The sequence below is a fragment of the Perca fluviatilis genome, chromosome 10 (genome assembly GCF_010015445.1).
Source record: "Perca fluviatilis chromosome 10, GENO_Pfluv_1.0, whole genome shotgun sequence".
NCBI classification, from domain to species: Eukaryota; Metazoa; Chordata; class Actinopteri; order Perciformes; family Percidae; genus Perca; species Perca fluviatilis.
Window position 1 is genome coordinate 17,472,298 of NC_053121.1, and position 144,179 is coordinate 17,616,476.

Below are 144,179 nucleotides of genomic sequence, written 5' to 3' on the forward strand. Positions count from 1 at the left end.
TGGGAAAGCTTTAATGTGGACACTTCCTGCATTTCTGTAGTTTATCATGAGGAAAGATTCCCATGGCTCTGGTCAGCTTAAAATTTAAAAAAACTAAATGTCTTTTATTTTGGGACAGTGTCCCACTCAACAAGGAGTTCAACCACCATGATAAATTACATGTGTACAGTTTTCAAATATATCCACCCACAATAAATGAGAGGACACAATAGTGGCATCCGTGCTCCTATCACTTTGATTGCAGGTGTTTCTTCTGGTAACACCTTTGAGTCAAATCAAAGTTGATTAGCACCTATCATGTGAAATATCCCCTGCGTTGTTCACGTCTGCAGATCATGTAACCTAACCCTAATCTTTAATTACACAACTGAATTTAAACATCCACTAATCTTCCAATGGCCATAAAATGGATAACCTGAATTTAGATTCCCAAGCTTAATGGAAATGTTAAATGTTAATGTTAAAACAATAATCATTGAAACGGTGGCCATTAAGAGATCCCTCCCTAACAATCTTTCAATGTAAGTGATGAGGGATAAAATCCACAGTCCCATCTTTAACAGAAAGTGTACTCAAAATATTATCTGAAGCTGATATGATGCTTTAGAAATCCAAATTAGTCAAATACAGTGGTAATCTTTCAAAGTTAGCGTCTTATACAAAATGTCCTCTTTCTGCTGTTATTTCTCCACTGCAGCTAAACAGGAAAACACTGTCTACAAGAGAGAATTTTGTACTAAGAAAGGCTGTTACTTTGGAAGAGATGTATTAAATGTATCTAACTATGACGGCAGAAGTCTCATATTAGTTCCAGAATAACACTTTAATACAGGGGTCTCAAACTCGCGGCCGCGGGACGATAGTTTGTGGCCCCCGCCTTAATATGAAAGTTTAATGTTAGTGCGGCCCGCGAGTTTGATATGTATGGTACTTTACAGTGTTGTGTGCGGAGCTGAACGAACCCACCAATCACGGTGGGGTATATGGCTCTCGGGGGCGGGACATCGGCCGGGCTTGATGCAAGCAGAGAAACATTCCTCAATGAGTAAAAGTTACAGCAGCGTTGCCATGGAGTGTTTTCTTCCGTGCCTGGCTGGCTGCCTCGTTTCTATTGGGCACATGCGGACATTCGTCCCAGCGCGCTGCGTTCACAACACTTCACTTATTTTAAATTGCTGCCCAGGACATTATACGTAGCCTATATATATGTATATAAATGTATATACATTTATATAGCTCTCGTTATATATATAACGAGGGGTTAAATTGGGCCGGGGCTCTCCGGGGTTCAGCTCCGGCACATAAGCCTGCTAGTTTGTCCAGATGTGCCTGCTTGCAGTCTAAATATGTCACAAAAAATTGGATGAAAGTGATGCTTTTGAAAACATGATATTTGAATGATGATGATACATAAATAAATGACATTTTTTTTAAATGGCATGTCTATTTTGTCTCGGCGGAGCTGAGATGAGAACAATCAGAACACGGCAACAACCCGCCCAGAACTGCAGACATTTCACCACCGCGGGTCAACTACATAACGCCAAAGTGTCTACGTCGGTAGGATTAACAGATAAAATCTCATAAAGCTAAAAACCCCGTTCGCAACCTCCAACGGCCGCTACGAGTTCATGTCGCTGACCAAGCCGTTGAACCAGTCCTCACTGTCGCATCTCCGCCAGCGGTAGGGCTCCGAGCCGGCCACGGCTCGCCTCCGAGCATCAGAGAACCCCACTCGGTGCCGCGTGTGTGTGTGTGTGTGTGTGTGTGTGTGTGTGTGTGTGTGTGTGTGTGTGTGTGTGTGTGTGTGTGTGTGTGTGTGTGTGTGTGTGTGCAAGAGAGAGAATGGGAGAAGAAGTTTGTGTGAGGTGGACCTGGTCACCACAGACCCAAATCTTGTCAGCTGTTGCTACTGTCATGCTGCACTGTCTCTTCATGTGGCACATTATGTTTGGCACATTGTATGGGTCACTTCTTATATCATAACAAGGTAATACAATGTGTAATCAAGTGATGACTAATTAACAGTAATGCAAATGCTAAATGCCCTAATACCTGTTGATACTACAACAATGCAGAGTATAGGCTCTTAACCTTGCAGTTTTGCACATATCATGTAAGACTCAATTTCTCCAAAACTCTCCAGAAAGTGCCATTTAACGGTTTATCTTTCAATATATATATATATATATAATTCAATATATATATATATATATTTATACATACACGTCAATGGCACTCTCTCTCTCTGACAAAGTAAATCAAAGTGATGCGTACGCGGCGGGATAAAAGAATATAAATAATAAAAATAAAGAGATTTGAGAAGATTGGAATTTTTTTAACAAAGCTTTTCTTGTGGAAAACCTGATGCGGCCCAGCCTCACCCAGACTCTGCCTCCAGCGGCCCCCAGGTAAATTGAGTTTGAGACCCCTGCTCTAAAAGTAGAATGGGGGCCAGAGCCTTCAGCTATCAGGCTCCTCTCCTGTGGAACCAGCTCCCAATCTGGGTTCGGGGGGCAGACACCATCACCACTTTTAAGAGTAAACTTAAAACTCTCCTCTGCGATAAAGCCTATAGTTAGGGAGTGAGGAGTTGCAGCGTTCGACTTCCGGCGTGTGTACGCAAGTGTGCGTGCGTCGCCCCGCAAAGCGCGCCCCCCCCTCCCACCCACATCCCATCTCAGCTTCTCCCCATAAAAAGCTTCCGTATACTTAGGGAGTAAGGAGTCGCAGCGTTCAACTAGAACGGCAGGGGACGGTGTGTAGCCACAATTGCGGACCACAGCCTTCCTATCTCTCCTTCCCTGCAGCTCTTAGTTATGCGGTTATAGTTCTAGACTACCGGGGTACCTCCTTTGACACACTGAGCTTCTCTCTCCTCTCTCTTTCCATCTGTGTGTATCCATGTTCCAGAAATGCTTGTTACTAACCTTTTCCTCGCCACTGTCGCACTTACGCATTCATGCATGCTCTTGGGGGAATCACTGGAATTGTTGGGTCCTTGTAAATTATAGAGTGTGGTCCAGACCTACTCTATCTGTAAAGTGTCCTGAGATAATTCCTGTTATGATTTGGCACTATAAATAAAATTGAATTGAATTGAATTGAACTTGTGAAATATCCTTTAGATTCAGGAAATCTCTACATTTGTACTAAGGCCTACTTTGTGGCTGTTATAAAATAGGGTGTTGTAAAATCTTCATTTGACAAATCATTTACTTTAATCCTAATCTACATGATAAGTATAAATCTATAGATTTACACATAACATCTATGCATGCCAATCCCCATTATTTTGAGTTCAACTGAAACTCAATAGTGATTTTCCTGAGACAGAGCAGTCACCAGATAGTGTGTGAGTAACTCATGTAAAGATGAGGAAATAACATTTTACTGTCTCCCAGAAGAGAAGGACTGGGCAGCATGTTTTTCAATAATGAATATTAAAACACCGTCGTCATAAAACACTAATGAAATTCCAGAGGGTAAAGTTGCGGAGCTTTTTTAGAAACCACCCACCATGGAAATTCACACAATCTAACGAACAAAAAGAAGACAAGTGATGTATGTAATTTTATCCCTGGTAAATACAAATCTTCCGGGAAAAGAAAAGTGAGCAATAGGCCTTTACTGGCAGACTGAGAAAAAATAGATTTTATTATTGGATTTTTATGTTAAAAATGCTTGGTCAACCGACATTTAATTATCCCATTTTATGAATAAATATATTTAACCACAAAATGTGTAAGGTTATATTCTTTTGGTTCAGGTTTTGTTCCTAATTTATAATGAAAATACAGCAATGGATGAGAATAGGTGACAAAGACACTTTTACAATAGATCTGTTGTCATTGTATGGCATGGAAATAAAATATTTCCTTATGAATACACACCTCATACAGCAATAAGGAAAGATTGAGAAAATAAAAAACAACTACAATGTGACCGATATAAGGTGGGGCAATAATAAGATAATGCAGTAGCCCGTAAATGGGAAACTGTATTTTTATAGAGGGATAATTGTGACAAATGTACAATAAGGAAAATCAATTATTTGTTCTAATGCTGGGAAAGCTTTAATGTGGACACTTCCTGCATTTCTGTAGTTTATCATGAGGAAAGATTCCCATGCTCTGGTCAGCTTAAAATTTAAAAAAAACATGATAAATTACGTGTGTACAGTTTTCAAATATATCCACCCACAGCAAATAAGAGGACACAATAGTGGCATCCGTGCTCCTATCACGGTTGGGCTGACAAGTTAACCAGCTATCGCAAGCTAAAACTGAGCCATTTGGGCCTAAACTAACTTTACACGATTATTTTAACCAACAAATGGATTTCTGCACACGATTCTGAAGATTTATTAACAATGAGACATCAGACTACAGAAATATGATATTTATTCTATTTCTATGCTTCAGACTGCTAAACTCTCAGCATAGATCCATTGTTTTTACTCAGTAAGAACATCTAAATCAACCAGGACTGAAATCACAGGCTGGGTGGCAAAAAGGACAAATCTAAGATAAGTTCTAATCAGAGTTTAGCAAAACTAGGTTTTAAATCCAGATTTAAAACCTGAGCTGTATTGCAAAAATAAAAAGTACTCTTGGTTTAGTTTATTGATGTAAACCAAAAATGTGCTGTCAGGATCTCGTAAGGAGGGTGATAAGCATTCATTTTCGGCTGCTCTGCCTCAGGACTCTGCATTTCATAAACAAAACACATTATTGTAGAAACGTTACATTGTTTGCATTGGTTATGTTGCAGCTGCAAGGAGCCGTCTGTGCTCCTTTCAGGGTTGGGCCAACTAGTTAACCAGCTATTGCAAGCTACAATGGGTCGGTTTGGCCTAAACTAACAAAAACAAACATTATGGCCCCAAATTGATTTCCTGTTGCGGTGCATCACTGTGTCCTAATTCAGGGGCTGCAGACTTCGGAGGCTGCATTCATAGACCAATTGCATCACACTGAAGGCTGTCCCGTTTCATTTAATTTCGAAGGCTCCTTCAAATGCGGTCCACAAATGTGGCCTCCTTTTACAGAATTCTGAGAATCCAACTGTTGTATCCTTTGCAGCCCCTGTAGATGTTTAATATGCAGTGTAATGAAAATGTATGTCAAATTAAAACTTTGCCCCAAATTTGCTTCAGAGTAATAAACTGGCCTGACACCAGCGAGTTCTGCCGGGTAGCTAGATATCTGGCTGGCCAGTCAAGCTCAAAGAGCCGCTGTGGGCTGACAGTAGCTCTGGGTCTCGGAGATAAGAGATGTTAACATGTACATGAGGGTTTATTTTCCTCTCTCTTTGAGACACTTGACCAAATGGTAAATTAAAAAGAACAACTTCTGGCTCCATTTCTGTGCTATAGCTAACGTTTTGATCACTTATCAGCTGCAGCTGTCATGATTACTGGGCGACAGGAGCGGCGCTTCAACACAAACAGGAAATGCTCTGCAGACCAGACCGTCTCATTTCGGTAGACTATATCCTTGACGTTACACCTTCGGGATTGCTCCGGTGCTGCTGGAATTTCCGCCAGATGCATGTATTTTCCAATTCCTTCCGCTTTCTTTGTGTTGGAATTTTAAATTCGGTGGATTAATGAGGACTATTGTTGACTGTTCCTCAGATCTCTGCAGGGTAGATTGAGACAGCTAGCTAGACTATCTGTCCAATCTGAGTTTTCTCTCGCACGACTATTTTGCAGCGGCTCTGTGCGGAGCTTAGCGACAATTCTGATTGGTTTAAAGAAATGCCAATAAACCAGAGCACGTTTTCCTCCCATCCCCGAATATGTGGAGTAGCCAGACCCTTTTTTAGCAGGCTTTGGAAGAGGGTCTGGCAAAGGGAGACTACATTTCGGAGACCACTCAGTTCGGCCTTTGAAGGCTGCGGCCGAGGTAGATTTCGAAGACTGTGGCCTCTGAAGGCTGCAGTCCCTGAATTGGGACATAGCTATCATAAATGACATCAACTGACAGGAAGTAAACAAGGTGCCAGTCTGTTGCCTAGCAATGGAATTCCATTGAAAAGGTCTATTCCTTGACAAAATATTACATTGTTTGCTAGCAAGCTTTTGATGGGTTTCAGTAAGCCCCACAGTCGGGAAATGGAGCAATGTCATTTCCCACTCCTCACTATTATGGCGAAAAATGTCAGGTCCACCAGGAGCGTTGGTGATGTTACAGCTGCAATCCCAGGAGCCACCTATGCACCTACAACGGTTGGGACGACTAGTTAACCAGCTATCGCAAGCTAAAACTGAGCCGGTTACTTAAAATGGAGCCGTTTGGGCTGGCTAGTTAACCGGTATTACAGTACAAAACAAAATGAGGCCAGTTGGGCCTAAACTAAGGCTACATTTACATTGCTATGATTTAGTTTAAAAAACCATAGACATAATATATAAAAACAATATCTTTTGTTACGTTTCCACCTCACACTCACACTACTCTGGCGTTTCAGAGTCCCTAAAACGGAGAAATTTGAAAACACTTCTGACTCCGTTTTGGTTTGAAATCTCTGGGGTTGTGTCTCTACGGCCGCAAATGGAGACCTTTGGCAACAGCGACACTGACGCCAACGTTTTGCCGCCTGATTGGATCTTATCGGTCAGTCGTCTCGCTCTCTGAGACTAAGCTACTAACGTTACCATGGCAACTGCCAGCAATGGTCAGAGTATACATGCTGCCTCCTGTTAATGCCCAGTATACGAGAATGTTGATGAGATATATGGTTTGGGTTAGTTAGTTTAAATGGAAATTTGTTCTACTGGAGCCAAAAACACTTTTCGCTCAAAACACCGCTTTGCCACTGTTCATCACACCCCCAACCGGCCCCGTCAGACACCGCCTACCAAGAGTCTGGGTCTGCCGAGGTTTCTTCCTAAAAGGGACTTTTTCCTCGCCACTGTCGCAATAGCCACTGCTAATGCTTGCTCTTGAGGGAATTACTGTAATTGTTGGGGTTTTGGAATTTATAGAGTGTGGTCTAGACCTACTCTATCTGTAAAGTGTCTCGAGATAACTCTGTTATGATTTGATACTATAAATAAAATTGAATTGAATTGAATTAAAAACCAAAATGTAGCAATGTAAATGTAGCCTAACATGACACAATTGTTTTAACCAAAAAAGGGAACTCTGCAAACAATTCTGTAGACTTGAATCTCATGTATCAACAACAAGACTTCAGACTACAGAAATATGAGATTCATTATATTTCTATGCTCCAGACTGCTAAACTCTCAGCACAATTCCATTGTTTTTACTTAGTAAGACTTTATGATTGAAATCACAGGCTGGAAGGACAAATTTAATCTAAAATCAATTTTAAATAAATCCCAAATAAATTGCACAAATAAAAAGTAATCTTGGTTTAGTAAATCCAAGAGTATTGATGTAAACCAACGATATGCTGTCAGGACCTTGGAAGTATAGGCTATAAAAGGCTGTTAACCATTCTTTTTCAGACGCTCTGCATCAGGCTTCTGTATTCCATGAACAAAAAAAAGTTATTGTACAAAATAGTTTGTTTGCTCGCTAGCTTTTGATTGTTGCCAGTAAGACCCTCAGTTGGGAAATGGAGAGATGTAATTTCCCACTCTTCACTAATATAGCAATATAGCCAAATAATAGCTGGCAATAATCTGGTGGCATACGAGTTAATACGGGGCTGATGGGTCCTAAGCTAATTTAACACAATTTTTTGACAGACAGGCCAAAGGACAGTTTTCAGCCTTTGCCTTTTCCACTATTCTGAGTGTAATGCTCTTATCCTGACCTGCTGTAGTCAACAGATCTTACGTCCTAACAAAGAAACTCTTAACACAGTTCATATAGGCCCTGAGGTGTAGTCGCCAGTTATATTGGTTTTATTGGGCAGGAAGAACAAGGTGGTGCTCAGTGCAACAGTATATGTGAATATTGTCCCACAGTTTTAATGTTGCAATTTTCATTGTTTTATTTTAATATAGAAAAAAATTTAAAATTGTAATTTGCAATAACTTTTATTGAAAATCTCAAAACAACAAATTGATGTATTAACATCCGAAACATAGCCTACATGCCATAACTTGCTATTGTATGCTTGTATGGGAAATCACAATTGGTTTTAAAGTCAATAAATGCAAACATCCAGAATGTAATTAGAGACTTCTTAAGCCAGTTTCAGTGTCTCTTTAACCATGACTCCTATTCCATCAAAAACACTGTGAAAGGGAGCATTGCACATGAATGCACTGGTGGTGACCAGCTTATTTTTGACATCAACGTGTGCTTTCTCCACACCCGTGTTGACGTGTTTGCAGCCCATCTCCTTCACAGCGCCTGCTGTCTGCGCATACGGCCACCTAAAGACAAAAAGAGAAGGAAAGTTAGAATTCTAGATTTAATTTCTTTTATATCCATAGATATCTGATGATGAGAAACCATTTTACACACTTTTCACACTCTTTGTCCTGTCCCACAGTGACCTCACAGCCAGGCAGGATTTTGGCAGCGAGGATGGGGAGATGCAGCACATGCCCAGTGGCTTTCCGGCTTTGTGGAAAGCCTTGGTACTCTCTCTAAATGTGGCTGGATGGTGCAGTCCTTATTCTTCACTGCCCAGTCACTCAGGTTCTTCGCCACACCAAAGCCCCCTGAAAATGAAAGCACACAGGATTTGTTCAGAATATTATAAAAGTGGAGGTGAAAAAAAGGTGAAAGAAAGCAATATAAAATATTTGACTCTGTGGCATTTATTAATGGCTGGGTCAGACTAACCTGGGATAATGAGGGCGTCAAATGCTGAAACATCTAAATTGGCCAGATCAGTCACGTCACCCCTTGCAATGCGAGCACTTTCCTGCAGGATGTTTCTTTTCTCCTCAGTAGGTTTCCCGTCACAGTGATTTACAACATGCATCTGATCTGCATTCGGAGCAAACATCTGCACCTGAAATGAAGCATGTAAAACTTAGTCTATGTAGCTAAGGACTTTGGGATATTTTCAGAGTTGTTATTAAGACCATCTGCATCTTAGTTGGTCTGCTTTATCACAATGCTCTTGTGTTGCAAAATGAATGGACAGAAACATAGACGTGAAAGCTGAAAGTACCTCTAAATGGGAATGAATCCAGTAGTTTGACATTAAATAACAGGTGAATACACTATAATAAGTTAACTTGTCTTCTTTTCTTTCTGCCCTTACTTTTGCTCCAGCCCGACTCAGATGGACGAGGACAGCGGAGGCCTCGTGGATCTCTGTGCCGTCATAGACTCCACAGCCTGAGAGAATAACTGCAACACGCTTTGCCATGGTTCCTATAAAACACACACATAAAGCACATACATTTATCTAAAGTGTGTCTCCCCTTTTTGTTTCCCTATCAGACATGAAGAGCACTGCTCCTGAGCCAACTGTTGCACATTTATATTAGAAATATACAAAGCCAGGGGACAGAGGAGTCACAGGAGGGCTGCTGCTGCTAGACTTTTGATACCAGTAAAGACAAGTAACAAGAAGAGGTTGGATTCTGCTGTGCAAGACTCCACAGTAGAAATACATATATTGTGAAATGAGACAGTTTTTTAACATTTCACCATGTCCCTCGTGAATTTTGCGGTGCTGCTTTGCATTTAATCATTATGGTCTAAAATCATCCTGTGTTTGTCCCTAAAATATTAAGAGAAAGCATTGGTTAATTAAGTCTAGATAGCAGAAGTGAAGACAGTGTAGATGGATCTTACCTTGAATACGTACAGTAGGTAGCCTAGCTGTGTGTGATCAGGCTGTTCAGCAGAGGTGTGCTGACTGAACTCTGAAGCAGGCTCTTTATAGTCTGTCTGCCTCTCTGTCTCCTCCCACAGCCTGCTGTCCAAAAGGCTGACATCACCTCCAGGTAACAAGGAACTGTTTGGTCAGCTTTGGAGATAAAATGCTGAATCATTCCTCTCAGGAACTTAGTTTTTCATTGAACAATAAAACTGATGTACCAAGGGAACATTTAAATGACATCTTACTAGGTTATTTAATCCTTTGTGTTTGAGAATTGAGAAAAAAAATCACCTTTAGCTAACTTCCCATACCTAACACATTTACATGCTCTAATTTTGAAAATTTGATAGATAAAAATGTATTAATGACTATGCTACATATATTATGAAAAAAATACCAAGTGCTTTAAGTATAATATGAATGTCAGTTTTATCCTTATTTGTATTTTATGAAGCACAGTTGGGAGAAAAGGATTAAAAAGAAACATAGGCTAATAAATCACCAGATCTGTGTTATTTGAATTTTTTCCCCATGGATGTATTATTTTAAGTTTTCCTTCGATAGGCTAGCCTACCAATAGTTGTCGTCAGTGGTTTTCCATTCGAGCTGACGTCACCCCGTGTGTATAAAGTGCAGCCTCACGTCTTCAGAAATAACTCTTGCTATGGCTCGACTTCACTCACTGCATGTGTCTGTCGGCGTACTGAGCATCTCTGGCGGTAAGCTTTTTTTTATACACAGATTTATTTTTGATTTCGCCGCAGTTACCAAACCATCATAAGCCTACTTTTACTTCATTTTACTGACTTACATCCTCGACTATATGCTATACCTGATCATCGCACACATACTTGGCTATCCTGAACTTTTAGACAGACCGTTCAGTCCGCTCGAAGTGATGGTCGTTGTTTTGAAGCTGTAGAAACTTAAACTTAAAAAAAGAGTCTAGGCCTACTGCTAATATCAGAAAACAAATCTGTTCTTAAAACCAATCATACTGCTACAGATGTTTTTTATTAAAGGAGCTGTAATCGATATTCAGTAAAAAAAAAAAAGTGGTCTGGGAATGCCTTCACAGACTGTTCTTCAACTCGTCATATACCGATTGATACGGACGCACAAGGTCTCAACGCACTCACCTGCATGAACACGCACGCGCGGCCGCACCACCTGTCAAAACAAAGAACAGAGAAGTTTAGATTACTAACACACAGAGAGGGAATGAGACTTCATTCTTTGCTCAGGACGCCATTACTCCACTATATCTTTACATTGTAAATTGCCTTTGCTTAATGCTATATTAACCTTCTGAATATCTAGTAGGCCTACAGCCTCTTAAAATTAATAATTAGCTAGCCTACATAGACTAGGAAATCATGTACTCATGTGAGGAAATCAAAATATGGAAACTTCTCAGTTAGCCATACTTTTAGGCAGAGACCTGATCTTGATAATAAATAGGGGGAAGTCACATTTTCATTTTCATCAAAATGTAATTATTAATTATTATTAATTACCAGCAGGTGGCTCTAGATAAGGCTTGTTTCTTGCTTATAGGTTCTCTCCTGCTTTTGGTAAACAACTATGGCAGCTCACCGAAAAAGACTTCATCCCCCATACTGCACTGGGGATTTTGCTGCTCATCATTGCAGTCCTCTTAGCGTATGCAGGTTGGTTGTGATGAATGGTCATTACACGTTTCCTTTAACTCATTCATTTGTAGTATTGGTTGATTTGTATTTGGGTGTAAAACTCTCAATCCTCTGCTCTGTTTCCTCTTAGGTATCTGTTGCAGTCTGTCCAATGCCCAGATGTTTTCCTCTCTGTGTCTGACTATATCTGCCCTGTGGTGTGGTTCAGGTCTGGTATACATCCTGGTGGGACAGGGGGTGCTGCAGCCCACAGAGCTGAGACCCTCTCTGGTCCCGGGCCTGGCAGCATTTACCTTAGCCCTTCTCTTCATCGGCGGCGTAGCAGTCGTAGTGAAAAAAGCAGTTCTAGCTCTCATAGCTATTGGCATTAGCTTAGCATGTGCCCATCAAATCGCCGGTTTGTCAGCTGCAGGTTTTGGTCAGTCTGCCACAGCTGCTAACTACCTTCTGGTCTGTCTTGTGGGTGTTTACTTTGGTTTTGGACATCTGCTGTCCACCATCACTGATGGTAAAGTGGAGCCTCCAGGAATGGGCCTGGAGAGAAAAGCTGAGATGAAAACAGAGCAGAACCAGGGGTGTAGTGATGCAGTGTCAGTAGGTCTGGTGATGAACTTGCTGTCTGCCTCTGTGTTAGCCTGTCCCCTGTTAGGCGTGGTCCCGCAGCTCTCCGTTGGTCACGTGCCTTGGCTGTGGACAGCTGGGGTCTTCCAGCTTGGCATGTGTGTCCTCTTCTACCGAGGCATGGACACACTAGCTGCCACTTTTTACGGCTTCACTGCTCTGCTGAAACTTGCAGAGGGCTACAGCGCTCTCCTATCATTCTACTCAATTCAGCCTTTCTCCCCTGTTCCTTTCCCCGTTGTCTTCTCTGTGCTTTTCTCCATCCTGGCTCTGTTCAGTTGTCAGAAGAGCTTGCTGGAGGGGCTCTACCTGTTATTCTATGCAGCTTATTGTATTGCCATTGCAGCCCAGCCTCAAGGCTTCTTCCAAAGAGGCACGCAGGGTGTACAGGGAGCTATATTTGTATTCTCTGCTGGCATGCTTTTAATTACCACATTCAATATGGTCTCCACTACAATGATTCCCACAGGGCAGGGCTATTTCAAGTATCTAGTAACCAGAATCCAGGGTCTTACTCTCAGAGTCCATGATAAAGAGCTTCATGTACCTCACCTGGGCTACTCCAAGTATGCTGATGCAGAGGTGTTAGGCCACGCCTGCAGTGTGCTGGCTGCTTTTGCCATCACTGCCACAGTTGGTGACAGAAACCCTCTGTCTGTGCTGGTTCTGCCCTGGGTGGTGGCGGCCGGAGGGGTACTCCAACTGCTCTGTGGCTCAGTAGCTTTTGCTCGAGGTAAAAACCTTTGAGAGCACAGTTTTATTCTGTAGCAGGGGTGATGTGGGCAGTGTGGGGGTTGACACGATACGGCGGCCTGTACGGTGAAACCAGAAGCTTTAATGTGGCTGTCGGGATCATTAGCTTCATGCTGTTTAACTGTTTAGTGACAGCTGCAGCACTGTTTCTAAATGTTGCCTGGTTTGCTTACGCCCTCACCTTCCAGCTCATCCTTATTAGCTTCCTGCTCGATGCAGTAGGTGCACTGCCTTATGGATATGACATAGCAGTCACCATCATTTTTGGTCTTGTCAGTTTTTATTGTTTCCTTGCGCACATTTTCAACAGCACCTTCCAGTCCCCTCAGATCCCCTTAGGAAAACCTTTAGTGAAGCTGAGTGGGGTTGGGGGAGGTGCAGATATCTGTCCGCATGTACCGCCCCGCGAAAAAACCCCGATCGGTCCAGCAGATTGCAGGTGAGAATCTGTTAAAGAGATCAATGTTCATAAAAAAGCACAGTTGTTTACATGTTACATATTATTTTTCCTCTTCTTTAATCTCCAGAAATCATGAAAAATGGTGGCATATGTGGAATGCCTACTGACACCGTCTATGTTCTGGTGGCAGCTTGCAACAGGCCCGACGCAGTCGTCAAAGCTTACAAGTGAGTTTCCAGTGTGCCCTTATCTGCATTCATTTATTAATAAAATGTTCTTACTGTCTAATTGCTGTGTTTGATTTCAGGGTGAAGAAGCAGGCGCAGGACCGACCCATGTCTCTGTGGATCTCCTCCATCAAGCAGCTGGAGCCGGTGCGACACCTGCTGAGCCCCCTGCTCCTGGACTTCATGGAGGCTGCGTGGCCTTCCTCCATTAGCATGGTCATACCCAGAGGTAGGTGTGTGTTTATGGATGCATACTTGTACATGTAACATTGTGTGTTATATGAGCATCATATTGGTTTCTTGTCTCACACAGGCACCTGGATGGACATCTTTGGTTTAGGAGATGCTGCCAAACACATAGGGACACCACAAAGCATTGCAATCAGAAACCCAGACTGTTCTGTAGCCACACACCTCATTAATTTGGTAAGGGCTGTGGGAATGAATCACTACAAGTCTTAAAGTGAGTCAAACTACTCTGCAGGCCCTTTAGTAAAAATAACAACCTCTTTGTTTGCAGGTGGGACCCATCGCTGTAACCTCAGCCAACCCTACAGGCGAGGCAGACACAACTCACCACAACCAAGTTTATGCCAAGCTAGGCAAAAGGGTGAGGACAACATTCCAGTTTTATTAAGTACAACAGGCACTAGATTTTTTTTTATTTTTTGCAGTAAACTACATGTGCATTTTGCTTGGTTAGGTTGATGGAGTGTTATGTGACGGACCCTCCCCAGAGAACATTGCGTCGACTGTGGTTGACTGCACTAAGATTGAAACAGGGCATATTGGTTTCTTCAGAGTGGGTCTCATTCCTAAATCTAAGGTAATATTAATATCCCTGTTTGTTCTATTCATTCTAAATACTCAGTTTCAGTTCAGTGTATGCCTACAGTTCAGTGTATGCTTTTGTTTGCTTTGAAGGTTCTTCAAATCTTCGAGGAGGTTCAGAAGCGACACATACATGGGCAGACAAATCCTGCTTTTGAATATGAACTGCAGCTGTCCGATACACAAAGGGACAACAGTTGAGGAGTGGACGACACAGTGTCAGGAGGAGGAAGTGAAAACTCAACACCATTAACAGTTTCACCTGGACAAAGTTGGGTCACAGTATCCATGCACTGTTTGAAACTGCTGCAAAATATAATGTAAATTCAGATTTACACACATAACAATTGTTCTATGCATTGCTGTTTGAAAAGGCCTCATGCACTACCAAGTACAGGGACAGCGCTACAGGCTGGTCATGTGTTGGAGTTTTATGGTGGGCAAACTGATGTTTTTATTATGTTTATCTGAAAGTGGCATATTGGTGTGAAATTTCTATAATGCATATATCATATAATGCACGTAATATGAATAGCAGGATAACTTTATTAATTTGTGTTTTGTACAGTATGTAATATACAATTTTTTTTAATTGTCTTTCTGAAAATTGTATTTTAAATGCATGAATGTACTGTATATACTTTTAAATTATAAAATTTACATGACATTATTTCTAAAAGCAGCTGCAATTATTTATACAATACTGTTAAATTATTATGGAGCGTGTTTTACTCTCTTTTATGAAACATACTCATAACATTTACAGATCACTATATGCATAAGGAAACAAAAACATAAAATAATGACCTCATTAAACTGTCAATTAAATTGAGCTTTATTCTGTGAATTCTGATTCAGCAGCATTCACAGTATTACCCGATTCTTCTGTACAACTTTCGGTCGCCTACTACTTCTGCATACTTTCAGCTACAAAAAACATTAAAATAATTGTTAAAATATCGACATGCTATACTATGACTTTTTTATCATTTTTTTCGACATGCTATACTATGACTTTTTTATTGACATGCTATACTATGACTTTTTATCACTTTTTTCGACATACTATACTGTCACTTTTTTTATCACTTTTTTCGACATACTATACTATGACTTATTTATAACTTTTTTTGACATACTGTACTTTGACACGAGGCAAATGATGAAAACATAAATGTGCGTCAGGTCAGATAGCTTAGGGTGGTGAGAGATTAATTGGAAGACGGTTCCAGAAGGTTGAGTGTTCAAATCTTATATGTTTCAGTAAGCTTTGATGTCCGATGCACTAAGCGAAAGAGACGAATATGCTAAAATCATAAATTCTTTCATCAGGTTTAATAGCTTAGAGTGATAAGACAATGATTAGAAGACACAAGGTTGAGTGATCATATCCCACTCTTTATTTTGCATCCTTTATCCCTTTCCCACTTTTTAAACTATTTATACTGCACCAGCTGCTTTCCAATTCTTATGTACGGATCCATACTTAATTCAAGCCTAAACATGTTCTACATCTTTCATTCATTAGGAGTTTTACACAACTTAAACGTAAATTATTTTCATACTTTTGAAAATATTGAACACAGCTGATTGAGTTTTCCTAATTTCAACAACCCATTTCCCATTTTATTTACAAATTAAAGCCAGCAATTCAGTTTAGCATCAGCTTTTACAAAAACCTTTATACCATATTGGTGTCTTTGACTTATTTTTTTTTAAGATTATTTTTGGGGGGTTTTCCTTTTATTATGAAGTGACACTGTACAGACTTGAAAGGGGGAGAGAGATGGGGGATGACACGCAGCAAAGGGTAGGAGGTTGGATTCGAACCCGTGCCGCTGCAGGACTCAGCCAACATGGGCAAATGTGGGTGAGCTAGAGGCCACCCCATCATTCTTTTGATTTTTTTAAGACATTCTTATAAATTAGAACCATTTTTACTTTTCCACAATTACCTACAACTTCCCACATTTTAACAAGCAATTCAGTGTGTCGACAGCGTTTATTAAAATCCTTAAAATATTCCACTTTTGTTGATACGTTATTGGTATTGTTTAACATTTCAATGAAATTCATACCAGTTTTCCAACTATTCTCACTACTTCACCTTCTTCTTAAACAATTATGTCAGCAATCCAATTTAGCTTTAGCAATTTTGCTTTTCAGCATACACAAGCATTTTCTGCAGGATTTTCTAGTTCCAAAATGAGATTAAGCCCATATAAAAAAAGACCAAAAAAACACTTTTTTAAGCACGTGTTAGCAGCATTGTCTCATATAGTCAACGTGCTGCGGAGGAGGGTCTGGCTAGTCCACACAGCATTCCAGGAGAGGAGAAAAACCTACTCTGGTTTATTGGCATTTTTATTCACCAAGCGCCGGACAGAGCCACGGTGCTTCTGCAAAATAGGAACTTGTTTCAGTGGAACATGTGTATGGTCAAAAGTGGTTTTAGTCGTGCAACAGAAAACTCAGATTTGACTGATAGTCTAGCTAGCTGTCTCAATTCACCCTGCAGAGATCTGAGGAGTAGTTAACCATAGTCCTCATAAATCGAGCGAAGTTTAAAATTCAAACACAAAAAAAGTAGAAGGTAACAGACATCCAGACGAAAAGAGGGATATGCAGCGGAATTATTGCTATAGCTATTATCTGAGTGGTGACAAACTGGCTCAGGGCATTTAGTAGACAATAGGCAGAAATGCATGGAAATGCAGGATTTTAAACTTATGTCAAAAAGCAGCAATCATGAGACGTCACATGGAAAAACATGAGAAAAAAATCTGCTCCAAAGAACTTTTTCTCAGTTTACAGAGTTTGGTGACATCAAATATACAGTACCATAATTTCCAGCACAATGCCAACCAACTTTAACCTATGCAGGTCTAATTAGCCAGAGTAAATAAAAGCGCTGTGTGGGTGTGCAGGGCTTTTAACATAAAAACCCTGAAATTACAACCAAAAAGGTATCAACCAGTTTTGCAAAGAATTTCTCCATTTACATATATTATATTAAAACATGTTTTAATATAATATATTTTAATCAAATGTGATTATTGTAAGGGTAAAATGTAAGTTGTCCCAGCATTTGTGGTCATTGATGAACAGGACTTGAGAAAAAAAAATGTCAGTCTGCCAGTAAAGGCCTATAATAGCTCACTTTTCTTTTATCGGAACATTTGTGTTTTTCAGGATTAAATAACATATGCATTGCTTGTCCTCTTTTGTTTGTCAAATTTTGTGAATTTCCATGGTGGGTGGCTTGCAAACAAAGCTCTTTACCCCCCAAACTTTACCCACTGGAATTTCCTTACATACTGTTTTATAACGACTTTCCCAGTGAAGGTGTTCAATTCAGTTTATCTTCATTATTTCAACACATGCTGCCCAGTCCTTTTTTTCTTCCAGTTTTACAAAGTAAAACACAAGTAGGTCACTCATACACAATGCTGTGACTACTCTGTCTCAAGTAAATCAATATTAAGTTTCAGTTGAGCTCACAATAATGGGGATTGTCATATATAGATATAAAGTGAAAATCTCAGACTTTTGCTGTCATAGTTAGATAAATGAAGTACATATCTTCCAAACAATTTTTCTTAGTACAAAATTCTCTCTTGTGGACAGTGTTTTCCTGTTGAGCTGCAGTGGGGAAATAGCAGAACAAAGAGGGAATTTTGTACTACTCTTTAGTACAAAATTCCCTCTTTGTGCTGCTATTTCTCCACTTTGAAACTTTGAAAGATTACCACTGTATTTGACTACTTGGATTTCTGAAGCATCAATCAGATAACCTTTTGAGTAAATTTTTTGTAAAAGATGGGACTGTGGATTTTTTCCCTCATCGATAACATTGGGAAGAGATCTCTCAATGTCCACCGTTTCAATGACTAGTGTTTCAACACAGATGTGAAAATTGGGAACCTAGATCCTTTAAGCTTGGGAATCTAAATTCAGGTTATCCATTTTATGTCTATTGAAAGATTAGTGGATGTTTAAATTCAATTATGTGACTAAAAATTAAGTCAGGAGAAGAGTTACATGATCTGCAGATGTGAAAAATCTGTGGGTTTTGTCACATTATAGGTATTTATTAACGCTGATCTGACTAAAAAAGTGTTACCAGAAGAAACACCTGCATAAATTAACTTCCTTTGTAGAAATCTTAAGCAAACACTGGCCTGTATTTCTCTTTTATTCTTCTGTATAATATTCTTCCTAACTCTTGTGGTGGCAAATTTTATTTTAACCATTTGTTTAATGATATTAACCATTGGTTTAATGATTGTTTTATAACGCCACAAGATTTAGCTTCTTCATGTGTAGATTCAAAAGGCTCCAAGTGAAATAGTTGGCAACTGTGAACTATAGCCCAGTAGAATTATTTAGTTCTACTAGCCTGAACCTTCTCACATTGTTGTCTTTTGCTTGGATAGAAGTGGAGAAGGCCGATGACTGTTTACGACAGTGAGAACTACGTAGGTTTCTGTCTCCTGAGATAAACTGTTGTTTAGGCTAATGTTAGGAACAGAGAGCAGAGGGCAAGGTGAGACAATGGTTTGACTTTTCATGATGTCCTCTTTTCAACTATGGCCATACTAAAAGATACATTTAGAGGGGTGGCTTAACGGAGTTTCTTCACTATATGATGTTTTGATGTTTAGACTTTAGGTTAGAAAGACATTTTCAGTTGTGCTGTGTGTACCTTTGAAACTATGTTTTCTCCATTTGCAAATGTAAATAAATACTCAAAGACCAAACTTTGGTTTAATTCTCAAACAGTTGTTGTTCGTTTTGATTTTATCATGAATATCACTAACTTTGCTGCTTCAAGGAAAACTTCCACGACACTCTTACTCAATGAAGATGATTCATCAACATGTACACTTTCATCTGATGAATAAATAACCTATTACCAGGAACCAGGAACAAAGAACTATATAATATTATACAGAAGAATAAAAGAGAAATACAAGCCAGTGTTTGCTTAAGATTTCTGCAAAGGAAGTTAATTTGACTACAGGTGGAAATTAGCAAGTGTTGCTATAACCTGGCCCAAGACATATTCTCTTGTTTAATAAGTTTAATGTTTATTTGTGCACTGTCCCTGTTTCAAATAAATAAATTTCCAAAAAGAACGGTACTGGCCAGGATTTTGTCTTTCAGAAAGTTATTTCCTCTCTTTGGGAGTCATTGAGTAAACAGGCTGCCTGGGCTGAAGTCTACAGTGTGTTCTCTGCACACTGTTAACTACAGTGACTAAAAACCTGTGGTGCAGAGTAAGAGGACAACACACACAGGGACTCAGACTATAACCTCTCACAACAGTAATTAAGACAGGGTCTGTGTTTTTATGTGGACACGTGTCGGTGCTCGTAATGCATGTGTAAATATCTGTATTTATGTTGACTGTCCTACCAGCATTACACTTGTGCCTGTACTGTTCCTCCTTCAGGAAGTGCTTGTCAAAAATAACACTCAAGATGATGAATGTTTATAAAGTTGTTCTTTGTAAGTAATGTATCTATCATTTGAAGCCTAACCAGCCAGTGAATAATCAACCATATCTAAACTATTTTCAATGGTTCATCAAGTGTTTCAAGTGTGTTCCTGGTGATAAGGACTAAGAGAGAGGACTGAGAGCATTGGTTTCTTTGTTTCATCATGAATATATTTATTCTTTAACTAGGGAAATCCCAAGGATATCATGTATCAGTGGGGATAGGTTTCAAATACTTTCATGGTGACATATTGGGAAAAAAAACACACAAACACACAAACACACATATATATATATATATATATATATATATATATATATATATATATATATATATATATATATATATATATATATATATATATATATATATATATTTCCTTTCCGTTATAGATGTCTTTAAGGGTTAGGAAAATAATTTACTTCAACGAAGACAAGGGTTTTAATTATATTTTAAAGAGTAAAACTTCAAGGATATTTCTTTATCATTACATATATGCCCATATTTCAAGTTATTTCAAAGTGAGGAAGATAATGTTTCTTCCAATAAGAAAGACGCAATGTCTGTGGTTTTTAACATTACTGATTGAAGCTGACCCAGAATGAAGACTTAGACTTAGACTTAGACTTAGAAAACTTTGATGTCCCCGAGAGGCAATTTGTTGTACAGTACAGGCATATTGACACATAATCCACAACACAAACATTCACAAATAATACAAACAAACATCTACAGTGCTATTTATTTAACAAATCAATAAACAGAATACAGTAGAAGGAGTATATTGCACAATGTCATAAATAAATAAAATAAAACTACTGCACATTATCCTACTTCACATCTATTCCTTCAGTCATACCCCTCCCTACACCTTATTTAATTGGGTTATTGCCATAGGAATGAATGAGTTTTTTTGCGGAAGGGAGCGGCTTGAACTCCACTGAAAGTGGATGGGTTGTATCCATACAAACCTTGTCTGCCTTCTGTGCCAATCTGGTCAGATATAGTTGGTACAGGTCTACCTGTTGCCTACCAATGATTTTTCCACAGGTTTTAACAATCTTCCCCAATTTGTTCCTATGGGTGATTTTTGAATGTCCATACCATCATACAATACAGTAGGAGAGAATACTCTTGATAAAGGACTCAAAGAGTCAAAATTTTGTTGTCGACATTAAAATAATTAAATTTCCTAAGAAAGTACAAACATTGTTGGCCCTTTTTAAAAACGGCATCAGCACACTGATCCCAGGATAATTTATGATCAATGATGAGACCGAGATATTTGCACTCCGTCACCATCTCTAGCTCCTCTCCTCTTATCAGAGTCGGAGTGGGTGTCAATTCTTTGGTCTTGGATGTATACAACTGCTACTGGGAGGCTTCACACCAGTCAGCAAATTCCTGCAACACTGGACCATGTTCAGTTTCTTCTCGCTCCAGTAAACTAATCACAGCAGTATCATCTGCAAATTTTATTATATGACGTCCAGGGTAACTACTGCGACAACAGTCAGTGTACAATTTATATAGCAGTAGTGACAAGACACTACCTTGTGGTGTCCCAATTGAAGTAAAGCGCCTTGGGGCGCCTTGGGGCACTCTGCATGTTATATTTGTCCCCTTGGATGTGTAATTACCTATAGACACAAAGTAGTCCCTCTTCTTAGGATTCAAACCAGTTCTGTATTTAAAATAGGATTCAAACCAGTTTAGTTGTTTAAAAAAACGATTTTACTTAAAAAACGGGAGGTTTTATATGGGTTTATAATTGTTCATTAGTGATGTGTCTGTAATAAGTGGCTTGATGACTGCAGTTTTCAGGGTCTGTGGGAAGACACATGAGTGAAGAGACTTGTTTAAAGTTTATAGAAGATCTGAGGCCATCCAATTTGAAACATTAAAAAAACAGCTCATATCAAGGCAACATGAGGAAGTTTTCAGATGTTAACTCCAATGTCCTCCAAGTTTTATGATTGATCGGATAAAATTGGGTCATGGTATTAGAATAGTTTTTTCGTGGACACATGGACAACAGATTAAATTAAACATTAAATTAAAAGATAATTTTGCAACTGAAGAAAGTCATAGTTTCTTGTAGGTTTGTCGTTGTACCACTTAGTTTTGTGTGAAACTGCTTAGTAAGCTACATCTTGTCTCGCACAACATGCGTCATCTTACTTGCTGCTTGGCTTCCTTGCCAGCCAGCTAGCTTAGCTATTCCACATCACATTTAATGTTATCTTACCTGATGATTTTTATCTAGCGGAAGGCGTAAGAACTAGCAAGACCCGATGCTTGTGTGAGTGACGTTACATCCCGGTACGAAACACACAGGCATCGTAGCTTCAGTGAGACATCACTAATGCAACTTTGCGGTGAGTAGTGTTCTTTCTCATTATGTATTTTCACAGTCTTATACTTCAACAGTTTTGCAACAACCTGAGATTTACTTGTAATTCATGGCTCAATAAAAACCGGATCAAATAAATATTTGTCTCCCCCTATTCACTATGGTACACATTTTGTTTCTCCAAAATAATTCCCCATGGTGGTCCACCAGCAACAGTGAACGGCTATTGCAATCTGTATTATCATTTTGGATACTGATTTTAATTTTAAACACAGTACACTACTCACTATATCCCTGGTTCAATTCCAGCCGGGGGCCTTTGTTGCATCTGTTATACCCCTTTTTTCTCCCATTGTTTCATGTAACCTCTCAATTGTCAACTATTGAATATAGGCAGAAATGCTATAAAATGTTTTAAAAAATGAATCAATTGAAAGTTATATTATTGGTGACATTGGTATTTTATTATTATAATTTTGGGACACAAACGTTACACATCTGTCAAATTCATTGTTTGCAGTTTGAAATTAATCTCAACATACAGTAGCCTATAATGTAGATGTACTAAATACATATTTACAGAAATATTAAACATTCTTAATAAACAGTTAATAAAGATATTTTGATAATCTTTTAACTAACCTAAATATACAAGTTATTACACTTTTGTTTTTTTGCCAGAATGATAAAGCTGAGAAATGGTATCTTCATAAAGTTGTTGTACATCAGTTGAAACAGTTTTTGCTGAGAATGTTAAGTGTCCATCAAGGACATTGTGAGCTACAAATGTTTTTTTTTTATTGTAACATTTGCCAAGACATCCACAGTTATACACATAGGTTAGACAACCAGCAATACACACGCACACACACACACACACACACACACACACACGTCTTTCACATATCATTCATATAGTGTTTCTTGTTAAATGGAAATGGGGGGAGCTGAAGAAGACGATCTTGTAGGGAACAAGTCATGATGAGGCTCTCTGAGGCAGAGAAATGAGGTACGAGACAATCACACCATAGCGTTTTTCACTCTGTCGAAGATCTGTCGGACTTTTACTGCAGGGACACATCCTTCCCTTACAATGGTGATGGTCCCTGTGGAAAGAGAGAGACGGGCTTGACTTAGAAAGTGCCTGTGAAAACACAAAAAACGAGAGAAAGTATTTTTTCAATTCACCTTCATCAATCTTCAGGCAGTTAACCACGGTGGAAGCAACAACTTCATTTGAGTCTCCGTCACACAGAACCCCTTGGATCTTGTGTCCCAGTCGACTGCAGCAAAAAGAGATGGTGTGATAGGAGAGAGTGTGAATTCATTAGCAATATACTGGGATGACATGGTATGTAGTGGGTCAGTTCTGTGAAGAGACATGTACTTGATGACCATGGTGTGGTGGGTGCTGTCTGGCTCTCCGCTGGGATTGGCTGACGTGATAGCAAGGGGTCCGGTGATGTCACATAGGTGGCCCGTCACCGTGTGGTTAGGGACGCGGATCATGATGCTATCCTTGGTGCCAACACGGTCATAAGCTGGCCCCACTCCTACACAGGATAAATTAAAACTGAGGTGAATACTGATAATTCATATTAATGAACTGAAAAAAGTTGTGAACTGAATCCAGTAACATTTAAACTGAACAGTTTACCTAGTGTGAACAGCCAGTCTCCTTTGCTGACGATGCAGCTGATGCCGCCTGGATACACATTCCTCATAAACTCCCAGAGCAGAGGGCTGAAGGGAGGCTTGGCTGCCACCAGCTGCTCCACGTTAGAGATGCAAATGCAGATGGGCTTCTCTGCTGGTCTGTCCTGGACGAGGTCACAGATAACAGGTTGATGAAGACAAAATGTTGAAATTGGATGAAATTGTCTGTGTTATATTAAACTTCAAAACCAGCATGTTTTTCATTCTTACTTTAATATTATAGATGTTCTCTATAGCTTGAGGATTCTTGCAGGAGGCAGCCAGGGCATACACAGTGTCTGTGGGAATACCACACACTCCTCCTTCTTTCAGGAGGCCAGCGATCTTCAGGAGACCACTGGTGAGTCGGGAATTAGCCACGGGACAGGGAAGCTCCGGAGCAGATTCCTGCTTCACTTTCTCCTGAGACAGGCCACAGAGGGAGGGACATTTTAAAGAAAAAAATTAACAGGATCAAATATGACAGACCACTGTAGAATTAGCAGAAGAATGCAAAAATAGTGTTTTAATTGGTTACCTTTCTTAAGGGAGGGCCCATAGGTAGCAGTCTTTGTGAGAAGATACAGTTCACCAGTGATGCCAGAGCTCCATATATACAAATTATTGAAAGTAGTGCAAGCATGGCAACTGTAAAGAAAATGTCAGAATGTTTCAATATATCGAGTTTTTACTGATATGCTTTTCATTTTCGTTTATTTCTATTTTAAAACATAAATGTGATCAGAATGAGGCTTTGTCCATACTTACTTTCTAGCTCATAAGGCAGTCGCTGCAGAGTGGAAAGCAGGAAACACACCAGAACAACCTCCATGACTGCTGTTAGAAACAGCAAAACCAGGTTCCTGTTGGCAGCTGACATAGACAAAGGAAGGATCAAATCAAGCTCAAAAACAAACTAATTAATTAAGTCTTCTGTTAAAAGATCCTGTTGACCTTACCAATCAGCATAAGGAAAGCATTAATGACCAAGAGAGCAATGGCTCCGGCTGTAAAACCATAACTTTCCTCTGTGGAAAGCTGAAGCATGTCACCTAGAAAAAAAAACTTGGGATCAGAATGTTGTGTAAATCAATGAGAACATGTCTTCTTTTTAATACATGTTTGTTCCGACATACTGTACCTGCAAACCTAAACCAGGTCCAGGTTGCCCATACTGCTACATAGATGGATGAGATGACTGAACCAAAACGGCCACCTTCAGTGATTTGCAGTCGGCTGACATAGACCTGGATGATGGCTCCAGAGATGAGGACCCAAGGGATAGTCAGATGAAGAAAGGTAGGATTCGTTCTGGATGAACTTGCATGAAGAGCTGAGAGAGCTGCAACCCCATTTGAAAGGTAGAACAGGGTGTCTGAACCCTGGTCAGTTTGGGGTAGGGGCTCTGGGTCCCCCTGCTCGGCCCTGCAGCACTTCAAAGCCTTCTTCAACTGGTCAGAGGAGATGGGCTGTGGTCCTACAGGGATTAGAGACTTCTCTGCTATGGTGTTGATGAGACGCGAGAAAGTGCCATACAGGGAGGCTGCGGTGAACAGGCAGCAGGCCACACCAAAGAAGATGTAGTATCCCTGGAGAGGAATCTGGGGGATTGTTGAGAGCGTAAGCAGGAGAAACAACATGTTGTGGATCAGCTCTAGGACATCTGTGTTCAGGCTTCCCACACAGAGCACCACGCCTGCCATCACAAAGAACCAATTTCCCACCATTGTTACCCTACCTGAGGCCACATTAATGTCCACCCCAACCAGAGCAGATACCACAAATTCATCCCAAGCTTTGATCAGCCAATATGTGGCATGGAGACCAAACTTAGTGGTGTGGTAGCAGTCTTGGCGCAGATGGGCGTAGTAGCTGGAGAACAGCTGGGCAACTGTTATAATTGAGACCCATGCTGCTCCTAAGCCAAAGGACTTCGTGTACCCAAAGCTGTAGAAAGCAAAGATGAAGGACGCAACAGTGTCACAGAAGAAACCCAAGGCCATGGGCTCTGCATATTTTGTGTTTTTCTTCTTCTCCTGGCCAATACTCTGGGCGCTTGCTGAGTTGGGGGTCCCTAGCAGAAGAACATTAAAAAGGGGGGTACCGAAGCCTTTGAGGACTAGACGTTGAGTCAGACCTTTTACGAGCAGTGCAGCTGAACCATAGATGGCAAAAATCAGAATGAGCAACTCCAGAACCCCAGAGACCACGAGAGCCCAGGAGCTCGCTACCAGACCCACTGCTTCAAAAACTAAGGTGGCTGTGATGGCCCCAAAAACAAAAGGCATGATGTAATTGACTGTGGCAGAGCAGAAGGCTAGGAGAAAGGACAGAAGGATATAAGGGACCAGACCAGCGATTGCTGACTCTTTTATGGACAGCAAAAGATGGCTAACTGGAATCTCTGTGGTGGCATTCAGAGACATGTTGCTCATCATGTTAGTGGACAGGGACAAATTGTTCATCATCTGATGTGGCATAGATGCTGTTGCAGGAGTTTCAGCTAAGGCACCGAAGTAGATTCGGGTGGCACCATAACTGCCCCAAAGAGCAGCATAGCCAATGAACGCAGTGCCACTCAGATGATCGTATCTTCTAAAGGAAATCAGTCCAGCCACCAGTTGGCATATACCACCAATCAAAATGAGATGAACAACCAATAACAAAATGGAATTGAATTACTAAGACATTTTTATATTATTTTTTTATAATATAATTTTCGCAGATTCACTAAAAGGTTTACCTGCAAGTATGTTTTCCACTCCAACTGGTGCATTGCCAGTGTGTGCTGTATTGAAGTTCTGTAGCAGTACGAGGAATGCACTTATCCCATTGGACAACATGCCTAACACTCCTGGTTCACCATAGAAACTGGCTGGAAACCCATCTGATGTTGCCATCCTGTCTTTGTTGTCAAGCTGCAGTTTCACTGAAACAATGAAACAAATGACACAGAAAACATATGCATGAATGTATGTATGTTTTAAATTATAGCTTTACTGCGTAACTTTTTTATATTAATGAACATCCGTTACATTAAAGCCATTCCCAAATAAGTTGATACAAAGCTAACTAAGACTATCAGCTCCACAAAACTATCTTTGTATTTGTCAGTATGGCTATGTTCAGAAAATGGTGTCATCCGGCGACTTTTGCGCGCAGAAAATCGAGCGAAGGTAATTACCTCTTCTGAAGAGTCCATGATGTCTTTTTAATCCTCTATGTCCTCCTTGGTTACAAGCAACTGCGTGGGAGTGGTGTACGATCATGGACGGCATGTATCATGTGGATGCACTGACAGTTTTTTCACTACTTAAATTCCTCATGGGGGCAACAGAAACTACGCACTATAGCTTTAGGTAAGTATAATGTGCAATAACAAATGCAGAAATCACCCAATATGTGAACAAAGAATACTATCTTAATCTTGGCTGATTTATTATAATATAATATATTAGCAAAATTTGCACAGTATCACTGTGTTGCTAAAATATGGATGCAAGTTAAGCGCAGAGAGAGGTCACTGTTTTTGTGGTTGGAAAGTACAACTTGACTATTTGCACAGCATGGTACAAAAAATTTGAAACAAGGCTAAAATCTAATTCTAATAATTTTAAAGAACATCAATATACTGTAAAGCACATGTGACAAACTGTTAAGTCCTGCAAACTCAGTTAAGTCGAATTGGAAAGTCCTACTCTCTTTTTGTCTGTCTTCTCTCCCTAAACACTTACAGAAACGTGAGAAAGTGATCATTTTATGTCTAACAGACTGATATTTCCTGATATTTACCTAAAAGATACTACTGGTTTTGATTATGTCATTTAAATGTTTTCAGAGTAGTAATTTTGGTATTCTGTTTTCAAAACTCACTTTGTTCTGCCATAGAGCATATTCCTACTAACTGTAGATATTTGCACCATGTGAAAAAACTTGTTATCACCATCCATTTTTTTTATGTAGGATTTAAAAATAGTTAATATAAATATAAAGCAGTTTTCTAGCTAGTAATACAGCAAAGGCAAAAAAAAGTCTTACCTGGTGAAGACGCTCAGACAGATGAACTGTTGAGTTGTTCTGAAGCAGGGATGAAAGTTTGTCATACATAAGGCCTCCCTGTGTGTGGGAGGAGTTCATGAAAATCCCCCACAGTCTGCAACCTTAGAGGTGACATCACTGCTCTTTATCTTAGATAATAAAGTTCCACTCCTTCCTCCTCCTCTTCTGAGGATGGTGATGCTGGTTATGACGACGATGATGGTGGTCAACGTGGAAATTCCTCTATTTAATCTGATAAGATTTTGTTTAGGATATGCCTCTATTGCTGGCTCTGCCCTGTTCCTCCCAGGCCAGTGTCATAGCCCTGGATTATATAAAGCAGGTCTCAATCCAAAAAGCACCATCATCCTTTCAACAACCTGTTGACTGCAAACCTACTGCATCTAAGAGAAAGAAAAAAAAAGCTATGAGCTCCAAATTACAGGTAAAGATATCAAATATTTATATATAGGACTATTTCTGATTAATAAGGATCTACAGTATGTAATCATGAATTTTGTTCAGCCTTGAGTAAGTCAAATACATTGCTAGGTATGCCTAAAACTGTTCAACTATATCCAGTCTAGGATTTAATACAAAACTCAAAAATCACAATATAGTTTTAACAGTGTAGGTGTTTTGTGAGAACATTTAACAGGATAATTTAACAGAGCTCTTGTTACATGTTGTTAAATGTTGAGGAAATTACACATACTGTACAAATAATAATAATTAATAATTAATACCCACTAAAAGGCTGTGTTCGCGGCTTGAAATTAATTTGAGATCTACAAAATAAAAAGATAATACAATAAATGTCACAGTGGTTTACAGGTGCCAATAAATATACTCTGTACTCTGTCCTGTAGAAAACCATTAGACCAGTGTTGGCTGTCAGAGGACTGCATAAATCTGCAGTGGAAGGTAAACTTAACTCTGTTCTCTTGTCCAAATACAAAAGACATTTCTCTATGGTTCAGCTGTTCCAAACATCATTTTTAGTTGTAGACAAATACTAAAACTAAACATTTCTCTTGTATCTACTCCAGATCTTGTTCTTTATTTGTGCAAACACCATTTTTTGCTCTTTCCCCCTGCAGTCTTGAGGCGCCCGGCCCCTGAGGACACAGTCACAGCCAGCTTTGGGAAGTTCATCAGTGAAGTAAAGCCCCAGCACTTGTCCTCTGTGGTGCTCCACCGCAGTAAAAGGATGGTGCTGGACAGCATTGGAGTTGGTGTGATTGGCAGCACAACAGACGTGTTTGAGCTGGCTCTGCAGCACTGCCAGGTGAGGCAGAGGGGAAAGAAATAACTCTAAGGTCTTATCTGATATGAGGCAGTAAGACAGCTTAAAGAAATTGCTTGACCTTATGCAAACAGTAGTTGTAAGTCAATGCAACAGCTGTGTGTGGACAGATGAGGTGTGTCCAAAAAAAAAAAAATCCCAGGTTATTATTATGCTCAATTGCGTCTTGGAACAGGCAGGGTTTTAATGTCTGGTGACCTTCTTCTCCAAATTTCTGTTTGACATATGACTTACAAAGAAACGTATTCAGCTTCAACTGAAGAGTTATATGCCGAGCTTTTTAAAGTAAAGTTCACTTTAAATATGTGACAACACAATCTGTGACTGTAAACTCTTGTATTAAAAATGTCCTTGTGACAACTCCCTGTGTTTACCTGTCTCCGTCTTTTCCCCTTCAGCACATGTATGCTCCTGATGACATCAGCTCTGTGTACGGACGCAGGGGCACCAGGCTCTCCCCGACACTGGCAGCTTTCGTCAATGGAGTGGCTGTGAGTATTAATGGGTGGGACATTGTCCCCAGCGCACCTCAGATGCACCTAACCCATTACCACAAGCAAACTACAGCTATTTTTACTCAGCTATGGTACCATCTGCTAACACTAAATTGACCCCACATTTCCAGCATAATAATAAATTGAATTTATATAGCGCTTTTCACGAACTCAACGTCGCTTAAAAAGGCAGCATGTCTGTAAACATTTCTGGGCTCCTTCGTAAAGAAACCATCAGGATGTCAAGCTAATTTATGCCACATGTATTTGCCTCCAGTGGATGAAGCCATGTTACGGCAATTAAAAGTATTTTAAAATAAAATATAATGGCCAAAGTGAGTGTTAACTGAGAAAAGAGATGAATAGCATCATGTACACTACACACAGACAGTGTTAAAAGCTAGCTACTGCACTCACGAAGCACAGTTACTCTATGTACTATGATTCACAATCATTTTTTTGTTGAAATTGTGTTTTTTTTTTTTTCTTTTGCTGCAGACTCACTCCATGGACTTTGATGATACATGGCACCCTGCCACTCATCCCTCAGGAGCAGTCCTTCCTGCTGTGTTAGCACTCAGTGACATGATGTCTGCTAACAGCAAACCCAGTGGCCTGGACTTCCTGCTGGCGTTCAACATCGGCATTGAGATCCAGGGCAGATTGATGAGGTTCTCTAATGAGGCCCACAACATCCCCAAGAGGTAAAAACCTCAGGGCGTGAGTCATATTGGACATAGACACTGTAATGTATTTAGTCTAAAAGCACCATTGCAGTAGGTTTTGTAAATTACTATGTCATTACAATGATGATTTAATAGATATAAAGCCAGTTTACTGTTGAGCAGTTTTTATTTGTACTCTACATGGAGAACAAGTATCCACATGACTCTAAAGAGATCCATATTTGACTCTGCTGATGTCTGCAGTGTGGTTTACAAGGAGGCCTGTGCAGTGTAATGTGCAGCCTCTTAGTGGTGTCAATGAGCTGTAAAAGGCGTGTTATTATGTTCATCTCAAGGACAGCCGAGGCTCTGTAGGTACTGTTAGCACAATTAGACATGTGGAGGAGAATATCACACAGAATTCTCCATTTGGCAAGTGTTTACACCAAGTCAAATGACCCGCCACATTATTTGCTTGTTTATCAAATACTGAAATGGCCAAAAACCTACTTCCTTTAACATCCCTGAAATAAGCTCTGCATGTGGAAATTCTCGTGAAAGAGTAGCTGTTTGTACAAAGAGTCATCTTTACATGCTGGAGCTCTAACCATAATGATGGAGAGCAGCCATTTGAAATGCTCCTTTAGTGACAAGAGTAAAAAGTACCAAAACACCTGACCAAAATCTCTTTCTTTCTGTCTTTCTCATCACCAGGTTTCACCCTCCCAGTGTGGTGGGGACCATGGGAAGTGCAGCCGCCTGTGCTCGCCTCTTGTCTTTGGATCCCTCCCAGTGCAGTCATGCCTTGGCTATAGCTACTTCTCTATCTGGAGCCCCAATGGCTAATGCTGCCACTCAGTCTAAACCACTCCACATCGGTAATGCCTCACGTTTGGGGCTGGAGGCTGCTCTGCTAGCATCCAGAGGCCTAGAGGCGAGTTCTCTGGTCCTGGATGCTGTCACTGGTGTGGCTGGTTTCAATGCTTTTTATGAAGACTATGTACCGCAGCCTTTAGAATTATCCAATGATGACGGCCATATGTTCCTACTAGAGGAGCAGGACATGGCCTTCAAGCGCTTCCCTGCCCATCTAGGGATGCACTGGGTGGCAGATGCTGCAGCCTCGGTCCATAAGATTCTTGTGGGATTTGGCCCTGGCACTGTCTCCCCAGCTCAAGTCCAAGACATCCTGCTCAGGGTCCCCAAATCAAAGTACATCAACAGGCCTTTTCCTGACTCTGAGCATGAGGCACGCCACTCTTTCCAATTCAATGCTTGCAGCGCTCTCCTGGATGGGGAGGTGACTGTGCAGTCTTTCACACCCGCTGCCTTAAGACGCCCTGACCTACTCGCTCTGCTGAGCCGTGTTCGCATGGAGCATCCCCAAGACAACCCAGCTAATTTTAACAGTATGTATGGTGAAGTCCAGGTGACACTTGTTGGGGGAGACATTCTGAAGGGACACTGTGACACCTTCTACGGTCACTGGCGCAACCCGCTAACCAATGAGAGCCTGAGGAAGAAGTTCAGAAACAACGCGGGGGCCGTGCTTCCCTCAGAGAAGGTTGAGAGGCTGATTGATGTGGTGGAGGAGCTGGACAGACTTGGGGACTGCAGGGCCCTTCTCTCACAGCTGCAATGAGAACTCAGACATACACAATGAGAGCAGCACAGAAATACATTATATACCAAAATAGTAGTAAAGTAAAATGTATTTAAAATGACATTTGTCCAGCGGCCAGGTTAGCACAGTTGGTAGAGCAGGCGCACATATATAGAGGTTTACTCCTTGACGCAGCAGTCGTGGATTTGACTCCCACCTGTGGCCCTTTGCTGCATGTCATTCCCCCCTCTCTCTCCCCTTTCATGTCTTCATCTGTCTTGTGGAATTAATCTCCACCTAGTCCTGTATTCTTCCTGAGTCCTCCTCAATTTGATTTTATCAGTGATCTACATTGCAAATGGAAAATGAAGGAAGATGGTATGTATTTCTTTATTAGGATTATTATTTATTTATACACTCAGATATCAACATTATACATATATTACATGTTGCAAAATATTGTATTTATACTGTGGTTTTGTGGCAAATAATGGATTGTTTAATGTTGATTTATACAATGCAAATGTTTGACGCTTATTCAATACAACACTATTTCCTCTTTGACATTTCATTTTAAAGTAATAAATTACTTAAAAAAAAACACTGTCTGAGAAATTTAATTGACGTAAGAAAATTGTCTGAGCAAACTAGAATGTGTTCTCTTTGGCCGACAAAAATACTCAGATCTCTTCCTGTGAGTACTTAACCACACGTATTAAAACACACATTAAAAATGCAAAAAAGTAAGTTGTAAGAGAATGTACAACAAACTGCATTTACAGAGAATAAAACATTATATAGAGAAAATGTATTAGATTAATGAGGTCACAAAGTACAGCACATTACTCTGACGTATAGGTTAATTACTAATTTAAAACCATGCCGTGTTCTTTTCATGATTAACATTCTAATGTCTTTCAACTGAAACAAGCAGGACATTTGCATATTAAGAAAAGTCCACCTATAACTGCATACCATACAAAAGAGACATACAGGTGCTTTTCTTTAGAAGTGCAAACAAAAACCAGCCCGTATTTTTAAATGTGGAGTGGTTCTGGGAATAGAGAGCTGTTCCTCATTCCAGTCTGTGGTCTTTGTGTTAATATGTAGCAATAAATATGCACAGGAGGAAGTAGTCTTGGAGACATGCAAGTTCTCTTTTGAACACCTGCCCAACTCATGTCTAGCATGGGACACAGGGAAACCAACACAGCCTAAGGCCCTGTCTGGGCTGTGTGTGCTAAATCCAGCAAAGTCTTATTAAGGGTTAATAAAGTACTAAAGAAGAGAATTTTATACGTTTATTATTAAAGTGAGTTCTAAACAGAGTCTAAAAGCAGCTCTACGGGGTTCAGAATACAGCAGAACATGGAACTGCTCCACAATCTTGAGAAGTAAATAAAAATAATTTTTTATTGTAATTTAACTTTGGTCTCATCTTACAGAGAGAGAGCCACCTAACGTTTTGTGTTTTGCAATATTTTCTCTGTATTTCAACCAAAAGGTTAATTGTTGTAGGAGCTGCATATCAGCAGATGGCATTCAACTAATACTAACTAACTAACTAACTAACTAAACTGTGTATGTATTAAATAATGTGGGACACCTTTTGTTATAGATGTTTTCTAACTAAAAATTACAAACTATTATGCTTTAAAATGGGCAGTTGGTTCAAAGGGAATTTTTCTTATCTCCATTGACTCCTGGTTTTACTTTTTGGTCTCTTAGTCTTGATATTTCCTACGGTGCCTCATGATTATTGTATTCAGAATCCGCCAAATAATTACAATTGTAAGTTCTTGGTTGCTGATTATTGTTATTGATGTTATTTTGTATGAATAAGAAAATGTAAAAGAAATTTGCTTGTATGAACAAATGCATTCTGATCCCAATGTTGATCTGCAATAAACACATTTAAAAAATAAATAAATAAATAAATAATAAAAATAAGGGCAGTTGGGAGGATTTGATCGCCAATATCTTTTGGATAAAAAAAAGGTCAGCAAAATGTTCTGAGCATCCACAGCAGACAACTTTTACTTCATTTGCAAGACTAGAACATATAAGCAGGGACCACAAGAGACCACAGGTTATTCAGTTTGCCGATGTGCTGCAATAGCGAAGAATGTATTGGTATGTATCGTAACAGAGATCGACAAAACACCTGGATGCTTACATGGGGGTGTTGCTTTTAACTGGGGTTTAAATATCCTGTAATGAGGCTACATGTATGGCAAGTTTTCCTCCCATTAGTCCCAAACACTCCTAAAGGGAACAAGTTCCTCATTCACACAACAAGCAATCTTGTCTCCCGATTTGTGAAAGCAGATAACTCTTGACAATAGAGGATAACACATAAAGGTCTGAATGGACATGGTAGCATGAAATATACTCTGGGCTGTCTCAGCATCCCATAAGATGTAGCTTCATTATTTAGCAAAAACTGTTTTTTTCCCTTACATGTTTGGGATAATGTTCTCAGTTAGTGCTCTGCCGTGGGGGTCCTAAGGGACATTAAATGTCAATTTATAATTTTAAGACTCTTTTTGAGCATGTGTCATTTGAACCCTCCTCTAGATGTGTATTCTTGTTCAAAGACTTCCCTTTTCATAACCTAAATATACAGGTCAATTTTGACCCGTAACACCACAGATGTGACTACAGTTAATAATATTAAGTTGAAAAAACCCACAAGCAAATTATTTTGGAGGTGTGTTGTAATATTAGTCTATTATAGTCAAATAACATAATTACCCATTGTCTTCATTATTGGAATATGAGTGAATAAAAAAAATGTCAATTGAAAACGAGTGGTATATTTTAAGAGAAAAGGTCCATGGGGCCAAAAACATACAACCATTTAAAATTGTGTTTACATGCAAATAAATACATAATAGCTATGAAATGAAAAACAATAGTGGATGATAATCACTGTTTTATTAATGAGCATATTTTGGGCTGAGTTAAATCACAGGTCAAATTTGACCTGCTAACACAAAAGATGTGTGCAGCTTTCTAACACATCACAAGGGTTAAAGCACATGTCTATGGCCCAATCTACCTGTTCAGATCCAGAACAGTTTGTCTGCTGAATAGGTATCTGGAGAGAAATAAAGCAGCATCTATCAGAACACCATCATAAATTAATTGGGTTAAGTCTGTTCCTCACTCACTCACAAAAAGTCAGGGATATTCGGCTTTCGGGTGAAATTTCAGGATGAACCTAAAATCCACTATAACCTTTACAGGTGAACTTAATTTGACCTTCTCTAAACTTCTGAATGTGCATGTCCAACAGTTCAATATTTCAGTACTTTCTGCACAACTTGCTGTTCTCTAACAAGGAGCTTATCAGCAAAATTCACAACAGGTGTTTGATCCATGAATCGACCAATACATTTCCTGGTTCAGACCAGACGACCCTTTGGTGGTGGGGGTGTTACAGTGTGGGCAGGTGTGTCTAGTCAATACAGAACTGCCCCACACTTTCTGAATGGTACAGTAACAAGCCCATACTACCTGCATAACATCATTAATCCAGTCATTGTGCCCCTGCATGAACAACACATGGACGACAATGCTCCAGCTCATCGAGGTCGCATCATTAGGGAACGGCTGCTGGAGACTGGGGTACCTCAGCTGAGTCACCGTGTTGAGGCCCGTAACTCGGTACCCCAGAACCTTAATGACCTGACTTGTGGACAGCATGAGACATCGTTGTCAAGCTGTAATTGATGCTCAAGGGCACATGACAAGTTATTGAGACATTGACATGTTTTGTCGTGGTATACCCACCACTGTTGTTGGCTTTTGTTTCAGTATATTTTTTGAGATGAGGAAATCACCATTGCATGCTTCTACTTACATGTCCTACTTTCATGATATAATACCACTGTGGCTTGAACATTTTCCATAAATTTTACCCAAAAACCAGATATCCCTAACATTTTGTGAGTAGCTATATATATATATATATATATATATATATATATATATATATATAACCTTTTATTTTCAGCTAAAAAAGCAATCGCCCATATAAGTATTCAGTTGAATTTGCTAAAACAGCCTTTTCTACGCATAATTAAAATAGCAATCCCTGCTCAGCAGACCTACACAGAAAACAGTGTCTCTGCACAGCCAACTGATTTTATCCAGTGTAAAAATAGTGTGTTGTTTGAATTACAGCAATTTTGGTCTAAAACGTCATAGCTGAAACTCCAATTGTGCAAAAGTGGGTCCAGCAGATTGTGTTGGATGTATTCATGAACGCCACAAAGGAAATCTCAAGAAGATCCCTCTAATGTTGACTGGTTGTAGTTAGACACTTCAATGAGATTGTGGTCTGGATCTCTGAAGTACAGAGAGGAGATGGTCCCTACAGCTCCACTCCTCTTCACTGGACCCTCCTCTATCTCGACCCCACAGACCTGCAGAAATCAACAAAAAAGGACAGTGAGCATTTCAGTAAATTCCCTAAATGGGAATGAAATGTGACATGCAAAGCAGAGTAGAAGTCAAGTGGTTTTAAAAGAATAGGCACTTCACAAGATTAAGAGTGACATTAGTAATTCAAGACAGTCTGTAGGAAACGGGTGAACGACCTTCAGATGTGCAGCTACTGTAGCCAGGGAGGTTTTGGTGATGAGGCACAGGTCTGCAGAGCCTGAGGTTGGATGCTTGGCTTTGGGCTCGAACTCCTGACCCAGCTGGTGAAGGTTAAATTTCTGCTGCCCAAAACCCAGGGCCTTACGGTTTCCCTTGAAAATGCAGAGATGGCATGAGTGGGTGCTAAGAAGTGTCTAAAAGCTCAAGGTCCCAGGTTATAACTGACCAAGTGGAGAGATGCTATCAGCCGACAATCAAAGCCTGCCATCTAGTGGATGTTCTCTCAAACCAAAAGAGTATTTCACTTTTCCTATTGCTGTTACTGACATTATTAAATAAGTATTAGCCATACTTAATTTCTACTACTACTACTACTAATGATAATAATAATAATAATAATAATAATATGATGATGATGATGATAATAATAATAACAACAATAAATTGATTGTACAAAGCTTGAATACCTTGAAAGTGATGACCTCCATTCCAAGAACTGAGGTATAAAAGTTGATGGTGTCTGGTACACTTTTCACTGTTAGAACCAAATGATCCAGATGGCTCACTTCAACTGGACAGGTTTTTTTGAATCGGTGTGTTTGAATGGAGACAGTCTACAAGAGATAAGACAAATACACTCTAAGGCAAGGCAAGGCAGCATTTGTATAGCACATTTCAGCCACAAGGACATTCAAAGTGCTTTACATAAAAACTAATTAAAAACAGATAAAATACATGAATAAGAGTTACAGTGCAGTGTAAGAAATTAAACATTAAAGAGCAGTTAAAAAAAGTTTTAAACATAAAAAATTTTTTTGGTCATCATACACTATTGGTCCCTCTGGGACGTGTGGTTTACTCTGCTTGCCACTCACCTTGGTGTGGAAAAGTACTTTTATTTTAAAATATAGTCGTCACTATCTGTCTTAGTTTCTTTCTTTGGAAAAACTTCGCAAAAACCTTTTGGTTGAAATTCGCTCTTTTTGAAATTAGATTTTGATTAGGCTAGTGATCTCATGTCAACCAGTTGAAATTCACACTTTGTTGTAATTCGTGATCTTATTTCAACCTTAAACCCTTCACTGTTCGTAAAAGGCTGGTTCTTAGTAAAACCCACACAATGAAATCTGGAGTAATGACAAAAAAAAAAAAAAAAAAATCATATCCATCCAGACGTGTCCTACTCTAAGGATAAACAAATGTAATTGTCGACGACAGGGTAGGCACAGGGTATTGTAATTTAATGTAGCATCAACAGCGCCTCTGCGTGGTGAAACTAACTTACCGCATCCTGTAAGCATCTGAAAGGTGGAATTCTTGTAGTTACTAAAGCGATTAGCAACAAGTTAGCTAAATCCACTCCATAGACATTTTAAATCCCTTGAGTAAATTTATATAATGTGAACCCGTTATTCAACTCGGTAATTTAACTATTGTAGCAACGATTTATCTAAAGGAAAGTCTTAAGTTAACTTCAGTCCTTACAAAGTGACAGGCGAATTTGTGAGAATTATTGTAGCGTTAGCGGAATTAGAATGAAATCATTTACCTTGAAACTGTTCTTCTGAAAGTGCAACAAACGACTCCCAACTGCCCGAAGCGCCATCTTTGCTGTAGTCTGACCTGTTACAGTCTATGAGTCTGACACGGGTCCGGTATTTCCTTGTTTTTCCACCACTGTGGACTGAACTAGGAACTAGCTGCACATCTACATAACGTTACGCCATAGCACCGTGTGACGACTGAAGGGTCAAAAAAATAAAAATAAATAAAAAAAGAACACCTTTTTAAAACTAATTTCTTTTTCTTCTAGACTTCACGATGTCTGGTTCTAACAAAGATCATACTTATAAACATACAACATATTTATTCTTTATTTGTCAGTTGGAATTAATGGGGATTTTCACAAATCCTACCAGGAGGGGGTGCTGCTAGTAAAAACACTTCTTCCCCATGTGTCAGAGGCCAAATGCATCATAAATGAACACACATATTTAGTATGTTAAATAGAGCCCAATGGGTTTGATCTAATAAGGGAACATCAACTATCCTCTACTTGCACTTAACACCATCAATCAAATTCATTAGGATTAGCTTTAGTGGACCGTGTAATAATTGACATTTAAAACATGGATATAAATGGAAATTTAGACTTTAATATATAAGGGAGAAGTAATGATAAGTAATAAGGTGTGCACCTGAATGCAGAATAAAATTAATTAATGACAGTGAGTGTACAGAATGCCTACCAGCAATGCATTTTGTAGCATTAACAACTTGTTTAATTCAGCGGTTAGTTTTATTTAACTCCCAGTTCCATACTGCACTGGGTGACACAGAACAAGGCCACAACTAAAGAATGGCCTAAGAGGAAACATACATTTCATTTACATGTTTATGGTATTCAACAATGACAACGTCTTGCATTCAAACTTTTATGTCCCACAAAGGGAAGTAATAATCGGGGCAGAGACATCAAACAGTAGAACAAGAAACATGACAGGATGGCATTAATAGGGATGCCCATTTCTTCCATAAGCCAATGTTCCTGTTCATCAACAGTGCTATTAAAACCTACAGAACTTCTAAATAAAATAAAATAACTTCAACACATTTTTTTTTAAAAGTAATAAGTCTTCATTTAAGATTTTAGCCATTAACAACTGCTTTTTAACAATAGCATACATTTATATCATGGTTTGTATTTCCCTACTTTCACTTTAGCATGTATTGCACACTGATATGGAGCATCTGCTCATGGGGCAGAAGGAGGGCACAGTGGGCAGGCATCTTGACTTTCTACTGGAGCCTTAGTAAGAGAGGACAATAACGTGAATTTTTCAGACTTGGTTAATATTTGACACTCAAACCTTTGGATTAATAACTTAATTTTTCACTTGTACATTGATGTAAACCTCCGGGTAAACAGATCTATTCTTGCTTGGGTTGACAATTCAATTCAAGTCAATTTCTAATAATTTCAATCCATGCCGATATCCGCTTAGAGAATGTTATTAATGAGTCAATAATTAAAGACGATCCAATAGGTTAGTAGAAAAATAAAGAATAAAAGACCAGTAGCTAATGGATGGCAGGACAAAATGAGTAAACATCCTTTTACACTTGGGGGGGAAAAAACAAGTATATTCAAATGTTTAACATCATGCCTGTCAGTATATTTTGAGGTGGAAAAATTCACATGCCAACAACTTGATTTTAAACAATTCATCACGCAGAGTTTTCATGGTATATGCCACCCCAAAACAGTACTTTGTTTCTTTTAGGTGTACAAAAAGGGAGAGTACAAGTCACTAGTAAATGGCAAACCAATTAATGTCCAACATCCTTTGGACATCACAATCTCTAAATAATTCTTCTGTGTACACTGATACCACCTATTTGTTAAACAGAAACTGTAGGGATGCTCTGATAGAGAGTCATTGCAGCCAACATGACCCTAACCTTTATATGAGATAATCTACAATTCAAAACCAATTCACTGATACAAAGTATGATCCAAAATTATTTTTACAAGCTTATTTACAGCTAATACTTTGAACTGGTGTAACTAAGAACTGTACCAATGCCCAACTTCCGGTATATAAGGCGCAATTTAGGAGATAATACAAAATAGCAGATGTGCCTGAACTACCTGCAGGTGTGCAGCATTTATAAACAGGAAATTCTTTGAGAGCTACCGGCCTGATTATGTACATGGCTTGACGCCATGCAACAAACTCCTTGGTCACTACAGGTTAATTCAAACAGCATGCATTGCTTGTGCCTAACTTTGGACTGCAATAATAAAAGGTCTTACTAAAGACTGAACTTGTCCCGATGTCACTGTATGGAGCACCGCAAATCAAACCTGACTGCATTATGATCAAACTCACAAATGGTATGAAAGAAATACATTTCAACAGTGGAGACACATTTCATCAAAGCCTCTTATGGACTTGGGATATTAGATTACTTAGGTTGAGACAAAAAGGCCTGCAGTCTTTTATAAGCTACACCACGCTCTCTCGGTTGGCCGATATCAAGACAGCCCTGCGGCAGATGGGGCAAGTAGAGTTTTCGGATAGCCAGCGATCAATGCAGTGCACGTGGTACTCATGAGAGCAGGGCAGCTTACGTAGCTTGTTACCTTCAGCATATTCTGTTATGCAGACACTGCAAGTTTTCAAGGCATCAGTCTCACCAAAGTTGCGCATTGAGAGGTTGTCAATCTGCTCTTTAGTCAGCCCTTGGGGCTGGTCCTCATCGTCATCATTTAGGAGGAAGAAGTGGGCAAGCCGCAGGAAGGGCAGCGAGCTGGGCTCCTCTAGGCTGATAGGTGGTCTAGGTCGAGCCCTGCCACCAGGGGGAGGTGGAGCAGTGGCAAGGCCCTCGTCAATATCAGCCTCTGCTGTCCTTGCTCTAACTCCTGTAGCCAGAGGTGGTTCATCGACGTCGGCAACAGGAGCGGCAGCAGGTGTAGCAGCATCTGGGTTGTTGATGGCTTCAGCCAGATCCGCAGGTGTGTTGGCACCACGGTTTGAATCTGAAGAATCAGAGTCTGAATCCATGAGGTAGCCGAGTTCACCAAAACCAGTCATAATCTGCCTAATCATAGATTGAAGAGCCATTGAGGTTGCCTCTCCCAAACCTGCATCAGAGATTCTTCGGATAGGGATGCGTATAGTGCTGACGTAGGTCCTCACACCAGCACGTTCAGAGCGTGAGAAAGTCCTACGAAATCCACCACGCTCACTCTCATAAAGAAATGTGTTGTTTGAGTTCTGGGAGCGCGAGCGGGTGCGGCTAGCAATGCTGTCTCTTTGGCGATATTCGCCGGGACGCACACGACGCACCTGGAGATCAAGCATAATAGTAGGGGGGCGGCGCCCCGCTGCACCCCCTTCCCCCCCAGCAGCTTCTCCTTCTTGAGATCCCACATTTTGGGCCTCTGGGACCGTTTCTGCGCTAGCCCTAGATAGCTGAACATCACTGTCAGCAGTGCTTTGCCTAGAAAGAACATGTTGTCGAGTCCGAGAACTGCCCTCTACTTGAGACACAGGGGGAGCAAAGGTGGCAGAGTTCAGGCCTTGAGAGCTGTGAGCATGACGTGGATTAGGGAGACCATCCAGCTGATCCAGGTTGAGAGGGGAGCGGCTCCTGGCTGTACGGGCCCTAGTCCTGCGTGGTTCTGGACTGCGGCTGCGGGCTCTTCTTTGTCCTCTGCGTGGAGAAGGAGAAAGTGGGGGTTGTACCGGCAGGGCGGCAGGTGAGCTGGGAGGTTCTCCTAAAATCTCTTGTGAAACAACTTCTTCTAGTTCAGGCTCTGGTTCTGGCTCCACTGTGACAGCCAATTCCTCTACAACTGGTTCTTCTACCACTTCCGTCTCCATGGGCACCTGTGGTTCAGCATTTTCCACCTGTGGTTCAGTATTTTCCACCTGTGGTTCAGCACTTGCCACCTCTGGTTCAGCACCTGCCACCTCTGGTTCAGCACCTGCCACCTCTGGTTCAGCACCTGCCACCTCTGGTTCAGCACCTGCCACCTCTGGTTCAGCACTTGCCACCTCTGGTTCAGCACTTGCCACCACTTCTTGACCCTCTGGAGACTCCTGGGGAGACTCCTGCTCCCCTTCAGCAGCAGCCTGCTGTTCAGCCAGGTTGCGATTCACACTGATTTCCAGGCTAAAGCGAAAATCGCCACTGTTTGGGTTGGTCTGGCTTACAGCCCGCCATGACTGGTTTCCACGATGACCGGTTCTGGTTGTGTTGCCTGTGCGCCTCACTGTGTTTAGCCAGTCTAAGAGACTATCCCCATTGGCAGGATCCTCAGAGTTTTCTGGTGGTTCTGAAAATTAAGAGTTATTAACAAGTGACATTTGATATTAGAATTTTGAGTCAAAAAACAAATGGCAAACTTACCAACTGGATCTTCTCCACTTTCAGTACTGGGAGCACTAGTACTGTTATTCTGCTGTTCCGGACCATCCTTGATTTGCTGTAGTCTACTAAACAGCTCATCCTCCGTTACCTCTCCTGAAGGAGACATTACAAAATAAACCGGTCATTAAAAAAGTCACATATTCTTTGAAGGTTAAAAGGGTAACTACTGCGGTGGACGAGAGCAGCAGCCGTTAGTTACCTTGCGTCGGGTTCGCTCCGTGGAACGGATGAGTACACTGGATGTTTTCTACAGAGGTGAGGTAGCAGCATGTTTGCAGCTTAAAATGATCCCAACCTTTCTGTCGTTTTCTCTCGCTATTTTCGTCTTCCTTCATTTGTAATCTGGGCCGTCAGTCTTGTGTCCACAGAAGCGTCAAACTGTGCGCTAGTAATAACCCTCCGTGCGGAAACACAGTGAGCCGTACAACCTTAATTACATTGATTTAACGAAGCTTGGAGGCAAATAATTTTGCTTCGAGGATTTTTTGTAATTTAATTATTCGAGGAATCGTTTCATCCCTAGTCCAGTATTAAGCGAGATTGCTGCAGTCAGCAGCGGCACAACAAGCTACAATGTCAGTTAATAGGGCAATTGTGCAGCTTGTATAACTTCACAAAAGTGATCGTTTTGTCACTGACTGGCTCAAATTAATATTTGAAGTGTCTGAAAACATTATGGAAAGGATTTCTAAGGAGGTCAACCTTTCTGTTAACGAGTAAGATGCTTCTTTTTTTTTAAACATAAAAACATCCACAAAATTGCGTTCGCTAATGCCACCAGACTCCATGTACATATACAGTAATTTTAGCATTGTAAATACACTTAATTCAAAGTCGAAGACACTAAATAAAACTATTAAATGCAGTTTTGGGTCATCTTTTCACTTTTTCAACCATCACAACTCTAGTTTTGGTTGTAAACAGTTTTTTTTTTATTTTTTTAAATGGAGTCTGGTGGGTTTAGTGCTAGCAACCTCAGAGCGGTTTCTAGTTAAACAGAAAGGTCTCAACAAGGTTTTAAAAAGGTCTATCTCTGTAGGGATCCTTTCCATAATGCTGTCAGACACTTAGAATAATAAGCTGAGCCTTTTAGTGGCAAAACTGCACTTTCAGTGGACCAAACTGACACTGAACATTTGTCCCATAGAGTTACATTGCAGCCTGTCTGTGGCTGCCGCTTACAGTGTTAACGCTTAATACTGGACCAATTTAAAAAAATTGATGTTCCTATCAGTCAGTTACACACAAAAACATAAGAAAATAGGGTGCAGGTTTAATAAGACGGTAGTTACCCTTAAAGCTTTTAGTACACTTCACTCAATTAAAAGGTTTATTACCTGGGGTGCCCAAAAGATTGTTGTCTCTCATGAGACGGTAGTCCTCATCACTGAGATTGTTAACAAACTGGTAGAAGGCCTCTTCCCTGTCCAGGCGGTCCAGCTGCCTTCTGCGCTGTGACTCTGGCTGGTCACTGCCATTTTGCTCTAAACTGTCAGACCCTTCCATTGATTCAGAAGGGAGGTTAAGGGATGCTCTCCAATCTTCAGCAAGATCCAGCTGCTGCAGCAAAAACAAATGATAGCTTATTGATCTAATAAGAATACTTAGATTTAGAATAGGATTAGGCAAACAAGACTCACCACCAAAGGCTCAGTATTTCCACTCTATTAGCTATGATGAATGTAATGGCCGAATCAGCGCGTTACTATCAACCAGGGAAATTGTCATCAAAAGAAAACTTGGGTCAAAATACAGCTCAATATTTGGGAACAATGACCCAGTAGCTAACGGAACTGTCTAAATTTACATACATGAGACACTTCTTAACATTCTAATAAAACTTCACTCAAACTACTAAACGTTTATATACATTTTGTCATCAGCTAAATGAACACCAAGGCCGTCAATACATCCTGGACCATACTTTACTGTAACATTACATGCTTTAACAACTTAAACAAAGTATGCAGTATAAGCTCCTTTTTCCATTTTGAGCATATACCACCACCTGCAGGATAATTTGTTAAACTCCTCATTTCAATCATTCTAAAAGATACTACATATACAATACCATTTTTTTTTTAAACAAAGACAAATGACCAGAGAAAATGATGGAAGAGATGATTATTAAAAATGCACAAATAAATAAACAAACAAAATGAAACATCAAGACAACAAGCTCCTCTATCAATGATTTTGAATAATCATTTTGAGCGTGGCTCAGCATCTGGCGGAGGCATTGAAATAATCAAACCTTTAAGCTTTCTGCAACCAATACAGTAAACATTTATAAAAGAGTGTTTTTAGCAATGTCTCCTCTATTCAGACAGCTTCCTTTTACAAGTCTGTATGTTTTTGCTTGGTGCGACAATATCTCAGCATCATGTTCTGTTTAATATTTGATCTTTTCTTTAATATCACAAACCAAACCATATCCATAACGTTAACTACTCTTATAGAGCGCATAGCCAAGTTTTTGGGTTAGGGGTTCTCTGCGTGAAGCTGGCCCCCCCATGTCATCCAAAAATTATTAAAAACACTGCTATTCATTTGTGCTACGTTTGAGCCATACAAATTATGGTTTGTGCTGTTAATTAAACTTTACATTTTCTGGCCATTGACGTCGTTTTTAAGTTTACAGGCTTTATTTGTTACATGCGTGACGTCACCCTGCCCCCCTCCCCATCTAATTTGTTGTGTTAAGAACAAACTAAACTTAATTTGCGATTTCAAAAACGATTCTCGATTAAAAAATTTTTTTTAAAAAACGATTCACAGAATGTAAATGTGGTTACTTTCCCCATGTAATTGCAGTAGACATACAATTTAAAAGAAAAGAAACAACAAATTAAATGTAGTTTGATATTACTTTATATGTCTTCATACAAAAATAAAAACTTTTGCAACTAAAAACTGCAAGATGCCAAGCTTTGGCCAGCTTTCAAATACATTTAATTCAAGTATAAAATAAAACTTAAATAAAAAGAGCTTTTTGTTCAGAGTTCGGTGGGAGTTCAGAGCATTGAAAGAGTTGTGCCAGTTGTGCCAGTTGGTTGACTGGCATGTTAAGTACTTTAGGTTGTTTAGTCCATGTCTTTAATTTTAATCTCTGGGTGATGGCGTACCATGTGAGTAATCTATAAAGCGTAATAACTTTAAAAAAAAACATAGTAGCACAAATGTTTCTTTTAACGGTACAATTCAGCACAAACATGGAGACAATTTTGGGGAGATTTGGACAAGTATGGGGGGCTGAGTGACGTCACTGGCCAGAAAATGTAAAGTTTAATTACCTAAACTACGGCACAAACGAATAGCAGTGTTTTTAATAATGTTTGGATAACATAGGTGGCCAGCTTCACGCAGTTAGAACTAAGATCCAGGGTGACAGATACATGGAGATCCTGGATATTATTTTGTGTACTATCTTAGTTATGGTGGCACTGCTGAGTAACGGGTTCGATCCCCGGTCCTGACATGGCCTTTCTGAGTGGAATGTGCATGTTCTCCCCGTGTTCGCATGGGTTTCCTCCCACTATAAAGACATGCATGCTAGGTAACTCCTGTCATTGCCCTTAACCTAGCTAGCTAGGTACTGGCATTAAAACGGGAGTTGGTCCCCGGGCGCCGGACTATGGCTGCCCACTGCTGCTAATTAGTTAGGATAGGTTGGCTAATAAATGATATTTTAATAGATCTGATAGTAAGTTGCCTTAATATCGACGGAGGAAAAACCAACGTCGATATACGACCGGATCGCCTATCGACACAAGCCTATCAAAGCAAACCGACATGCTAAGTTACAATAAACACAGCACTAACGCTAACGCTAGCTAAGCTAAACCATTGAGTTTGTCGTAACATAAAACGTACTCTACCTTAACACTAACATAATAAAAAAATGTGGCTGTATAACAGCTACAATGAACGTAAATTAGGTGAGGGTTTTGTATTTCTAAGTCCTACGGGAAAGCCAGTATGTTGGTCAAAGTCGAGATAAAAACAAAATGGCATCATCTAGCTTAGCTTACATTAGCTAGCAAGCATTGTACACGGTTGACAACACTGACAACTTCAACCACAATTAGCTATGAAGGAGGACCCTCTGTTTAGTAATATGTGAAGAAAATGGTTAACGACTGGTAAAAGGGTGAGTGTGGTGCCATGTGTATCGTCGGCACAAAACAAGCTTCTCAGATGACTAAACAACCCTGGTTGTGTTGAGCTTGCACTACGCTAAAGCTAGTTAGCTTCCATGTCTATCATAAGCTAACGCCAACTTAGCTAGTAACTTCGTGATAAGTGGCCTCAGTTACATTACTTTGACGTACGTATTTGTTTCGCACAAATCGCTGGTGTTAGGAAACATGACGTGGACTTGATATTAGTACCGTTTTCTTCATTACTGGGGAAAAAAAACACACACAAGGTTTTCATTAAAAAGACATTGATGCAACTGTTAGCATCACCGCAAGCTAACCAAGCCAGCGACGTCAACCAATGACGTTCACAATCAGTAACCAGAGCGAACAAGCTATTAAGTAAATATACAATATGTCACAAACTCTCTGTTACATTACCTTTTTGATGATGTCGGTAATCGTACCTCCAAATTGTTCTTATATAATAACAAAAACGCTCGACTGTTAAGCTAAGTGCGATTTCAGGTTTCCATTTTTTTTCTTTTAGGAAGGCTACAATGATCTTCCGGAAACTGAGGAAATATGCGTTTTCCCCGAGTTTCACCTTCCAGGTGGACATCCGCACTGCAAAGAAAGTGGTTTGAGTTTACGTATCACATCCATGCAACCAGGTTTAGTATTTGTTCTTTTATTTTTACAGACTTGCTAGTTTATTTAATTTTTTTTCATAAGATTTAGTTTTTCTTTTTCTGTGATTTTTTTTAATTATGTTTTGAAAAAAGTTATAACTAATTAGTTGTATTTTCAAATTGTTTTTAGTTAAGTTTTTTGTTATTATTTTCATCAAAACTTGGGGAAGCATTTATGGCGTTTGGCCTCCCTTGCATATTCTGTTATTATTTATATTGCTCTGTTATTTGTGTTATTAAATAAATGAAAACGTAGCGAATGATAAGGGGTGAGTAGTAAGTGGGGTTGCCTGAAAGACTGAACGGAGGGCAACCAAATCTACCGTCCCACAGAAGAGCAACTGAAAAAGGATGTTTGTGTTGGACAGTGTGGCACTGTTCAGCTGTAGCGTCACGGTGCGGTTGTAGATGCAAATACTCTTACCTTCTGCAGAATCCAGGCTAGACGACAAAAAACCCACTACAACATTCATCCCCAACAGCATTCAATGTCACATCATCAATTGAAGCAACTAATGTACTTTATAGTTACTGAAGTAGGATTATGTCATTACATAGTAGGCTAATATTTAATCTAATTTTGGCAATTTTGGTTTACAGCGGTTTCCTTGTTGAACAAAGGCAATAGCCTACACATGGTCAATGTTATAGACAGGATATCTGATCGATTTTCAAATGGCAATGAAAAGCGCAATACCTAAAATCCTACGTGCCTGTTTTGCATCATTAATGCATCGTCTCTTGTGTTTTACAACCAGTGTTGTTGTGCACTGTTTACAAAAGCACACAGTACAGTTTATACTGAGCCTATTGCCTAAGGAAGTGTTAAAAAGTCTTAGAAATGTGTATATATAAAAAATGTCACATATCCAAATCTATATGTTATCAAATCAAGAAGACAATAACATTGATTTACTTTAAACAATAGTTTAGTTTCTTTGCAAAGTAGAGGTTAAATTTCTCTGCCATTGAGGTTAAATTTCATCTCTGGTTTAAATACTAAAAATGTTGCCAGAAAATTTTACTTTTGCTATAAGACAGTTACTTACTATGTTACCAACTTGATGTCACGTCTCCTGTCTGTTGTTGATCTGTATTTTTTACATTTTGACTGTTGTAACTGAATTTGGATATTTTTGTTTTTTAATTTCTTTGCACATGCAAAATGTGAGGCACAATTATTTTGTGTTGTAAAGGACTTAAAGCCACTGCAACACTCTAAATAGCTACATAATGTGTCCATGTGAAAACATAAAAAGGTCTAATAGCAGAGTCAAAGTCAAGGGGAATTGTATACATATCTGTTGTCTGTGGAATTATCATTTTTAGAGTAATTCACACCCCAAGCTTATAGCAGGCCCCAGACTTTTTGTAAACCAACTTGCAAAAACTAGCTAGCAAGCACAACTGCAGCTACCATCACAGAAACATATTTAGGAAAATTGAGTTATTCCTCACTTTTGCCTAATATCTGGAAATAGACAACTACCAGTAAAGCAATAGGAGGCTATTGGGCAGTTGTTTAAAGCCTCTGCTATGGCTTGAAGCTATTGTTCTAGTACACAGAAATGATTTTCTAACAATAATAATAAACAACCAGCCGAACAACAAAATGTGTGTAAGTAATTGTGTTGTTTGTAGGTTCTTAGGATTTGACTCAATACGTACACACATTAGAAAGAGACATGCTGATTCTTTCAAAATGTTACTCTATAGTCTCCTGGGTAATAATAAAAACACAAACAAACACACAAACAATTGTCCTAATGAGAGAGTCTATGGCTGTTGTCCATGCAGTGTGAGCAAGCACTGACAAAACAACTAGGGTCTCATTTAATAACCACAGGTGTACCTGATCCATTGCATTAGACATTCCATCGTATAATTTGCTTGCTCCCTTATCTGCTATGGGTGACTTAAGAACAAAAACAATGCTAATACCACCTGACAATTTTGGAGGCACACATCACAGGATCTGTTTATGGTCTGAGACAGTATCTCCAGCTCCAATTAAGCATGCCAGAATGAGTTGCAGTGTGGACCACAGCAGCCCAGCTCAGAGTTATGGATGAGCAGTCACTCTAGCAAAGCCTGACCATGAGTGCTAATTAGATATGACAATAAAATAACATGAGCCAAAGCATGTGCAGAAATTAAAATGCCTTATGTCTAAGAATCTTCAAATATAACAAATAAGGACAGACTAATTGGAATTATTGAGGTTGTATTTACACTTTCACATTTTGTGTGAAAAACAAACATTGAATATAACATATTGTTCTCTATTACTATTATTGTAGTAGTAGAACAAATATGGGCTGGATATTTGATTAGCATATGTGTTACTTACACTTCACTCCATTGCATCTCAATAAGCTGTTTGTAATATTAAGTGTTTTTACAAAACTGATTGCCATAACCTTTTGTAATGATTGCTTTGAATTGACTGACTTTGTTTGCAGATAAGTGAATAGTGTGGAGAGTCTATGTTTACTGTTTATACTGGAGTTACTGGCTACAGCAACGTGTGGGCGGTAAAAAACACAACCCAACTCTCTTCAGAAAGCAGCATTCAAAATCTTATTTTAATTTGTATATTTACTCCATAAACATTATTACAAAACTCAGCAAGTTACCAATATTACATTATCACCATACAGGCTTGATCACAAATATTTAAAACCTTTGCAACAGTTACAACGAAACAAAAAAACAAAATAATACTCAAATAATTTACATGAAAATCTATAAAACAGCAAATTGTTCACAAATTATATTTTTTTCCCAGGTTTTCATTTTTTTCTTTGCTTATTTGTGTTTTGCACAGTAACACAACACTCTCACAACAAGATCATGGTCTTAATACAAAACTCCCAACAAAATGTAAATATTTCTAGTTTTCTGTTGATACTTTCATATTTTGGTTTTTAAAACCAGAAACTTGTCATTGTATATCCTTTCCACTGCCCATAGAGGCGCATAAAAGGTTACTCACACACACACAAATACTTCACAGCACTTTCTAAGAAAAATATACACTTACAAAATATGTTACAAATTGGCACACAAAAAATATACAAGATTTTGTAGTGTCAAGAGTTCATTAAGATTCCTTCCGGTAACAACTCTAGACAGTATATATAAAGCTCGGTAATCTTTTAATGAAAAGAGAAAAAGGAATTCCAATCAATGTCAAAGAATCATGAAGTGAATACATCAAACATAACATTATAATATACATTCATAAAAAGGGTTAGGTACCTAATCTATTTTGCATTTCTTTTTTGTTAACTCTGGGAAAACAAAATATCAAAAAAGAAAAGAAAACAATTGTCAGCATTCTTAGCACCATTAACACGAGGCAGCTCAACAGTGGCACATTTTCAAAACAAAAAAGAAGAAAAAAAGAAAAGAAACTATGAACTTAGAGAAGTACATTCAATTTGACAATAGGCAGAAATGAGAGAAGGCAGACTAAATGGGCTTGCAGCCCATGTGGAGCTTCCCATGCAGCAGCTTGTCTTGGTCCTAACCCTGATACACTGGAGAAAAGAAACAAAGGATCATGGCAGAGGAGAGAAAAAAGAGACAGAGAAAGATTGATTATGATTCTTGCCATATGCAAGCAATCAATTACTATCACCTGTGCGTCAGGATTACCATATCCAGTGTGACAAGGCCTGTTTTTTAATCAAGCTTCAATTTGTCAGCACATCTCCATGCAGTCTCATGTAATTACTGCTACGTTTAAAAATGATATTCAACAGTCAAAAGAAAGAGGAAATTTAGGCATTTTGTTTGAGTATATATTTATAAAACGTACTCTTGTAACCAGTTGAAGGGGGTCTGTATTTCTCCTGAAATACATTTAATATATAAAATCAAAAGATTGTATAACTGATTAAACATGATTGTATGTTTCATTTTAAGGTGGATTTATTTCAGTGCAGTGAGGCAGTGAATGGGCCCAAAGTAATTAATATAAATGGCCTGGGAATTACACTGGATCAGATAGTACCAATACATTTTCTTTTTCAATTTGTGCCTTTTATTGGCCTTGATTTTATTTTCTGCCAAATAGTGACCCATCAAAACTGAAATGACAGTTAAAGACACCATATAAAAGAAAGTACCTTCGAAAGAAAGAAGTTAAGACATTATGTAATAAATGAACTGAAATAATCAGACAATATACACCAGTGGTGCAACTTAAAAAGCATGGCAGTGTCAAGAAATAAATTGCATGAGAATGTCAAGATAAATTACCATTTCAGGTAAGATAGAAGTAAAAATTCCCACGTGGAGCTTATGCAAAGAAATGCTTTCCTTCATTTACAAGATTACTGATTCCATTTGTACTTAAAACTGCTTTCACATTCACATTAAATCTAACTGCAAAAGTGTTATGTCCATTCACGACTGATGTGAGCATCAGAATCTCTATGAGTAATAAACTGCCTTTTTTTAGTCGTATTTCCAGTACAAAACAGCTTTTCAGTGAGGCACAGCCCCAACTGACAAATAATTTCCTTGCTTACCCTCAAACATCTGCACTATGCACTCTTCCTGGTCCAGAGAAAGCTCGTTTGATCATCTCTTTTTTCATCGTCTTCCTCTACAGTAGCCTTCAGAGTAGATCTCCCCTTCGCCTCTCTTTTGTTGCTTCTCAGTGCCAGGCGATGTTGAGGTAAATTGAATTTGGCAAACAAAGTGGGGGAAACGAGGAAATTTCAGAGTCTTTCTGATTTGGTTTAGTGAGTGGTGGTGTACCACTGCCAGCTGTTGGTGCCTTTCATCAGAGAAGAGAGAAAAGTTCCAAATAAAGAATTCCTGTAGTGGCAAGTCTCTGTAAGGATTCCAACCCGAGCAGCCAATACTCCATTGGATAGAAAAGAGGAACAGCCAATATTCACACATATATAAGAGGTCATTTACACAGCATTGTTACTTTTGGCACATTGATTTTAAGATTATAATCATCTTTTTTTTGCAAATATTGCATGTCCCTGTACAACAACATTGACAAAAATACTCTGAGGGTGGAGCTTTTATGAATTTGCAAGGCGTAAAAATGTAAATTTAGATAAACAGTTCCTCTAAACTCCAGAGGAAAAACAAACACTTGATAAAAGGAAATGGGGAGTCATTCCAACTTTGAGTGGGGAAAAAGAAGACAATGTCTGATATGTCATTAATACAAAATCGTCCCATCTTGTGTTTTCAAGATGTCTTGGGCTTAAATAGGGCTCATTAATTGTAGGTTTCCTTCTTGAAATGAGCCAGGCAGTGTATGAAGGACAGCAACAACAGGACATCCATATTCTGCATACAAAAACAGATGAGGAGGAGGGGTGCGTAGATGTCACTCAATGCATTTGTGTATATAGCTACATCTTTAGGGAAAAGGGCAATAAATACATAATTCGGGGGAGCTAGTTCTGCTGAGAAAATACAAAAACAAAGTTCCTCAAAAGGCGACAGAACTTTTTTCAAGGCTTATTCTTTTTTTCAGACAAAAATAAAACAAAAAACGACTATAAGAAGAACAAACAAAGCAGAAACAACAAAAGCAAGAAAAATGCAGCCATGGTCGTTTCAAATCTCAATCAAGCTTGACACAATCACTCAATAGGTAGTTTGCAAAGTACAAGAACTTTTTCATGCAGATATTAATTTCCTCTTCAGGGTGGGGGTTAAAAGGAAGTGGGAGTAGTCGGGGGGAACGTAGTACTCATGCAGCTCTGGCATAGCGTCAGTGTAGGTATGCTTGGAAGGGAGGGCTTAGCAGGTAGTGGGGGAAAGTGAGAAAGGGGGTGCAACAGCAGCTGATAACAAAATATTACCTCAGTTTCTCAAAAGAGGTCATTAGCGCTATGTCCTTATTTGGGTCTCTCTCAGCTCGCTTTCCCTTCAGTGTCTCAATCCGCGGGAACTTTGCACTGGTCTTGTGGCGGTACAGCTTTTTGTGTGCAGGCCCAGGGTTAATAAAGCTGGGTTTATCAAACATGTTACAGCCCAGAGCTAGTTGAGGGAATAAGGGATGAGAGGGGTTGAATTTGGCCTGGTTTTTTCCTCCCTTTCCCCCTGCCTTTCTGCCTTTCCCAGTCCCTGTTAGCGCAGCTCCTTTTTTCTTCAGGTCGGCCTCTGTGCCAGCCAAGATTTTGAGGGTCTTTAGGTTCAGGCTATTGGCCTCAGAGGGCATGCAGGCCTCCGACATGGGATTCCACAGTGGCTCAATGGAGGCCATCATGAACCTTTGGACCTCAGCCATGCCAGAGACAATGTTGGACAGAATATTGGAGGGCTCCTCAAATTCTCTCTGGTCATCCCCAACCAGGCTGTTGCTCTCTGACCAGCCGGTGCCAGACCAGTCCCCAGTGCTGCTACTGTCAGTCAGGCCTGTGCCACAACTTCCTGCCTGGTTCTTTGCTGCCTTACCCTCCAACATGGCCTTTATCTTTTTGGTGGAACGCGAGTTCTGTTTGGGGGTCTTGACCTTTTCTGACTTAGGAGCTCTGGGAGCCCGGACTTTCTTTGGGGTCTGTCCCGCAGCTGTCTGTTTGCAATTGCCTTTCCTCTTTGACTTTATGCTTTTCGCACCAGCCAGCATCTCACCAGTCTGTTCATCAAATTCGGTAACTCCCAGCTCCTTTTTATCTAAACGTAACACATCCTGACTGTTGAAGTTGTGCAGCGGAAACTGGCTGTCTTCCACTGTGTATGCATTTACTGTGTGCTCTTGTTGCTGCATAACGTCACAGTTCCACTTTACCTCCCTGTTGCAGTCCATAGTCATATCATTCACATCCTGGTATTCTCCAACATTGCCTGCCATCTTCATCTCACGCCCCACCACCTGCGGGGACAGGTTGGGGGTCTCAGGAGGGGAAAGCTCTGACAGTGAGGAGTGCCTAAACTTGTCAGGGGTGAAGTTGGAGATGTCCAGCAGGTCTGAGGACTCCCTGAGTGGGGTAAGGGAATCCACACTCTGCTGAATCACCACTTTAGGACTGCAATGAGCTAAGAAGCTGTCTCGGCCCTCCTCCTCACCCTCTCGCTCACAAGACTTGAGGCTGAGGGAGCTGTAATTGCTGGAGGAGGCTGACAGAGAGCCCACTGAGTCATAGCTGATGAGCCTGCCATTGTCTGTGCACAGGGACCCTCTCTGGTATTGCACCTGGCCCTCCACACAGGCAGACTGACACACTTGCAGATCTGCCGCAGGCTGCAGCCCAGCCTCAGTCAGGTAGCTCTTCTCATAAAGTAGCCTGTCATCCTCAGGGCTCAGCTGGCTGTAGTTAGACACTGGCAGGCTGTCATTCAGGGGCACAGCAGCTGGGAAGTTGTTGGGTAAGATGGGAGTCTCAGGGGTCTCAGGCCCAAAGCTGTGGCTGTGACTTGCACAGAGCTGCGGGTGCCACAACTGCGGGAAACTTGGGCAGTTCTGGGGAGACTGCTGGAGCTCTGACTCAGAGGGAGGAGAGAGGACACAGCTCTGAGCGAGCTGAAGAGAAGAAAACTGTTTCTCCTCTAGGGATAGCCCCAGAGGATACTGCTGCCTAGAGGGCTGCTGGGGGAAATAAGAGATAGTTGCTCCACTGGACGAGTCTGTAGCATCTAACAGGGTCTGCAGGTAGCCCCCCGGGATAACAGGGACACCCGCTTCCACCGCCTCTGAGGAAGGAGCTTTTTCAGGAGAGCAGGTGGACGAAACAAAGGGGAATTTCTCTTCAGATGTGTGAGCGGTGGTGGAATTGTCAGAGAAATTGGGTTTGACTGTAGTTGAGCTAATGCCTGCCTCTTCTAACCCAGCAGTAGGGTCCTCAATCTGTGCCGCAGCGACACAGGCATCCGTTTCATTTGTCACGCTCCTCCCCTCCTCTCCTTCTGCCTCTTTCATTTTCTTGCTCCTCAGCCTGGCTTCGCTTTTGAATTTCCTTATCCTGACTGTTTTATTTCCTCCCAATCTCCTCCCCTCCCTCTCCTCCCTCTCCTGGGAGCGGCTCTTGGCTGTGACTGTGTGCGTGATGGAGTTTGTGTCTAATGTGACAGGGAGGCTGGGGGCTGCTATTATTCCCCCTACCGTGGGGGTGGCCTCTTCTTTAGTGACACATCCCTGGCCCCGATCAGAGATAGGGGAGCACTGTACTGTTGCCGATTGCTCCACAGCGTGAATCCTCTGAACCTTAAGTCTGTTTGCAATCTTGTATTTCCTTTTGGGATGACTAGAATTAAAAGGGCGATGATGGCGTCCGTTTAGATGAAAACCGCGTTGTTGTTTATCTCTGGCAGCCAGCTTAAGCTGTTCCTGTCTCTCTCTTTGCCTCTCTTGCCAGAAATCCTTCAAAGGAGCCAGTGTCTCATATTTGCTTACTGTGTCGTTGTTTAAGCTCACAGTAACATCCACAGGGTCCAACTTGCCCAGTTTCACTGACATGAGTCTCTCTCCTTTAAACCTATTTATAATGATGTACTTGATGACCACTGGCGGCTCTTTACGACAGGATTTCCGACGTTTTTTGGGACACCAGTCCACATCCTCTTCCTCTTTTTGACCAGAGGGAGCCTTCTCTTTTTTCTCTGCATTCTTCTCACTCTCAAGCGAGTCGACGTCATATAAGTAGTCGTCACTGTATCGAACCTTTCTCTTGGAGCGCAAACCATAGTTGAGAGGGTTAGAGGGGCTGAGCAATCTCTTTGAGTGTCCCTTCTTAAACTTGCCCTCCTGCAGGGTGTCTGAGGAGGAGCCAGTGCAGGAGCTGTCATCACTGAACTCGCCTGACTCCTCTGTGGAATTGAAGTCCATTAGGTAGTTGACTTTGGGAGTGGACATGGGTGAGCCTTGGGAACCGTCAAGGGGGCTCCTACCGCTGCAGTCCCCTGCCTTTCCTTCCTGTCCTGTCTCCAGGATGAGCTCATCCGTTTTGGGCTGAAGCTCTTCAGCACTCCTCCTCAATACTCCCGCTCCTTCCTCTTTCTTGGCACAGTTGGCCAGGACACTAGGGAAAAAGTTGAACTGCGTCTCCTCCTGGAGCACATTTGTTTTTTCCCTCATGTTGTCCTGGAAAGACTCGTAACGAATCTTCAGCGAACAGACATCACTGCTTAAAGTCGAATCATCGTCTTCGTCATCAAATAGATTGTCAACATCTTCCTCAGAGAAGAGGTTGACTGACAGTTCATTCTTAGAACAAAGATCCAGCAGTTCCATCTTACTCTCACTGATGAAGGACTCAAAGTAGCCCCAGTCCTGGCCGGCGTTAGCCAGCAGAACCTCCTCTCCGCTCACTTTGTCCAGTAACAGTCCCTCGTACAAGTTCTTAGATGTTGCATCATCTTCTGGATCATCACAGTCCTCTGTCGTTTTGTTTCCATCAACTCTCTTGCCCTCAACTGCGGCTTTCGGCAGAGGAAAGCTAAGTAGCTGGTCAGAGAGGAGCTGTTCTCCATAGTGACTCACTGCCTCCCCAGCATGGCTCAGGCACTGGATGCTGATGTTGTTGATGTCAGAGAAGTCCTCTCGGCTCACATCGCCTATCCTTACACTTAGTCCAGTCTCTGTGTCAGGGTTGGTGTTAGGGTCATGAGGTGGGTTCTGGATGGTATTAGGGTCAGTAGCATCCCGGGTCTCAATGAAGCAGCCGAGGCAGGTGCGGGTAGGCTGAAGAAGACACTCCTCTGTCAGGGCAGACACAGTGCCAGGCTCCATCATTGTAGCTGACAGAGGGAGGGAAACAGGCAACAGAAGGGAAGTCTTCTGAGTGTCTCCTGTCGGGACCCAGGAGCTTACAGCTGGGGTGGGAAGTGGTGTGGGAGTGTGGTGAAGGTGGGGGACTACAGTTGGAGCATCATCGGAGGGAGGGCAGGGGGGCGCTGTCAGGCCCAGAGAGGAGTCAGTGCAAAGGGGCAGGGAGAGGGTTGTTGATGTCGGCGTGGTCCTCTGGTGTGTTGGGCAGGCCCGCTGTGAAGTCTCAGCGGCAGGAGGAGGTGAGGATGGAGGGAGAGCAGCATTTATGATGCTGCACAGACTCAGATCACCACTCTGCTCACATACCCCTATAGGAAGAAAAAGGAAAGGTTTCAGATCTTTCAACTCTTTGAACTGTAAGTCTGAAGTTAAAACATTGTTTTTGTTCTGTATTATATGGCATTTGTTCTGGGCTGCTGAATGCAATTAGTGTCAATTAACCCCCCAGAGCTCAACATGTCATTTTGTGATGCCAGCCTTAAACATTAATATTTCAGTTTTGGTACTAAATTAAATAAGAGGTATTAGCAATGTCAAGTTGGGACAACTTCCTACCCATTACTGATTGATGTTCAAATGTAAAATGTGAAACTAGGCAAGAATGGCAGGAAAAGTCCCTCAAAAATGTAATGTACTAATTGGTTATACTAAAAATAATGTACAGTCAGAAATCAGCTACGTTATGGAAATAATATACAATACATACAATATACAATAATACTATATGGTATTATTTGTCTTCCCTTACCAACCCAAGAGCAATATATGACGTCAAATTAATGCAGTTATCTTCCATTACCTGCCCCTCCTTTTAACGTTTAATCTGCATAGACGCAGATCCAACTTAACTCTAAGGTAACAAGATACCACAAATTTACACAGATTGGCAAAAATAGCAGTAATGACTACATTTTTGGTGATTTTCTACAGGTCGATGTGAGCATGTCTTAATCAGTTGAAGGCATCCATCTGATGAGTAACAATCAAAACCCACAGAAGCGGGCTTGTAGCAGCAGGCAGATAGCTTTGTTTGCTCTGCATAATTAGATGACAGCAGCGGAGGCAGGTACGTACACTTGGGACACGACAGGCCCATATGTTGGAGACTGTATAACCAATATCATCTACACCTGCCTCACTCTACAATCCCAAGCTGCTGCATATTCTTTAAAATCATGCCATAAAAATTTAAATTGAAAAACATACCACAGCAATTAATGTGTTCACAGAGGTTAACTAGCAAAGTCCCCCATTTTAGAATGGATGTGCCTAATCATTATTGAGGTAGTGAGAAATGCTTGAGGGGAAGACTACTTAACAAACAGTATTCAACATGGCTGCATTGGTGGTGAGTACATCTTTGAATATGGATATGGTTTGAGAGTGATTTAACGAGGTAATGAAATTTCTGAGAGCAGGTCTCTCTGGGTCTGAGGCCTGCAGACACATTGGAGCAACCACAACGCCTACTAGAGGCATACAACTGTGCTACTGTTGTCCTTAATGAAAAACCTCAAAAGAAATATGCATCTTCTCTCTTCCCTCTCGGAGAAAAAACTGTTATAGTGGTAATTTGTGAGAGGCTGCAGAAGCATCACAGCGAGGCGTTTGCCATCAGTTCCCTTCAATCTGTGAGCAAAAATGACCTCAGAGCAAAAACATGTTACTGACACATGGTATCTGTGGAGGACAGATCTCCTTTTTACATTTAACAACTATTTTCTTTTTAATATTGCATCCTGAGCCACATTCCATTGTATGACACTTATTGTAGGGAGAGGTGCATAAGAGGACCGCAATGATATTACTTTGCAGGCGTGGACACAATTAATTTGGATTTATTTGGAATTATAAGTAAACAGTGGCAGTGCTTACAAATTACAAAGTAATTTTCCAGCTCTCATAGATAGATAAGTTTCTTTATAGTTGTCTTGTCTTTTTCATTAGCACTACAAAGCAGCAAAGCCACAGAAATAGGGAAATTACAGAAAAAAGGGGAGAAATTAACTTTCCTTATCCCCCCTGTTCCCATATGGAACCTAAGCTGCCAACTAATATTGCCAAAAGATTGTTAAAAATTGCTGTAAAACATTAAACTCATGTTGAAAATGTGTGTCTCAGGGTTTATAATGGATCAACAACCTACCCTATCCCAATGTGTGCATGCATGTGATATTCTGGTGTGTACGTGAGAGAGTGAGAGTGTGTGTGTGTGTGTGTGTGTGTGTGTGTGTGTGTGTGTGTGTGTGTGTGTGTGTGTGTGTGTGTGTGTGTGTGTGTGTGTGTAGGAAAGGGAGAGTGATAGAGTGTGAGTATTGGCTTGGGGGTATAGTGTTATCGAGAGGCCATCTGTCTCCAGCTGGACCATTAGGTCTTCAGCTGTTCAGAATGTGCCACAGATCAGTCAGTCAGACAGGTACACAAACACACACACACACACACACGCACCAACGAACGAACGAACGCACGCGCCTCGCACCCGCCTGCACTCGCACTCGCTCTCTCTCTCTCTCTCTCTCTCTCTCTCTCTCACACACACACACACACACGCAGCACACACACACACACACACACACACACACACACACACACACACACACACACACACACACACACACAAGGGGTCTTACAGTGACAACTGTATGACAAATCAAGTTTGACTTTAGAGGTCAAAGGGGGAGCGGCAGCCTCATTTTCACTGATATGGCACAGCATAATGTTACTACTGCATCTGAGCGACAAACGTAAACAAGATAAACATCCAAAATACTCAGTGCTGCCAGAATTCAATATCTAGCTTACAGAAAGAGCAGCTCATATACTAATAAAAAAACAAGCTTTATACACTCCGAGATCATCCTAACACAATACTTTTGCAATTGTGTTATCAGCAGAAGTGCTCCTTGAATAGAGACTGAGGCTGGATGTGACACAGCTCACAACAACAAGCTGGCATGGACATTCACCACTGAGCATATGGAAGGACCCCGGCTGCTGGCAGGAGGTGGTGATCTCCTGATCCCCAGACCTGCCAAGCCCAGCCGTGCTAGACAGCCCGACCACCGCCAAACTAGTCCAGACCAGACTGGACCAGTTAGCACTCGGAGCTCTCAAGAGTCTTGTCTATCTTTCTAGCCATGTTATTCAGAGCTTCAACCACCTGAGGTAAGCCCAGGCTGCTCTGTGCCAGGCAGCTCGGCGTGGAGACGAGCCCATGCCGATGGACATGTTCATGGACATGAGGAGAGAGAAAAGTTGGCGTCTGTGGCCTCATCTATTAGTGTGTCAGATGCCACACATGCACATGCAGCCACACATGCACACATGCTTTTTCTCTCTTCACTTAAAATCCACCTTCAGTCACTTTATAAACGGGACAAAAACAGAAACTATAGAAAACTTTGATGACCATCTGTCCTTGATATTAACATGAATCAAACTAGGACATCCATCCCATGTCGCCTTAGGAATAAAATAGCTCAAATATCACAATATGAAGTACAATGCAAATGGAAACAGCTGACATGTCTTTTCTTCCTTTTAATGGCTTTTTCAAATCATTCCTCACTCCAATCCCCCCTTTCCATTCCCTTCCTCCTCCCTTTTTTGCTCGCTATCTCCTTCCCTTCCCACTTCCCTGCTCCTTATCCCTGCTATATGGAGGCTCTTACATTCGTAAAATGCCGAGCTAGTCGTTCTACAGCTCAGCCACCCGGGGCGTTCACTCATCCAGCTGGTAGGCCAGCCATAGAAGCTGCTTGCTATTGCTCAATCTTCACTATATGACATTTTGTGAATGGTGGGGGGAAATCAATCCAGCCAGTACAGAATGTTCATAATAGGTGGTGAGTAACTGCAGCATGATTCATGGCCATCCTCCTCAGAGAGCTGCCCTATTCCTGCTCAATGGAACCGCTTTCACCCTTTCTTATACCGCTCTTTTTCCTACTCTCATTCTCCATCCGCTCTCTCTCTTCCTCTTTTCCTCAAAGGCTGGTTGATTTAAAAAACATTTATGTTGAATCATAGACCTCTATACATATGGTTTTCTACCACACTAGTGCTGTGGATAAACTGATAAACCTCATCTAAGGATCAGTGGTGCTTGGTAGAGGTAAACTTTAGGGGGCAGTAGGTAGTGGCGGACTGAGCCTTGGGAAATGCACATTACATCATTGGGGCTAGTAGTTCAGTGAAAGAAAAGGACTACACTGCAGACATACCTGGATTAACTTGAATTAAGTTTCATATAAAGTGCTTACACCATGGAAATAGCATTATGATCCATGGTTTAGGTTATTGAGAATTCAGAGAGGCAGAGGGTACTTCCTAAAATAAAAACGACAAATCAGAACAAACACACACACACACGCACACACACACACACACACACACACACACACACACACACACACACACACACACACACACACACACACACACACACTCACTCACTCGTTTGCCTATGCTAATGACTGTGAATGAGTGTGAAAGAATTAATGGTTGCATCCTCTTTCACATTTGCACCTTTTTATGAGAAAAGGTAGATGTCATAGTTGTGGAAGCATTGGGAGAGAGGATTAACAATAGCTTAAAAAGCTTAATTTAATGTTTCTTTTCCACTTTTCATTTAAAAAAGACAGGATGTGTTTCACCTCCCCACTGCTTTGTCAAAGAGCTTAAAACTGATGGTGAAAAGCCAATTCAAGAAAGCTCAATGGTAAATGTGGTAACACTAATTGTCTTTTCAAAGTTAAGCTGTTGCGAGAGAAACTGCTGTCATTAAGCTTTCATTTATTCTAACGAATGCCTGATTATTCTTGGAAAAATTTGAAAATCCACCCTTAGATCAACAACCAAGTAGCTCTGAATGTTAAAAGCACATTTTCAAAGAATCGAAAGGCAAAATTAACATTTCTTTTTTGCACATTTGTAATTTCATTCAAAAATGAAGTTGGATAAAATTATACTATTAACTAAATCAAAGAAAAGAGTGAATTTTCACCTGTGTTCTCCACTACATTTGCATTCTCTGGTTCTGAAGTCTTCACGATCAATGTGAGACTGCTATCTGTTAACACATCCATCAATACGGCTCAACGCTTCACCTCCTACGCATCATTTTGACTGTCCCACCTGTTGAAAGAGACAGCCAGAGAGAAACAGAGAAGACAGAGAGAAATAGAAACCGAAGTGAGTACGAAAGGCATCGTTAAAGGGTGACAGCCATGTGTCTATTGCAGAATAACATTAACAGCAGTACATTAGATTTAATTACAACAAAGACAGACTAACACAAAGTTGCAGTATTTGAAGAAAAAGCTTCAAACGTGATAGAGACATCAAAGAGGCCCTTGGGGCACCAAACAAACACTAATTTCTTCTCTGTATCACTGATATGTGTCTAAGATTAATCTAAACTTTACCAACCAAGAAAGTACACGGAGAGTCACGGCTGAGATTACTATGGCAACTGTATGCCACACTATCCTATTTTAAGCTTCATTTAACATTTAAAGCAGAGTCGTTAACCTATGCGAACCTTACATAGGCGGCTCTGAACATATTTGTTTATTGTAATTAGCTGACTCCCTCCCTTCTGTGTGCCAACCCGGCTCAGAGAGGACAGATTAAAGAAATGTGACTGGGGCGGTGACAGCAAACTGTGAACACTGACAATACTTTTTACTGTAGCAAGCGATGGTGAAAGTGGGGGTGGGGATGATTGATTGCCATGTGTAGCAGGATGCAGTGCACTGGGTACAATGTAATACAAAACAATACGTTAAGGTAAAGAGAGAAGAGAGTTTGAAGTTTGTCAGCCTCCTGAAATTGGGTGGGGTGGCACAGAGAAGAAGAAGCATATGAACCTTGTGTGAGCCATGAAAGTATAATGATGATACAAGAGACTCTGGGCCAGTAAATGATGAACATTTGATGTTGTGGCCTCCTGCCTGTTTATATTGTTTTCTTTTTTCAGCTCCTGCAGTCCTTCTCTGAAGGAGTGGTGCTGCAGGATGACAAATGAGCCATGGGAGGGGATCTAATAACATGATCTCCTTGTGGTGTGAAAACGGTGGCTGGGAGATTAAGACAGACGGCACAATAAGACAAAGGTAGTGTGCGGTTGACTACAAACAACTCTTTCATCCTATTGCTTCTAAATGTCATTAGCTGTTCACTGACTTGAGCGGGGAGAGCTACCTGACGGGAACCCCTGCTACAGCTTACAGTTGCATACACACCGGCTCAGTGGGTAATTACCTCATGAGCCATCACATCTGCTCATGTGTGCAGCAGGTACAAGGACCCCGTAGGTAGACCCAGCCAGAACCCGCTCTTCTCTTCATAGAGAGGCGCTATTATTCCTAAAGCCGAGGCATAAGTGCACATGGCATTTACAGAGCTAAGAGATGTTTTTGAGGTCATCTTGTATCAACTCGTCACACTGAGAAATTGAAATTCTACATCTGGCAATAGATACATCCCCTTTTGACAAAGCATGAATTGGAATTGGATATCCCCTCGTGAACCGGCTGACCCAGATGAGCTAAACCCGGATTTATCAATGCAACAATCCTCAGATTTAAAAAAGTGAAGTAACAGCAGCACCCGAATAAAAACAGACTGTAGCAACCGAACAGTGTGTATACAGTCTATGGTCTCCAGAGTGACAGTGACACACCACACAGCTGGGATGCTGGTGAGTCTACAGAGGTCCTGCCAGAGTTCAGCGCCTAGAGCTGCTTGTGGATGTGTAGCAGGGTCTCTGCGTGTGTGTGTGTGTGTGTGTGTGTGTGTGTGTGTGTGTGTGTGTGTGTGTGTGTGTGTGTGTGTGTGTGTGTGTGTGTGTGTGTGTGCGTGTGCATGTGTGTGTGTGTGTGTGTGTGTGTATATGTGTTTATGACCGATTGCATGTGTGGTGGACAAAGCCCCAAGGCTGAGGATCCACAGCATCAGCATCCACTGGCAGAGGCTGCAAACGTACAATCACATGAAGAGTAAGAGAGAGAGAGGGAGAGAGAAAATGAAATCCAGGCATTTCACAACACTTCCAACAGCACCCTTCCTGCCAGCCAGCTCCAATGCCTCAAATTTGTTTATTTTACACATTATTCATGATTCTCCTGTATGCTCCCCTTCTCCCTCCCTTTACCATCTCCACCACTCTGTCAAGACCTGACGAGAGGCCATTTCAATAATGAAGATGGACTAACTGCAATAGAGAGTGCACATAAATTGGAGCTACAGCCAACAAGCATGTCCAATTTGCCAAGCGGTTAAGCCTGATGTCTGGGTGCAGCTTTAAGAGAGCGCCGCGGCTGCCGTCAACAGGTTTGTGCCGACCTGACTCATCCATCCACATCATTAATACTTCACAGAGGGCACCATCATTTAACTCTGCAGTGGGAAACCGCTCTTTAAACACCACACATTAGGGCACATAATCACTGTGCACTCATTTCTGGAGCATTCAGCAGGTGTAGGAAAATGGCTAGCACTTCTGACCCCGCCATTGTTCTTGCGTGTGCGCTGGGGTTCTTTGCACAATGAGAAACAGAAATAGAGACAAAGAGCAGAGAGTGGGGATAGCCAAACAGAATGATTAGGATTTGATTCATCCTTTTAAGCCCTCCTCCACCTCCTCCACACACCATGTGTTAATGTGCAAGCTGGATAACAAGATAAGAACATGTTTACTCGCTCTATATGGAACTTATCTGCACCACAATCTAATTCCTGCAAGCCTCTTCCCGGATCCCCGTTTCACTGCATTTCTCCATGATTCGATTGCATTTCTCTCCAGTGAAGCGGCAACTAGAGGCATGGCTGGACTGGGATTGTGTATAATTGCCGAAAATACGAATCAAGGTCCCACAGCAGTAGTATATGTCAGTACAAAGGGCCCATTGTGTCAACAGAGGGAAAGAGTCAGGGGCAGAGGAATAGATCCCCAACAGAGGTGCTCTCAAAGAGGGCATAGCGCCACAGGGAACACTGATCCAAACAGACAGCGCTGAAATGGCGGCTCCTCTTTTCAGCACAGGTATACAGTGTCAGAGCAGGTTCCTCAGCTGACTGCGGACAGGCAGAGTAACCATTCTCACACGCAACTCATGGTAATACTCATGAGCTTGTAAGCTTGCAGCAATACATGGTATAGTACAGAGAAACACAAATCCAATACAGACATAGGTACACAGAAATGCATTGAATAAATCACAGAATTAGACGGTATGAGCTTGTCTTTCAACTTGAAGGCCAGAGGTTCTAAATTTAGGTAGAAAACATTCACTCAGAGCTACCCTATGAACGATAGCGATGGTCTGAGCTCCTTTTAATAGAAGCCGAGACTCTTTCATGTCCTGTCCTACTACTGTGAAGAAGGCAGACATTCTCCAACACCCAGAGACAAGCTGCAGATCTAAGATCTAAGGGCAGAGCTCTGATTGAGGGAGAACATGCGACCTCCACACAGACAGGCCTCTGCTGTCTTGATATCTGGCCGCAGTGCTATCCACTAAGCCATCATGCCACCTCATTTGTTTCTCTATCCCTGTCATTGTCTAATTGTTGACATTCTTTTGTTAACTGTCAGGTGGACTGTAGAGCTCTCCTCATTGTCCTGCTATTGTCTGTGTTGCGTACAGGATGTCTCTCAATGTTCCTTCTATGTTGCAGAAGTTGCAGCAACTCTCTGGTTCTCTCCCTCCATCTCTTTCTGTTCCGCCCTCATTCCGCATTGTTCAGACGAAGGTCAACAGGCCTCCTCACAACCAATATGTCAGAGCTCTCCTCTTCTGAGGACACTGACACACCGAGCCAACCTCAAAGACGCAGCTCTGTCAACGGCCGGCAGATCAAACACTTTGCATCACCTCACGTCTGTTGAATGTTTTACTTGAACATACCGCGCAGGCCACCGCCGGCTGACCGGCAACATGCTCTTATGTTCTGTGCCTGCATGAGTGGAAATAAAGAGGGGGGTATCAGTGTTTGTAATTAGAACTGGTCGACATGGCTGAAATCAATAGCACAATATTAATAAGAGTTTTTTCAGTATCAATATATTGTAGGCTATATCACAATATGGCACACATCAGAATTACATGAAATAATTAGTCACCTTTTTAACTGTTGGTTTTAACCACTTAGAGGCAGTGCAGTTTAAGTGCTAGCAAAACTTGCTAATTTACACATCCAGCAGACATGGAGAAACAGAATTCATTTGGCGTCCTGTTTTTGTCCAATATTCACCCTTTTATCTCTATTTTGGTCTCCACCACCAGCTCCTGAGGGCTCTTTGGCTGAGAGAGAGCTTCATGCTCCACTGTGTTCATTACCGCCAACTTTGTCTGTTCGTTTGGTGCTAAGCAGGTAGTGTACAGTACAGTGCATTTTTCAGAACCAAAGCAGTGAAACCAAATCCGGGTGTTAAAGGCTCTATAAAGCTTAAGAGTCAGTTAATGATTTCCTGTTGGTTCATTAAGTGACTCCTTTCACAAGTAGTCACTTAATTAAATGTTAATATAAAATATTGATTATAGCTGCTTTAAATAGCTTTTAAATAAATTAGTTTTCCTATTTTATCATTCCAATTTTGTCATGACTGGAGAGGTGCCAGTTCACCTTCTGGGCAATGCCAGGGTGCCCTTGAGCAAGGCACCAAACCCCCAACTCCTCGGAGCTCCTGACTATGGCAGCCCCATCACGTCTATAGTGTGTGTGTGTGTGTGTGTGTGGGTGGGTGAGTGAGTGAACTGAATTTCCCCAAGAGGGATTAAAAAAGTATAGCTTTGTTTTTTCTTTCTTTAATCAATAATTGGAAACAAATCATCATTTTAAATTGAATTTCACACTTCAAGTGTGTTCAGTGACTTAACAATCAAGTTAATAGAATCTCATTATTTGTATCTCTAGTTGTAATACAAAGAAAAACAAAAAGAAAGATTAACGTCTTTTTTTAAATGGCCACAGATGCTCAACAACAGATTTAGCTCCTGAACTAACTGGTGGCTATGTGTGTCAGGGCCTATGATATCTACAGTATGTCTGCATTTCCTGAATCGTGCCTATGTTTTTATTTCAATCACCTCTCCACACAGAGGTCAGATTGGCTGACTCTTTCATTAAGATTGCTTGTCAGGTAAATTTATGCTGGAGCTAAAGACGTATCTCGATAATTTTGTCTCTGACACATGAAGAAAGAGAGAGAGAGAGACAAACTAAAATCTTTATCTGTATATCTTAATTCAATGGTGCCTTCTACATGTGTTTCTGCCACTGTGTGTCTTCTCTGTCAGCTGTTTGGTGCTGTTTTTGATCAAACATCACCGAAATTCCCTGACATGGCCATGGTGACGGCAGAGATATGGTATCCGCTTGAGATAATCATCGTCAATCACAGGCTGCTGAAGAAACCAGGAAGCATCTGATAGGTAGAAATTCACTGTGATTCAGGATTATAGAGCTGGATCTTTATCAGCACAGCACACCCTGCAGAGCCAGATCTGGACAACTGTAACCACACTGTTACCTCTAAAGCTGTCTGCTAAAGGTGCAGGCCTCTGATTGTATGTCAGAATCAGGCTTTTTCCTAGGAGACCGTACAGTCAATTAGTATTTTCTTCTCAATGAGATCGTGGTTCTGCTCAGATATGTCTATGACAGACACTTCTGGCAGGATTGAATCCTAGCTCAGTATGTGGCTTCAGAGATGAATGGATTTTAACTCTTTCATCTGCATGCATTTATCTTTTAGCTTACATTTGCTGAAGTTTTCACCAGCATTTAAGGGAGTCAAGTTTTTTGGTTCCTGTCATTAACTGACTGAATAATAACTGTGAATCATGCGTAATGCTGTTCCTAACATGTGCTGTTGTTTCGGTTATGTAATAATAGCAACATTTCCTTTTCCCATAATTTCTCGAGTCATTTGCTTTAAAGACATCTTTCAAAATTCCATATTGAAATCATATGATAACCAAACCATCTCCATGACAACTGAGCAACTCCATATACTGAGATGTGGAAAATAAAAAAGTTCAACCATGTGTTGAGATTTTTGTTATTGTAAAGCTGTTATTTACATGTCAACAATGAGCATTCAGACTTGAGTCTCTAGTTCATTGTTGTTGTGGTTGTTGTGTGGGGATTGCCTTCACATGAGCATCTTAATTTACCATATTTTCAACAACTTAATTGGCTTCCAGTTGAAAAAAGCATCATACAAATCAAGTTGGCACCCCAAAACTGTTCATAATGAGGTGCCCAAATATTTGTCTACTACTACGTAAAGCTTCAGAGACAATCACAACTATGCAACAAGAGGCAGCTCAACAGATTTGATCCTTTTTAGATTCAAGAGTTTTTATACATGGCTGCAACTGAATGGGATAAACTTCCAGTATCTCTGAAATTCATTGTAACAGAGACATTTTAAGCAGGCTATGAAGAAATGGCTAGCAAATAGTCTCTCAGAATTTGCACCTGTCGGTCTTGCCAGACTTCAGGGGCGGGGCTAGAAGGACCCCCGCCCATGACTGATTATTGGTCCCCCCTGTGTCACCCCACTTAAAAAATCCTGAAATCGCCAATGCCAGACTTGACATGATAGATGTATGTGATAACATATCTATCTATCTATCTATCTATCTATCTATCTATCTATCTATCTATCTATCTATCTATCTATCTATCACTTGTGGCACATGAGCTCCAAGTTCCAGCATTCGCTGTTAATAAGGCTCTGTAAGACTGTGAGCTAACTGAAATCCAGCTGTGATTTCTTTGAGGTTCTCGCCAGAACACAAGTTGGAATGGCTTTTTATGCTTGATGGTGTATGTACGTTTGGTAAGGGTTCTAAAGTGATATTTTATGCACGATTTTGATTTTTTAATCCTGGGTCTTGGTAAATTGGTAGGTAGAACTAGGACAGACAAGGCAGGACCAAGGTTATAATCTTTAACGAAAACGAACGAAATAAAGGAAAAAACATCATCATAAATACGACTACCATTTGAAGTCACTGTTCCATTATTAATTTGACTATTATCGCCACTGTTCATCATATCCCCAACCGGCCCGTCAGACACCGCCTACCAAGAGCCTGGGTCTGTCCGAGGTTTCTTCCCAAGAGGGAGTTTTTCCTCGCCACTGTCACACTGCTTGCTCTTGAGGGAATTACTGTAATTGCTGGAATTGTTGGGGCTTTGTAAATTACAGAGTGTGGTCTAGACCTACTCTATCTCTAAAGTGTCTCGAGATAACTCTTGTTATGATTTGATAATATAAATAAAATTGAATTGAATTGAATTGAATAAACTGAAATAAAAATAAAAATGAGGCATTACAAAAAAACGATAACTAACTAAAACTGTAATGTCTGTTTGCAAAACTAACTAAAATAAAACAAAATTATCGAGTAAATGTCCTTAGTTTTCGTCTTTGTCAATGTCTTTCATAGAGCAAATAACGTTATATCTTTCAGAGTTGACATTTCCGACCATAGACCTGTTTATGCCGTAAACATATAGTTTCCAACTGGGAACCCAGAAAGTCGGAAGAAAGCGGCAGAGTCCTATTTGATATGACTGTGTCAGATAAAAGCAAGTGCCTTGCAGTGGAAGGTGGTAAAATATGTTGACAATTTATTAAAGGGAAAAATCCCATGAATTTGAAAGTACATTTGAGAAGCGCGCACAAGGAAGCTAACTTAGCTTACCTTAACAAGTTAAAGGAGAAAGTAAAGCCCCCTTTCCCCAAAACAGAAGCTAACCCCAGTACTGGGCATGGATGTATGGGTACAGGGCCAGGCAGCATGACGGAGACAACCGCAGGACAGAGAACACTACAGGAGGGCTTTCACCGGCGACCCGATAGCTGCTGGTTAGTAAATACGCAGGAACACCATAAGCGGGAGGAAGTGTGGGTTAATATGTGTGCTGATACTGGGATGTCTACACAGCTGTGTGAGTCGACTGACTTAAAAAAGTTCGCCACTTTACTCGAGCCAAAGTTCAAAACACCTGTTCATGTATGTCTTCTTTAGTCTATTGGATTTTAGGTTGTTCCTGGAACACGTCACTTACACATTTTGCACTTACTGTGGCGTCTTGTGTAGACTGTTTACATATTTGCATTCATCATATGTACACTGTCTGTACTGGTGTTATTGTTGAATACATTGTGAATACATATTTCTAAAATTGTATGATGTTTTTGTTGAGTTATTATTACACAATACTTTTTCTGACCTTTTTGAATAATGTTAAATTACCAATAACAAAGTACTAATTCTTCACAACATTAGCCAGAAGGTCAAATTTAGTCAAGGGTTTGACACAAAAACATGAACATCTGTAAAATATGATTCCATGCAATAATGATCCCTGGAAAAAATATTGCCTTTTAGTGCTGCTCGATTATGGAAAAAAAACATAATAATGATTATTTTGTTCAATATTGACATCACGATTATTTAACATGATTACTCATTGACTTTTGTCAGTAAAAAAAACAGTGAAACAAATCAACAGTGAAAATACCTTGAACTGTGAAATTTCCCCTAATACTTTTCCTGTTTAAACTTTTTCTTGTCATTCAGAACACAAGACCAAATAAGAGTTTACTTGTAAAACATAATGTGCAAAATAATTGTTTTTCTTGATTACATTGTTTTTGTGATCGTTAGGAGCCAAAATCGTAATCCCAATTAAATTAAATAAATAAATTTGATTAATTGCACAGCCCTATTGCCTTTGCAATACAAACGTTTACATTCATTTTATTTTGAGGCAGTCAGTGGACGAACATCCTAATACAACAAAATACAGTCACATTAACACCTTATTGCTGAACTGAATCAATGTTGCTATTTAATACTTTGTCTTTACAACTATTACCTTAGATTATATTTTCCAAGTGTATTTTAGACATGTCTGTCTTATTGTGTCAGCAATGTAATTTAGTGGAGGAAGGCCATTACAGATTCATCCTCCGATTCAGGTCTGTGTATGTCGGCTATTTATTATTCCACAGATAAAAACTTGATAACACTTGTGTGCTTTAAACATGAGAATATGCATTTAAAATGATCAAAGTTATTTTAAGACTGCTCCTGATGATTAAGATGTTCTATTTAAGTTTTTAATATCATGAAAATATAACAGAAGGAGATGGTGGATACATGTAGTGCTTCTCAAAGTTTTACTTTACATACATGCAGACACACTATTTAATATATAATAATCTGTGTACAGAGCATGCTGTACATGATGTATAACCTTTAAATTGTTATATATCTGCTTCTCTGTTTATCTTTTGCACAACCTGAGCTCTCCAACAGTGAGGAGGAGAGGACAGAGAGAGATAAGGAGAGGAGAGAAAAAAGCAGAGGGAAGGTCAAGAGTGAGGAGAGAAACAAAGAAACAAGTAGTTACAATGTTTCACTGCATGCCACCAGAGACTGCTGCTGCATGTGTTTACAATGCTGTTTCATTCATACATATACAGATGATCAGTAAAAACAGGGCTCCTGCTAAAAACAAAAAATACAAAAATGATCGAGTCTAAATGGGGATGGGGCCAGCCGGTGAATGGCAGAGAGAAGAGTGGCAATAAGGCGGGCAGTAGGCGAGGTGTTAAAAGTTGATTAGGTTGTTAAAGGTCACATAGTCAGGCCTCATCAGCTGTCCCAATGGAGCACGAGAAGCAGCTCAGGGCCTCAGCACTGCTGCTAATGAGACAGAAGCAATGGCATCCTCACTAACATATGGATATATCCTGCTCCCATGTACATGATGGTACATGAGCGTGCACGCCAGTACCCCTTTAATGTGATGGCGATAACAAAAAGGTATCTTGACTAGCCTGAGGTTGGTGTAACAAGCCCCGCATAAGAACACACAGTGCAGAGGAAGACTGGGTGAAGCATGTAAAGCAAAATTATTTGATCACAGAAATTGGGATTGCAGTGAAGTTTTTAACATGCGTTTGTACTATACAGCATACACAACACACACATACACACACACACACACACACGTTTGCACACCATAAACTTTCACTTTACAGATTCATTTGCTCATTTGAGCAAATCTATGTTTGGTCCACCCACTGCTCTTGAGGGGTCCGTCTTATGAAACGATTGCGTATTTAATGAGGCTCTGCATACATGCTCACAGACACGTTCAAACACACACACACACACACACACACACACACACACACACACACACATTCCCATAAACACTCATTACGTACACAGTGCTCCCACTCAGTACAGTTAAAAACATGCTGATGTATGAGTAAGTGCTGATAAATACAGAAGATGCATCCACCCCCCAGAAACACAGAGCCAAAAACTAGCATGGAACTCCTGACTGATACACACAAAGCCACAAACACTTGCTTTGCATCCATCAACTAATCTTTACTGCAACAGTGAAAAAAGGTCATCCGTCAGAGATGCAATTATCATATTTCCAACAGGTGCATTTATTAGAGCCACGCTTCGTTTGCTTTGCTGAATCTAAATTAGGCTGGGGGGGTTGGGGGCCATTACACCGCAGTGATCAGTGCTAATACAGCGACATAATGTCCTGCAGGTTTACATGCCTGCAAAGGCACTCTGTCAATGTTTGTTTCTGCCACAGCAATGCATGTCAGACGTATTATGGGTTAAAGTGATCAATATTTTTTATTACCACCACTTTGTCCTACCTCTCGCACATAAACCCCAGAATAATTGACAGTTATGCAATTTTAAGGGCCACTGCCTTTCTTTTCTTCACAAGTGAACATGTGTGTCTGTGTGTGTGTTCCTTACTATAAATGAACATGTGGCAGCATGTGGCTAGAGAGATATGTGTCTGACTGTGCAGGAGTGCGTTTCAGTATAGACTGTGTGCGTGTGTAGTCTGTTCATGTAAGAACTTAAAGTTAGAGTCACTCATAATCAGTGTTTGGGAGTAACTAGTTACATGTAACAGCGTTACGTAATTTAATTAATTTAATCCTACAGTTACTGGGAAAAACAGTGTAATTAAATTACAGTTACCTATGAAAATGTTCATGATTACATTGAGGTTTACATCTAAATATTTTCTGTAAAAAGCTATATGTTGAATAATATTAATTGTGTTGCTTTGCATGTTTTTCATGTGCACAATGTCTTCTTTTGCCATTTCCAGCCACAGCCGTTTAGTAAAGTTTGATGCTATTCTGATGCTTTCAATTAGTTCCCCTGTTTGAATTTGCAGCGCCACCTGTCTGACAGTTAAATTGCCTCTCGAACTGTCTGAGAGTTGCCACTATGGCTACGGATAAAAACATATTCCAGTGCTGGAAATATAAAAAAAAAATACATTTCATACAAAAATCTGATAAGGGTTCAAACTAAACCGTGCAATGCAAAGAATGTTTGCCAGCGGAACCATCTGCAGGTACATATGTAAGTTGAGTTAGCTTACAGTAACTGCAAGCAGTCATATCAAATAAAGTAGGGAAGACATGCCTACCTTCTGTGTGACACACCGGGCTTCTAATGTGTACTGATGATGTTTATTTTAGCACCATATTTTGCTAGGTGCATATGCCCTGATATTTTTGTTTTGTTATGATTTTAAATCTGTGACCTCAGAATGATCTCATATTTTTTTTAAAGTGCTGAAGTCTGACTTTGTGGTGGCTGTTCTTCAAAATGAAACTATGATTATTTTAATTCAAGTGATGAAGGATTTTAAAAGGAGTTACACTACTATAACATTTTAAAAAGGGTAACTTGTAATTGGTAACCTATTACATTTCCAAAGTAACCTTCCCAACACTGCACATAATGAGAAGCCCAGAAAGGTGAGGCTGGATCACAGGGAAAGGGCATCAGAACAAGAAGTGATGATGGTCACTATGGTGCTGGCCTCCATGGTAGCACAGCTGAGAGAACAGCCCTGCATACAGCGGAGACGGTGGAAGAAAGCAAAATCACACTCAATATCAGTGTTGGTTACAACTGCCATCAATGGCTAATCAATAGAGCAGTGCACCTATGGGAGGAGTGTTCCATTAAGTCTGTGGGTCAATGTGTTTGCCAGCAGATAGCACTAGTTTATTTTCTCTGACACTTGTCCCCAGTCCGATACCCCACATGCTTCATTAGCTGCCCTGCTTGGCTCCATTGATGTGTATCACTGGTCACCCCGAGTCCTATCAGTCAGGGACTCTCGGAAGGCAGAGGGTGAGCACATACAACCTATGACCTCTGACCCGGGATGACCCTCAGTTAATGAGTTGTGTGTGTTTACCAAACATCTGCCTCACTTGCACCATTACTCTACTGTCTGAAAAACAGAATTGCATTTATAACACAGACACAAACTATTAGTGAGTTATGAGTTATGAGGTGGACTAAATATTAAGCAAGATTACTTACAGGCAGAAAACTGCAGTCAAATTTCAACTACCCAATACAATATTGGCTGGTTTGAATAAACTGTGGGTTTAATTTTTTACATCAGTGGCCATTTTTCCTTTGGTTGATACTTCTTTTTTTGTTAGCGGCAAGCTCTTTTGTTAGCATGTACATGTCATCACTACAAAGGCTGACAAACAGAATGTGAGAGCATGCACCCAACACAAGAGCTGGTAATGAATGAAATGACCTCTGAATGCTGGACCTACAGTAGCCCCTTCTCATCACAGCCACACACACACACACGCACACACACGCACACGCACACACACACACACACACACACACACACACACACAAACACTAGCTGGAACCTGCCAATTATTCTGTACTTTACTGGACCCTCGCACCATCGGAGGTGTGATTGGAATAACAACCATGCTCTGAACCACGCAACTCTCCATTCCCTGTAGGGCGGCACTGAACCAGCAGGGGAAGACGAGATGGTGGCGGCATTGAGGAAGAGGATGTGTACGAGACAGAGGAAGAGGAGAAGGAGAGAAAGCAAAAAGCCAAGGATTACATGATGAAGGAGAGGAAGGCGGGGAGAGGAGAAGAAGTCAAAGCCGGGGCTCCCTGGCAACATGCAGAGGCAGAGGCAGTGTGAGAGTGAGTGCTGTCTGAGTGACACTCACTCTCATATCCCCCCCTCTGGGGAAATAACCCCCTTAATCCAGCATGCTCTTTCAGATAGACAAGATCACCCTTCTTCTCCCAGCAAGGATATGAAATGCTCCCCCTTGTGATTCAAATACCAGGGACGAGGGCTGGAAATCAAAAAGACAACATTGTGACGTGGCGCAGCTAGAGAAAGACATCAATGCCCTTGTCTCCTCCTCTCCGGCAGCTGACTCGCTGCCACAAAAAGAGGCACAAAGTCATTGGTTAACACTGGAGGAAGTGGCCTGCCATTGGCTCGTTTGTTGGGAGGTGGCATAACATTGGTGGTAAGACGCACAATATTAGAGAGTGCTGCGCCTTTTACTCTAAACACATGATTTTCATAGGACAAAGAAACAGTATTTTATGTTAGAACATTGTATTATGCTACGATATGGTGTGCAGTTTTTTTTCTTTCTTTTTGTCTAAAATAACTGGCCTAAATTCACAGCTCCTTTGTCTAGGTTTCGGAAAATCATTTACTCAAAGACAGAGTTAATTAACAGTACACAGCACTGGACGGACCACGGAATCAATAAAGTAAAGGCGGGCCCAGTCGCAGCAGGCCGAGCGGCAGGACCCGCCAACCACGCAGCCTTTCAGTGTAAACCGAGGGAGGTCTTTTTCTCTCCGTACTGGTAAATCACTCCACAGCCAGGCTGCTTGGCACACAGAGCGAACTGCAGAGCTAGGCCAACACAGTGTGATATTATATTAGCATTACAAAGGCTTTCCCACCATCTGTGACACACAGTGGAAAAAAAACACTTTTCTGTTTCCAAGCTCCGAGTGCTGATGTTTCCATAGGTTCTTTGAGGAGGGCTGATGGGAGTGCGGCTGGGGATGACAAACAAAACATGCGTTTATTACAGCCTCTCTGACACGTGTGATTCACCTCCAGTTCAGTACATACAGTACAGGTAACACGCTCAAAGCCTCGCGCTTATTGAAAGCCTTTTAACTTCAGCTCAGGGTTAACAAATAGGGTTATTCACTGCCATTATAAACCTATCAATGTTACAACGCTGCACTCTGTGGCATAGCTACTTTGATTCAAAGAGATAGGCTGGGTTTATGATAATTTCTAGCATAGCGTATGATTAAAAAAAAATCCATAAAGTGCTATGTTCTCCTCAGTGAGAGCAGATAGAGTTCTGTGCTTCAGTCAGCGGCCTAGGGGAATGAATAGACTTGGCTCGTCAACACAACTCTCCTTGTTTTCCACTGTAGCCTGTTGTCACTAGCCCCTGGTCGTACGCCAGTCGCCTACTTGGCAGGGAGAGGTGCTGTACAAAGCAACTGGCAGGTCTGGTAAATAATGCTGATGGAGTGTGATAGAGAGAGAAGCATCTCCTTTATTCCACACAGCTACTCTATCTGTTTCAGCGGAAAGAAGAGGAGAGACAATTGCCTCCTGCGTTTTTTCCAATCCATTCGACTGGAGAAGCAGAAAAAAAACGACCTAGCTCCTCTTTTGTGTTATCTTTCATGGTGTTTGCCAGCTTAAGAAAAACCAATAGCCCTCAGCCAATGGCTTACCAGAATACCCAGCACTGCAGGAGCAGACAACCTGCCAACAGCTGGGATTTACAGTTGAAACTTCATGCATACAATTACACAGATGAAGGAGGGACAAGTGGACAATAGCAATGCAGCGTTGAGGGGAAACACTCATCCAGGCAATCACGCAAAGCCCATTACTTAGTTAGTGAAACAGGATAGAGGGAGAGTGAAAGCGACAGACATGATTATCATTGTGACTTCGTAGTTCAAGCTTCGGCATCAACACAGAAACATGATCACCCTCCTGTGTAAATACGTTGACTTCTTTAACCTTAAGTGCAGTCATTGTAGTGAAGAAGTAGATTTCCATGCATTGTTGTAAGAGTTTGTATATGTGGCTTTATGCATGCTGAGGCTTTGGCAAAGCTGAAACAGGGCCAGAAATACCGCCGATAGCATTGCTCATTATCCCTATTCACTAAAATTACATCCCGCCATCAATGCCTCCTGTGTGGGGACATTGAGGAGCCATGCAGCTTACCAGAGGCTATATCTACTAGGAGAAAAAACCATGCATAGTCTATGTGCACACATTCAGTAGCAGTGGCAAAGGAAGCAGGAACACTAATCAGTGGAAAGAAAAAAATCCTGTAAATGACAGCGCATGATCCCATATAAAGGCTCTGCGCCAACCTGTAATCCATATATTTGAATGAATACTTTTCCCATGTGGACCCCTGTCATTTAATGTGGGTATTAACTGGGAGTATTACTGCATATAAAGAGCACACATGGCTCAGTGGCAGTATATAAAGACACTCTCATCCATGTGGGAGTGCGAAGGGTCAATGAGGTTTCCAGCCTGGTGTAATATTCCTGTCACTGAGCCTCATTCTGAAAACACCTGTAGATGCATCCGGCATCTTTCCTTTCACTAAGAGTAATTTGCATTTGCATATGGCCCAGAATATCCAGCCTGGTGAAGCAGTCAGGAAGACAGCCTGGTGAGAGTGAAGGTATCAGGGTTAGCTCTCTTGTCAAAAACAATATCCACCTCTTGAAGACTAGACTGGGGAGAGGCAGCCAAAATCATCTGCATAAAGGAGAGGCACTAAAATCACCTCTCATAAAATATGACAGGGGAGCCAGCTCACACTGGTTAAAGCATGATGAAAGGAATGGAATCCAGCATAGCTCCCTGTCTGTGGATAATCAAACAACGCTGGCGTTAAAAGTATGGCATTCAAATTCAATTGTGAAAGCTGCTGCTGTCTGAGAAAAGAAAAAGAGGCGAGAGGAAAAATACATCCCTGTTGTTTTGAACTCTGTGGGAGCTTAAAAGATGTGTTTTATAATGCCTCCTATTAGAAATAAACACACAAAGCCTGAAACCAGAAAAATAGTTAACAGTACACTTGGTATACGCTGAAATAAAGAAATGCAGCGGTAATTGCGTCAAATGATGATCGATTGGTGATGCAATTAAAACAATAAAGGTTTATTAAAGTGCAGGCAGCAACGTGATCTCACAATGTCTTTAACACGGAGCATGACAGCCACATCAAATCCCCAAGGAAACAGCAGTACATAGTAACCAGCAGATGATGACAATACAGCATATCACATGGATTATCACAACATGTCAATGCACAAGATATCCTTGTTGCAACAAGCCGATCACCTTGTACAGCTGAAGTGCCAGTTTAAAGACAAAGGATTACTTTATAAATATCATTTAAAATATGTAGTCCTTAAAATGTAACTGGTTAATATATCTATGGGGCAGAATAACGCACAGAGCTGCACACGTTCACTGACACGGATTTTAGACTTTTACATGTAGTGGTGTGGCAGAACAGCCAAGGCAACAGAGAGGAAGTATGCATGCCTTATTACAGTGTGTGAATTGGAGCTGGGAGCAGGGAGGGAAAGGGGAATGTCTCAGTGACAGAGGCAGAGGCTGATGAAAGCCCTGCACAGAGCAGTCGAAAGCGCCGACACATGACACAGCTCATAACTGCTCACCATCCAGGACAGGATCGCATTCATGTAGCCCTCTCCTTCATGTATATTTAAACACTCACAGCTCCAGTTCAATTTCAACTAAAAACATTACTTTTTCAACACACACACACACACACACACACACACACACACACACACACACACACACACACATTAAATATCAAGTCTTACATAGCAGTGAGCTGAAAAGACAAAGGTGACTTTTTACGTCATTGTTTGATTGTAATAAATACACAAATTGTGCAGGCTGTAGTGGCTCTGACACATTAAGACTGTGTGATCTTCTTCGTTTGTGTATGGGTGTCAATGTGAGAAAGTGCGTGGGTGTATTTGCTTGACTATATCTTTGTGTAAAAGAAAAAGGGAATGACGCGATGATGAGAGCGACTGAGCGAGAAGGAGAGAAAGAGTATAGACATGAGGGCTGAGAATGAGAGACAGAGGGAACATGGTGGTGATGGTAGAGAGAGAGCGAAAAAGAGAAAAAGGAGGGGGGGGGGGTTCTCTGGGAGCCCAGGGGGTAGGTAAGATTACAGATGTACACACAATGTTCTGGAGCACAGGCCAAGGGCTGAATAACAGAGTGTTGCTGTTTCTCCAGAGCTGCTTGCTTCAGCTCACTCTGTGCCTTGTTCTGCTCAATGCCCAGGGCAGCCATTCAGACACTCTCCCCCAGTAGCAAAGATAGACTCTCAAACTCCCAAATAGTTCCTCCAACAGAATGGCACTGTAGTGGATGAGCCCTTCCAAAACAAAAACAAAAAAAAACACCCAGGGTAGAGAAATTCAAGGAGAAGGCTCGTTTTTTTCTTCACTGTAACATTATTTGTCATTATCCCTTCCAGAGTACATTTGCATCATATTTTAGTTGCTTATTCCTATGTTCAAACGTAGGGCAGTAGGTAATTGCTCCTCCTTTGCCTCGTTCCATTATCAATTATTGCAGATTAGGGTGATACTACAATTATCTCAAATGTCACATAAACATCCAGGCTCATGTTAGTCAAATTAAGGTAGAAATAACCAGATTAACCTGGATTATATGTCAATCTTTATTATTGTGGCATGGGTTACAATGTGCATGTAAATACAGACTGTCTTACTATTATTTGCATTATGAATATATCCAGTAAGTGTCAGAAAATAAGGTACACAAACTTTTGTCACTTGTCAATTCGACAAAAGGTACAAATTCTGTACACTGTTTTCTCAGAGTGGCGTAATAGCAGAAGTAGTGATATCTTATGCATGACACACTTGTAGAAACACCGCTGTCAGCGAGTTCTTTTGCAAACAAAATATGTCAAGCAGTTTGACTTTGATCATCTCTATTTTGTGTACAATGTATCTAACAAAAGATTGAGGGAAACACTTGTGAGGTGCACCTCAAATCACTAAAGGAGAATGGGAAAGCCACAAACTCATTAACCTGACACAATTATGTACTTGAACTTAAAGAGAACAATGCTTCTGCAAACAGTTACAGTGACTGGAATTCATACTGACTCAACAAGTGTTACTAATCATGGCAATCAACTTGAAAGGGCCAGTCCAAGGAAAGCCTGAAACTAAAATGAAAACAACAAGCACAAAGTAGAGAAATGCAGGATAAAAGTCAATAGAAAACATCTCATGTTGAAATTAAGGAAGGAGTCCGCCAAAATGTATTTTATTCATGGATATATTTGGTCTTAAATACTGAATTGAAGCATTATATGTATAGATATTTGTATTTTGTGCATTCCTTCCCCAATTTGAATGCAAGATGTCTTTTTCGTTGTTGTTTTCCTAGTTTGTCGTTTCTTGATATGTGGACATTGTATTTTATTATGATGAAGGCACTCTACAGAAATGTTCATCCCTATTCATTGATATAAATAATTGCATCCGAGTAATGAGCATGTGGCTTTATCAGTGTAAACTGGGCACGATGAGTCTGTTACAACGTGGAGATGAAGTTGTGTTTAGTAGGGGCGTGTCAGTGAGTAGGTTTGTGTTGAATAAGTGCCACAGAAAATCTGACACACAACAAAGCAGAGTCCAATACAAGCATGATCACTTGCTGCTCAGAAAAAAGAATATATCCAGAAGCATCCAAGCAGCCTGAGCTTGCCAGCTCTTCCAATCAACGTCACTACTCCCCAACTGATATCATCAGAAATCAGCGCCAACTAGAAAACAGTAAGTCAGTTCAGAAGAGCTTCAAGGTAGAGAGTTTTGACCAGCTAACCTTAGCTGTAATGCCATTTCAGAGCATATATTACTGTGCAGATTGACACGTCTAAACTTGTGCAATACTGGTGCCTGTTCTAGCATGAAATTATACTCTATTATACAAGGCTAAAGAGCTAATTTCATGGCATTCGTTGGTAGAGGCGCACATGAAAACCTCTCTAGAATCCTTTTATGTATGTCAAGCCTGCACAAAGTATATCTTTAATTTAGTACATACTTATCAAAATACTATTTTTAAGGCATTTTTTGCAGATTATGGTGAGGTCACGTCATTCAAATAGTTAATGGACTGCATTTAGATAGTGCCTTTCTACCTTACCGGACAAAGTGCTTTACAATTTGCCTCTCATTCACCCATTCACACACCACTGGTGGCGGAGCAGCCATGCAAGGCTCTGGCATGCCCACCGGGAGCAACTTTGGGTTAATGTTTCATGCAGACAGGGATTGACCCACCAACCTAGTGATTAAAGAACAACCTGCTCTACCTCCTGAGCCACAGCAACCCTCAACTGCTGGTCAAATATATGAGGGTCTTTTACTTTCTTCTCTCTTCTTTATCAGCGATCAGGTAGCAGCAGGACTGGTGTGTGCATTACATTTGCTCTCATTTAAGGAACGCTTCTAACGCATTGTGCAACTATACACAACAGAACAAAAACACAAGTCAATGCACAAGTTCATACTGTGCAAATCAGGGGCAGTATTGGAGGTGTCACAAAACAAAACAAAATTCTCAAACCACAAAACTACAAACATAATTTCCTTATGGATAACCTAGATTGTATTTTCCAACATCAAATGTATAGATTTGTTCTGGGAATAGCAGAAATGCAATCATGTGAACTTGCTTTCATACAGGATATGGGTGTAGCTGACAGCTGTTGTATTGTCATAATGTCATTTGTTTTGTCACTATGTACAGTACAGGCCAAAAGTTTGGACACACTTTCTCATTCAATGCGTTTCCTTTTATTTTTTTATGACTATTTACATTGTAGATTCTCACTGAAGGCATCAAAACTATGAATGAACACATATGGAATTATGTACTTAACAAAAAAGTGTGAAATAACTGAAAACATGTCTTATATTTTAGATTCTTCAAAGTAGCCACCCTTTGCTTTTTTATTAATAAGGGAAAAAATTCCACTAATTAACTCTGACAAAGCACACCTGTGAAGTGAAAACCATTTCAGGTGACTACCTTATGAAGCTCATTGAGAGAACACCAAGGGTTTGCAGAGTTATCAAAAAAAGCAAAGGGTGGCTACTTTGAAGAATCTAAAATATAAGACGTTTTCAGTTATTTCACACTTTTTTTAAGTACATAATTCCATATGTGTTCATTCATAGTTTTGATGCCTTCAGTGAGAATCTACAATGTAAGTAGTCATGAAAATAAAGAAACACATTGAATGAGAAGGTGTGTCCAAACTTTTGGCCTGTACTGTATATTTTTATATAAATCCCAAGAAGAAGAGCTGGTGTGATACAGCATCTAATGGGGATCTAAATACACCAAACATACAAAGAAAGAAACTGAACTGAATGCAGAGTGCGTATTCATAATTTTAGAAAACTACAAACAGAAAACTGTGCAGGCATCCCTCTCTTTGAAAATAGCTTAGTGTACATCATTACTCATGGAGAGAAACATCATTTGTCCTTTGATGTATATTTAGTTTTCTCATAGGAGAAGCCAACCTGGACTGTCTTCAGGGCTCATCAAGAAACTTTGGGCCACACCCATGGGTCCCTGGAGTTTGTAGTACTTGTATGTTTCAAGGAAACAAGACAGCCTTTTAAAACTGAATGTCTTTACCCAAAATTAACCTATGAATGAAATGAAACTGTTCAAGAAAAATCGGTTTGTATTGTAGAGGTGTATGACTGCATGTCACAGTCATGTTGTTTTTTAAATTATTGAATATTTACAATTTTCTTTCTAAGCGATCTGACAGAGGAACCTTACAGCTCACACTGACCTGTAGGGCGCTCCCTGATCATGAATATTTATGAAGCAACGAAGAGAGGAAATACATCCATAATAATAATATCCCACAGACCTTGAGTGTGTCTTAATTTGATGTTGCAAAGTCAGAAACCTTGACCCTAATCATCTCAGGTCGAAACATCAATGTTAATGTTAACATGTCAATTTAAATTCACCTCTAGCCTAAAAAACAATCATGACCTTAATGAAGTCAAATTATTCAATCATATTTTTCATGTATAGATGTTTTAGCATGTATTTATCATGCACGCTCAACATTCAGTGGGTGTACAGTCTGGATCAACGGAAGTACATTTTCAGAATCATCAGATGATATCAGATGTCAGGCTTTGTCCCTCATTTTCCGCTCTCGGTGTGTTGCCGTTCTTAAAGGTCCAATATGTAATATTTGTACTGTAATAAATCCAAAAATGACACCAATGCCTCATCAGATATTAAGGAAACATGTTAAACTGAAATACTATCTTTTCTGACAACAATGCTAATGTCAGTATTTTTTCTTTTTGAAATTTACATTCCGTGACGGAATTTATGTTTATGTTTTGATCTGTGTGTTGTTATCAACGGCCCAGTTTGACAGCCAGGCCGGGTTGCCAGATATACCTGTAAAACGTAAACCCAGCGAAGCTACAGCTGTAACGGTAGTACAGCCATGAAAGCAAGCACACAAACGAACAGGATCAACGGAGATAGATTCTACCTGACCTAAAAAAGAAAACAGCATGTTTCCACAGATTCGTGACCAGAGACGTAACAACCCCCTGGTAAATATTGGAGATGTATTTGAAAGATGGAGACAGCTTAGATCCCAAAAGGACGCAGAATTGGCTTATTTCCTCCTGAACAGGTAAGCATAGCTTCAGGCTAATTTATCACAGCCACTAGGGACGAGCATTTTATGTCATTTCAACATCTGTGTACTCACATTGAATTATATAGCTAGAGTACCCGAGTTGGTTACTCGCAAAAACAATTGAGACATAGCCAGTAAAGTGATCCCGACTGGTCCTGGCTAATTCCGCCATGCTAACCCTGTTAACTGTTAACGTTACCGGGAGGACCAGGCAAGCAGCCCATGGCTGTTTACAACGTGTAGTTCAGCAGCTGGAGCCGACAACTGTGAGTTATTTTAAGCCACGAGAGGGGGGCTGTAAATCGGGAAGAGAGGACTGTGAGTTTGCAGTGTGTTTAGCAATTGTTGCCGTAATTCTAAGCCAATGAAGTGTGTTCCGTCGGCAAGGTAGTCGTATTTTTAGCGTTTCGTATTGTAATTCCAAGCCGAGGAAGTGTGCCTGACTGGCGTGTGGAGAGGACGGTGACGTTGTTGTGTTTTTAGCGGTTCATACTGTAATTTTAAGCCGAAAAAGTGTGTCTGTCAGTTGGTTACAGAGCTCCGCATGAGCACGGGCTTTTATGACTGTCAATATAGCCAGCATCTAACGTTACCTACTCCGCTCATTGACATATATAAAAGACTCCGCTGTGCTGTGGAGTAATGTCTGGCTATGTGAGACTAGCATCTAACGTTAGCTACTCTGCTGTGCTGTGGAGTAATGTCTGGCTATGTGAGACTAGCATTTAACGTTAGCTACTCTGCTGTGCTGTGAAGTAATGTCTGGCTATGTGAGAAAAGCGTCTAGCAACATTGTTGTGAATGCTGCGGTCTCAGCCTGGCAACCCCCGTGAACTTCGAGTCTGGGCAGGGGGCGGGGGAAACGACTCTCCAGTATTTTGAATTGGTAGTGCAGTAACTATTTTAACCGCTAGCTGCCAGTATTACATACAATATTACATATTGCACCTTTAAGATCCCTTCGCTTCGGGAAACAATGACAAACTTCACGCTAGCAAGCATGCTGAAAATAGCAAGTTTTGAAGAAAATTCGGATTGTGCAACAAGGCAGGCCTGCTTGGTTCTTTCAGAGAATAATTGTAAAGATTTTCAAACAATATGTTTACGGCACTATATAACTGGGACGATTTGGGACTGATTGGTGGGATTGCTATGGAAGAAGTACACACAGCGATACACTGGGAACAGCAAATTACGGTTAACCATGTATAAAGCTAATTTAATTGGCTCACACTACTATATTGTGTGGACAGTTAGCTTCATTTAATATTTTATGTGGCGTTTTCTTTTGCGGGGTGCAAATGTTCCACAAAAACAAGTTCCTCCCCGAGACCGTTTTGCAGAGCCACCGTCGCTGCGTCCGGAACTTAGCACCTTGATTGTGATTGGTTTAAAGAAATGCAAACAAACCAGAGCATTTTATTTCTACTATCCTGGAATGTATCTGTGGTGTAGCCAGACGTTACTCCACAGCGCCGTGGAGATGAGGTCTGGCAATGCAAGACTAGTGGGTGTATAACCACAGTTTTCTATTGTTGCAGTAGTGCAATGACTCAACAGTACATGCACCAGTTGAAGCAACGCATTGACCTGGTATAAACCCACATTGGCTGTCAGTCCAACCATCCATGATGTTGCTCCCAAACTAGGTTTATCACTGCTTGGCTTTGGTGTTAAAGTATTAACATGGTTTTCAAGCACATAATGATAATAATACAGGATTATTATATCACCAAATCAAATGTATTGTCACATACAACCATACACCGCACAACATAGTGAAATCTGATCTCTGCATTTAACCCAATCGTAAGCATTAGGAGCAGTGGGCAGCCACTACAGAATTAATACTAAATAAATGAATGGTGACTTAATAATAAATTCTGCTTTCCTTAATTTATATCAACACAATATTAGTTTGTTGTATATTTAGCTTGTTGCATTAACTTTCCATACGGTTACCAAGTAAAGAAATTTGTGATTTATGGTTGTGCGGAAGCTCCACGCAGAGTTTTTGCCGTAGCCTACGTTAAGTGGCCTTAAGTTTATACTTGTGCGTTGGTGTGTGGGTCGATCTCTTTAAGAGAATAGCAAGGCCGGCATGTGTCTGTGTGTGGGGAGTGTGTGGTAGAGCAAGTGAGAGAGTGATGGCGAGTAACTTCGGAGTGAGTGCCGAATCTAGAGGCATAGTGAGAGAAACAAAGTGTCTCCCCTGTGCTTTCTGACCACGGTCGGAAATCTGTAGCAGGAAAGGTTAACCCTCTCCTTGATTTCATGTTGTTTATGGAGAAAGAGAACCAGGAAATGAGTAGAGGGAAATGCAACACTACCAAGCCACGGCCGAGAAACGTGTGTTGCCGCGATGTGTAATTACATTTTTGAGAGGGGCAAGTAAGGCTACGCCTTAGGGTCCGTGTCTCCACATACCTACGTACGTAGCCACGCCGTAGATGTAACGCAGAATATAAGTCACGCTTTACTCCACACAGTGTTAAATTTGTAGTGTAAACTTTGCAGCAGCCATCCTTAATTAAGTATATTGACAAGGTGGTATGATTATCAGGTTGACTTGTGGTATTTATGGAACTCCAGCTACTGACATGTGAAAAGTGACGACCAGGGATATCAGCAAGCTGGAGGAGTTTCTGTGTGGAATAGTGTATAAAACCTCTAAACAGGTTCATGGACGAGAATTACAGTACTGAAAACTGTAAAATCTACTGTAAATGTCAGATTGACTGGGCTCTTCAATAAATTGGTTTGTGACCAAGACCAATGAAAATAATTTGTACACATCTGACGCAATGACTTGACATGACACTATCTAACTCCTCTCTGACCTCCAGCAACCTGCAGACAAGTGCTACAACACAACAGGAAACCTGTTAGAGTCAAACTCACTGGTGCTGCTGATGTAAACAACAAATTCAATATATGATTTTGCAGCTATAGAGCATCACACAACCTGTGTTTTTCCTACAGCACATTGATTGAAACTCTCCTCATCCACAAAGTAGTTGATATTCATTTTACAGATAATAACACACCTATATTAATGGTATCATCCAAAACAAATATGATGCACTGAGGCTATAAATAAAAATATTCTGACTATTATTTTCTTGATTAATTGATAACTTGTCAGTAAACAGTGAAAACTGGCCAATTACAATGTGTTAAAGCCCAACAGTAAAAACTTAAAGTTAATTATCATAATCAGGGTGTCCTGATGGAAGGTATAAGACGCTGAAACCAGTGAGAATTTGGTATCTTTGCTTAAAACATGAGAATGTATCAATCACCAAAATTGTTGCAGATTAATTTCCTGTTGTTGACTAATCGATTAATTGAAAATAAAAATTAGAATGTTAGGTATTGAAGTATACCTGTCAATACAGAGCATTAGTTACTATACTGAAGTACTTTGGGCTGCATGGTTGTACAAAATATGCTATATAGATAAAGTTGAGTTGAGTAAATGTTTACTGTATCGTATTGAGGTATTAATTTTTTATGTTTGACACATAGCTGTCAGTTTTATTACTGAAAATCACCCTTCCCTGTTTGAATCAAGACATATACTATTATATAATTTGATCTATTCACAGAGCTCAAGATACATTGAATGTATTAAACACACTATCAAACGACTGAGTTTTCTCCTTCAAGGCCACAGTGCGGTTTTGTCATTGGAAGAGTGCATCAACTTCACCTCAACGTCTCCCTGACCTTGTTAGATTCCCTTCTTCCCAACAATTACAGCCCAGTATTAGGCTTTTGTCCTGTGCCATGCCCGGTGGCCTTGCTGCCTAGTATACAGCAGCTCCTGTTTGAATGACAGCTGATAAAAGCTCTAGGCTTTTGCTGGCATCACTGCTACTATGTAATTCCACTGCAGGGGAGTGTGCTTTTAGCTATGTAGCCCATTGCCACAGAGCACTAAAGACACAGGCACAAACCCTCGACAAATTGCCCTTCAGCTCCAGAGACATTTCGTCTGACATGTTGTTGACAGAGAGAATTGTCACTATTCTAACCGTGTTATTTATTGTATTGCATCAGTAGCCCTGCGTATACCACAACCAACACTGAAGCACAACAGCAAGAGTTAAGGCTGGTAGCTGCATCAAATACAGCCACCCTAATTATGAGGGTCCGCATTAAAATTTCATGACAAAAAACAAGACGACAATAAAGCCTCTCAAGTCAATAATGCACCAAGGCGGCACAATACAAAATTATTTTAAACAAAACAGAAACCTCAAGTAACATACTGAACCCAGCTTATTTATGCTTGCAAAATTGTGCATAAATGAGTGCATGTGTGTGTGTGTGTGTGTGTGTGTGTGTGTGTGTGTGTGTGTGTGTGTGTGTGTGTGTGTGTGTGTGTGTGTGTGTGTGTGTGAAGAGAGAGAAAGAGAGAGAGACCTTGAGTGCAATGGGAGGAGTAGATGCTGCAGCATTCAGGGAGGGAAAGCAAAGCTAACTGTGAGTCAGACTCTCTCTTCTCGCTCTCTTCGGCCCTTACCTCCCTCCTTCCACTTCCACTCTCCCCTTCTCTTCCCTCTCTCAGCACTTAAGCAGCTGCCTCCACTTATGCAGGGCACATTTCAGATGACAGGGAGGGAGAAAAAAGGGGAGGAAGGGAATGATGGGGGGGCGGGGGGTAGCAGGAGGAGCATTGGGGGAAGGAAACAAAAGGTTGCACTATGATTGCACAACGATTCAAAAGCTGCTGAAGGGGGACATTCCAGTCTAGGTGAGGATGCCCTCCTCCTGCTCTAAAAACTCACGTCGCTATACATCAAAGAGGAGAAGGTTAACCACTAGACACAGTAACCTCTGTAATAGAACTGTTTTCTAATGACCATCAAAGAGTGTTTACTACCTGTGGGCCTGTGATTAATGGCTGTATGCACGGTCAGCCTCCTACTTTACATCCTGTCTCCTCGTGCTCAGAGATGTTGAAAGAGATGTGGAGAAAATGACAGCTCCTGAATGCTCCTGTAGCATCTTTAGGACATGATAAGCTTGACCTCCTGACCCCTGCTATGACAAATTAGTGTATAATATCAAAAGGCAAAAAGAGGACATATTGTGTGCTTTTGCAGCTTCAATGAATGGATGACGATGCAGCAATAAGACACTTCAGGTCGCTTTTACATAAATTTAATTTACAAACAAGGAAGCAAATTATTGAATTTTCACTATTACAGTTAATTTTCCAAGCCACAATATATGCAATTGTATTAATAGATGCCCATGATTTCAGAAAATTATATTTCTTTCATAAAAATATCATATATTTATGCACAGTATCATCATGAAAGGTAGTTTTTTTTTCAGATAGTCTAATCGGTTTTTAAATAGTTTATAAAACATAAAAGGTAGGTGAAATTTGTCATCCCATAAAGGGACATGTAATGATAAAATTCAAAGTCATCTCATCTCTGTTATGTCAAACATGTTCTTCAAATTAAACAACAAAATATGTTGTAATAAAGTGTTGTTTGATCTTACGCAGCTATCGACAGGACAACATAATTTGTCTGTTCTTTCCCAAAACGGTTACAAATCAGGGTTCAGAAATCTGTTTTATGATGCGATAATGTTATGAGTGAGGTTTGGTTAAGTTTAGACAAACACTATTTCAGTTAGGTTTAGGGAAAGATCATGGTTTGGGTTAAAACACAACCTCTAGCTCCCCCTCCCCCCCCCCCCCCCCCCTTTACCTGTCATTCTTAAGCTGCTCTAATGAAGGCAATAAAAGCCATTCAAATAATCGTTAAATACAGATTAGGGGACCTTAGTCGTCATGGTTACAATGATAAACACATGGTTAAGGTTGGGGAATGATTGTGGTCATGCTTAAAAAATGTTTTAGAAAGAGATCTGTGTGGAACAGGCATTCAGAAAAAACTGCTGAAAGCTACATTGAATTTCTTTGCTACTGCAGAAGTGTTTCAAGTGCCTGCATCGAGTACTAGACACTAATGCAATTACTGTTTATCATTGATTGCACCAAAACCAAGAAAAACTCACATTTTACACACTACAATGCAGAGTTAAACCAAACTGAAGGTGTAAACACACATTGCATTGGTCTCAATGGATTTAATATTATGTATTAATTGTCCTAAATATATTTTTCAGGATGAATTTAATTGTCTAAGTATGCAAGTGCTAAATGCAACAAATACAAGCTTGTATTTTAAGGATGGATCACTTTTGTTTGGTTGTAATCAATGCAGAATCCTGTGTAATCATTGGTGACAAAAGGACAGTAAAGTTGTTATACTGTAAGGTCTGTTTCCCCTGACAACTATGTTGATGGATGAGAAATAAGGATGACTAACAGTGTGACTCAAGCAGCTAACCCCTCTCCCCACCTCCCCACACCACCACCACCTCTATCAGCTTTGTGAAAGCCAGTGTCAAAGGGGAAGGAAGCTGCAGGAGCAATGCAGGACAGGCTGCTGCTACACGGATTACACAGGCTCTCTCCACGTTGTGGCCTGAAGTTAGATGCACAAATCATCCCACGTCTGTCTGATTAGCATTTCATTTAGAGTTTTAATAAGTGGGATTTTTACTTTAATAACATGAGATAACTCACATTAATATAGCTTATCTGTGGGGGTCATATTGGTTTGGTTAATACCACTTCAACACACTCACACACTCATGGACTGTAAATTTGATTTTGATTGATTTCATTTTCTGCTATTCGAGGTCAGTGTTAAAAGCAATTGCTATTTTGTTCTCTAACTATGATAATGTCACATATGCAGATCCATTATTACTTTTTAGGTATTTTGCAACTTTTAATGAAACGTCTGTATATACTGTGTAGCTAGCATACATAACTCACTTTCAAACGTTTGATTATCTTGGATAAAATGTTTTTAGTTCCCAATATCATTTCTGAAATATCAACATCTTCGTATGCTGAATTAAAACATGCATTAAAGAGGAACTAGGCAGTTTTTTTTAGCCTAATTTACCTTAATTGAACAGCTTTGGAGTCATTGGAATGGTTATATGACTTTTTTAGGGTTGAATAGTGGTCGTCTCGCTCCCCCATAGCGCCTGTGAGCTGAAAAACCACCCTTGCAACTTTCGGCCGGCAAGCCGCCGGCCTCGGCGTTAGGAAGTATCGTGTGATATCAGGTCTCGCGATGTAACAAATTGCTTCACGGCACAGCACACATACGCCCATTCAGGAACCGGCTAGCTATAAGAACAAGGTAGCGATGGAGTTTTTCACACTATCATCATGGCTGAGCTGGCAATAAAAAAGCAGAAAGCTAGGAAAGCATTGTCAGAGGAACAGAGAAAGAGGAAACGGCCGACTGACCGAGTGAGGAGTCAGACACAAGTAAACATAGGAGCTGCCAAATATCTATTCCGAAGCTGTATTGGGAGCTCTATAGAGAAACCTGCGAGCAAAAAGCGAAAACAGGGAAGAAATTGCCAAAACTGCATAGCGCCCCTTTAAAAGAATACATTGACATTTTGAGAAATGTGCTCGATCGCTTTCTTTCTGAGAGTTCAAAAGACCTCTCTCTCTCTCTCTCTCTCTCTCTGTTCGTTAAGGAGCCAGGAGGCAGTTAGCTTAGCTTAGCAAAATCACTGGAAGCAGGGAGAAACAGCTAGCCTGGCTCTCTCCAAAGGTCAAATATACACCTAGCAACATCATTTAAGCTAAAAAGCTCTCATAAACACTGTATGATTTAGCACCTGCCCAACAACTAGCAGCTGAACCAATGCCATTTTTCTCAGGAGTCGATGGAGACAAAAGGACCAAACAGGAGACTTAATATCGGACTTACAGGTCAGGTGAACAAAAACACCACTCCAAATGAACACATGACACTTAACCCCTAGTTGCTCCAGAGGCGTGCGGCCTCTGACATATGTAGCAATTGTAATTCGCTTTGGATAAAAGCGTCAGCTAAATGACATTTAATGTAATGTTAGCAATAACAACAATCTTTTCAGCTATCTGTTCTTGTCCTTTCCCGGCAAAAAAACAGACTGGTTAAATCACTTTCACTTTTATCAGTACGTTCGACGGTGTGTCCAGTTGTGTCAAGAAACACTTCAATGAAAACTAGTCAGCCATTATCAGTAGATTTGCAGCAGCTAACAGAAAGCCAACAATCAATTAACTGAAAGGGGTCATTAAATGCATCATAAGCGCACTGTTTCACTTTCTTTGGAAATAGTTGCAAAAGTTAATGAACGCACTTTCAGGTTACTCTAAGAATCTGGAATGTAGAAGATTCACTAACGAGTGATGGAGGCACATTTCTATTGTAGCATTTATTTCTTATGGGAGATGGGGCTCAGTTTCTTCATTTCATTTCTAAGAACAAACACTGTTTAGTGCAGAAAAAAGGCAACTGGCTAAACTATGAAGCTCTCGTTGGCTCCATCGCGTCGATAGTCATTGGTGAAAAAATAAAATAACTTCATGAGATAAGGAGCCACAAGAAATCTACACAGTTTGAGACATCAAGTAATAAAACATTTGTTACAGAAACTAGCGAGTAATGCTTAGTGAAAAGATTCACGGCGTCTAGCACAATAAATATCCTGATAATACGTCCCCAGTCTCCTGAGCCAAGACAAAAGCAGCTCATTGATAACAGCTCAATAAGTGAGCATGGAGGTCTGTCGAGGGCTTTGACAAATTTCCAGTCAATATGTGACCATAATGGATTGTACATGGCCTTTTTAAAACAGTATTTTAGTCCTGAAATTGCAGTAGCTGCAATTTGCCAACTTTTACAACACTTCAAGCCCCACCACAATACAATAACAATGTCGAAGACACAGCAGAGTTATAAATAATAAGCAGCTGATAAATAGTTAAACACACTAGGGATTTGTTTTGAAAAATATATTTCTTTAAATCTAATAATCATGATCCTAAGAGAGGGATACATTTTATCACATATCACACCCTTATTATTTTTCTCTTTAAATCACCTTTTATAAGTATTTTGTTTTTCAAAATGAGAGTCTAAAATGTTCCTCCACATCACATCATCCATTCCATTACTCTCACAGTGAAGATTTCCCTTTGTTCTCTGTGCCACAAATTATTTCCCTGTTGCTTCAGAAGGCGACTCCTTTACTTGGCTTCAAAACCAAAGGACTAGGGGCAGGTGGGGGGAGGGAGGAGGGGTGGCAGAGGACAGAAGGAGAAGAAAGGAGATACACAGAGAAAAAGAGGGGGATGAGAAAGGGAGGGCAGACAGAAAAAGGCCAGAGAGAGACAAGGCGGAGAGAGGCGTCAGTCAGAGAAAGAGTGTGTGTGCACAATGTGTTTGCATGTGTTGGGGGGGTAATAATGAAGAGGGCATGGGACACAACAAGAGCCCCACTCTGCAAACTCAAATCTTAATATTCAACCGCCATCTCTGGTTGCTAATACGCCTTCCTTTGATATTTGTTTTCCCTTTTAAAGTCATTGATGTTATTAGATTTTGAAACCCGGCTTAGAGGCTTATTGATAGGCTGCACGGATGGAAATATAAATGGCCTCAGAATCTCTGATGAGAGAGAACAATAATTATTGTCTATTGCTCGTGTGAAGCTGCAGCACATCTACAACACTCAATCCACGCCAGGAGGGAGTTTCTGTGTTTTCCTGCGTCAAGACAATCTTGCATGTTGTCGTTTAGGCCACCGTGTTTCCAGTGGACTTCACCAGTAATACATTAAAACCCAGCTTTTCTGTGAAACACTTAATCAGGCGGTATGGAGACAGGGAGAGCAGTGAAAGGAGCACACTTTCACGGTTTTAATGTGTGTTCAGGAGGGGGGGGTTAGCCTCTCTGATGTGCCACAGCTGAAATTGGCAGGCTATCAGTCACAACCCTGTAACACAATGTACAGCATTTCTAAACGGTATAAAGAGATATGACAGCCAAGAAGGCAGAGAGAAAGATTGCGGGAGGGAGAGAGAGAAGACACGGAGACACAGAGTGCAAAGCACAGAGTGAGAGTGAGAGAAATGCCATTTTTAGAAACCAACTGGGTCAGAACAGCACATCATTCTAGACCCGGAGAACAAGCATTTAGATCTGTTGACACCGACAGATCCAACCCCCGGTGCAGCAGGTCACATTTCTCATCAGAATAACAGACACATCACAGTCGTGGTCTTTAAAGGACACCATATTGTGTTTGAACGAGGGAGAAGTTTGCAAGATGTTTGGAAGGGGGAGCTTTTCTGTGGACAAATGAGAACAAAGCTCGCTCAGCCTCCCAGTTGGTAATCAGGTCTATTGATTAGTTGCTGTGTGGGTCTGTGAGGGGCTGCAGAAGCCTGGGAGCCGGTAGCTGTGTGCATATGCACAGGGGTATTAGCAGCGCTTATTCTTCGGGCCTGTGGGACAATGCAGCCTCTGAGCGAGGTGATTAAAAGGCCTGAGCTATTGAGCTCCTCCAATCAATGCCCTCCTGTGCTGCTGGACAGAGCCAGAGGAAACTTCCTAAACTACACTCACACACATGCTAACATACTATCAATTTCCCCACCCTCCATTTCTTTTCTCCCTCTCCCCCAAATCTTAAACCAACTTCGTTTATTGTCGGAGCCAAAGGGGGCCAAATCCCCATCGCCCTCCTGTATGGCTTGCCTTGACCACACCACATTGCAAAGGGACTTGCCATTTTCACCGTGTGCAAAGGCCAATTAAACAAATCTAATACTGGAGAGAAGAAGGGGGTGTGGGATAAAAGTAGGAGCTTTTCATTTAAATGGATAAGGTTAATGAGTTATTTGTATGGTTGACGTATTCCAATGGTTTAAAAGGTTAGGTGCATCTACACAGCTGCCCTTTGGAGTGATCTCTTCCGTTTCACGCTCCCTCAAGCAGTGGTAATGAGAGGTCACTATGCACCATGAGGGCCCTGGGAGCCAGCTGCCCCAGCCAGACAACCAAACAGCCACCCTCATATTACTATATCCTCCAAAATAAACAGGCCTTGAAGAGAGGAACAGGTCATTACAGCCCTTTCTCTTAACCTGCCTCTCTCTCTCTCTCTCTCTCTCTCTCTCTCTTTCAATATCCTGACAAGTGGTCTGCTCTCAGTTTGCAGTGACCAGAGAACACTCCTTCCTCTTGTTTTTTGGAACATCCACTCTCATATTTTCAATAACTGCAGAATCCTATTTTTGTTTCCTAATGGAGCCACTCAGTTTTTTTCTTGCTCGTCTCTAAATTCCATTTCAGAGAACTGGCCTGTCTTCAGGGGCGGCTGAGGCTAAGTGGTAGAGAGGTCACCTGCCAATCGGAAGGTTGGTGGTTCGATCCCTAGCCCTGCAGTTCCATGCCGAAGTGTCCTTGGGCAAGACACTGAACCCCGAGTTGCCCCCGATGCTGCGCCATCGGAGTGTAAATGTGTGTGAATGTTTACCTGATGAGCAGGTGGCACCTTGTACGGCAGCCTCAGCCACAGTGTATGAATGTGTGTGAATGGTGAATGGTTCCTGTACTATGTTAAAGAGCTTTGAGTAGTCGTTAAGACTAGAAAAGCGCTGTATAAAAACATTCCATTTAGATCCGGCGCCGTAATCAGACCTGCTATTTTTTTGCAGCCGCGTCTGTCATCAACACTTTGGTTAATCCAGTCACAAATATCACATATTGCTGACATACAATCAGTCATGGAAAATCTCAATCACAGCATGATTATTGAATAACAGTGTGTATATATATATATATATATATACATACACATGCCGTATATACTTGCTCTGTATACACAAATATATATATATATTTCCATATTGTCCCAGTTCTAGGCATGAACTTGGACTCGTATTGGTGAGAATCATGAGAAAAGGCCTCACTTCGCTTAATTTAGAGCTATTTGTTTGGTAATTATTTCGTAAGCCAGTATGTCAGAATGTCACAGGAACAGAAAAGCCCATATCACAGGCGGCCAGGCAGTCTGGGGTGTGTTGCTGTGAGGTTTGCCAGTGTGAGCGGACAGAGGTGGTGGGCTCTGCTTAAGACAGAGTATTGGACAAACACAAACAAACGAGGCAGCGGCCACTGTGACTCAGTGCTCTAATGAACCAGCGTATTGACTTGCTGGCTTTCTCTTTCTCTCTGCCTCCATGTGTGTGTCTCTCTCTCTCTCTCTCTCTCTCTCTCTCTCTCTTTCACACACACACACACACACACACTCTGACTGGCTTGCTCACTCTCTCCCTCTGTCTGCTGTGTTTGTATGGATCCCAGCTGCCACTCGGAATACCAATTACTGTAGGCCCAGCAGTGGGGGAAGGAGAGGGAGAGAGATAGAAGGAAGGGGATGGAATGAGAGAGAGAGAGAAAAGGAAAGAGGGATGGTGGGGAAGCAATGAGGACAAGGAAGGAGAGAGTTAGGAAGGGGAAGAAAGAGAAGAAGTGGAGGTGGAGAGAGGGAGGGAAATGGCAAGCGATCTGGGAGGCTTGTCCTCACTTGGTGGCCAGGAGAAGAAGCTCACAGTCATGGGTGATGACGAGGAGGGGGGGGGGAGGGGGGGCCTCTGGCACCTCACAAGGAGGGAAAATCAAAAAGTGTCTCCATGTGAGACACTTACATCCCTAATGCTGTGACACTCTTGCAGCTGACGCACAGGGCGGGAAAATCAAAGGGGACCTTTTTGTGGTCTGCCACAAACAGGTGCACCCCCCTGTGCAGGGGGGAAGGGAGGTGGGTGCTGAGTGTTTCACAGGCAAAAGTAACATTTTCCCTGTGAATTCCTGGGACGAAGCTGGGCGCTACATCTCCTGTTACAAGATATTTGTATTTGATAAAGGGATTTGGACCGTGGAGAGCTTTTGGTTCCAATGACTCTCCCTCTCCCTTCCTCTTCTCTTCTCCAACCACCGCAACAATTCTCATGACAACCATAATGAGCATGCTCACATTCTGCACGATACCACTAATTTGAGAAATTTCCAGCACAAAGACATAATTAGACAAACTAATTAGACAAAGACTTTGCTGCACAGAGATCCTCCGCAGTTCAACTCATCCGCCTACCTGCCGATGACTAAAATAGGAAGCAGCCGTCAAGCCCATCCATGCTTATTCCCCTGTTAGTGCGGTGAGATGTTTGTGAGATGGCGCATAAGGGAGAATAACATGATCTCTCCCAGGGGCTGCAGCCGCTCCTCAGCAGCAGTACAGCAGAGTCTTTGTTGTGTCACATAGGGCTAACAGGTCTTACCCAGACACCCAGATTGTCTTCCTTTTTAAGTCGGAGGCAGCGACATTGTCTAGATGTTGCGAAAAAGAGAACCTGCGCAGGCCAGCTAGCTATATGTAAGACACATTAATAAATGAGAGAGAGGCACTCACATGTGCCATGAACACTTAATACAGAGTTCCGGTTGAGGTGTTCATAGTGAGCTATAGGTGAAGTGGTGGGTTTTCTAATGAAGAATAAGAGGAGAGTACTTAGAAAGAGTTGGAGAGGCGAGGGAGGTAGAAAGGTAATTGATTTTAAAAGTGATGGGAAAACCTCCAGGTCTCAGGAGGGAGCAGCAAACCGTCTCGACGGATACAGAAACCCCAGCTGCCTCCAAGAATAATGGAATTAGTTCTTAGTCTGATTTAAATACATTTTATAATGGGAACTTAAATTAACATTTCCTAAAGCCCCAAGAGATAAAGTCAAAGTGTAAATTGTTACAGTTTTTCTTTACTTTTCTCTTGACAATGGAGCCTTTGTCCTCTAAATATGTGTTCCTTGTACGCACATTGTGTTATCCAAATAACAGTGTTCGCTCGTTATCATTTTTGTAGGCTACAGTGTAAGATGAAAAAAACATCTTATCATTATATGAATGCGGACTAACTCATGCATACACAAAAACAAACTTCCATGCCCACATAAAAGCTCAGAGGGCCAAATAAGCATGTGCACATGCGTACGTACACATTCATATTTTTAACTGCTTGGCAGGCTGTCACTGCATTCACCGTGGAGGCTCAGCAGTTGTAGGCAGATTTGTAAGAGTACAAGAGATAGGGAAAGACAGACGGGTGTTTGTTATTGCTAATTTTCTGGCAGTTCACTATGTCCAGGTAGACTCAATGCACCTCGGGATTAACAGTCAGCACAGAGGGCTTCTGCAAGCACTGGCTGCCACTTAAACATATAATTAATACACACACACACACACACACACACACACACACACTATGCACATAGATACCTTACCCCACCTCTCTCTAGAGGCTTCATCACTGGAGCCAAAACACTGCAGCAGCATACATCTTTGATAGTGAGTTTTAAAACCTATTATACCATACGACTATAAAATATACTGTACACTGGCTCTCCCCTGACAAAGTATTTCTCTCAATGGAATTAAATGCATAAATAAACCATAAGCAAATCCCAAATAGTGCACACAAAAGGCAAAAAGGCGTGCTGATACACAAGCATATATACACACCTCTGAGACAGATATCAAAGGAACAGGTTATACACAGCGCCATTTGAATATAAAAGGAAAATACCTGCTGTTATCATTCTCCCAAAGTATTTAGCCCATAGTGAAACATCGCTGTATCATAGAACCAGCAAGAGAAATGCTCACACTGTAGGGGAGATTACTGGACACTATGGATAAGTGGCAAATATGTACTTTCTGCTGCATATTCATATTGTAGGCAGCACATGTTAAGGAGTGTTTACTTTTGACCCGAGGTTTGGGACCAATACCAAAGTTTATTTATGATATTTGTCACTACTTTACTTTGAGGAATATAAAAGGTTAGGTTTGTCTTTACTAGGACTAACATGAATGATTATTTTCATTATCGATTTATCTGCTGATTATTTTCTCAATTAATCATTTGGTCTATAAAATGTCACAATACAGCCCCATAGAGCACGTGGTGACCTGCTCAGATTGTTTGTTTTGTCCGACTAACGGCCCAAACCCTGAAGATATTCTGTTTACCATAAAATAAGACAAGGAAAACCAGCAGATCCTCACAATTTAGATGTCGAAACTTGTCGAATATTTGGCAATTTAGCTTGAAAAAAAGATAATTTTTCTGTCAGTTGACTAAGCAATTAATTGACTAATCGTTTCAGCCCTCGTCTTAACACAAAGCAACCAAACAATTTATTTAAACAAGAACTTTCCTTCAATGAAATACAGTCTAAAATGAGCATGAGTATGATTCTAATCAGGGAATACATGACAAGAAGTTAGGTAAACAACACAAAGGATCTGACAAAGCATTCAGTACCAGCCTTTAATACCTCACAGTTAAATCAGTACTCAAAAAGTAAAAAAGAAAAAAAAATATGAACAAAAAGGCTCTATACCCAGCCCAAACCATAATAGCTGTGAATCCTTGGTTTATTTTGTAAAACATGGAACCATTTGAAATGAAAATATCTAACAAAATGATACATTACGTACATATATTGAAAATTAAATGTACTATATTCAAAAACAAAGCTAAATACTACCAAAAATGGTATAACACAGAAAGCGTGAAAATTATTCAGCAATATTCCAGATCTCAGTATACAAAATATTACAAAGAATCTCTGAGGCTTTGTGTGACTAAATGATGAATTAGCTCTTTTATCAGCGCCGGCTACGCTGAGATGCATATTTGACTCTTTCTGAAGAGCATTTTACTGGCTCAACTGTGATATATGTGGGCTGTATTCTGACAGTGTCGCTGAATGAGGACTTGGGGAAATGGGTTAGAAGAGCACACTGGTGAGTTGAAAAATGTCTATTTGCGCAGGACAGAGCTTTAGTACGTCACTGAGAATGGATGTGAAGCAGGCTTACTAGCCCTTTGTGTATCTTTATGCTACAATTGGCTATTTGTGTGTGACAACAAAGAGTCCGGGTCACTGTCATAATGTAAAACATTTGCGTGTGTGAAAGTGAGAAATAACAGGAGTCACAAAGATGAAGAAAATCCCGAGCCAGCAAAAATTCTCACTGGGGCGTGCTGCAGCTAACACACACAGGGAAGCAAGCAAGTATACACACAGCTGTACATCCTAGAAGTCAAAGAGCCACAGCACACACTTCATACACCCTTCTGCGATGCATCTGAAATGAGAAGTCCTAATTATTATTTCCATTGTGCCTCACTCCTGTGACAAGGACCACTAGCTGTGAATGATTATAATTATTACCCGTAGTAGAATAGCAGTCATGCTGTTGTACCATCAGCAACATCATCCAACAGATCAGGGTCAAATCCAACTTGAAATTCATGTATGCAATTCAATTCACATTTTCTGCGTTAAGATATTCAACATTTCTCATTTGACTTCTTCTTAGATGTGCCGGCATGGCTTGGGTTTTGCCTCCGGCGTGCTATGGTAAATGGAAAGTAAAGCACCATATTCGTCAGTGGACTGTATCTGACAAGAAGACTTGCATCTGTTCAACAGGCTTTTGTCATTCTGCTCTCTACATCAACTGTCTGTTGTGGTATGATAAAACAGCTATTCAATTCAATTATCACTAATGTTTGATTAGGGCACAAATGGCGCAGTCTCCACAAACAGCAGCACAATTAAAGTGAAATGAATTACAGCGAATATCAGAACGAACGCTGGCGATGCCATACATTTCAAACACTACACTCAACTTGTACGCCGTGAAAAGATTCACAGCAAAATATAGCCTGTCTCTTATTTGTACATAAATTCACAACATCGTTTAGAGTAGCAAACAAGCCTGTCTTGAATGGCTGGTAATTATGTACAGCAGCAAATAAAGCGTGGTTCCTTTCTGAGGCACTGGTGGCTTGGTAAGTGGTGAACAGACAAAACAGCATTTAGAAAATGAAAGGTGCAGTGAAACATCCAGGGCACAGCGAGCTTCTCTCCCATTAGACAACACTGTCTGTCTCACGGCCGTTTGTTCGTTCCAACTGGCTGTGCTGGGAGGATGCACCCTGAACCCCCACCACCAACAGTAACTATGTCTCTCCCTTTATTCTGTCCCCTCTCTCTCTGTCTGTCCAGCTCTTTCTCTAATCTTCCCACCATGTCCACCCCCCTCTCCTCTGCAGCTCCCTCTCTCACAGTACACCCTATCCTATGTTTTGCTCTCTTTCTCATCATCAACCCATTTTTTTCATCGCACCCCCTCCTTCCCCCTTTTCCATCCACCAAATCAAAGATAAGGATAATGAAGGTGGCTTATTATTCCAGCATGCATGACACTGACGGCATACACGTCTCTCGTAACATGGATATGTGGCTCCTCTGGCTTCAACATGAGGAATAAAAAAAAAAAATGAAAAAAAGAACATGTTCAAATTAGACAAGTGGCAATGAAACTATTAGTGTTATTATATAACAAAAAAACAGAGCTGTTATTGCCACTGTGTGTGCCATTACAAAGGGAACAATACATGGTAACACACTGTGTGAAACCAATTAAAATCCAGCCCCGTCATATAGCCTCCTCCCTCCCGAGTCATGTTGTGAATATGTTGCTTTCACACCATTCATGTCAGTGCACCTGTGTCCACTGCATTAAATACCCACCTCTTTTGGCTACTTCTCAAATTTCCCAGCATCACATCTCACTATCTGTTTCAAGAATCCCATGAGTTGAAATACAAGGGGGCCGTGTAGAGTGCGAGCAGAACAGGGGAAATTTCACATTAACTATCCATCTGCAATATAAGGGTCAGATATGGAAGCAGGAAATGAGCTATGAACATCAAGCCTGCATGCTTATGGTCCCAGTGGCCACCAGCCTACGTATTGAGATCAAGTAGGCAACACGGAAAGTGGTTTAATAGATCCCAGTTTAATTGGACTTTTATTTGTTAATGGCAGAAATCCTGATGCATTACTTTAATTATCCTGGCAGAACTAATTCATGAACACGGTGCAAAAACGTGGCTGGACTTGGCATTTAAATTGCATCCAACTGCTTTTTTTTTTTTTTTTTTTTTTTTTTTTTTTTTTTTTTTCTCTCTCTCTCTCTCTTTTTTTTTTTTTTTTTTTTTTTTTTTTTTTTTAAACCTCTTATCCTCAAAGTACTCTTGCTTACACCTTCCACGGGAATCTCTCTGATAGGACTTGTAAGGTAAGTGATGGTTTAAACCCTCAGTGTACTTTAACCAGAAAGCTGTCATGAATGAATCCAGAGAAAGAGGAGAGGGGAGCGCTGAGGCCATTTTTCCCATAAAAGTGCTGGGCCCCCCCCAGATCCTATATGTGAGCATGTCTATGTTTGCCAGGCCCTCAGAGTGCAGAGCAGCCATCGTTGGTTTGGCTGCTGCTATGGAGGGAGGGAGGGTAGAAACGAGGGAGAGAGGGAGGGTGGGGAGCCACAGCTCCTCCTGCAGAGCGCTGGTCCAAGACAACCACAGGCAGCCTCTGCTCACACTACACTACACTGCTCTGTCAATGCTGGCCAGCAACCAATCGAGGGAGAGATCCTAATTATGTCTTTCTGATTGCGCTGTTTTTAATTCATTACATGACTGAGCTGTAACAGTTTTGCCTCAGTGCCTCACGCCTTATACTGACACATATTTTCTAAAACGGGGCATTCTTTAAAGGGGAACTATGCAGATTTTTTTAGCTTAATTTACCTTAACTGAACAGCTTTGGAGTCATTGGAATGGTTATATGACTTTTTCCGGGTTGAATGGTGGTCGTCTCGCTCCCCCCTAGCACCTGTGAGCGGAAAAACCACCCTTGCAACTTTCGGCCAGCGAACCGCCGGCCTCAGCGTCAGGAAGTATCGCGTGATATCAGGTCTCGCGATGTAACGAATTGCTTCACGGCACTGCAGACATACGCCCATTCACGAACCAGACGGCCGAGACTGACCGAGCGAGGAGTCAGACACAAGTAAACATAGGAGCTGACCAAATATTTATTCCGAAGCTGTAGGGGGAGCTCTATAGAGAAACCTGTGAGAAAGCAGTGAAGAAATGACCAAAACTGCATAGCGCCCCTTTAATGTAGATTAGCGCAGTTTGCCTGTCACCTACAGATGTAATTTTGCTTCTCTCAGCCACTGTGTATGTGTGTGCGGCAGGATGTGTTTGAGTATGTTTACTGTGTGTGCCTGAGTCTGCCAGTAGCATGTGAGTACAAATGTGTGTGTCTTCCTGGAACAGCTCCCGTCTGGGGGGCAAAGCAGGCAGCAAAGAGCTCAGCAGCGCCTCAGTCCCTCAGGACACGCTGCAGCTCCCTCCTTGCGGCCATGAAAAGCAATCAGAGCCTAGCCTTCTCCCCTGGACTTACCTCTGCCTTTAATTACAGAACTCAACAGCGGCAGCAGCACAGAGAAAGACTGCCTCCGCTGGGTCGCAGCCAGCATGTCACAGCCCAAACACAGGGCCAGGGTCGACGCAGCAGGCCTCTGCATACAGTGGCCTGACATACAGTAAACACAGTGTGCTTAAACATACAGTTGGTTCTGAAGGGTTCAGCATGCTTCTACAAAGACTGGGACAGAGCCAAGGTGTTTCCATACTGTAGTGATACAATGTGCAGAGAAAAATGCAGAGCTCCAAACATAAAAAAACACAGCAGGGCTTCATAGGCAGGGAAAGCCCTTTCTATCTATCAATCAATTACCTTTTGCCTAATAGTGATTAGAAGATGCGAGGTATAAAATATTCATCAGAAACATGATCCTCATATATGAATAACATGTCCACTTGTAAGAAAAAGCATGACTGATGAGGATCAGTTCGTTCTGTATGTATGTATCTCTCCCATTCAACAGACGGGATAGTAAAGGCCTAACACATGTGCCTAAGGCTGAAGCAGAGGAGAAGCCACAGAGCACACATGGGCAGGGGAAGATAAGAAACTATGTACACAAGCTGCTGGTTTTATTGCTGCAACATAACGCTCGGATAGCATTTCAAACACATTTTCAGAAAACCTTCCAGCGCTGTCCTTGCTACTGTGGAACAGAGCCATCGTGTAATGTGTCATTGGGCTCAATTTCTCACCCAATTTGAAACTGAACGAAGAATGGCACTTTAGTGAAAGCAATGAGAGCTGACCAGGAGGAGATGTGAATGGCAAATGCTGTTAAGCCAAAACCTCCATGGCGAGCTTGGTGGCACATCGCAGAATGAAGACACAGTTTGATATGATAGCTCCTGTTAGTTTCCGCATCTATGATCTTCAAACAAGGCCAAGCGGCCAGAGCAAGGAGGCCCTCTCCGTTCCACACATCACGTATAGCCTCAGGCCCAATGACGGCACACATTATCATGTATGTTAATGACACCCACATCAACGTGTCAACTCAATTTGGCCCTCTTATAGGCTCTCTTTGACTCGATCAATGCATGGCCTTCCATCTGGTTTCCACTGCTGTCTTCACATTAGAGAAGGAGAGGGAAGTGACAGGCTGCCCTCTGGCCTTCGTCAGTTTAACATTACATTTCTTTTTTTTTACCCAATGCATCCTCAAAAGTCAAAAACACCCTGTCAAATAGACTAATAAATGCTCCAAAACATAAATCAAACCAAGTCATGTCGGGTTCAATTAACTGTGTGCAGTGCAGATCATTAATTGTGGCAATACATTTACCAAGTTCTTATTTGAAAATCCCATCTTACAAGGCATTCCAATAAACATCAGCCAGGGAAATTTCTAGCTCGTTAAAATTAAATCCAATTAAAACCCTATTTAAAACAAAGTTCACAACTGATTCTAACACCTCCACAAAACCACAGCACACAGTGGCTGTTATTATGGGCTGCAGCTCATTATTCTCTGGCATGGCTTGTCTGGCTCGCAGTGTGGCTGACTGGGACATCCAATAAACATCTGTCATGAGGCATCCTTAAAGCGTAGCACAGACACAGCAAGCTACTGATGTAGTGAAACGACAGTGCAGGCATTCACACATGCCTTAGTGCACCTGTGTGTGCTCTGCCATCATGGTGTTAAGGCCAATTTTAAGAATTTGTGCTTATAAACCGTTTATGAATCATTTATTCACCTTATCACAGTGGAGGGGCCTAGCTGTAAGATGATGTGTTATCCCATTGGGGCTCAATAGCCCATTCATGAATCATTCATTAATTTGGACTATAGAATATGCCCCCTTTATTCGTTTCTTATTCATTTTGGGACAGCACTGCTCGGGATGCATAGCGTTGATTCAAAATGACGTCCACAGGCCACCGTTTGTCTTCAAAACATACAAACAGTGCAAGGCAACTGGCATTAATATGAACAACCACACGTGGCATCTGTATTTGTGTTGCATTTCTGAGCCTAAAGCGAGTAGGTCAGTGCCTGTGCTTTAAATAAGTGGGGGTATTTTTCGCAGGGAATGGGTAATCGATGGAGCAGAGACGAATGAATTTAGGCTACGACAGCTGTCCCAAGGAGGTAGGGCAGGCAGCTACTACACCGCATGCTTGGTGTGTTCTCCCTTTGAATAAAATGTCCGATCAGACCAAATCAGGCAAAGCAGGAATATATATATCAGTGTGTGTATAAATCAAGCTGTCATGTGCATACCTAATATAGCTCGCTCCCTATTCAAATACACACGGCACGCTGAATAGCAGCATAATAACGTTTCACTGCCTACCTCCAGAGCGTATGCGCCCAAACTGCGTTTTTCCCCCGTCGCAATGGGATCCTTCTCAGCTGCTTTGGACAGTATCAGAGATGCGTCTTTCCCCCGAAATGCAAACACTTCCCCTGCATGTTCCCCCCCTCCCACCCTCCCCGCCACCACCACCAGCAGCAGCAGCCCGGGCCTCCAGTAATAGCAGGTGGACGCGCCTCTCAATGATGGAGACAGCGCGACTCTCCTCTCCCCCGCCGCTCCATTTTCAATTACGGAAGAATTCGTATTCCAGGAAACGCGCTATAGGGCAGCCAGCATGTCCTAATATCGCCGCTTTTCTCAGGACCAACAGGGGCCGTCGCCTCTCAAACTCCCGATTCGTGGCGCCCCCTCGCCTGTTATCTACCTTTTACGAGATGCTTGATGTTGCCATTGTCACGGCGTATTTTTTCTTCCTATTTTTTTTGCAGCTGGACCTCTCCCCCTCCTTGCGGCGCGCAGTCTCGTAGGCGCGCACTTTGCCTGCTCCCCCTCCGATTCTTCTCGGTCCGACCTATGAGCGCGCACAGCCAGCCGACGCAGGGCCACGCACTGCTTTGACGGACGCGCTGAGCAAATCAGGTAGCCCACTCCAAATAGGACTGTATCATAACAGGGCAACTGCAATGACATGAATAATGAATAGACTACTCATGTATGCCTATGCTGGATGATAAGCTCACTCATAACACTTACCGAACTGGAAGCAATATTTGGATAGACACTCTCTCTCTCTCTCTCTCTCTCTCTCTCTTTATATGAGTTGGATCTGCAAACTGTAAAACATAAAAAGAAGAGAGAAATCAATGAATGATTGATTAAATAGATTCCAATAATTTTAATTGGAAAAACTGAAGAAAAAAAAGAAAAAAACAATGGGAGGTTTCTGGTCAAATATCACACTGATCTTGTTATATTTCCTGCAGATACAATGCAGAATTATTTCATATGAGAGCTCACAGTGCAAGCTACATGATGTACTGTAAACAAAACCGTCTAGACACAAACACCAGCACTTTGATTCTTCAATATATTTTGGAAAGTTGTTTGATACACTGCCCTTTAAAATCCATGATTGAAAGCAAACATCTTAATATTAGTTGATTTATCGATTAATCAACAGACAAAAATGTATCAACAATGATTTGACTGGATTAATTGTTTATCAAACAAAATACCAAAGATTTGCTGCTTCCACCCTCTAGAATGTGCTGAATTGCTTTTTTTCTCTGTTTTATATCACTGATTATATATATTATATACAGTATATTATATACATTGAATATATTTGGGTTTCGGATGTGGATAAAACAAGCCATCTGAAGACGTTACTTTAGGCTGTGGGAACGTAGGACATCATTGTTAATGACCATAACTATTTATTCATTATTAATTAATCTGACAATTATTTTGTCTATTAACCGATTCATTGTTCAGTCTAAAAAAATCAAACTGGTACCAGTGACTTTTTGGCATTTTGCTTTAAAAAATATTGATCTATTTATTTCTATTCTATTCTATCTATCAATTATCTTAATGGTTTTAGATTAACTCTTTGTTGATCGATTTATAGATTAACAAACTTCTTGTTTCGGCTTTACCATTATTGCCGGTCCATTAGCCCTAAAAGTTTCTCTTAAGATATAAATATTCAGACGCTCTTCAGTTTCCATCTTTACTGATGTGAAAGTGTGTGTAATCTAAATGTGCAGTAATGCCCAATGAAACAGAACCCAAACTAAACAATTTATTGAAACCAAACAGTGGATTTCCTGCTGTGCGAAAACACAATTGAGCTGTAATGGCCTCCAATAGAACTCGTGCAGCTCGGTAACATACATTATTACTGATAGCACATATAAAGACAAATTGGTATTCCTTGTTATTGAGCTTGTTCTGTGTGGTCATACACAGAGCATGCACACTGGTACAATTTGTGGTCTTGATCTGCAGTATCTATCTTTAACTCTATGAAAGGTGTGTGTGCGTGTACACAGACACACACACACATACACACACACACACACAGAAAATTACCTTGGAAATAGATGAGTATAGCATTCATTTTATGAGCCCACTTTCCACGTAAAGTACAAGATTAATCAACTCAATAGTGACTCCATAGTAACAGAAATTATATCCATGTTTCTTAAAATACCTTTTCAACTGCAGTCATCATTACAGATGTTTTTACAGAGGGGACACATTGGCTTACAGCTTCTCTTAAGCAAAGCAAGTTGATAACAAAACTCAAAGCTGACAAGAGCAGAACATTGTCATGCTGTTATAATTATAGAGTTTCTTCATGTCTTCGTAGTAAACAGAGGTAATCACTACCGCAGTGTGATGAGTGTAATATGAAATAATAGGCTCAACTACACAAATTAACACTGAAACTTACGTGTTAGATATAATGAATATTTGTGTTGGAAAGTTTAAATTAAGAGTTTAAATGGTTTGGTTATGTGAAGATCCATCCATTATCTGTATAATGTAAAGCATTGACCACCAAAACATAATGTAATTATCATAAAGGCTCATAACGTTTGGTGCCGCCAGTTTCGTATCCAGCTAACTGTAAACATAAGGAAATGAACATCTCTGTCTGCCTTATATTTGTCTTTATTATAAATGTGTCATAATACAGTATTTAAAATATGGTATCTTTGTCCTCATGAATTAATATAGCTATAAAGCAGATACTCTTTAAAAGGAATTAAAATAAAGCTATTTGAATGTACACAATACAAAAGAATAACTTAACAAGACCCAATAACAAGTTTTCTTAATACAACGCCCAAACAGCTGTCCATCACCGCTGGAAGCATTACAGGTCCAAATCATTTTCACACAGATGTGGAGTGAATCCACTGTATTGTCTACATTTCTGTATTTTAGTATTGAGGATTCTGGTGTTGTTCCTATTTGGTTTTGGACATATTAATAAATGCATATATAGCCTGTACTTGTTTTACAGTATATGGATTATGTATATGATCTTGGTTAAATGTTTCATGATTTTTGTATCAATAACCAAAGACTGAAACAAAGGCTCATTGCAGTGCAGATAGCTGGGTCAGTGTAATATTTGACCAAATACTCTACTTCACATGAATTATTTGGTTAATTTGGTTGATTTAGGTACAGTCTTTATTATTTTGATGGCAAGAACAGCCATTCGGTTGAGTTTTTGTCATATGCAGCCCATTATGCAGAGGCTCAGTCCTCGACGCAGCGGCCGCAGGTTTGGTTCCGACCTGCGGCCCTTTGCTGCATGTCATTCCCTCTCTCTCCCCTTTCATGTCTGCTGTCAAAAAAAAGTTTTACAGTAGATGCAGTAAGACTTGTCCAGAAAGATGTTAGCGTGCAATTGTGACAAAAGTAAGTCTGAGAGAGGCTGAAAATGCAACTCAGGAAAATGCAGAATAAAGGTAATGTCAAGATAAGGACTGTACTGTACAGAATGACATGAGCACATACTGACAGACTAAGCATTGTAATAAAATGTTTTAAACTTAAATAATAAAGTGAGAATTTCCAGGCTGAGCAGCTGAAAAAGGTAATCTGAGTTGAAAGTGGAAAATGGGCAGATTCTCCATAACACAGTGGAAGTTAATCTACAGGAGGTGGCATCCAAGCACATGTAAAATGAAAGGCTGCAAGGAGTTGAGAGCAGAATGTAAACGCTGAAATGTCAGCCTTTGACGCTCACCAGGTCTGACAGTTGGTGTGAAATCTTCAATAAGATTATGACAGATATAACCTGCGTGCATCCATCTTTGTATTAGCATCCGTGTGCCTGACCAAACAGTCTAAGAAGAGGCCATTTGGTGTGATTTGTCAGCTCTGTTTGAGATGTGGTCAGCTTCATTCAAAAAGCATACATGAAATACACACACAGGTTCACGCCGATTCATGTGAATCCTTCTAAAAGTCTTAGCGCCAAAGACCACTGAATGACAGAGCAGGACCAGAGCAAACGCATGTATCCTCCTCACCAGGGCCCTCAGTCATTTGATTCAAAACAACAAATTCATAGGTAGTTCTGGGATTTTTGTGACACCACACCTGGCTTTTAGAAAGTTGTTATAATACATTTAGAAAATGACCAATCATGTTTATGGCAAGTACATTTTTAATGTCAATAACAGTTCTAAACATGTTCAACAGGGGGTCCGATACCCCTAGGGGGTCCTCAGAGTGACTGCAGGGGGGCCTCCAAATCATTGTCAATTTTTGAAAGTCTTAAGTCATAATTCCAACATATTATTAGCAAATATACTGATGATAGGCTTACTGGCCTATAGGTAAGGTAGTCACTAAGATAGCCATCCACAGATACAGTTCATCCTAAAGATTCACTGTGCCACATGTATGTGTAACATTAAAAAAATATTTATAAAATTATGCCAACAATTCATATTTTGATAACTTAGTATTCTATGCAAAAACATGTATGTATAAAGGATTTAGGCTGCCCTACACGTTATTGCAGGCCAAATTTAATATGCAACTTCATTTTATACAATATGTATAAAAGGTCCATTAAGGGGTCCTTGGGTTACAAAAGGTAGAAGACCTCTGTCTTAGAGATTAAAACCGAACCCTTGAATAGAAATTCTCTTCCAAAGCTAAAGTTACTTCTGTAACACTTTCACAATTGAATTGATTGTTTTGTAAGGTTGAACAGCAGCAAGACAGACAGTAGAGTTGATGATGTCACCCAGGCACAGGCACCAGAGCTGCTCCGTAGACGGTGAATAATGGAACAACTCCTGTGGGACTTTTTGACAGCAGCCATAGTCATTTCACTGGGACATGGGGACATTTTGTGATTCACAGCTAGCAGAGTAAAAATGTCCACAGATTCAGTCACTAATTCAGTGTCACTTCACCTGTGACATTGAATGACATCACCATCTTTGCTGTTCAAAATCAGTGAACGGATAAACTGTAGGGTTTATATTCTCAGGGTGCATTTTCCCTTTCAGCCTCTATCTCTTATGTGCCTGCCTGTAGCATCCTACATAAAATGTTTTGTAGAAAATACAATAAATGAGCCATGGAACAGAGTTCACAACTTGTATACATCCGAGGAGTCCATTCAAAAATGATTAGTTGCCTTCAAAAGGAAGCAAGCATTTAACCTTGCAAAATCAGAAGTGAAAAAGAATCTTTTCTATTGCTCTAAAAAGGAAAACCTTTTTGCCAGTGAGCATAGAACACATGTAAATCCATAGGAGATTCAAATGTTTTGTGTCTGCAGCAAGCATACATATTACAAATGTGTGGCCTGGCTCACTCAGCAGCAGCACAGCATACTGTATATGTGCAGAGATGGAATTAAAACTACATTTGTGTTTATTGACTTTAAAAAGGATCAGCCATGTATGCGCGAGTGCACACGTGTGAATATTCATTCTCATTTTGACCAGGAGCATTGATATAGTACACAGGGATTACGCACATAAATTTACACTCCCACACAAAACGGTGGAAATAACTACATCTTCTCTGAGGCATCGATGCATATTTATCAAGCCGTAGACGCCCTTGGCCACATACTAGTTCCATTGTAGTGGGATGGGAGTGAGCTGACTGTCTGGTGCCCGCTCTGCCTGTTATCATGATGAAAAAAAAGCACTGCGGACTTCAGCAACAGGCCACGTAAGGGTCAGTGGGGATTTGACGTGTGTGGCTGAAGCCCTCTTATCACCTGTGCACTCTGAACAGCTTTCATGGGACCAGGGATGCAGCTCTCTTTTTCTAGGCCTACATATTAAATCCATCACTGAATCACCAGTTCATAATATGATATAGCCATGCTTTGACAGAAATAGTGCTTTTAAAAAGGGGATCTCATCCTGTCTGCACATTAGCAGCATGTTCTTTGAAAATCTGTCCTTCAGTAGAAGGTTGTGGTTTGCATTAGGGGCTGAATCTCCTGCTGCGGTTCATATTAAAGACGCTATTAAAGGTCTTTGTGTGGCTGTCATCCTTTGCGCCTGCAGAATGCTGCATGGTAAGCAGGGACATGGCTTCCTCATTACCTCCCGAGGACATGCAGACAAACAGCTCACAACACACTGATCACATGCACGCCATACAGAACAATTAAGGGTCATTGAACAACAGATTTTGTGATTCAGTTTTCAAACATAAATAGCCAGAAAGCAAACACCCTCCATGTGTACGCCCATCTCGGATTGCTTAGTGTCTTCAATACTTTGTTATGTGTCACGTCCTTGACTGTATCAAACACACACAAAGCTTTGCCTCAGCAAAAAAAAAGAGGTAAAGCAAAAAAAAAAAAATCCTGTTCTGTGTAATATCCAAAGCTCTAAGCAGAACCCGAGCAGACAAATTATGTTCAGCGAATAATTAGCGAATAACCTGTTAGGGGCAGCTGGACGTTGTTGGGAGTCACTAATGAATTGACTCATAATCTCTTCCTAGGTTAGATTAGAAGGACGCCATTAACATTAACTCATCTTCCTGGACATCTGATGCATGAAAGGAGACCCATCCAAACAGTAATCAGCCAGTTGCTTTCCTTTCAAGCAGGGCTCTATCAAAGTCTACTTTCATCTATAATGTGTGACTTCCTCCAGAGGTGGTGGTGGAGGCCTCACTATGCGGCGGCAGCAGGGCTTGGTCTGTCACGTTATGTGAATGTTTTTGTTATTGTCGGTTTCAATTACAATCTTGCCGAAAGGCCTTTACAGAAAGTGTGGTCTAATGTGTCAGGTCCCAAAGGGGGATCCAGGGAGCTGCAGGGGTTCTTGAGGGGGATCCGCTGTCATTCTATCCAGTAGACAATGAACACAGGAGTGCTGGGATTGTGTCCATAGATTTAACGCTTCAGCTTCTAACCCACTTGTATTCAAGGGAAGACAGATCAAAAAGCTGTTAAATACAAAATCTGACTTCTCTCATGGGTTACACACTCAATGTATACCCAATTTGACTTTGTTTATGAATCAGGGGATACACATTTTGATACCAATGTTGCTGTATTGAAAATGTGTTTTTAAAAGCAAGATCATTTCTTAGCATAAAATATAGTATTAACTGGACGTAATTGAGAATAAATAAATATTCTCTCATGGTATATGTCATTTTATATTGCCGTATAAATATATATTGCATCATGATATAGTAACATTTCCAGAGATTCAATTGAGATGAATGTAGATTAAATACAAGAAACATGAAGATACTTAAAATAATAAATCCACTGCGGGGACATTTGCAGTGTTACAGCAGCAAAGTGGATAGTGCAACAACAAGAAGCATCAGTAGAGGTAATAAACAAACTGTGAAGGTGAAAGTCAAGCTAAGCTAAACGGCAGCTGGCTAAAACCTTATATTGAACTGAGACATGAGAGTGGTATCAATTAATTGTATCAATCTTCTCATCCAACTCTTTGCAAGGTGAATAAGCATATTTCCCCAAATGTCAAACTATTCCTTTATTCCATGTCTAAAATATACCTTTTATGTCATATTCAATATCTCCAGATCAATACAGTATAGACTTACTTTTTGTTTGTTTAAAAGCAGAGAAATGCGCCATTTCAATGAGGTCTTCCATGCCATCCATCCATAAATTATATAACGTAATGTTTAATATCTCCACAAGATTCAAGTTAGCGTCATTTTCTTGTTTAGCCTGAAAGGTAACACCGGGGACTTTCCAAATAGGGCTTCTGTGTAATCTTAGGACTTCCAGAAGCTTTGTAATCCGGCCAGCAACTGCAGTGTCTTTTCAGAGACTTTGCACAATAATTCCATAACAATATATCCACAACTGAATGGTTATTTATTCATCTTTTTGTATGAGAAGGTATTGTTTTACCGTTAGCCCCGGCCATCTTGAATCTTATCAGAACGTCAGGTGAGTGTTGACCAATCAGAGGCTGTGTTTCTGACTATCTTCTTCTTCTTTGGTGATTTATGGCAGACAGCATCCGCAATGTTGCAGATGCTGCAACTTTCCTGACTGTTACTTTGCTGCTTCATATACTAAACTTAGAACAAATGAACCAAAATAATAGTGTAAATGTAATACATAATGTGTTGATTCTCATTTGCACATTTGGATAGTATTGTATGGTCTTGCTTATTAATCATCTTGTAGGGTCCCAGCCCCCAGTTTGGTATTCAGTGGTCTGATACAACCACAGACACTAAAGAGACACTTTCCTAAACATATATCATTAGCTATATATCGTCATATCACTCAACTCTAATCAGAAAAACAGCATAGAGACATATTATTTAGACAAAACCCAACATTTATTCATCTGTCTGCAGTGTACTCACACAGTCAACATAGTCCAGAATACTATGAAACAGGTTTCACATTGTGTGTGTACAGTACAAGAACAATTCTTCTCATTTATAGATACAATAACATACCAAGGTTCCTAACAAAATGTGCACCCCACAGACCAAAACAGCCCTCAGAAAATGAGGACATAAGTGTACTGTCAAGTTTTTAAATATTAGCATTTTCATGTAACCTTCAGGAATAAATCTTTGTATTGTGACCATACAATCCAAAAAGCTGTCTTAGCACTGCTGAAACTCGGAATAACTTTTCATTTAAAAAGGCCCGTCAAAGGCTAAATGATATGACAGTGAAACGTTCCCAGAGGAGACTTTCAAGTTGTTGCCGCTTATTGTGGCTCCAATTGTGGTGAAAACCATTAATGATTTATTAGAGTTACATCTTGTCAATCTCAGAGTGTTATATTTACATGAATGTGACTGAGACCAATTTCACTGGGGAGCTATTTTGCATGAGTCCAAACATCCATATTATGCTGTGAGTCGAATCAAGAAGACATGATTATCTGCCAAATTTGATATTTTTAGAACATGCATTAAAACGTCATGGGCAATGTGCATTATGACTGAATCCCATTGAAGTGTCTGCTAAAGGAAATTGTGTTATTCAATTTGTTCAATGTGTTACAATCTTTGTAATTCAGTATTTATATTTGCAGAATAAATTGCAATATGTGCACATCCTCGATATAAAAAACAAACTATAGGTTGAGTTTATTTTGTAATTTTTGTTCGACTGGCTTATGTGTAAGCCGCTGTGCCATTCTGGTGCTCTTATGTTTTCTCTTTTAATGGGATGTCAATGACCAGATGTAAGGAGGGCAACCATGTTGACTAACAGTGTTTAGTCACACACTGTGTGTGATGTTCCAGGTCTCTTATGCTTGGCTTCAGCTGAGACAACTGGCATAAAAGCTCCATCTCTGGACACCAGCCAGTGCTAAACACACTTGCTCCCTGTTCTGCTCCTCCTCCTTCACTTTGGCGAGCAGTGGCCTTTATTCATGAGGAGGGAGAAATAGTCACAAGGGGGGGGGGGGCTTGGTGAGTGGGTGGTGGGGATGTAACCCCACTCTGCTCCCTCTCCCAAATACTGTACAGACCACTTGGGATTCCAGTGTAGGCCATCTGTGAGGGATGTAGAGACACTGAGGTGGCAGCTTCTCTCAACAGGAGCAGTTCCCACAGCCCTTAACGCTGTTGAGGATCTCCTCCTGCAATTTTTTCCTCTCCTCCTCCTTCTCGGGATATCTCTCATCGGCGAGGGACCGCTTATGGTGGTAGTGCGTTGGGGAGGGCGTGTTGCCTGGACGCTGGGAGGAGCTCGTTGGGAAGAGTATGAAACCTGAACTTCCAATGCCGGTTCTGTGGCACCCAAGTTAATGAAGAGCGTGCGAGTGCGATCATCCAGCGACTTGCAACTCGCCTTCCCCCCCCTCCCTGTGCCTCTCCTCCAACCGCCGCGGCATCTTCGGCTTTTCCCTCCATGAGATGTGTGCTTGTGCAGCCGCATGGCTTGATTTGTTACACCCCGGGCGTCCTCTGCTGTAACTTGCATCATGACTGCCATCCCTGTAAACATGTCTCCTCCTTCCGACCCTCTGATCCCTTTCCATCTGACTCTGGAACGACACATGCTCACTCGCCGCAGTTCAAAGAAACCTCTTCTCATTTTATCCTATCTGACTCGAGCACTGGTGGAAAATGTCATTTCATCTGTGTTACTTCTCATATTAACTCTTACTTTCCAGATAATAACTGACTTCCCTCGGTGTCTTTTTGTGCCTTACTGTGTCTCAAGCCCAGCCCGTTACTTACTGCAGCATTTTTCTCTTCTCTTGGATATTTCTCTGATGCACGATGCACAATGTGACAATGCATCGAAAAGATTTTTAAAACATACTCTATGTCTCTATGGCACCTTCAGCCTGACTTAAACACAACTGACCAAAAACTGTACAGATAAACCATTTGAATGGCGATCTCCATTAAAAGACCTGTTTAGTCCTGGATGAGGCCTCATCAGTGTCTGGGAAGCTGGCCCATACATTATTAGTCACAGAGACAAACAAGACGCGCCATCTGACCAAAACAGCCAGTCGAGTTGGACTGCTTTAATGAGCCCTTATGGAGAAAATAATACATTCCCTTCTACCAACTGTGTCCTGTTGTTGTTGAAGTTAATGAGAAAAGCTAAACAAAGCATGTTTTCATCACGTACGTTGTAGAAACGTAACTCAAAACAAGTGGCAAAAACAGAGGCTGCTCTCTAAATTCTTGTGTCTTGCAGATACAGTGCGCTAAAGGTCACGCAGAGTGCAGGACATCATCCATCCGTTCAATGAAAAATCGTCTAATTGGACTGGCAATTAACACAGCGCATGTTTTTGCTCGGAAACTCTGAACCGTCATATTATTTGCTTTTTATTAAGCTGACATTACAACTGGAATGTTAATTAGGCAAGGTATGAGATCAAGTAAAAAAAATAAGTGGATGAGTTCTTACCTCATTGAGCACTATAATCTCGTCTGCGTCTACGATTGTGGAAAGCCTGTGGGCGATGAACACTGATGTCCTGTTCTTCACCATCGCTTTCATTGAAGTCAGGATGTTCTGGAAGCACACAAAAACAAATACCTTAATCACTCCATTAGGATTTACAAGAGTAACCCCTCATCTAAAAGAAAATAGTTCCCCAGGTTTGCAATAATGGCGGCATGCAAAAATAGTAAGTAAAAAAAAAAGTGCATGAATGACAGGATATATATGAAAAGTACTCCCAAACTTTGATTTGAAGGAGAAGCTAAGTCAACAGAATGTTGCTCAGCAACATCCACCTTCATATGCTTTTTCGTTCCAGTGTTTACATATGATAATTTTAAAACACCATGGTGATGAGAAGCAACAGCAAATCTCAATTAACAACCACATCCCCACCCTTTTTCCTGAAGTTCAGAGAAGGCATGCTGAACCTTTTTTTTTATTAGATGTAACATTTACAAAGACTGTGAGGTTTAAGCTGAGCTGGAGATTAACAGGAGAAAACAGTGGCAGGTGGCAGGGGAGAACATGGGGGTGGGGTGTGTGTGTGTGTGTGTGTGTGTGTGTGTGTGTGTGTGTGTGTGTGTGTGTGTGTGCGTAGAGAGGGGGTGTATGTCACAGCAGGTATGTGATGCAGGAGTGAGCTGAGTTATTGTGCATCTACAGCAGGTGACTTGGTGTTTGTTCTGCTAAATGTGTATGCAGGCACGCTGAGGTGTCAACCTGTACGTGCAGCAGACAACGGGCACTTGTGGGTATGGTATGTAGTAGGCATGCCTGTGTCTGTCGGTGTGTGTATGTTCATGCACTGTCAAGCCCACCTCTTCGGTGATTGAGTCGAGGGAGGATGTTGCTTCGTCATACAGCAGGACAGGTGGATTCTTTAGTATTGCGCGGGCGATGGCGACACGTTGCTTCTCCCCTCCTGAAACAAAACACACGTCATGAATAAAAGCAAACCAGGCTAAAGGCAAAAAGTTTGAAATATGTAAGGATACAGCATGTCTCTCTCGGACCCTTCTCATCAGATAACTGCCACAAACAAAGGGCTGGTAAAATTTCACTTTCATTTGACTGTAAGGGAAAAGTCAGCAAAGATTTCTCCCACCGTGTCTGACTCGGCCTTTATTACATATGAGCTGCGTGGCCTCTTGAAAGCAAGTGGCATTCGGCAGATATAAATACTGCTGGCAGTGGAGAGCAGCAATGAAGGAAGTTTGGAGCATCACAGCCCCGACTGCCCCCTCTGACAAACTCATTGGCAGCTGTCACGTACAGCAGCAGAGAAATTAATGAGAAGTCATGTCTTTATTTTGTCCGTTCTCTCACTCACTCAGGCACTCCACATAAAGAAATCTGTGCTGCTAGTAATTGCATCTTGGATTTTGAGTGAAAGTGCTCACACACTGTGTGTGTTAACGTTGGCTAAATGAGTTGCTGCGTGATGCTAGGAGCCAAATACTACGCGATCGTGTGCTATCACTGCAGATCAAATAAGGCAACGTGCCATTAAACAAGTTCACACACTACTCAGAAGAGGACAACGAAATAACAATGGTGCAACTGCAGATGAAGTCTCATAATGACTCTCATAAAATAAGGTCAAATGTAGTAATTAAATCAAGTTTATTGATCAGCTTCTTTTACAAGACAGCAGCTCATAATCAAAGTCTTAAAAGTATTTTCAAATGCAATAGTTAGGCAGAAATGTTAATATATTCTAGAGCTGTGCAAATGTTAATACTGCTCACTGCATATTGTAGTCTCAGTCACATTTATTTCATAGCAAACAAACAAGATGGCACCTGCCACCCTAATATACTGTATAGAATATAATATTTGGGTAATTACATGATATGCAATGTAGTGGAGTGGAGTTCAGCTACAACAGCTGTAACAGTTAGATACAGCCTGATTGTAGTACTGTAAATCACACACTGAGACCAGAAATATTCAAGCCCTATTCTGATAATACCATACCCCAAATCATACCTCACATCACCATAGCAATATCATATTAGGGTTGAAATTATTAGTTGATTAATCTGCCACAATTAAAATAGTTAATAGTCAATTATCAAAGAAACTGCAGAACATTCTCTGGTCCCGCCTTCTTTAAAGTGCCCATATTATGAAAAAAACACTTTTTCTGGTATTTGGGGTGTTCTTTTGTGTCTCTGGTGCTTCCACACACATACAAACTTTGAAAAAAATCCATCCATGCTGTTTTGAGTGAGATACGGTTTCTGAATGTGTCCTGCCTTCAGTCTCCTAGTGAGCTGTTCAAAATCGGCTCGGACTGTGACGTCACAATCTGAAATGAGCTGGCTAACCGCAACTGTTAGCTCGTAGCGTTAGCATTAGCATGCTAACGCTAATGCTAACACTAGCATGGTACCTCGTTCTCAATAGCAAAGCACTGCTACAACACACACAAGTTCACCATAATCTACAAAAGAACTACTTACATGTGTGCCCTCATTTAGAAGTCTCCCAGCTAATCCTGCCTTGTAACTGACTGAAGTTGGAGAAACAGCCTGTCTTTTACTTCTATGGAGCTAGCTAGCTGACATGATCTACATCTGAGCTACTGAGCATGTGCGAGTGCAATCAAAGATAGTACAGAAGAAGAAGAAGATGAAAAGAGGTCTCACTCTGTAGCTAAACAGAAACCAGGTGAAAAGAGGATCTGCAGCAGGTAGAGAGAGCTGTGCAGTACAACAAAAATATGGTGTTTTTTGAAAATTAAACCATGTAAACCTATTCTGGTACAACCTTAAAATACAATTATGAACCTGAAAATGTGTATAATATGGGCGCTTTAATGTGAGGATTTGCAATTTTTCTCTTTTGTACATCAATGTAAATTAAACATGTTTTTTATGTTGAATCGACAGATTAATCAATAATGAAAATAGATGAAACAAGAAGAATATAATTAGATTATTTCTGGGTTTTAAATTGTTTAACTTAGTATACCATCCAGGGAAATACACAGAACACAGCTCTTTGACTTGCTTCTGCAGAGGAGACCATATTTAAACAGTAGTCATAATAGTGCAGCAAACCTGACAGCTTGAGCCCTCGCTCCCCAACCTGGGTGTCATAGCCATGGGGCATCCTGAGGATAGCATCATGGATGCCTGCTAGCCGAGCCACTTGGTACACCTCCTCTGGTGTAGCGTTGATGTTCCCGTACTGCAGGTTGTAGAAGATGGTGTTGTGGAACAGAACGCTATCCTGATACCGACACAGTTAGAGAGAGAGAGAGAGAGAAAAAAAAAATATTATTATTGTAGCACAGACAGAAACAGAGGACTGCAGATACAAAGACAGGGGTAGGAGGGAGAAAGAGAAGGATCGCAAATGACAAAAACACTGTTCATGCACCATCTGTTCAGATCGGCCTCACTGCAGTGAAAACCTAACTGAATTCAGTTTATTTCTAATGCAGTTGTTAACTACGAATGTTACTTTGTTCTATGCTGCCCCCTTGTTGTATATAAGTATCAATAATAACTCAAATGTATTACATTTCCTATTGAAAAAGTCATATCTAGACACATGTAAAATTCCTTTGTGGGGATAAAGCTCCAAATAGTAAAAAAAACAATCTATGTAGTATCGATAACATTACTTTTTCATGATTTCTCTTTTGTTGGGTTTTATTGTGTTGGTGTGTCTCAGACCTGAGGTACAACCCCCAAAGACCTCCGCAGGCTGTCAAGGCTGACGTCTCGGATATTCTGCCCCGCTATATAGATGTTCCCCCGCTGGGGCTCAAAGAAGCGGAACAACAGCCGCACAATGGTGCTCTTCCTGCAACCAGACGTGGAACAAATCGTCAGCATTATTCTGCACCCCCCCCAGTCTACTGATGATATCTGATGATAAGTCTGCACATACAAATGATATGACACATACCTGGCTAAAGGTTTGACAGTCAGTTTACTTATATGAAAGGGGACCTACCCTGACCCGCTGCCACCAACTATAGCCACCTTCTTCCCAGCAGGCACTTCGAAGGACACTCCGGTTAGCACTTTCTGGCCCTCCAGGTATTCAAAATAGACGTCCTCGAAGCGAATGGTGGCCCCCTGTGGTGCGATGGCTAATGGCGGGGCGAGATCCCTCTCCTAGAGAAAACCATCAGAGGGTTGATACAGACAAAACAGAGAGAGAGGAGACGGATACAGAACAGCCACTGGCAGACAAGGCCCGGGCATGATGCAACGTGACTCCAACACCTTGTAAAGGGGTATAATGCTGGAGCCCAGAGCCAACATGGCCAACATAAAGCAGAGACATTCACAGCAAATTCCAGAGGTCGTTTCAACTGATGCTTCAGACGCTGCCCTTCATGGTGACCGATGGATCAATAGGTGTGAAAACTTTCGGTGCATACTGAGCTGAGCCAGAGTTCTGTGCTGAGATGAAGCCAAGGTCAGCTGTAAATAAAGCGCCGTCCTTGCCCTGAGTAGTTGTAAAAGCCTGTTCTGCTCCGTTTCTATACTATCTAATAACAACACAATCACCCACAATCCACCTCAGCCAATTAATACAAATAACTCATAGTCCATTAGTACAAACAAATGATAATTTTACACACCCCCAACATGGAAAATAGCCAAAATCATTTATTTTGCGGCGCAGTTTCAAGTAAGGGGGTGTTTTAAATTATTTTACATCTACATAATAGGCCAATGTGTTCCACACGACAAAAAAAGCATTCAGACAGTAATGGCCTGCTGGGCAGTGCCATTCCACAGGGAATCACAATGGAGAGGAGTATTACTGATGAGTGAAAAATAACTGGACAGATTTATTTCTCCTACTATAATTACAGGCTGGAGATGTAAAAGGCATTCATTTTGTTAGGCAGCAGGCGCACATTTGCACTTAAATGTGCTCTTCTGACGCAAGATGGGCTGTCGTGTTGTGAAAAAAAATAAGATAAAAGCAATGAAATGTCTGACAAAAGTGATAGCTATGACAGCGAAGAAACAGAGGACAAACATGGTAAAATCACAAAGGACGGGATCTAGTTTTGAATGTGACTTGGTATTTCTTTTTAAGTTGAATTCACAAATAGGAAATTCAATGTTAATAACACAATGTAGTGTATATAAAGGGCAGTACATGTGTCTTGGCACTCAAACTGAAATAATCAGCAACTGTTTTCATAATCAGCAACTGTTTTCATAATTATTTGTCATTCAAGAAAAAAATGCCAACCATTTCTTGGTTTAACTTTTCAAAAGTAAGATTTGATGCTTTTATTACTAATATACGATAGTACATCAAATGTCTTTTAAATGCCACTTTAGGCTCTGGGAAATTATAAATCTGCATTATTTCACTATTTTCCTATATTTTATGGACTAAATGAATTATTAATAAAGAAAATAATTTATAGATTGATGAAAATCCAATATTCATTAGTTGCAGCCCTAGTGGGCAATGGAAAAGTTAAAGGGGACAGTGAAGAGGACAGCAGTAAAAAAGTCCAAGCCCAAAAAGGTGCCTTTTGTTAACAAGAATATTAATGAAAAAAATTAAAAACTGAAAACAGAACATTTAGCACAGTTTAACCCTTCTTTCCACAATTGACAGGACAAAAAAGTGTGTGCTAGGGGTGGGGGAAAATATCGATACGGTATTTTCCGTGGCAATACTGTATCGATACACAGACGCCAAGTATAGATCTTTTATTATATACCGTATATGTTGGTCAGTTTGTCTGCTTGACAATCCCATTTTGTGTGAGTGAGATTAACAAATGGAGAAATGTATATTTTTAGATAAAACAGATGTTCCCTTTTGGGGACATAATTTGAAATTGGGAGAAATTTGAAGTTGGAAAAAAGGTAATATATTGCAATATGTTTAAAATCACAATAATATCGTATCGTGACATAAGTACCGTGAGGCCTGTGGTGATTCCCACCCCTAGTGTGTACCATTAGGTCCTCTATACAGTGGGTGAATGAGCACTATGACTGATTGAGCAGATGAGCTGCACAAACAGTTCAACAACAAAACTCTCATATATCATCATTTTTAGTCGATCATTTTTATCAGAAAACTACACAAATAAAACATGTTCTGTTATTTCGAAACCCACTGATAGCAAAACAAATAAAAACCATGTTTTTACACACTACAAAATCAAAATGTAGGACGCATCAATTAAAATGGCTACTTAACTGATCACATGTTAATGCTCTAATTAAATCAGCAAAAAGTCAGCTCTGCTGCAATTTCTCTTAACATCCCGACCAGCGAGTAATGTCGTGCTTTACAAGTGGCAATAGACGAGGAAGCACCTGAGTCACATCAAGCACATAATTACTATGTCTGACTACAACCTATCATTTTTTACAGCACATGTGTATAGGTTAGCTATGTCACACGGCCAAGAATAACTCCGTCCTGTGTTAAAATATGTTAACACCATTATGTGCTGCTGTTGGAGAAAAAGATCTCTAGCAAAGGCTTAATCAAGTTTTTTAGATCTTATATTTAACTCGGTATTAACTTTCTATTGTCGGCAAGTGTACTGTTCTCTCGGGTGAGAGGAAGAAAAAGAATGTAAATTATTTATTTTTTTGCAGTTTACTGAGAAGACGCATGTCAGGCCGACAAGTTACCTTGATCTTGGTGTCGACGCTGAGCAGGGTGAAGAGAGTGTTCATGTCTATTAGGGCCTGCCGGGTCTCTCTGTACACTGTGCCCAGGAAGTTGAGGGGGAGGGAGAGCTGGAAGAGCAGGCCATTCACCATCACCAGGTCTCCCACGGTCATCGTACCTACACGACAGCAACAGAACAACTTACAGACATGTACATTATCTAGCTCTATTGGATCATGCATGTACAGCGTCATGGGATACAAGATCTAAAAAAAAAAAAAAAACACTCAAATCATTTCTTCTTTGAAGTTGTGAAAGCAGACAAAGCATGTTACAGTCTGAATCTAGCTCCACCTGCTGCGATTTCATTTTCTGCATCAAGGCTAATTTATTTCCTATTCATGCCACTTTTGCATGCTTGCTGTGCTTTGTTCTCATTTAGTTTCTATTATACCGTTCAGTCAGGGTTTTACTTGTCCTATTTCATCTGTCCATTTGATTTTGTTTTGAGGTGGTTTTATTCTTAAACTTTCTTATTTCTAAATGCACTGCTGCAGACACAGATAATGGGCATGAAGAGGTCAATTCAGATCCAGTGATGACACCTTGATATAGAGATAGATAGATAGAGATATATATATATATATATATATATATATATATATATATATATATATATATATATAAATAATAGATCTTGAGAGAATGATTTTCCAAAAAATTAGACATCACACACACACACACACACACACACACTCACCTGCCACAATGCCCTTGCTGGCCAGCAACATCATGCCAGTGAGGCCGACACTGAAGATGGCACTCTGGCCAAAGTTGAGGAGGGCGAGCGTGGACGTGGTTTTTAAAGAGGACGACTCATAGGTTTTCAGGTATCCATCATACTTTTCAGCTTCATACTTCTCATTGTTGAAGTACTGCAGCCGAGATGAGAAACATGCAGAGAGGGAGCACAGGGCGCGGAGATAGCAAAAAGGATTCACAAAAGGAAAGAAAGTGAAAGTTGAGAAAGAGGGAGAGACACAAAATATGGTTAAGGTTAAAGTATAAGGGAGAGCAGTGTCAGGCAGACACTTTAGCGCAGCCTGCCTCCAGGCTGCATTTGTTCTCTGTGACCGCTCTGGGCGTAGTCTGGGTCTCAGTTGGCTTCTAAAGCACTTTTTCATGTCTCTGTATCTTCATCTCCTCCCTACTGATCTTAAAGGATGTGGAGGGTGGTAGAACAAAATCCAGAGCCTGCTCAGCAAAGCAGCTTTGGCTGAGGGTAGTGATTATGGCAAAATAACAGTTTATGAAATATTAGGTAATTATAATTGTAAGGAAAGCCTAAACATCACTTGCAAGTTAAACAAGAATTGTTGCAGAGTATTCATCATTGGCACTGTCGTCTTCTGTATTTACATCTCTAGCAGCTTACACAGACACCTACCAACAGAGCACAGATAGCTCTGAAGTGTTACACCACACAAGCAGCACTAATTTTAATTAAGACATACAGCTATCAGTTAGAGAAAATCAGCCTTATGAATCAGCCACAAGCACATCTCTAAACTTCGGCACATAAAACTACACCATGATCATAACAGCAACCCTCCTCAACTCTGCTGCCAATTACCTAATATTGCTGTTTGTTTAGTTTGCACTATTGTTCCTCTGCTCTGGTTAAGTGGGCGATTTGCTGCTCTAGCTAACGGCAGTGGTGCTGTGCTGCTACAGACTTGCCACTGATGGGCATATAGGGAAATGCAAGAAATCAGAGAGAGAACGAGAGACGGCAAGAGAGAAGAAAGTAGCACATGGAGGACAAACAGAAGCAATGCAAGGCACAGTGTTCAGGTTCTCATCCAGCCCTTTGTGAAAGTGGAACGGATTTCTGAGTGGGCGGAGATCTAATTACATATGCACACTCACGGCTCAGAGTGATGCTAAATCTGGCCGCATTGGCACAGATGACACAAAATAACACAGAACAAAACGTTGAGAAAAACAGGACGCAAAATAATACAGCAAAGAAAATAACAAGGGTACAAAAATATATCTAGAACAGCCTAACAAAGCACCCAAAACTGAGGTTTGTATGTGTCCTATGTACCATGAGGTTACCTAGAAAGAGGCTTAAGATGAAGATTCAGGATAACCATGCCACCGAGATAAGAAAAAAACAATGTTTACAGCCGCACCACATCACATCAGTCAGGTGTCGGTGTGAGCACACTCATCTATAAACCACCCTGGCTCTCAGCAGACATTTCTATTCAAAATAAAGCCTCCAGTGGCAGACACTTCCAGTCCAAACCTATAACTGAGATACTCGGTGGGTCATTGACTAAACCAGGAAATTGTCCTGAGTGTCTAGTGATACATTCCTCATTGTTTGTAGCAACTGGAGTGACATTTACAAAAAAAAGGGTGGGCATTTTTACACTGACAGAGAAGAGGAGCAGGACAGAGAATGAGAGCACAGAAATAGGAGCAAACCCAGGACAAAATAACCATTTACGGGTCAATGTAAACATGAAAAGATGACTTGATCGAAAAATTGACAACTATTTTGAGTAATTTTTCAATCAAATATGCCAACCATTCTCCAGTTCCATCTTCTGGATTGTGAGGATTTGCTGCTTTTTTCCATCTTTTGTGATAGCTAACATAATATCTTAAGGCTTTTGGACTGTTGGTCGAACAAAATGAGCAACGGGGGGGGGTTACAGGCTGCAGCTGGAAATCAGAAGAAGGATGGGAAATAGTTTTACATGACTTGAAAATCAACATCCACCGAGCCATGCTTACGTTATCATTAGTTAGCCTGTTCTTGTTTCCTAACTCATACCTGCAAACTCAGAAGAGCTGAAAAAGGTGACACATCACATCTATCTATCTATCTATCTATCTATCTATCTATCTATCTATCTATCTATCTATCTATCTATCTATCTATCTATATATGGAGCACCTTGTTCAATTGTATTTGTCTTTTCAAAAATATAAAACAATAAAAAGTTGATCTTAAAAAAGAAGAAGAAAAAAAGAGCCCAAAATGACAGTTGTTTATTGCTAAGGCCACAGGGTCAAAATTAAATGATTTATTAAAAAAATTAATAACACTAACTTATTTCAACAGTAAATTCCTGTTCAACGACAAAAACAACCACTGGATGGGAAAAGGGTATTTTACAACAACTTTGAATGCAGCACGAGGTTGGCGAGGCGAATTTCAAGTGAATGCAACATCTGTGTTGTTTTTCAGAAAACGGCAGCTACAGACTGTTGTTGGAATCCTCTCCAGTGAAATACAGACACACTTTTACACCGTTTAGCTGTCAGCATTTAGCCGTGTTTAATCAAGCTGCTAGCTAACTGTAGGCTAATGTTGCCTGCTCTCGAGTGTAGTGTTAACTAGCGTTAACACCCCCCCCAAATAAAAAGATCTACAAGATTCACGTGGATGACATTTTCCCATTCTAAATAACGACTAGTTTGCCGGTATGACTAAATGCGTCACAAGTTATAGTAACGTTAGCGTAGCTGGGAGCTTCATAAAGACAGCTGAAGTTAATGTCAGCTGCCGTACAGCTGTCAGAGTTAGCTTCGAATTCATATATTAACTAGGGATGCACCGAATCCAGATTTTTGAGGTTTGGCCGAATACCAAATCCACTGGATAAGATTCTGCCAAATCCGAAACCGAATCCTACTCCCATCCTGAGTCCATTAACACAGTAAACACATTAATGAAGTAAACAACGTCCACAGCCTCTAAAATAGTTAAATGTAACAACTTAACCCTTGTGTTGACGTTTTCAATTTTTTTTTATATCAGAAAATATGGGATGTAGAAATAAGCACTTTGACAAACTGTGGAAAAAAAGGCATCAAAAACGTTGTTTTCAAGGTTGAAGAGAAATTTTCGCTAACCAGTGTATGATGAAGGCATGCTGGATGGGTGAAATTAGAAAGCTAACGTTAGCTAACAAGCAGCAGCCGGTCGTTCCGCTCCCACTGTAGGGAAAACAGCTGACAGCTTGGGAGAGGCACTGTCTGGTTAACACAAGTTTTTAGCTGTGACTGTCCTTCCTTTGCCATACATGGAGTTGCTGCATTTTGGCTGCTGTCTGTGGATTCCTTCATGCGCAGCTCGTATTCTTTCGGATGTTTCATACACAGTTGTTTTGGCAGCGGCGATGTTGTTTGGGGTCCTTGCCGCCGCGGGACAGGTCGGCATTGCGTGTTGGGCGTGTGGCTCGGCTTGGGTCGCCTTCTTTTGCATGGGGGCGCTTTTTATGCATGCAAGTTCCATTTTCACTTTCTTACAGCCTACTGCATTGAACGGTCCCACCTACATTACGTTGACCAGTGTAGCGCATGTAGTGCAAGCGTAGGGTTCGGTGGGAAAAAAATTCTAAAGAAACCGAACCCCGTCAAAAAGCCCAATATTCAGCCAAACCCGAATCCTGGATTCCGTGCATCCCTAATATTAACATTACCTTCTAACAGCTGTATTCTCAGTAATGTGACAATCTGCAAGAAACAGGTTGCTTATATATCACTAAAATAGTAGTGACAGCACCATTTGCTTAGTTATTAATGCCGTTAACATCGTGGCTAACACTATTGTTAATTAGTTTATGACAAATCGTTTTGGCTGTGCTTTCTAACATGATGTCATTGTGCTAACCGAGCACCGTTAGCCTTTACAACAGAGCTGCTTCAATACACTTGGTAGATAATGTTACATTACAGAGTTCTCTGTTGATTTTGGTTTGTCGCTGAGCAGCGTACCAGAAATGCAATGCGCCATGATGTAGGTCCCTTTCAAGGCCAGGCTAATGTTGGAAGTCCCTCTAGTGGGCAGAATGTGCAACAACAACCACATGCTGCTAATGGCACTGACAATGCATAAGCCTGAGTAGTATAGTACCTAAGGGATAATGTAGAGTGAGGCGGTTGTTATTGCGACTACAACCCTGACAGGGTAATCAGCCTGTTTATATGGCTACTTATCAATAATTTGATGCAAAATATTGATTTAAAAAGGAGTTTATTGATTTAAATACAATTGTATGTGTAAGAAAGTAGGCCGTTCCGTCTCTACGGTTGGAATCCTGTGTCCATAGCAACGTAAACTCTGTAGCTGTTTAATGCAACTCTCCGTCTGTCACTCAACACCACAGTATGTCCCCCTCCTGCAGCGAATACATTTCTGGCAAAAGCCACCGATCCGGGCACGCATTTTATTCCCTTTACGGGCTGTGGTAGTAGCTGTATATTGTAGGAGTCGGGCTGTTATGGGGTGCTATCGCTAGCTATAGCTAGGTGGACAAATTAACCAGCTGCTGTTTTAATCACTGCAGGAATTGACACAATATTAGCTGAAGCGTTGTAGTGAGCTAGCGGTCTATCGGCTGCTCTAATTCTCATTAAACTGAACATTTTGGCTGATGGTGAAGTAAGACAAGGTGAATGGGACTTCTTTGGGAATATTTAAATTGAGGTTTATGTCCTCATTTTCATCTGGTTTCCTTTTTGTACAGTTGCTGCAGTTGACACACCTGTAACGTTACACATGTTGCAATGTAGCTAAGCTAACTAATTAGCGTTATTGTCCCTTGGGCTGAAGTTACTGCGTAGCGATCATAGACCGTATATAAAGATGTAGCTAGCGATAGGCGCTCACCAGATCTGCTGTCATTGCTTGAATGGGAGGACAGAAGTTGATCCACTTTCCCCACTTTTTGCCACAGCTGATAAATTATCCGGACTTCTTTCAGCAGATTGATAGCTGTCCTCCAGAGTGAACAGAACTGCGTCCATGGCAACGGTGTGTTATCAAGAAATAATATCGCTATACTGAAATAACAGACCGCAGAATATTTTAAAAAAATAACAAATGAAATTCGAATGGTATTATAGAGGAAGATTGACAGCTCTACCAGACGCATAGGATACATTTGACATATCACAACAGGTTCCGTTACCGCACTCCCAACCGGTTTATGTAGGCCTACGTTGGTGCCTAAGACACTGCTTTATCATAACTAGAGAGAATATGATAACCTTTAAGTAAACCTATAGTACAGATTGGCAAGGGCTTATTTTAAACGTTCAGTCCTTTCAGCCATAAATTCTACTCCTCTCACATTTAGAAAGGTACTCAGAAAGTCGATTTTTAGCTTGTACTTGTTAAGATAAGGAGTTTGTGTGTGAAAGTGGTGAGTCTGAGAAAGAGAGACAGAGACATGGAGAGAGAGAAAGAGAGATCTTTTTTTTGAGTAAAAGGCAAATTCTGACAGTGGCAATCATTCTAGTGAAACACTATTATCACAGACAAATAAATATTTCTTCATGTCAATGCGCCTGGCTTAAGTAAATAGAAAAAAAAGACTGGAAAGGAGGAGATAAAAGGCAAGGATTGATGAAGGAAGGGGGTGGGGATGAGGAGGAGCTAAAAGAAGAGTGTATGGCAGGTGTGTGTATGTCTGTATATGTGTGGTTGAGTGGGGGGTTGGAGCTCACCTTAACAGTCTCATAGTTAAGGAGGGAGTCAATAGCTGCGTTGCCGGCTTCATTGTCTGCTTTGTTCATTTCTATCCGGAAACGAGTCCTGCGTGCAGAGACACGTGCACACACATAACACTTTAAGTACATATGTCAGCCTAGGAGTTAACATTGTTACTGTCAGCACAGACAGCCACAAAACCATTTACTGAATCGTTTTCAAGTGATAACACACATAAGCAATAAAAACAACCAATTGAGATAGAGTCAGACACAGGGCTGGTACAAATCTCTGTTGTTACCTCCACTGAGTGACGAGAATGGTGAAGATGGTGTATGCTGATAAGGTACCCAAGGACACTGCTGCAAACTGTCCACCACACTTGTAATACTGCAGAAAGAAAAAAGCACAGACAAAACAAAAGCATCCTTTACATGCTGTGACTTAACGTCTTTGTGATAAAGAGTCAAGCGACCACATCAGACCACCGGACTCCAACGTTGGCGTCATGAGACATTTTGAGAATGTACTGTTTTTGACCATTCCACTATGAAATTGAGTGTTACAAATGGAGGGGAAACTACAAGAACTAATCGTGCTAATGCTTTAGCTATTTGGTCAATGGAGTCTGCCCTCATTACAGGCAAGCTGACATTATGGTCCAGAGTGGAATAATAGCACCACACTAAAGACAAGCCATTCTTTTGGTGGTGGCAAAGGGAGGAAAGGGAAGGGGAATACTCCACAGGAGGACATCAAGCTGCTACAAAGCTTTGGGATTCATCATTGACACTAATGGGCTCTGTGTTGCTACCAAAAGTTCATCGGATTCATATTCCATTTAGAATGTAAATGAGAGAATATTATTATATAATATCCAAAATTAATTTCCGGACAATCTGCTGTGAAGAGTGTCAAGGTGATGGAAGGTCTTGTTCTAACATTAAGGGCTGAAACAGTTAACAGCAACAAGAAATAAAAGCCAGAAAATTGTAAGTGTTTCTGGTAGCATCCTCCATTAATGTTGAAGCTTATGGTTAGCATCAGTGTGCGTGGATGTCACCATGAAACTCACCAAAATGCCACTGACGAGGATCATTTCAAAGACTGTGGGTCCAAGATTGAAGACGAGTGCACTAAGGACAAATGAGATGCCCCGTGTGCCGCGGTCGATGGCCTTGGACAGCGCTCCTGTCTGGCGGCTGAGATGGAAACCCAGATCCAGATTGTGCAGGTGGAGGAAGACGTTCTTGGCGATTCGTCGGATGGAGCTCTGGGCAACCTTGCCGAACACTGTGTTCCTCAGCTCGTTGAAGAGGGCTGCACAAGCCCGTGACGTACCATCTGGGATAGCGGAGAAAACGGGAGAATTTAGCACACCTGCTGGGAAAAGCAGCCGGGCTGGGCGCTATGAAGAACATATCCTCATCCTAAACACTAAGGGCTGTTACGTAGCTCTGAAGTGACATGAGGCAGCAAACCAAGAATGTGACCCCTATCTTTCCTGTCTTGTAAAATGTAATACAGTATTGAGAGACAGACTAGAACAGGTAGAGGTTTCTCAACTTCTCTTAAGTGAAGGCTTGTATGATGTGGTGGGGCAGGTTTTTCCACATCATCTATGGTCTGCAAAGCACTGCAGGGCTACAGCAGTAGCCTCCCCAAGCCTCTGTAATTACAGAGCATGAGGCTGTCTGAAACCTCACTACCATGGCAGGCCGGCACACTGCAGACAGGGGAGGGGGGGGTGGGTACGTGAGTATACACAAGTGTGTTCAGTGTGTGTGGTGGGGAGCAGGCTACATGTGTGAGCAGAATACTAGAAGAGGGGGAGGAGGTTTTAATAAATGATTAAGAGTAAATTAATAAGAGTGTAACAGAAAGATTTGACTTTGAGTTGAGTCGATGAGCAGGCTTAATTTCACCATTGCGTATAGACTTGTGTCTGGCTGATCTGTATGATGAGGGTGGATGCAAGCAACACAGCCTTTATTTAAGGTATTTTTATTGTTGCATGTTATAGGAGTTTTTTAGAGAAGCTACCTGATGTGCAGCAAAAACCAAAGCAGTTCTATAAGAGTTAAAATCACCAATCTTATCCCAAGGAAGTCAATTATTTGATCCCTTACACTTCTCATAAGCTGTTATACAAGCAGATGGATAGCATGACTGTCACAAATTAATACTGTGTTTGAATGACACGAGGCCTTCCTGTGGCCATTTACCCGACTTGTGTGAATAAATGACTTGTCTGCAGAGACCAAAGTCAGGGTAATAATCGCTCTGTCTGCTGGTCTTCATGGGGCTGTAATGTGGCGTTAAATAGGAATGCTCATCTAATGAACGTGTCCACATCTGACAAGGTAGGATGAGCACTGTGCAACCTTTTCAGCCAAATTACACCCGTCACCACAGACTCCAAGTACCAGGCCTCGAGTGTCGCAAAGAGGGAACAAAAAAAATTTAATTTCCTTTCTTTAAGAGCATCCCCTTCATTCTTCCTCGTCATCTTAATTCGTCCTGTCTGGAGTCCTGTTCATGTGCTCCAATTATTCGACAGGCAGCATTAGTGTGCAAGACCTAAGTGGGCTCATTAAAATAAGTGGCTCCAGAACTAAGTGTACATTGCATCCGAGCTGATCTCACTCAAGGCCAGAGTGACTTGCAGTGGGTGTCAGGTTCACAATATTTATTTATTTATTTTTGCTCCTCATCAGCAGCTCATAGCAAAAAATACTCTAAGCAGGAAAGAACTTGACATTCACGCTACATGTCACCCCTGACCCCTCTTGTATTCGCAGGGGCCATTTGGACAAAGAGGGAAAAAAGGAGTGCTCTCTCTTGGCCTTTGCGTAACGCAAAAAAATATATCCAACCACTTTCAAAGGACACAATTTCTTTCCCGCTGCTTAAAAATGTATCCAGCTCTGTTTGCCTTGGGAGCACACAGGTATCATACTGCAAAGTCGTCAGCGCGCACAACAGGGCCGCAAGGACTGACAGAAGTGAACTCAGAAGCAGAACGGAGCGCATGATGTAAATAATGTGAAGGAGCCGCATTGATATGAATGTGTTGGGAAAGGTCAGCCTGTAGATAATAGGCAGTCCCACAGTCCCCTCTGATGAGCGCGGCACCTGCTAGTGCAATACAAGTCTGGGACTCACAGGCAATCAGCATGGCCGTTGCCATGGTAGCCACAGTGCTTGGCGCGTCATTCAGGTTCAGCATGTGTCCCGACATCTGGTTAAGCTCGTCCACTGCATACTTAAACATGAAGGGCACCGTCACATTGGTTATCTGGAAAGGCAGAGAAGGAGGAAACATTAAGAGAGGAGGAGAAAGAAGACATATGCTCAATGTAGACCTGTGACATTTTACTAGTGCTCTGTAGTACCTGTGTGTGTGTGTGTGTGTGTGTGTGTGTGTGTGTGTGTGTGTGTGTGTGTGTGTGTGTGTGTGTGTGTGTGTGTGTGTGTGTGTGTGTGTACCCCATGTGCTTAGAAAGATGGATTTCCACTATTGTTAGGCAGTAAATCCAATATTACCCATTCAGGTGCAATTACGGATATGCATGCACATAATGTATGGTATAGTATGCTGTGTGAGTGTGTATTCTTCTTGACTGGTTGTGCTGGTGAGGTAGCTGGTGCTTCCTCTGCTGCACATTAAGATAGCAAGAGAACACAGCAGAATATTTTCATTTGAAACCCATTTCATTTGAACCTCTACCACAGGGTAGGGCTTTTTGTCTTTTTTCCTTTACTCCTAAAAGAAAAGTAAAAGCAAATACATAAAAAAACAGAGTATAAAAAAAAAATAAACCCCTGTTGACCCTGCTAATGTAAAATGACACGTAATAATGCACCATTTATACTGCAAAAGCTACATCCCCAGGGTTTTTGCTTCATACACTTGGGTATTATACTCAGACAATAGAAGTCCTCGGAGCCCCTCAAGGTAAAAACAATATATTTGCTACCAAGACAACAGAAAATGACACAAAAATAGCCTGGGATTATTATCAAGGGGCCAAAACACATCCACAATTTTACCACTAATACATGATAAGGTTGGGTGTGCTCTTTTAATCCATTAAGAGCCAACTGGAGATTAAATCAACACCATGTCAATCTGTACCTGGCGATATGTCATCTCATAATAGATTGTTAAGATATAGTATCAAGTAGTGGCTTCAGGCTATGGAGAATTAGCAAAGACACACACACACACACACACACACACACACACACACACACACACACACACACACACACACACACACACACACACACACACACACACACACACACACACACACACACACACACACACACACACACACACACACACACACACACACACACACACACACACACACACTTTTGAGGCCAACCAAAACAGAAGCTTCTATATAATCGGTTATTTGAAATGAAAATGTCACTGATATTCTGGAGTGCAGAGGTGTGATGCACTGTAACCACGTAATTATTCAGTTGATTTAAAATTTGTCTCCACTCTGCTGGTGGCTTCAGTTCAAATAGACAAACTGCAGAAAACGAGGCTAACTCTGCCAAGCAGGAAAATAGGAGGAGATTGGATTGCATGTGTGTGTTCTTTCCTCCTGAGCCCAAACACACTTCGACATGCTGAGCGGCAGCAGTAGATGCTTATTCAGGAGCTGTGAATTTGTGATTGTTTTCCTGGTTGTAAATTAGAGACCATCAACAAAGGAGAAGGAAATACATTATGCACTGATTGATGCTTATTATTTATTATTTTAGTTATCGCAAAAGCACAGTTTTTAGTTTTACACACGTTCTTTACACAGTGTCACAACCAATGGTGAGTATGCTTGTGTAACTGGTGGTCAAAGCAGAGACGTAAGAAGGTATTTCTGATTACGAATATTTGAACAAATTAGACCAATGCAATGCATTATATTGCTGTGCTTTGGCATCATCCTTTACTAAAATGATATTACACTGTACCATAAAAGAGTCTTACACTTACTTACAACATCATTGATGCAATTTTCAAAATGATCAACCTTCTCAAGAACAAGCTGACGTAAGCAGTTTGTAAAGCAATGATGAAAGAGTCAACAGACCCTACAGCAGTTCAGAAACCAGCATGTGTGAAATTCTGTTTTTTCTTGAGCTAGAAACACTGGCTATGGCTAAGTTGTAAAAAAAAAAAAAAAAAGGTAAACTTACAAATCCTGGAAGACCAGACGCCTAATTCATGTCCTGGTGTGACTAGTCGATACCTCAAATGTATATACCATCCACTATTCCTTATGTCAAAAAACAATTAAGTATTCAAAATTGTGTTATATGTAGTCTTAAACTGTATAACTGCAGAAGAGTGAAGCACTAACAGTTTTCTTTTTACAAATGTCTGTTTGCTTTTCCCCCCCTCTAGGGTTTTCCACCAACATAAATACTGTAGGTCATGAATGCAATGCTGTGTGAGCAGCCAACTCCCAGCAACTTCAGAGCATCTTACCGAAACGTGAGTCGACCAATTTGTATCTGCAATTCACTGAAGCTGAACATGATGTTTAATTAGTTTTAAGTTCTTTATTCTCTTCATTTCTAGAATTGGTTGATGTATTGTATGTATAATGTCTAATAACATTTAATAAAGTTATTTGTTTGGGACAGCAGCCTTCTGAGGACCTTCGTCATATCAGTGCAAAATCAACAAAGAAAAGGTCTATTTTTATTCCAGTTCTAAAATCTTTCCCACTCTAAATTCGATATTGGCCTAAAAAAGCCCATATTGGCTGGGCCCTACTTTTCATATAAATTATATCAATCATGTCTTCCAGCAGCAGTGCTAGTGGAAAACTACAAAGCCACTGACAAATAAAACCAGACATTTTTGCCTGAACTAGTAGTGAACCAGGTTTTCACTACACCAGAGTGATGATGCAGCCTTCTCCTAAAACATGAGTTAGTGAGAAATGGGTCATGCCTACTCAAACTTCTTGGTTGAGCACTGGCATCCTGTTTTGATTCCTTACACTTGTTTCAGAGAAGGTATGAACTTAAAAGATTGATCTCCGACACCACAATCTTGTGGGACTAATTGACGTCAGCGGCAACCTTGTATTGCCACTTAACTCTTTCGCTTTGAAAAGGATTCGCTGCATCACTATGCCTTTTTCTTTTACCTTTCCTTCTACTAAAAGGAAACATTTCCAATTCTCTATTATGCATCACTTTTGCACTAATACAAATTAAAATGAGCATGCAGGACAGACTCTAAAACTGTGGAAATGGATAATGAATGAAGGTAGGAGGATGTAATTTAAGTTACCACAAAGCTAGTAACTTAGCTAAAGGCAGCACTGTCTGCAATCATTTCACGCAGGGGTGAGTCCACATCACAGTTTGTTTTCTACCTGTAACACTGTCAAAAGCATCAGTTTAGTCAGTGGCATAGACACAGTCAGATGTAAGCAATATATGTTCCTGTGTATTAAAGCAGTGGTCGAGTCGCGACTCCCCAGAATAATCAGGTTGGTGTTCGTGGACCCCCTACCCCCCTCAACAATAACAAAAAAAGAAAAAAAAAAAAAAAAAAAAAAAAAAAAAGAAAGAGAGAGAGAGAGAGAGAGAGAGAGAGAGAGAGAGAGAGAGAAAGCAAGGGAGGGAGGGAGAGGAAACAGGTGTAAACAGCTGTTTCTACAAACCCGGCGTTCCAGGACTTTTTCTCTCCCCGTGACCCATCAGAACAGCACCCTTTCTGTGTGACCTCCTGATTTACAAATTAAGCACTGAATATAACTAGGGTTGCAAAGGGGCGGAAATTTTCCAGTAAATTTCCGGAAACTTTCCATGGAAATTTAAGCTGGGGGATTTTGGAAACATTCCAATTTGGAAACTTTTATGGGAATTAATGGAAATTAATGGGAATTTACGAGAATTATCAGGAAATGTTGGGTAATTCATACAAACTCCATCTTATACAAACATAAACATTTCAGCTTCAATTTGCTGTAGAATGTTGTAGAATAGCCCTGCAGTAGGCTAAGTAGTAGCCCAAACCATTGACCTTTAGCTTAACATATAAAGATAGCTAGCATGCTGCCTTTGATTTACTATGGTTACAGTGCCTTGCGAAAGTATTCGGCCCCCTTGAACTTTTCGACCTTTTGCCACATTTCAGGCCTCAAACATAAAGATATAAAACTGTAATTTTTTGTGAAGAATCAACAACAAGTGGGACACAATCATGAAGTGGAACGAAATTTATTGGATATTTCAAACCTTTTAAACAAATAAAAAACTGAAATATTGGCGTGCAAAATTATTCAGCCCCCTTAAGTTAATACTGTAGCGCCCACCTTTTGCTGCGATTACAGCTGTAAGTCGCTGGGGTATGTCTCTATCAGTTTTGCACATCGAGAGACTGACATTTTTGCCCATTCCTCCTTGCAAAACAGCTCGAGCTCAGTGAGGTTGGATGGAGAGCGTTTGTGAACAGCAGTTTTACGTTCTTTCCACAGATTCTCGATTGGATTCAAGTCTGGACTTTGACTTGGCCATTCTAACACCTGGATATGTTTATTTGTGAACCATTCCATTGTAGATTTTACTTTATGTTTTGGATCATTGTCTTGTTGGAAGACAAATCTCCGTCCCAGTCTCAGGTCTTTTGCAGACTCCATCAGGTTTTCTTCCAGAATGGTCCTGTATTTGGCTCCATCCATCTTCCCATCAATTTTAACCATCTTCCCTGTCCCTGCTGAAGAAAAGCAGGCCCAAACCATGATGCTGCCACCACCATGTTTGACAGTGGGGATGGTGTGTTCAGGGGTGATGAGCTGTGTTGCTTTTCGCCAAACATAACGTTTTGCATTGTTGCCAAAAAGTTCGATTTTGGTTTCATCTGACCACAGCACCTTCTTCCACATGTTTGGTGTGTCTCCCAGGTGGCTTTTGGCAAACTTTAAACAACACTTTTTATGGATATCTTTAAGAAATGGCTTTCTTCGCGCCACTCTTCCATAAAGGCCAGATTTGTGCAGTATACGACTGATTGTTGTCCTATGGACAGAGTCTCCCAGCTCAGCTGTAGATCTCTGCAGTTCATCCAGAGTGATCATGGGCCTCTTGGCTGCATCTCTGATCAGTCTTCTCATTGTATGAGCTGAAAGTTTAGAGGGACGGCCGGGTCTTCGTAGATTTGTAGTGGTCTGATACTCCTTCCATTTCAATATTATCTCTTGCACAGTGCTCCTTGGGATGTTTAAAGCTTGGGAAATCTTTTTGTATCCAAATCCGGCTTTAAACTTCTCCACAACAGTATCTCGGACCTGCCTGGTGTGTTCCTTGTTCTTCATGATGCTCTCTGCGCTTTACACGGACCTCTGAGACTATCACAGAGCAGGTGCATTTATACGGAGACTTGATTACACACAGCTGGATTCTATTTATCATCATTAGTCATTTAGGTCAACATTGGATCATTCAGAGATCCTCACTGAACTTCTGGAGAGAGTTTGCTGCACTGAAAGTAAAGGGGCTGAATAATTTTGCAAGCCCACTTTTTCAGTTTTTTATTTGTTAAAAAAGTTTGAAATAGCCAATGAATTTCGTTCCACTTCATAATTGGGACCCACTTGTTGTTGATTCTTCACAAAAAATTACAGTTTTATATCTTTATGTTTGAGGCCTGAAATGTGGCAAAAGGTCGAAACGTTCAAGGGGGCCGAATACTTTCGCAAGGCACTGTATGGTTATATGTGTGCTAAACTAACCATCAGCGCTGTCTATTGTTTCCAGCCTATCAAGAAAAAGTGGGCTATACAATTAACACACATAGGTTATATACCCCAAAAAAAAAAAAAAAAAAAAAAAAAACTCCGGTATTTTAAAAACTAAATGTTAGCAAGTACTGAAGTTGCATTAAATCAGGTTGTTTTAACCAAGATTATGCTGCAAGATGGGTTTTTTTTCAACTACAATTAAGTTTCCTGTTACAGACTTACAATAGACTATAGACTAATAACTGACTAACTAACTAAAAACAGTATTATAACAAGTAATATTAAAAATATCCAGTTTATTCCCATTAATTCCCGTTTATTCCTGTTAATTCCCATGGAAAGTTTCCAACTTTGAAAATTCCCGGAATTTTGCAACCCTAAATGTAACACATAAAACGGTACCAAACTCACACAGTAATGTTTTAACCATTCTCCAGTCTAAAGAGAATTATTATTTTTTTCTTCTCCACAACCATCTGGTGACCCCCCCGAAATTATCTTGTGACCCCCATGGGGGACCCAAACCCCAGGTTGAGAACCACTGTCTTAAAGAACAATAGCAGATTTTTTTTGGAGGGGGTTATGAATATTTTTATTGTATTAATTTTTCTTAATCGCTTTAAAGCTATAGTTTGTAGTTTCTGTCGCCCCCATGAGGAATTCTAAGTAATGACAACAACATTGTCGCAGCAGCCACACACAAGCCTTGGCTGATCGTGCACCACCCCCACCCCTCCTCCACACATTTGCTGGGAGTTTATTCCCTCAAATCAATGAGGACACAGAGGATTAAAAAAGGGTAAGGTAAAAGGTAAAATGCATCACTCAAACTGCTGAGCACGAATGTCGCCGGACTTCACCATTTTGTAAACATGGCCATACTGAGAAATACAAAGAGAGGAAAAAAGGGGGAGTTCTCTGCGCTTATACAAAGAGAGCTTTGATAAGCTTAGCTTTGCATCAACTCATTTGGCAATGGCTTGAATGTAACGGACATTAATTTATATAAAATTGTTGCACACTATAGCTTTAAATCAGTATTTGGATCATGTAGTGAGCTACAGTATTTGCTTTTTTCTCTTGTCTTAGCTTTTTTTCTATTAATATATTCTCAATCAAACACTAATCAAATATTATGATGTTTTAATAAAGAGAAGAGAGAATTTAAGCCAAACCAGTGAATCAACAAGCTTTTTATATTGCTTCAGTCTTTCAGCTTGACCAAGTTGTATCTGAGAAAAAAAATGGGTCCTAATGTAATCAGGAAGAGCATTAGCTATTGTTAGAAAGTTTTACTGCAGGGTGGAAAAAAATCAACCAAACAGAAAGCAGAAGTAAGACATCAAGGATAAATACGAAAAAGGGACAGGAGCCTCTTCCTTAAAGTTACAACTGGACTTCCAATAAAAATATCTTCAGTTGTGCGATATGTATAAAGTAGGGATGGGCATGATTAATCAACGATCGATAATTGATCATTAAAAATTTCGTCGATCACGTTAATTTGGACCATTTTGATTTAAAAAACGACTTAGTTCACTGCAAACACTGCAATGCCGTGTATAAGTACAACACGGCCATGACTCAAATGACGTACCACTTAAACAAAGTGCATCCGATCCTGGTTAATGTCGGTGGCGGGGCATCCTGCTCTCAGTCTCAACCTAGCATCAAGTCGGCGTTAGCACGGAGGAGCTGCGATGCACAACTGGTGAGCTTGTGTCGTTCGACCCCGTGATCTCATCAATGCTGGACCCTCGTCACAAGCACCTAGGCCTGTCACGATAACAAATTTTGCTGGACGATAAATTGTCCCAGAAATTATTGCGATAAACGATAATATTGTCGTTGAGAGACCAATTTGCATCTAATGATAATGGCATAATAATGCAGGTACACTTTTTCAAAGATCAATACACTTTTATTTCTAAAGAATATTTAACACTGGAACTGGAAGACATTTTAAATATCCACAATATGTCTTTGATCTCCTTCAGTATGTCGTCTTTCACGCTGATGTACAGTTGTGGAATTGCCGTTTGTGACACGCATGTTCTCTCAGGCAATTCATAGCCTACTGGCTGTCAAAAGTTTGCTGCATTCCTCGAGTGTTTGTGCGATAGACTACAGACTCTGTACTACATTTTACAATTATTTAACACTAAATATTAAATTTAAATAATATATAATGAATACATTTAATCTATCTATATGGCTATCTGCCACACGGCGAGTAAATGTTTGTACCAAAATAGTTCTGTTTTTCAGTCTTCATTTTGGTGAAGGTGCGGCTTCTGCTCCTCTGCAGTTCGGAGCTTCATGGGGGCGGGCCGACACACACACACACACACACACACACACACACACACACACACACACAACACACACACACACACACACACACACACACACACACACACACACACACACACAACACACACACACACACACACACACACACACACACACGTACTGTTAATGTTCTGTGCATTGTCGGACACATGCAGCCACTTTCGTGAAACCGCTTGTCTGTCCGAGAGTGCTCCACCCCCCGGCAGGTTGTCAGCTGTGTGGTTTGAAATGAAAGGGAAAAACAGACGCGGAGTAACACGGTTGATATCGCTCATATACTTTTTAGTTTTTTGACGCCGCCTTGACTGCAAAGTGTCGCGGGAAACCCTGCCCCAACTCTCAACTAGCGTTTTCTGTCTCTGCCTCTCTCTCCGCCAGGAGTCCCGCCCCCACAAAGACCATGCGACTGACAAGAGGGTTCACTCCTCGTTACGCTAAGGAACCGAGAGTGGTCCTCCAGTCTCTTTGGTAGAGAGAGACGAGAAAAACAAACAAGCATGCAAATGGAAAAATTAGCGAGCTCATTTTTTTTGAATCGTGCGATTAATTGATTTATTGACTATCGTGACAGGCCTACTTACACCAACACAGAGACTGGCTGCTAATGCGAAACTGGTTGAACTGGGAGAGGCAGTGGAGACCGGTAGGGCGGCTATCCCACAGGCTGGGGGAGACGAGGCTGCGTCGTCTGACACTGACGAAGGGGGGAGCGCAAACACTGGAGTCGCAGCCTCCCAGTCCTCTCCTTGGGGAGCACCATACCACTCAATGTGAGGCTGGCATCGAAGCAGAACTTCAGAACTGCACCCCTACAGACTGGTGGAAAGTGAACGGAATAAGGTTCCCCGGGATGGCCAAGTTAGCGCGGAGGTCCCCTCAGAGCGGATGTGTTTCGGCGGCTGGACTGACGGTCACCAGGTTGCGGTCGCGTCTGACCACAGATCACCACAGATCATCATCATGCTTATATCTTTCTCAACAAAAATCAGTAGACTGGTGCAGAAGTTGTACGTGAGTTACTGGTTATTTTTTTATGAGGCTTTGTTAAGTAGCCTAATTAATTGTTAGGTAGGCTAATCTCTCTCACCCTCTTTCTCGACTCCGTGCCTTGGATAGTTTTGAGTTACATTTTGACAAAACCGGTCACATCTAAGTATTATTATGTTTTTGGTTAAGTTATTGTTTAACATGATTCTTCTTTTTATTATTATTTTGGAACAAACGAGGGTCTCTGTTTAAGAACGCCGGCTCGCAGCTGCAGGTTCCGCTGCTTTAGAGCACCGCAGCACATATATCTTCAAGTTTAGCCTAACCAAACGTCCAGTTTAACTGCCACAAGTTGTTCTTCTTGTAATAAAGATCTCATTGAGGAAAAACACGATGTATTTTTGTATTTCCATTACATTTTTAATTTATAAAAAGTTAAATAAATTGTGAATTTTAATATAAAAATATTAATGATTAAAATCGATAGTCGATCGTTAATTCTCCCGACGATCGACTAAGAAAATTGAATTGAATGCCCATCACTAGTATAAACAACACTGCGTATCGCCGATCAAACGAATCAAATTAGCTTTATATGACAACAACACAAAAAATAAGTAAAATAGTAATTAACCACTCTTTCATACAAATGACATTGTCTGTAAATATACCTTGGCTCCAGCGAGCAGGCCCAGAGAGATGGCAACACGGGCGCGCAGGTCTGGTCTATTCTTTGGCCACACATAAGACAGCATTGCAGACAGGATCTGGGATGAATTCACCTCGTTCAGCTGTGGAGAAGAAAACAAACAAAATGCCTCTTCTTAGATCCGAATACCATTAGTCTGATAAAACATGCATGTCCTGTAAGATACAAAGCAAAATAGTATTTAAATTACTATACTACAATGTCAACTTTCAGACCTACCTTATGTTTGCCAATATTGGCAACTAGCTTGCATTTTGATTTCAGTGTGACAATCAAAATAATCTCAAGATAGCTGTCTGGGCAGACGCACAGAACATCAAATGTCAATGGGAGTCTCTTGGGAGACCTGGGAGCAGCAACAACAGCAGAGTCTCCAGGTGGACCTGGGGGTCCAGTCTGACACTACAAGTCCCAGGAGATACCTGGGCTGTCATCCCAGCTGAGTTTGAGAGCCCACTGGTGCCAACATGGCTGTTTACACACACTCCACCACACACCTGCCACAGGGACTCTGCACGGGCCAAAGAATATGCAGTAATTCCTCTAATCCACTCAATATGGTGGCACCATGTTACAGTGCTGCTGTATGACAGAGCCTCCAAGCAAATTACAGTGAAATTGTGCCCAACACCTGCCTTTAATCATATACAATGAAGCAGTGCGGGACACTGCAAAGAGAGGAGTAACATTAACAGTTGAATGCTCTAGTAAAGTCCCTTTACTATATGGGGGAGGAGAGACCAGGTAATGTATAATAACTTAAATCACCTGGGTTTAATTTAATCAAGTTAAGCCGGTTAGCTTAACTTGATTATAGCTTCTTTTTTTTTTTATAGAAATAGTTAAAGTCGGACCCAGCTTTCAGATTTTAACTCTTTCATATTGTAGACCAAAATAGAGGACTCGAGAAAATACTGTTAATTAGATTTTAAATAGTTTAAAAAATAATAATAATAAAGTCTGGGTAAAATCCATGTATATCTGGGATGACAATTTCACTGATCATGTGAAGAGAAAGAGATTCCCACTTTAGTGCTTAAAAAAACAGTCCATTAATCAATTACACATGGATTTTTTGGAAATGTTCCTGGTCCACAACCGAATTTTAAGAAGAAATTGACCACAGGAATTAGACCGTTATCAGTTGTCATGTGAGTGAGGAATACTTTTGTATCGAGTTTTGAAAGGGTATAAAAAGGGAGAAATTATGGTATATTTTAAACCTGTCATTTTTTATTAAAATACCTTAATACATATCTAAATATATCAGCCGTAGAAATCTTAAGACGACTTCATTGGCACAAAAAGACACCCCACATGGCTGAAAGAATCTGCTGTTGTTTGATGGGCTTGAGTTTGGCATTTTATGCTTCTAGCATATTTTTTGAGCATACAGTAGTGTTACAGTAGCCTAGAAATCTAGATGCACCCTAGCGGCAGCAAAAGTAATTTGCAGCCAACGTCGTCTAGCAACTCTCCGTTGGCTTGCGAGCTGGAAAAACCAAACTCTAGTCAGGCCAATCACATTGTGTATAGTGTCGGTGGGCGGGCTTAACATAATGATGGCAGAGTTATTATTACATTACATGTCATTTAGCTGACGCTTTCATCCAAAGCGACTTCCAATTAAGTGCTTTCAACCCTGAAGGTGCAAACTCCAGAAAACAAGAAGTAAGTGCGACGGTTCTGTGAGAATTCCCTGGTACTTGAAAATAAAGAAGATGGCTACTGCTGCTGCTGGCGAACAGAGGTCTTTTGAATCGGCTTTGGCCTCGACTCTGGAAAACTTGGAGTTAAGCTTTTCTTTGAGAAAAGATTAAAGAACAGCACTGAAGTCATTCTTAAAAAAGGAAGATGTGTTCGGAGTTTTCCCGACTGGATACGGCAA

The 144,179-nt window shown here is 40.9% G+C and overlaps 7 protein-coding genes and 1 pseudogene across 10 annotated transcripts in view; 2 read left to right on the forward strand and 6 right to left on the reverse strand.

Moving 5' to 3' along the window:
* Positions 1-7,998: 7,998 nt before the first annotated feature.
* Positions 7,999-9,821, reverse strand: LOC120567262 (glutamine amidotransferase-like class 1 domain-containing protein 3A, mitochondrial). The gene is given in 7 exon segments (XM_039814164.1): positions 7,999-8,359; positions 8,451-8,520; positions 8,523-8,567; positions 8,570-8,650; positions 8,775-8,946; positions 9,202-9,314; positions 9,741-9,821. Coding segments are annotated over 6 exon segments (669 nt in total). The 5' UTR covers positions 9,310-9,314; positions 9,741-9,821; the 3' UTR covers positions 7,999-8,166.
* Positions 9,822-10,353: 532 nt separating this feature from the next.
* Positions 10,354-15,175, forward strand: LOC120567261 (annotated as a pseudogene).
* A 7,500-nt stretch (positions 15,176-22,675) lies between these two features.
* Positions 22,676-26,439, reverse strand: LOC120566359. Its single transcript, XM_039812741.1, has 9 exons — positions 24,943-26,439; positions 24,761-24,853; positions 24,570-24,674; positions 24,340-24,449; positions 24,033-24,224; positions 23,764-23,926; positions 23,494-23,659; positions 23,295-23,389; positions 22,676-23,212 (listed from the first exon to the last, which is right to left on the reverse strand). Exons 1-9 carry the CDS (start codon positions 26,279-26,281, stop codon positions 23,127-23,129), a joined length of 2,349 nt encoding a protein of 782 aa, XP_039668675.1. The 5' UTR covers positions 26,282-26,439; the 3' UTR covers positions 22,676-23,126.
* Positions 26,440-28,113: 1,674 nt separating this feature from the next.
* LOC120566523 (cis-aconitate decarboxylase-like) lies at positions 28,114-31,975 on the forward strand. Its single transcript, XM_039813047.1, has 6 exons — positions 28,114-28,182; positions 28,709-28,763; positions 28,940-29,127; positions 29,544-29,636; positions 30,138-30,343; positions 31,019-31,975. The coding sequence occupies exons 1-6, from the start codon at positions 28,114-28,116 to the stop codon at positions 31,944-31,946; spliced, it is 1,539 nt and encodes a 512-aa protein (XP_039668981.1). The 3' UTR covers positions 31,947-31,975.
* Positions 31,976-34,825: 2,850 nt separating this feature from the next.
* Positions 34,826-38,245, reverse strand: glod5 (glyoxalase domain containing 5). Its single transcript, XM_039814447.1, has 4 exons — positions 38,065-38,245; positions 36,983-37,129; positions 36,512-36,667; positions 34,826-36,337 (listed from the first exon to the last, which is right to left on the reverse strand). The coding sequence occupies exons 1-4, from the start codon at positions 38,119-38,121 to the stop codon at positions 36,194-36,196; spliced, it is 504 nt and encodes a 167-aa protein (XP_039670381.1). The 5' UTR covers positions 38,122-38,245; the 3' UTR covers positions 34,826-36,193.
* A 406-nt stretch (positions 38,246-38,651) lies between these two features.
* Positions 38,652-47,179, reverse strand: rlim (ring finger protein, LIM domain interacting). 2 transcript variants are annotated; one of them, XM_039813796.1, is made up of 4 exons: positions 47,036-47,179; positions 43,793-44,012; positions 42,435-42,548; positions 38,652-42,360 (listed from the first exon to the last, which is right to left on the reverse strand). In XM_039813796.1, exons 2-4 carry the CDS (start codon positions 43,959-43,961, stop codon positions 40,526-40,528), a joined length of 2,118 nt encoding a protein of 705 aa, XP_039669730.1. In that variant the 5' UTR covers positions 43,962-44,012; positions 47,036-47,179; the 3' UTR covers positions 38,652-40,525. The 2 variants fall into 2 exon arrangements, with proteins under 2 accessions (XP_039669730.1, XP_039669729.1); XM_039813795.1 differs by having other exon boundaries at positions 43,793-44,015; positions 47,036-47,178.
* Positions 47,180-49,843: 2,664 nt separating this feature from the next.
* Positions 49,844-105,514, reverse strand: nexmifb (neurite extension and migration factor b). Of its 3 annotated transcripts, XR_005640507.1 has the most exons (5): positions 105,408-105,514; positions 62,040-62,170; positions 53,130-57,342; positions 51,825-52,608; positions 49,844-50,828 (listed from the first exon to the last, which is right to left on the reverse strand). XR_005640507.1 is itself a non-coding variant. In XM_039813793.1 (4 exons), the coding sequence occupies exons 2-4, from the start codon at positions 62,119-62,121 to the stop codon at positions 52,383-52,385; spliced, it is 4,521 nt and encodes a 1,506-aa protein (XP_039669727.1). In that variant the 5' UTR covers positions 62,122-62,170; positions 105,408-105,514; the 3' UTR covers positions 49,844-52,382. The 3 variants fall into 3 exon arrangements, 2 of the variants coding, with proteins under 2 accessions (XP_039669727.1, XP_039669728.1); XM_039813793.1 differs by having other exon boundaries at positions 49,844-52,608; XM_039813794.1 differs by lacking the exon at positions 49,844-50,828 and having other exon boundaries at positions 52,486-57,342.
* Positions 105,515-115,378: 9,864 nt separating this feature from the next.
* The window catches only part of abcb7 (ATP-binding cassette, sub-family B (MDR/TAP), member 7), a 30,872-nt gene continuing 2,071 nt past the window's right edge, over positions 115,379-144,179 (reverse strand). Inside the window, exons 4-15 of the mRNA XM_039813797.1 lie at positions 142,254-142,373; positions 132,632-132,764; positions 130,542-130,810; positions 129,768-129,856; positions 129,484-129,571; positions 123,713-123,887; positions 122,973-123,130; positions 120,295-120,458; positions 120,012-120,141; positions 119,391-119,562; positions 117,144-117,247; positions 115,379-116,394 (exon numbers count right to left, since the gene is read on the reverse strand). Coding sequence (XP_039669731.1) covers positions 116,254-116,394; positions 117,144-117,247; positions 119,391-119,562; positions 120,012-120,141; positions 120,295-120,458; positions 122,973-123,130; positions 123,713-123,887; positions 129,484-129,571; positions 129,768-129,856; positions 130,542-130,810; positions 132,632-132,764; positions 142,254-142,373 — 1,743 coding nt within the window. The 3' untranslated portion in view covers positions 115,379-116,253. The remainder of the gene's footprint in view (positions 116,395-117,143; positions 117,248-119,390; positions 119,563-120,011; positions 120,142-120,294; positions 120,459-122,972; positions 123,131-123,712; positions 123,888-129,483; positions 129,572-129,767; positions 129,857-130,541; positions 130,811-132,631; positions 132,765-142,253; positions 142,374-144,179) is intronic.

Bases quoted from the DNA above. Each gene is read 5' to 3' on its own strand.
- rlim (XM_039813796.1), bottom strand. From the start codon at position 43,961: ATGGAAGGGTCTGACAGTTTAGAGCAAAATGGCAGTGACCAGCCAGAG. The intron at 42,549-43,792 runs GTAATAAACCTT...TGTCTCCTTCAG, and splicing joins CAATCTTTTGGGCACCCCAG to GAGAGGTAACGGAGGATGAG. The intron at 42,361-42,434 runs GTAAGTTTGCCA...CTTAATTTTCAG, and splicing joins AAGTGGAGAAGATCCAGTTG to AACCACCAGAAAACTCTGAG.
- glod5 (XM_039814447.1), bottom strand. From the start codon at position 38,121: ATGGCGCTTCGGGCAGTTGGGAGTCGTTTGTTGCACTTTCAGAAGAAC. The intron at 37,130-38,064 runs GTAAATGATTTC...TATCTCTTGTAG, and splicing joins TTCAGAAGAACAGTTTCAAG to ACTGTCTCCATTCAAACACA. The intron at 36,338-36,511 runs GTCGTTCACCCG...TGATTTCTGCAG, and splicing joins CAGTAGCTGCACATCTGAAG to GTCTGTGGGGTCGAGATAGA.
- LOC120566359 (XM_039812741.1), bottom strand. From the start codon at position 26,281: ATGCCACATCAGATGATGAACAATTTGTCCCTGTCCACTAACATGATG. The intron at 23,927-24,032 runs GTAAGAATGAAA...GACCTCGTCCAG, and splicing joins AGAACATCTATAATATTAAA to GACAGACCAGCAGAGAAGCC. The intron at 23,390-23,493 runs GTACATGTCTCT...TTTTTGCTGCAG, and splicing joins CACCACACCATGGTCATCAA to TCGACTGGGACACAAGATCC.
- LOC120566523 (XM_039813047.1), top strand. From the start codon at position 28,114: ATGCCTCTATTGCTGGCTCTGCCCTGTTCCTCCCAGGCCAGTGTCATA. The intron at 28,183-28,708 runs GTCTCAATCCAA...TCTGTCCTGTAG, and splicing joins CCCTGGATTATATAAAGCAG to AAAACCATTAGACCAGTGTT. The intron at 30,344-31,018 runs GTAAAAACCTCA...TCTCATCACCAG, and splicing joins GCCCACAACATCCCCAAGAG to GTTTCACCCTCCCAGTGTGG.
- nexmifb (XM_039813793.1), bottom strand. From the start codon at position 62,121: ATGGATGTGTTAACAGATAGCAGTCTCACATTGATCGTGAAGACTTCA. The intron at 57,343-62,039 runs GTGAAAATTCAC...TTCTTCCTATAG, and splicing joins AAATGTAGTGGAGAACACAG to GGGTATGTGAGCAGAGTGGT. The intron at 52,609-53,129 runs GTAATATTTTGT...TTTTGTATGCAG, and splicing joins ACCTCTTTTGAGAAACTGAG to AATATGGATGTCCTGTTGTT.